This window comes from Drosophila guanche, unplaced genomic scaffold, assembly GCF_900245975.1.
Source record: "Drosophila guanche unplaced genomic scaffold, DGUA_6, whole genome shotgun sequence".
Classification (NCBI taxonomy): Eukaryota; Metazoa; Arthropoda; class Insecta; order Diptera; family Drosophilidae; genus Drosophila; species Drosophila guanche.
In genome coordinates this window covers 6,770,791-6,894,752 of record NW_022995748.1, presented here as the reverse complement: position 1 = coordinate 6,894,752, position 123,962 = coordinate 6,770,791, and the positions used below count along the sequence as shown (strand labels likewise).

The 123,962-nt window shown below is 42.7% G+C and overlaps 12 protein-coding genes across 16 annotated transcripts; 7 read left to right on the top strand and 5 right to left on the bottom strand.

Annotated features, from left to right (window-relative positions):
* Positions 1-42,151: 42,151 nt before the first annotated feature.
* On the top strand, positions 42,152-42,955 carry LOC117584246. The gene is made up of 2 exons (XM_034273048.1): positions 42,152-42,587; positions 42,640-42,955. Exons 1-2 carry the CDS (start codon positions 42,183-42,185, stop codon positions 42,844-42,846), a joined length of 612 nt encoding a protein of 203 aa, XP_034128939.1. The 5' UTR covers positions 42,152-42,182; the 3' UTR covers positions 42,847-42,955.
* Positions 42,956-54,589: 11,634 nt separating this feature from the next.
* LOC117583979 lies at positions 54,590-58,042 on the bottom strand. Its single transcript, XM_034272685.1, has 2 exons — positions 57,412-58,042; positions 54,590-57,078 (listed from the first exon to the last, which is right to left on the bottom strand). The coding sequence occupies exons 1-2, from the start codon at positions 58,040-58,042 to the stop codon at positions 54,590-54,592; spliced, it is 3,120 nt and encodes a 1,039-aa protein (XP_034128576.1).
* Positions 58,043-69,053: 11,011 nt separating this feature from the next.
* On the top strand, positions 69,054-70,205 carry LOC117584028. The gene is made up of 4 exons (XM_034272765.1): positions 69,054-69,277; positions 69,341-69,716; positions 69,776-69,950; positions 70,008-70,205. The coding sequence occupies exons 1-4, from the start codon at positions 69,199-69,201 to the stop codon at positions 70,188-70,190; spliced, it is 813 nt and encodes a 270-aa protein (XP_034128656.1). The 5' UTR covers positions 69,054-69,198; the 3' UTR covers positions 70,191-70,205.
* Positions 70,206-70,480: 275 nt separating this feature from the next.
* Positions 70,481-71,503, top strand: LOC117583978 (putative ATP-dependent RNA helicase BoYb). The gene is given in 2 exon segments (XM_034272684.1): positions 70,481-70,789; positions 70,791-71,503. Coding segments are annotated over 2 exon segments (771 nt in total). The 3' UTR covers positions 71,253-71,503.
* A 1,329-nt stretch (positions 71,504-72,832) lies between these two features.
* LOC117584557 lies at positions 72,833-75,278 on the top strand. The gene is made up of 5 exons (XM_034273514.1): positions 72,833-72,931; positions 72,988-73,083; positions 73,151-73,380; positions 73,444-73,566; positions 73,620-75,278. The coding sequence occupies exons 1-5, from the start codon at positions 72,917-72,919 to the stop codon at positions 75,256-75,258; spliced, it is 2,103 nt and encodes a 700-aa protein (XP_034129405.1). The 5' UTR covers positions 72,833-72,916; the 3' UTR covers positions 75,259-75,278.
* A 109-nt stretch (positions 75,279-75,387) lies between these two features.
* On the bottom strand, positions 75,388-77,282 carry LOC117584559 (leucine carboxyl methyltransferase 1). Its single transcript, XM_034273517.1, has 4 exons — positions 76,909-77,282; positions 76,194-76,619; positions 75,835-76,139; positions 75,388-75,737 (listed from the first exon to the last, which is right to left on the bottom strand). The coding sequence occupies exons 1-4, from the start codon at positions 77,164-77,166 to the stop codon at positions 75,701-75,703; spliced, it is 1,026 nt and encodes a 341-aa protein (XP_034129408.1). The 5' UTR covers positions 77,167-77,282; the 3' UTR covers positions 75,388-75,700.
* Positions 77,283-79,209: 1,927 nt separating this feature from the next.
* Positions 79,210-87,789, top strand: LOC117584556 (acetylcholinesterase). 4 transcript variants are annotated; one of them, XM_034273511.1, is made up of 8 exons: positions 79,210-79,314; positions 81,304-81,479; positions 81,550-81,682; positions 81,955-82,383; positions 84,981-86,200; positions 86,261-86,572; positions 86,631-87,306; positions 87,378-87,789. In XM_034273511.1, exons 2-7 carry the CDS (start codon positions 81,310-81,312, stop codon positions 87,214-87,216), a joined length of 2,850 nt encoding a protein of 949 aa, XP_034129402.1. In that variant the 5' UTR covers positions 79,210-79,314; positions 81,304-81,309; the 3' UTR covers positions 87,217-87,306; positions 87,378-87,789. The 4 variants fall into 4 exon arrangements, with proteins under 4 accessions (XP_034129402.1, XP_034129401.1, XP_034129404.1 ...); XM_034273510.1 differs by having other exon boundaries at positions 79,214-79,329; XM_034273513.1 differs by lacking the exon at positions 79,210-79,314 and adding an exon at positions 79,521-79,805.
* On the bottom strand, positions 82,360-84,533 carry LOC117584558 (P protein). The gene has a single exon (XM_034273516.1). The coding sequence runs from the start codon at positions 84,494-84,496 to the stop codon at positions 82,400-82,402; it is 2,097 nt and encodes a 698-aa protein (XP_034129407.1). The 5' UTR covers positions 84,497-84,533; the 3' UTR covers positions 82,360-82,399.
* Positions 87,790-88,844: 1,055 nt separating the features above from the next.
* On the bottom strand, positions 88,845-92,249 carry LOC117584555 (exosome RNA helicase MTR4). 2 transcript variants are annotated; one of them, XM_034273509.1, is made up of 2 exons: positions 91,945-92,249; positions 88,845-91,914 (listed from the first exon to the last, which is right to left on the bottom strand). In XM_034273509.1, the coding sequence occupies exons 1-2, from the start codon at positions 92,197-92,199 to the stop codon at positions 89,008-89,010; spliced, it is 3,162 nt and encodes a 1,053-aa protein (XP_034129400.1). In that variant the 5' UTR covers positions 92,200-92,249; the 3' UTR covers positions 88,845-89,007. The 2 variants fall into 2 exon arrangements, with proteins under 2 accessions (XP_034129400.1, XP_034129399.1); XM_034273508.1 differs by having other exon boundaries at positions 88,845-92,249.
* Positions 92,250-92,521: 272 nt separating this feature from the next.
* On the top strand, positions 92,522-93,609 carry LOC117584560. The gene is made up of 3 exons (XM_034273518.1): positions 92,522-92,873; positions 92,996-93,097; positions 93,375-93,609. Exons 1-3 carry the CDS (start codon positions 92,619-92,621, stop codon positions 93,513-93,515), a joined length of 498 nt encoding a protein of 165 aa, XP_034129409.1. The 5' UTR covers positions 92,522-92,618; the 3' UTR covers positions 93,516-93,609.
* A 1,712-nt stretch (positions 93,610-95,321) lies between these two features.
* On the top strand, positions 95,322-117,469 carry LOC117583977 (G1/S-specific cyclin-E). The gene is made up of 7 exons (XM_034272683.1): positions 95,322-95,710; positions 102,836-102,968; positions 106,453-106,801; positions 113,995-114,824; positions 114,888-116,021; positions 116,094-116,319; positions 116,402-117,469. Exons 2-7 carry the CDS (start codon positions 102,949-102,951, stop codon positions 116,690-116,692), a joined length of 2,850 nt encoding a protein of 949 aa, XP_034128574.1. The 5' UTR covers positions 95,322-95,710; positions 102,836-102,948; the 3' UTR covers positions 116,693-117,469.
* Positions 117,470-119,192: 1,723 nt separating this feature from the next.
* LOC117583975 (protein toll-like) lies at positions 119,193-120,728 on the bottom strand. Its single transcript, XM_034272682.1, has one exon. It carries the CDS (start codon positions 120,726-120,728, stop codon positions 119,193-119,195), a length of 1,536 nt encoding a protein of 511 aa, XP_034128573.1.
* Positions 120,729-123,962: the final 3,234 nt, after the last annotated feature.

Sequence of the window (123,962 nt, the reverse complement as noted above, 5' to 3'; positions counted from 1 at the left end):
AAAATAGCAATGGGACCAGTGTGCCAACCAATTGCTTAAAGAAAAGTTTAAAGCGGGATCGAAAACAGATGAGCGCAGAGAGGAGAGAAGAACAAGCGCAGCGGCAGCTAAAACAGTGAGCGCACGCCACTGCACAGAAAGTATTGAGAGCGAGAGAGGGAGAACAGTTACTCGAGCTATAGAGTGAAAGACAGAAGCGCAACTACAAGAGAGAGCGGTTAATAGTGAGGGCGTACTTACAACAAGAAAAAGCACAAACACACAACTAACCGACGCACAAATTAATACGATTTTAATTTTAAACAAAGTAATAGGCATGCACTCGCGTATTAAGATAGTTAAGAGAAGCGGCAAGCTATTAAATAATTATAGAAGAATTATTTCGAAATAAAACCCGGTGTTTATTCAAAATATAAAGGAAAATACGGAGCGCAAAACAAAAACACGTCTGGTCACTACAAAAGAGAACGAACGAAATCCAACCCAAAAATTAAACTGCAAGCCCGACAAAATATTTATCCGAAATCCGACAATGCATTTTGATTGATAAACTCGCTCAATGGCACGATGGGGCTCAAACTGTGTATAATGAAGTCGCTGGCCCCAATCCCAATCCCAATTCCAATTCCGTTTCCAATCCCAATCATGGACCCAGCCATCCAATCGACAACACTTCATGCAATTTGCAGCAGATCAATGTAAACATCGTGTGGGTGGGCGATTGTATAATATGCTTTGTAAATAGTTTGCTTAGATTTTAGCAACGAAATAAATTGAAATAATTATAGTGGAAACGGCATACTCGTGTGCATCGATGTGGGTCCGGAGGGAAAGCCTGCGGCAGCTATCGGAAAACTGTTTCGAATAAATAGAACGTAATTATTGAGCCACACAATGAACTGGCACCCTTACCCCACTCACAAATCCGTACACCCATACACCAACACAGTCTCGTATGCAATCATGAATTTTGTAATTGTATTTGGGAAGCTGTTAATCACAAAATGCGCGGCCTATGCAAATATTACAACCAGGTAGAACTGCAAGTGTGTCTCGCACACTATCCTTGCTCTGAATGTTTAATGCTCTAACCAGATGGTTGGATAACTTTATTACTAGCTTCAAGTGGTAAGTGCATTTTTAAAGATTTTTCAGATTTATTATAATGAATGTTAATGATATTACATCTTAGATCAGTTTGTGTACATTTAATGTATAGTTTATGCAGGCTTCTAGATTGATTTCCTTTGCTATTTATTTACCCTTGGAGGTTATCATCATTTGATTATCATTTGATGAAGTTTAGTTGATAATCTTGACCCAGCCGATAATGCTCTTTTCTGAGATATAGCAATAGATTAGTTTTACTAAAAATATTTATTATATGAGTGATAAAGAGTATCTAAATTGTATATAGTTTTAGTCCAGAATCGAACACAGTCCCCTTGTGTTGGCATAAATATTTTATCACTTTATTAGAGAAAATCCAATGCATGCTTTTCGTACTTTAGGCAGGGCAATTTGCATATGGTGCGTTGGTCCGGTAGCTGGCATATTTAGAAATTAACCAAATATGCCGCTGATTTGTTGCAAACTCTGTTAATTTATTTGTTTATTGAATTTACAATAGATTCGAGGGCCACTCTCGGTAACACTGCCACATATGGTATAATAAGTGAACGTATGCAAAATGCTGTTGGTTGCCACCTCTTTATGACCATCTATTATAGGCGGCCTGCCTGGCACTCAGCTTGCTTGCCACAGGCTGCTGTCAACATCATGACATCAAATTTGTACGCAGAGAAAATTTTAATTAGAAACTCCGTAAAAATTTATGAAATATTTGCGCACTTTTCAGCTGGCTCACACGAATATTCCTATGGTTTGCTGTTTTTTTGACAACGCATCATGAAATGTCACAACTGCTGACAGAATTTTTGCATTTGATAGATAGATTATGAGACATGCGATTTCATAAATAAGCAATTTTTATAAACGAACAAGCGGGTAATGTGTTAAAACACAAACGCTGCCCCTGACAATTTTATGGAATAATTATACATTTTTTTTGTCAAATGAGATAGAACACTCCTTTGGACAGATTCAATGTTATTCATGCTCAGCATTGTGGCTTAAAAACATTATCATTTATGTAGTTAAAGCATTAAATTTATTTAATTTAATATCATTTTATGTAATCAGATTTTAAATATGAAGAATATGTTACGAATTTATAATACAGTTTTATTTTACAAATTAACTGTTTTATTTGAATTAATTGTTATTTGTATTTTAACAGGGCTTCATATGCTACGTTTCAATAATATAATGCAATACAAGAGAACTGCAGCAATTATTCCACGTGATTAATTTGATTCTTACGATTAGCTAATCAAAATGGAAGTCAGTTGGCTTCGAATTCCCCAGCCCATTTAGTTCACCAACTGGCAAACCCATACTCAGATTAAGTTAGGGATAAAGCCCAGGATGCCAAAAGGTGTGAATCGGTTATCGGTGGTGATAAAGGGCTTAGCACACCCCTCCGAGCCCAGCTTTGCCTGATTTTCCCTGAGAAATGCCTCCCCTGGGTGACGTATGCGTAATGTGCATGGCAAGGAGTTTCCGATGCCGATGCTGATGTTGCTGCTGCTCCTGCCACTGCTGTTGCTATGTTGCCGCAAAATTCAATCAATATAATTGCAACACTTTAGCTAAGGACTTTGCTGGTGCTACCACTCACAGACACACACACACACACCCACTCTAATACACATTTAGGTAACTGTAACTATGACAAAGTACGTAAACAATGTAAAGCGTTTCAAATTTATACGTCAACCCCAAAAACTTGCCCCCAAGGAGACGGCGACAGCAGCAGCAGCAGCAGCAGCAGCAACTGATGACGAGCTAAAAAAGGACTAAAGGACCAAAGCATAAACCTGTACATGTGCAAAAGAGAGTGGCTTCATACATATGTATGTATATATGTGTGGGAGTATATGGCCGGAAAGGTTTTACAGCGTAGGTGTAGAGTCAAAAGAAGGGCACAGAGTGCGTGTATTTTTGCTTAGAAGTTTATGCACTTAATTAAGCCTCTAAAAACTTTCGTGCTACAACATAAGAAGAGAGAGAGAGAGAGAAAGAGAAGCTAAAGAAATGAGGACAGAATGAGCAGAAGATAGAAAGAGACGCAAACAATGTTGTGAGAGGGCTGGAGGTTTGGGTCCATGGTACATAGTTTGTCATTTCTTTGAGTGGGCGTAAAATATGTTTACTCTGTCGCAGACAATTTTCAAACTCAACTTTGTCCCACAGCCACACACCGATAGATCGTGGAGAGCAAAAGAAAAGTTCAGGATGTGAAAAGCGAAGTGAACTTGTAGCCACAGCTGTGACTTTGAAAATACATTCAATCATTTTCGAAAGTTTTCCCGGCCATGGGCATGCTCGTAGCCTCTCAGCCTAGGGAGAGCTTCAAGCAACTGCCCACACCGCATGAAGTAAATCTAATTAAATTTCAATTTATCAATCAACGATACTCACACACAATGTTTACTTCAAAACACGGTCAACTAACTAATTTGCTTAATGGTCCCAGGTCAGGATACGTTTTACGCCTAATTAAAATAACCAATTGGCTTAATTTTTGCGGCGGTCATCATTTAATAAATTCCGTTTTTAGCGGCCAATAAATTTCACAAAAATTAAAATGCCCATTAAAAGTGTCAGTCCGAGTGGTGAAAGGGGGGATTGGGAGTGGCAGAGATTCGCTCTATGGGTAAACAATACAAGATAATTAGTCGGCAGAATAACGGCGAGATGTCACGACATTTTTTATGTCGCATTTATTTTTGTTTATTAGTCGAGTTTGATTTTGTTAGGCAAGACTCTCTAATCCCATTATCTAATCCTAAACATTTGAAAGCATAATTCAGCTATTATCCCAAATTTTGTATATCAAATTATTTAAAAATGTTAGCAACGAGATTCTCGTTAAATTTATTTTGTGATCTAGTTTGCTACGTCATAAAAAACAGTCTTAACTCAACACTAGAAGGATGCCAAAAGAGCTTTCATTTCATGTGTATTTGGTTAAGTTTGTCTCTTCAGTGAATAGAGATAGAGAGTTATGGAAACGAACTGTATATTCGTTGCCATTTCCTTTCATTGGCAAGCTTGCTTTATATTCCATCCAGCTGCTGATTAGAGAAAGCAAACCTCACGTACTGCACATTCGCCTTGAACTTCCTGCAAGCGTGTTGTTGTTTGTTCCAGCATTATGCTATTCCTTTATTTTTCTATAAATCCATTTGAAATGCAACTTTTGCGCCAACGCATAAATCTTCAGCACAAATGGCAAACAAGCGCTCGAAGGAGGCCAGGAGCGAGAAAAGAGGCAGCAAAGCGTGGCTGCGATGCCAGCTCAAGCATATGTTGTGCCACTCCATATAAAGACAGCATACTTATATATATACATATATAGCTGCATACATATGTATAGCATGTACTTGTACTGTGCGTTTGTATCTAGATAGATGTTTGTATATACATATTGTCGCAACATCAGTCAGGATTAGTTGTAGAAGTTTACTAGTACGGGTAGTCGCAGTCGTCTTGCCGCTCTCGTCCCATCTTGTTTGCCATGCTGTAACCGTCACGCAGTACGCTCCAACATGGTGCCAGTTCCCGTACCACTACACACCCTCATCAACAAGCATGGCCCACCGCCCAGCCACTGCTGTTAGCCTTGTCCTTGTTGTGTCTTGTCTTGTTGAAGTTTTGTGAGCCATCGTTGCCATAATACCCTTTCATCGGGTGTTATGGTTCCCCATAAAAACTTGATTAAACACTAATATAAACATATCATATATCTGGAAATTCCTTGACAAGAGAACTCTGTGTTGGATATTCTTTTGACCTTTCGATCTACAAGGGTACCTAACGCCTCGTCTCGGAGCTACCCTCTATTTCTTGATGTAACTCGGGTTTGTTCTGTTTATCTGAGTGTGCGTGTGTGCTTTTGTGTGGGAGTGAGTGTTCTTCTGCTTTTGTGTAAAAAGTTGCTCGCATTTTGTTTGCTCAACTCATTCTCGTTGCCGTATATGTCGAAGGGGCCATGAGAATTAGTGAAGCAACTGTGACAAAGTTCTATCAAATGCCAAACTGAATTGTTTCATGCAAAACTGTTTTAGAAATTCAGCTAATTATCCCTCCTCCATCAGACAATCGTATAACATACGCATCACTCATCCATTTTCGTCGCAGTGCAGATAAATTAGATCTCCAATAAAGAGTTGGTTAGAAAATCAATCAGTAATCACACGTGGATCCTCTTTCATGTCCTATTTGAATAGAATTTCAGAATTTATTGCACGTTTCTCGCGCAGAAACATAATTTTTTAGCATAAAAAAACACCTCCAAAAAGAATTTTCAAATAAATAAAAGATATTCATTAACTTTAATTTCTGTCTAGAAGAGCGACGAGGACTGCTGAGAGGGTGGGTCCAGTTGGGGGCGAAAAAGCAAGGAGTAACAAGCAGCCATGGAAATAACCGCTGAGCAAACTTTGCCAGCTGTATTACATTACGCCTTTAATTTCATTACAAACCCAGAGAGGAGGAGGTGGCCTGCTCGAGCCCCTTGGTGGTCCATAAAACAGAAGGAAGCACTTGTAAAGTCGGGCCAGAGGAGTGGGTGGACTGGGTGCCCACCAAGAGCCGGCGACGAGCTCATGTTCCATGGCGCCTCCTCCGACATTGCAGCCCAGCGTGAGGCTTGATGTTGCTCCTGGTCCTCCTGCTGCTCCGGATGATGATGATAGGGGTGGAGCAGTAAAGGCAGCAAGGATCGAGAGGCGCTTGGTGGGTTAGAGTTTATTATTTAATACTTGGAACGTCATGCGTTGAAATTAGCAGTCATAAATCAATGAAACGACCCGCACAAGTCCACAATTAGCCAGGCTATCCCAGCTATCCCAGAACGGAGGATCGCGACAAACGCCCCAAGTTATACGAACTAGCTTTTTGGGCTAATTAATTTTTATGTTTCCCACCCTCCTCCTTCAGATACAACTCGATGCTTAGACTCTTTCTGTGCATTATTTAGCACAGAGCTGCGCTACTGCTGACAACTCGGAGAAGAGCTGAGATGAGTTCAATCGGTTTAAAGTCTGATTTAAGGTTTAAAGTGTAGCTAGACGAGTTACTCCAGTCTTTGTCAATTGTGTAGCTAAAAAACCATTTCATCAGCATAAATAACTAAAAACTCGAACTCGTAACTACACAATTAAGACAAATTTACACATTGAATTGTTTTGTAACTCATCAGTGAATTGCTGTAACAAGACCGAACTCCCTAAAGATTTTATTTTCTTTCCGCCAGAAACAGAATGAAATTTATGCAATTTTCCAGACTCCCACATAGGTAATAACATTTATGTCAACAAACGGTGCACAAGGCAACACAACAGAACTCCTCTGAGCTTAGGGAGGAGAAACAATAGTAGCAAACTCTGCAAATGGGGTAACGAAATCTATGCCGAGACCAAATTGCTTTTGTAAAATAGCAACAATTCCCCCCCTGCCAGACCAATCTGTACATAAAATGTTTAAAATGAAAAACTAAAACTTTTGGTTTTCCCATTTGTTTGCATGCGTGCATGGAACAGCATCGAACGGTTCAGAAATGCAATTGCGTTTTGTGGGAACTTTTCTTGTATTTGGTAACAAAAGTTTTGAAATCCTCAATGTCTGACCCAGTCGTGGTGCAGGTAATCCATGTCAAAGCTTCCAGTGCTTTCTATCAATTTGTTTTCAGTGAAATATGCAATTTTGTACATAGTTTCTGATTGATCTAATTTTTTTTTTCATGTGAAAATTGGTAAATGGGAATCATCAGAATATATTCTGCTTTCTCTGGATCTTAAAGTCTAGTTGCACATCAGTGCAAAATAGGTCTGTGGAAAGTCCACAGCAGGTTGTATAAATTATAACATTAGTTGTAGCCAGCCAGCGCATTATCATAGCTGCGACTCTAGCATGATAATATAATCTGCACATTTGCAGACAATAAAGTTCTTGCTGGGTACTTTGTAAGCCAGAGAAACGTACGGAAATTGCATTATCACGCTGCACACAGCTAATTTGCAGGGGTGGGTGAGAGAGAAGCAAACGGAGAGACACAATGAAAAAAGGCCAAAAGGAGGAGTAAACTGAATTATATTTTCACAATAAACTTGGCAGCCGCCGCCGTCTCTCTATATTTGTTTGTTCGTTTGCCTGTTGGTATCTGCAGCTCTGCGGGCAATAATAATAAGATGCAAACAAAATGCTTCCTCCTCTAACGTGCCACCCCACATCCTATCCAGCAAACTGCTGTACGTGCAACGCACAAAGTGTGCACAAAAGTGTGCAGGAAAAAATGCCAGCCAAGTCGCTTTACTGCGTTTCAATAGGCGAGGGACGGACTAGATGCAGCGGCGGTGCAGCTGCATATAAAGAAATTTACATAGATTTTGAAAGTAATAAGCAAAATGTGACTGCGAAATCCAATTTATAATGAGAAAAGTAGTGCGAATTGTCTGTGCCTTTCTACAAAAAATATTGCACCATATTTCTAGGCGTATTTATGGGTGGCGCTTAGCCAAAAATAGAGGGAAAGAAAGTCGAGCGCGTGCTAAAATTATGCAATACAATTATGCAGGCCTCTTTCTGCAGCTCTAAAGTCGCATCTGTGTGTGTCTGGATCTCTGGGCGTGTGTAGGTATATGTGTGCTCTGTGCCTCAAAACGTGACTTGTTTTGTGGGGCTTACGTTTGGGATCCCAAAATATGTTTGCAGATGTTTCTTCCATCTCTTATGCCCGCTGTTGTTATTGTTGTCTGTGTGCAGCGCCATAAAAGGAATTGTTTCGAAAACTATACAAAAGTTTTTTCTTCCCTGTCGTACAGTTTGTAAGTGGACTTAAATGAAAGATACTAAACATTCTACTGGTTTAGTTCTACGAGACAATTGGTTTAGCCCAATTATCTTGACATGTGACTTTATTTGTTAACTAAATGGACAGCGGCACTCACAAAAATATGACAAGTGAAACTGATGTTTATTTGGTATCTGAATATATCACTGAATAAATTGTTGACGCAATTATAAATAATTTTTCAAAAGTTTGAAGTTCCTGTTACTCTCGGCTAGGCTGCGCTGTGCTGTCCACTTTCTTGTTTTCTCAGCCATTTAAAAATAATTTTCAACACGCGCCAGAAAGTATGCTATAATTCACACGTAGCACAAACAGACAAGCCGGACTGTCCGCGAGAGAAGATTGCGAGACTGGAAGGCATTCCCCAACAGGGAGCTCAGCTCTGTTTGCAATTCATAAGCAATTTCTGGGACTGGGGACCAGTCGCTGGGAGCCATACAAATTTCCCTTGCTGGAAAATGAGCCTCTGCACACGATTTTTAATTATTTTGTTGCATTTTCATTTCGGTTTTGTGCTGTGTTTTGGCTGCCCAAATAAACAAGTTCCTTGGGACGCCTCTAGCTGCTGTTGTCCTCTCACAGTTCACTGCGGAAAAGGACACCAAGTTCTTCGGAGCATCAAGGATGACATTACTTTATGTCTCTCTCGCCCTGTCTCCCTCTCTTTTTAGCTTCTGTCACTGTTTATTCTTCTTTGTGTAATTGCAAAACGTGATTTTCTTTTTTCTTTGGTTTCTCTGCCTTTCCCGGAAAACATTTTACGGTTTATGTTAATTTTTTTGTATATTTTGTTATTTTTGTGTGAGCTGTCCCCAGCTTAAATTATAGAACGTAGCCGCAGTTGTCCAGTTTCGTTTATATTTTTTTGGGGCAGTATGTTGTTGCAGCTGCGGAGCACCCAAGGTGTCGTAAAATGGAAATTCATAAATATTTAGCGCACGTTTTATTAGTTGCCACCGCACCGCGTTGACGCCGCGGGCCTAACCTTGGGGCAAGTTGGACAGATTCATTTTAGTTTTTGAAATTTTATTTGGTTTTGCTTTGTTATATTATTTTAACCTCTGACAGAACAGAAACCACTATGCTCTGCATTATATTTGTTATTTTCTGTGGCTTGCTGATGCTTTTGTTTGTGCAATTAATTGGGCATTTAAAATAAATATGAAAACCATTTGGTTGCGACTCAAAATTGAATGAGATTCTCACATGTGCTTTAACGTAATATTTTCCCATCTTCTAAATAATAAATAATCATACATAATTCCATCTACTTACTTCAATCTCTAAATCTCACTCGATATCGTGAGGAATATAGATTTATTCTAAGTCAATCCTGTCCGACCCGGAAAACAACTATCAATCGGATTACAACACTCGCACCTTCTAGCTTAACATCTATTCCATTAATACATTGTTTCCTCCAAAACTAGAAACATTACCAATCATCAGGACGACAAGGCTTTGCCCAGTGCTTGTCAAATCAAATCAATGATACGCACTGCTTGTCCATCTCAATCTCAGGTCCCATCAGAATGCATTTAACATATCAAAACACCTTTCAGTTGTACTCGGCCTTGGAGAGGGAGGAAAACCCATTGAACCTCAAATGCAATGTCAAGCAATTTGATGCTGGCGGAAATCTTTCAAAGTTAATTTTCAACACACGAACAAACATGGGAGGCAGCTGTAGGAGTCGCTCCGTGTCCATGGGGCTACTCAGTTTGGGGCGAGAAAATTGTACAAATTCAACAGACTTCAAAGCGTCAATAAGCAGACAAATACAGAAGAGCGAAGGCGGGACCTATACCCCGGCAACCCGGGTGATGGGGGGCGTGTCCAATGGAAACGCCGTTTGGGCCTGGCCGGCTGTCTGGCAAACAAGCTGACTGATAACGGAAGCAGGCAATGCACGTGTTTACCTCTGGATATTTGCTGCTCCATCGAAAGGGGACAGAGCGCCCCAGACTGCTGTGCCATGATGATAATGACGATGGTGGGCTGGTGCTGGCCAGGCAGGACGTGAGAGAGGACGTGGAGGGCACACCTAGCCACTGCTGATGTCACACATTCATGGTCATTTTGCTGAGTCAATCGTTTGAAAAATTTATGTTGCCTTCAAAAGCAAAATTTGCCATCGCCAACTGCCAGCGCCGTTTGATTCTCGACATTGCCTTTCACAGCACACAGGCAGCATGAGAAAGAGAAGGCAAGAGCATGAGTATGAGTAGGCGACAGAGACGGCAGGCATGTGAGGAAGAGAAGGAGAGAGAGAGAGATAGTCAATAGATGCGGTTCATTTAACTTGACTGAATGTGCATCACTTGCCAACCTGGCTCCACTCCGATAGTCGGTCTGTTTTACTCCTGGTTCGGGCTTGGCCTTTTGGTCTTTTGGCCCCGCACTCAATTCATGTTTATGAAGTGTTGATGTGTGTCTGATTTAATTGAAATTTGATGCACTTTTCAATGTCTGAACCCAAGTCAGCAAAAATGTTTGGCATTTCATTAAACCTCACCCATGTTTAACTACTTAATTATGGCACTTTGGATGGGACAAGTGTCCTACATGAACAAGCATATAGACTTACCAAAGGCACACGTTTTACATTGTTTTCAATATGTTATTTTTACATGATTCTTTATTGGATGTGAATGTTACGGAAATGTGGCATCGAACTCTTATTTTATTGGGGACGTTTAAAATATTTCTCCCTTCCTAATTATGGGGAGGAGATGATTACGAATTCCTCCCTCATTTTATTTAATTATAGTCTCTAATTTATGTTCAATCGAAAATGAATTACACCAAACATAAATATTCTTTCCACACGTTAATCCATTGTCGCCTCGAACAGAAAAGAGATCAGAATTCTTAGAATTTTTATCGACTGCAAAAACGAATAAAAGTTTCTTTCCCTCGAATTAAATTAAGGTCTACTTTTCTGTGGGAGAGTGTAATTAAATTTCCACGATTTTCGGCACAGCCCAGAGCAGAGACTTTGTCCTCTAACCACCAAAGGAATTCCCTTTTAATGCGCTTAAAGCTGGCCGCGCTACAAATAAAAAAGTGACCAAAGTGTCAGGGACAGCCACTGGCAAACCGAACCTTAGACTTAACCACTCAACCACCCACGCAAAGGAACCACGCCAGCCCCCTATTTGCAACACCCTCCGTTGCAGTCATAACATAAAGAAGTAGAGAAGGGGGCGAAAAGCTTGGAGCTGGCAGTGCGAGAGAGAGTAAAACTTAACAAGTTCACTTAGAAGAAATTAAGTTTTCAGCATTTATGTTAGAAAAACTATAAAGAAAAACTTTCTTAATGAAGCGACGACAATGTGGTGAGCAGTGGAGAAATGTTTGAAAAAAGCATAGAACCAGAGAATTGGGGAGCTGGGAAAAGAGAACAACTTGGCAATGAAAGCATATTAAATGAGGTTCTGTTCTATAATGTTAGAAAACTGTCTGGGCTGTCTACAGAGAAAAACCCGAGAAGTTACCACATATTTTTCTGTCAACTTGGATTGTGTTTAATCAATAGAAGAAGAATGCAGAAGTTTTTCTTTTAAGTAATTTTTAAATATTAAGCAACACAGTTTTTCATCTAAAATGAAATTTAAAATCAATTTGAACCTTTAGGGTAAAGCATTTGTTTGTTGAGCTCTTCCTCAATCGATATTCGAGCTAATATATTTCACAGTCATTCCGAAAGGCCTCAGGCATCCATACGGATTTCACGTAAAATGTTTATTAATTATTTGCCAAGTGCTTTTGGATGGAGCCCCATCAATCTATAGCACCCCCAAAATTAACCTAATTTTTTACCCACTCAATGTTTTGGGCGCTGCGAGAGATGTGGTTCAGTCGGAAAGGTTAGGCCAGCCGACAAACATCCACACACACACACACACATCTTGTTTTTAAACCCTGTGCAATTTTTTACCTCCGTAACTCACACATAGAGCCGGTCCATGCCCCCGGGCCCGTCCCCGTCCCCGTCCCCAGGCAAAGCTATTCACCTGCTGGCACCCCTGAGTATATTTGTGCGAAAAGCAGCCGCAGCAGCAGCCTTCAGATGGCAAACTTTTCCAGGATTCGCCGGTCGCTCCCTCTCGCTCTCAAAACTGTTGTGGATGCTGCAAGGGGAGTTTTTTGTTAAATTTTCAATGGTTTTTTTTTGTTAAATTTACTTTCTTGAAGATAAATTATATGAGCATTTCCCAAAGGTTAGCGTGATAAATTTTCGGCAGCGTAAGCAAAATACCGAAAGGAAAAACCCAAAGTCTGGCTTCGATCTTGCGGCCAACTTACAGAAAGGACTCCACACATATGTGTGCGAGCAATTGTGTGCGTGGTGTATGTGTTTTTGTGTGTGTCAGATAAATTGTTTATGTGTCTGTGGGGAAGCGATTAGTGTTAATGGGTTCTCTCTCCCTGATGCTCAGTCTCAGTTTTGTAAAAATGTGTGATTTTTGGCTTTATTTTTTAAGATATTTGATTCAAGTTCTCCCCGTTGTTTGCCCGTTTTTCTTTTCAAACACTTTGGCAGCAGCGCATGTATGTATGAGCAATCGATAAGTGCACACAGGCAGACCAAGGAGAGTACGAGAGAGCTACAGCTCCGGAGTCCGGACAGCTAGATAGACAGTCATATGGGAAATACCTCAAACACACATACATCTCTTTGGCATTGGGATATCCTCGTATATTTTCAATTTCTTTTTCAACAGAATGCATATAGAGTTTGCCCCGAAATGCTGGCAATGCTGAGATTGCAGTCGTGCAGGGACTGCCAGGACAACAAGTACGAGTAGAGTGCCGAGTAGAGGCAGCTCCCTAAGAGGGAGGCTTCCAAAAGTGCCCTGGCCATTGTCATTGCACCGACTTTTGCTGGAATTTCATGTTTAAATGTCAATTTCTCAGCGAGCAAAAGTGACCAACGACCAACTGCTATCCATGACCGTTCGCTGTGAGTCCTTCGGCAAGTCCTTTTTCGGCTGTCCTTGCGCATTTTGCAGGCACTGCTGTAATGTGTGTGAAGGCTTTGGTGTATATTTTTTAACAGCAGAGCAGAGTTGCCACTGAGCTGGAGTTATTTTTTCAATTATTTCCTTGTTGACGGGTGGGCAGAGAGAGAAAGATTGAGAATGAGAAAGAGAAATGGAGAAAAGAATTGAAGTTGTGTCCTGTCATTGTGGTCTTGTGGTTCCCCCGCTTTGTTTACCCTAGTCGATTAGGAGTTTAAGGTGTTTTGATTTGTTGTGCGATAGATTTAAATGGACAAACATTTTAAAGTATCGCCGTAACAGAGATGGCCTAAAGGAAGTTGATCAGAAAGTGTTTTGGTCTCTAGTCTCTGTCTCTAGAAGGAGTTGAGATCATTGAAGGTTCCTTTCTATTATGTCTTTACTCTGGCAACTATTTGTTCTATCTGTTCTCTGTAAACACTTTCTATTCATTCTTTTAAAGCAAACCTTTTACTGTTTATTTGAAACCTAGACCATTCCAATGGTCAAAAATTTAGTACCGGGTCACTCGTAGCCCGAGCGCCCCATTGAACAAAAGCCAGGCAACCTCAACAACTCAATAAATCAGCCCTCTACTGATTGTGTAGCTCTTTCCCCGCTTCCTACCGAAAAAGAAACAACACAAAATGTCAATCCTTTCCCTGTCGAAGCGGCAGGGCAATTGCGTATGGCAGGGGTAGGGCAATTAGTGTGGGGTGATTGCGATGGCACTGGGGCTGGTGCTGAGTTCAGGGTTCAGGCTTACTGCTGCTAATTTTCAATTTTCATGACACGCTGCCTGCCATTGATAGGCAGTTGATGGTGATCCCCCATGACGACGATTACAACGGACAACAATTCATCGCATCGCCCACTGTAGCTGTGTATATAAATAGGTTTGGTATTTTAATTGAAATGGGTTCGGGGTGTACGAAAGCCCACGGAAATGACTATTTTGAATAAATTAAATGGCTGTCGAAAATCTTTATTTATAACAGCTGCGAGCCAGCTCCGCTGCTTACCCGAACGCAACTTACTTTCTGCTCTGTGCAGAGACAACAGAAATATTAAATGAAACGAAGCAAATCCCATTGTCACCCGGTTTCGGGATTCGAAATTGGCAAATAATTGACAAGCTATTTGGGGCGTGTTGATTGGCAAAAACTAATGCCAGCAGGACAATGTGCGAGGCGGGAGCAGAGAGCAAGGGACAGAGACGGAGACAGGAACCCACAGACAACGAGACAACGAGGGAGAAATCGATATGCATTTGACTGATGGACAACGTGCCCGAGTATTGGCGCGTTCCAACAATGGGACACTGAGCACCGAGCACCGAGCACCGTGAATCGAGCACCGGCGGTCAACAAGCAAAAAAAAAAAAGAATAGACGTGACAAGACCGCATGAAACAAAGTGACATTAAGCCATTTCAACGCAAAGGGGATTTACCGGGCTCTGCTCTTTTCCTTCTTCTCTTGATGCCGTTTTTCGGGGCACAATATATCAATATATATATTTATATCAAATATGTATTTGGACGAGTATGTTGGGGGTAGATAGATCCGTACACTTCATGTAGATAAAGCAAAATGCCTGGCCCATTGCATAAATTTACTCTGCCACTCGCCAAATCCGTCTGAGCCTGCCACCAGCCGACCCCCATACAGTCCATCGATGCGTTTTGTCTTGTTAAAATAATTGACAGGTGGCACAGCCCAGGTAGGGCGAGGTGTGGTGGCCAGACGAGGACGCCCCGCAGCGAGCAGCTTCTGTGGGGCAGAGCCTAGGGCCCAGGCATTAGTGCAATTTATGACAATGCCGGACAAATTGCGGGCATTGAAATTGATTGGCCAGCTTGTCCGACCAGTGTGTAGCATGTGTCGGCGGCGGCTTAAATGCGAAGGTACAAGTATGTGTGTGGAAACTACTCGTATTGGCTCGGTTGGTTTTTAAGTTAAATGTTATGGGTGGGTAGGCAATTGAGTGAAAATATGTGAGATGCGGTCAGATACTCTAACTATACTTTGGGCATATCACACAAAATCAAGTATCTAGAAAAAATACTAAACGAATCTTGAGTAGAAAATTAGGGGAAATTAGGGGTTTGAAGGCTAAGCAGAGGTTTCCCCTTAAGTTTGAACTACTTTCATGTTGTCTTTGCCAAGTCTTTTCCCAAAAATTCATGACAAAATCCATTCAGCAATCGCAGCAAAAATACAAAGCAAACATTTATCCAAGTGAAATCGGAAGATCAAGTCGATGGGCAAGTTAATGAACTAAGGGCTCAAAGGCCAGTGTCACACCCCAACGGGATGAGAATAATGTGCACTGCTCGGCGCGAGTTCGCCACAACATTGAAATCAAATGTTTTCATTAAATTTCATTGGAGACGTGTTCATGAAATTTTAATTAGTTGCCCAAGCTATAAATTATTCAATGCCACGTACGTGTAGCTGTATGGTCATTGTAATGGATTTTTCCTCTACATCTCTCTGTCTGTTCTTTGCCTATTTTGTTGTTTACTTGATGGAAAGTTGGAACAAAGCTTAAGAACTGTCATGAGGAAGGATGGATGGCTTAGGATTTCTCATCAGTAATTGAGTCTTGTAAATTGGCGAAAGTAGAATGTTGATGAGAACGTTTTACATATCTAATGCGAATATCCACAAAGATCTTAATATTCATCTTATATTATCTTATATTATATTAACCATTAACCATTAAATCTTATATTAACCATTAAAAAAAGAAATAAAGAAAACTAGTAAGAAATACATCGACAGGCTCCACAACCATGAAAATAATTTAGCCTTAAGTCTATTAGACAATAGCCTAACAGTAAGAAGACTGAAAAGATACCATATTCTCGATCTCCCCGATAGATAAATCCAACAAACTGAAAATATGTTATATATAATAGCAGGGCTCATTGGGAAACTTTAATATTAATTATACAATTTACTTATTGTTTAAACAAACAGATTGTAAATATAAAGAGAGAGAGAGAACAAAAATAAATAAATTAGGGAGTTCCAGGGTGTAGTAGAGAAAGAGAGCAAGAAAAGATATGGTGACCCATTTTTAGTGAATGAATAATTAAGTACCTACAAAAAGTGGAATTAAACAAAAAAAGATAAAATACTTATGATGTAGTAAGAGAATATTTTCCATTGAAATACCTGATATCTACTTATGCTGTAGCAAGTAGAAGCTGGTTTTATATACGAGCCTTTATACTCAAGCCTGCTCTGCTATGCTCTGAGAACATTTCAATTTGCTTTCGACACTCATCCAACTAATAACATAATTTCAACTGAAGGCAGCCCCGACAGCAGGCGGTCCCCGTAGGGGCAACTTTTAATTGACTTGCTACATGCGGGAATTTTGTTCTGTTTGTACCAGTATACCTGTACGTACATGTACCCGTAGACCTGAGGAGTACCACAACGCACCACTCCATGCATTGGCAAAGGCTTCCGGAATCCAGCTATCCGAGAGAATTCCTTCCTTATCTTCCCCAGAAGGGGAAGTGGGGACCCGAGAGAAGTTGTAGTGGTGGCTTCACTGTGGTACAGTAGCCACATGTGTGTAGTTGTGCGTGTTTTATGCTTTTGCGCCCTGCGCCAACTTAAATGCTAACTTATGTTTAGATTTTGCCAGAGCCTGAGAACCAGAAAAAAAAGGCTGCCGGTAGTAAGGGAATGAAGAGAAGAGTGCACGAGAAAAGGAAGCAGCAGGGGAAGGGAAGAGAACTAAGCCGGTTGCCACATTGTTTGCCCGGTTGTACGATGTCGAGGTTTTTGGCATCAGGACTCGAAAGAGGCAACTGCAGCAGTAGGAACAAACTGCAGCATCACAAGCACCCAGCAGCAGTCAAATTGCAAAAGTTTCTTGCTTTAAGCATAAAATATTTATGTCTGCATTTAGTTTAGATTTTGGCTTGGTTTTTAGTTACTTTCCCCAGCTAAAGATCCCTTCTGTGCTGCTGCTTTTGTCGGTCGGCTGCAAGTTTGTCTAGCTGCAGTTTTAATAAAACGGCATTTTCCTGGCCAAAGGAAACCCAAAAAGGGCGGAAGTCATGGCCAGAGATGCTTTATTTTTAATTAAATGGTTTGGAATGGTAAGACGCTGGATGTGTGCTCCAGAATAGTGATTTTCAAATTGAAATTTCAATCAAAGTTAATCAAGGATAGATGCAAATCCTGGCTGCACTTTACTCTGGGCAAACGAAATTCATTGATTGATAAATAGTTTGGTAATTGACCTGGATGCCTAAGCTTAGCCAAGCAAGTGTTTGTTTTTATATTGGCAATTTATTTTAGATTTAATTTTCACTGTTTCTCCTAAATTGAAAGATACTTGAATTTTTGACACATTTTCAGGGTATTTTAAGATAAGCTGAGTGCTGCAAATTCTTAACAGTAAGGATTCACTTCTGCCCCTATTCACCATAGCCATTTTCTTGACCTAATAATTTAGCTGGTGGCTTGTTTACCTGTCAAAAAGTCTTGGATTTGGTAATTGATACAATTTATTTCCAATTTTTGGTACGGAATTCCCTTAAGAAAATAATAGATCATTAAACAAGGTATGTCCTTGACAGTAATCTAGAGATCAGAACATATTTATAATGGAATAGAGACATGAAACATATAAAATAGATGTATATTTATCGTATTCTATTTATGCATGCAGAATAATAAATATAAATAATAATTTGCCTGCATTCACGCTGTCACTCCTCTCTCATATTTTCACGTACAACGAATTAATTGAAACAAATGCGGTTTGTTAATTAATAACTAATTGTGTAACTCCTGCTGTCAGAATCGTATGAATGCGTATGGTATGGCACGTGTCCGGCTGGCTATGACCATCATCGGGTATTAGCCAATTCATTTTTACAAATGATACGTTCATATGTAGACATATGTATATGTATACATTTATGCATGAGCAAATCGTGTCTGCATCGGAGTGTGGTCTCGAATTAATCAATGTGCCATAAACTGATAAGGCAAACAACAAAAATGCTGATCACACGTTGGACATTAAACTTTGTTGCTTTTTGCTTTATATGGATAAAAACAAACAAAATGTTTTACAAATTGAATGAATGGAGCAAGTCTCAATTGAGAGGCTTAAAATCTGTTGACTAATTATGCGGCAATGTTTGCTGACAATTGATAAACATGCAACAATGTTGGGAACCAACTCATCGATGGGAATTTAAAGTATTAATCTTGTTAATAATAACTGTTGTGTAACTTCCTAGCCAGAACTTAAAGCCCTTAGAAGCTCCTTCCAAAATATTTAATAAACATTTCGTGACATTCAAACATGCACGATAAACCTTTGATTGTACACATCTGCACGAAAACTCTGTAAAGTAAAGTCTTTGCTGTGGCCTGAACGATTAATTTACTTTGTGGCATGATGCACCTAACCAGATCCTTGTGGTTATGTATCTGATGGCTACTATTTCTCAGGCCATCTGTCAAATCTATATTTTCCATTTTCCATTGTTCTTAGGAAAAACTTTTACGTAAACAAATGATTTCTGTTTACACACTCATTTCTCAACATGTTACCTATTTAAACTTTTGTGGACAGGAAAATTTAATTAAAACCCAAACACAGCTGCTCCTCGAACACAGCTCCAATAAGAACAACAGTGAAAAGGGGAGGGGGGGGCAGAAGGGTGCCCAGACACTCAACAATATTTTCAATTATAACTCAAGTTTATACCGGAGAACTTGTGAGCGAAATTGAAGGGGAAAATGGCTGGCAGGGGCGTCCAGCTAGATGGAAAAGCTTTAAGCACTTTGGGTTAGCCAAGGGGGTGGCAAAACATAAATATAGAACAGAACCAGAAACAATAAACTGTGAAACGAAAACTGTACACGAGATATTGAGATAAATAAAAAGAACTCGAGACTGAACTTCGAATTTCAGTTAATTTGAAGAGTTCGTTTTTTGGGCTACTCGAGAACGGGTGGTCAGGGTGTTCTGGTCGGGTCGGGTCGGGGCGACGATGGAAGGAATTTCCATTGTGAAACAAATTCACTAAAACAAATCAAAACTTTTCACATAACTTTGGCATCAATCGGAGGGTGAAGGATGGCGGCGACCGAGTGAGGGGAATCATGCATGCCAAGTAAATCAAAACAAAAAGCTTCGGAGAGCCACAACAAATTGTTGGATTGTGGACTTATAATAGTCCTACCTACCCGTCACCATTCAGTCCGCAAATCCGTACAGACATAGCACAAATTTCAAGCTCAAGTTTATCCAACAGCATTTTGTCCTTGTGCATTGTTCCTCTTCTAATATACGAGTATTATTTAAGTACCCTATAAATGGGTACAACGTATTTTTGACCATGTCTGGAAGGGCCTAAGACGTGTAGACAGACGTCTGTAACTTGGCAGAGCACAGTGACCTACACAGTAGATACTCAGCCGAATCGTGTCAAACAGCAAAGACCTTTTTTCCAGGGTACATGCAGGCTTGTACCTCTAGAGTGCCTTCTTCCCTTCTTCTTTTTTTCATTATTTATCATGTGACTTGCCGCTTTATGCGTTTCATTTTCAATAGAAAATTTGGAGAGTGTGTGTGGGCAGCTTGTGGGGGAGTACGTGTACAGTGGGGATGTGGGAATGGGCCGACAACTTCTTTGTGTTGATGACGTGTCAACTTTTGTGGAACTGCTAACTTTGCTCAAAATGAAGCGACAAAGAGAAACCTTCGCTGCTCAAAAAGGGAAGAAAAAAAAACAACACTAGAAAGAGGAAAACTTAAAAAATAAAGGGACAGGGACAGGAAAGCAGCACGATAAAGTTTTTTCCTTTTTCTTTAAATTGAATTAACTTGAGAGCAACCCCGAAGAATGGTGAATGTGCGACGGAGGCGGATGCTGATGCCCCTTACACCGGCGGAAAACTTACGATGATTTATTTGCTTCACATGGCAAAGTTGAGTGTCACTTTTTTTCCTGCCTCTTTTCTGACTCCTGCAAAAAGCGTTACTGAGAGAAAAAAATTAAAAAAACATATAAAAAGAGTTGGCAATGGGGATGCTGTTGAGAGAAACACAGATGTTGGACCAGTTTGCTGACCGGTAAGTGAATAACTCTTTAAGTTCATAATTTGCAGTAGTTCTAATAGACTGATTTTTGAAAACATTCAGTCGTGATGCTTCAGCAAATTTTCTTCTAACGTTATCACAGAACCAGCGAATTTTATTTTATGATTCATAAAGAATATAAATTCCTTTTATGGGTATGTACAATTTTCTACCAGAAACCAGAAAGGCTTACGCTTGTTGCTTTTCCCCTGTAATCCCTCCTGCCTTTAAACTCTGGGATCACACTGCAAGTTTATTTGTAAATTTGCAATGCAATGCCCCAGTTAAGCTTCCGTTTCATATGCACAGCAATGTAGATAAGTAAGCTCCTTGACTGGCAGGCTTATAATGATACAGCCAGCACTGTTTCTACTCGCTTATTCATCAATGAAAAAGATAACAAGCTAACTTAGCCTGAAAGGACTAGATGAAAGGCAGCATCGAAAGGTGAATTTAGGTGTACTATTAGTTCTTTTTGTGTTACTACAATCCAAAATAGTACCATGAATAAATCAGCAAATGGTAAGCTAAATACATATTTGTGCCACTACTATTTACATTGTCTGCTTCTGGTTTTCATTGCGGTCTCTGAGTTGAACGGTCAAACACAAACTTCATTCAAATTGTTGGCTCAATATACCAATGTCCCGGCTCGAGAGAAAACAGCAAAGCAATTGATGCCTCAGCGCTGATAAACTTCACAGAGAAATGCATTTCCAAAAAAGATGAGACCGCAAAGAAATATTCGCTGTCATTATTCAACAAGCCAAACGGAACCGGCACAAGTGCGTTTAGATAAGGCGTGTAAAACAGCGGAAAAAAATTTCCAACTGCAGATCGGGCTTGGCCCGGCTGCTTAGACCAGTCACAGCCAATCCAAGTGGAAGTCAAAGTCTGTCCCGGCACTGGCTGGCTTATCCAAGAAAACTAATTTGTTAAAATGTTGCCTGGCTTATTTGTCGTCGTTGTCGTTCGAGGACAATTTTGAAGCTGAAGCCGAAAATGCAGGAAAAATCTGAAATCTCGAGCATCCATCATAAGGTTGATGGGCGAGGCAAAGTGATTTGAGCCGAGTCGGGGCCGGGGCCGGGGCCGGGGCCGGGCCGGGAATGCGGACGACGATGACGACTTTTGGCGTTCTCCAGGCGCCCCATCTTCAATGACATTTTCTGATGGAAAATAAGTAGAAATAAATTCGTGCAGCAAAGGAAGAGGCAGCCGTGGCAGGCGCAGGGGCTCTGCCATCGACTTGACTTCCTCGAGTCGAGTAAACTGCAAGTAAAATGCTTTGTGCGCTTTTGCTTCCTCGTCCAGGCTCTCCTCGGCTCCTTCTATCCTTTCCACTCTCTCATGTTTATGCTTTGTATGCTCGTTAAGCTTTTTTATTTCCTCCTTTGTGTGTGTGTGTGTCAAAGCTTATTTGGCCCTCTGTACCGCTCTTTCTGTCTCTCTCGCTGCCTCTCTCTCTCTCTATCTCTACCTCAAACGCTTTTCATTTTAATGCCAAAGCAATCGGCCCGTTACATATTAAATTTTTAAGTGGCTTTGGCTCGCTTTTTCTTCTGCTGTCTGTCTCTCTCAAAGGGACTGCCCGAAACAAGCATCGCCACAAGAGATGTTCCGACTAAAGGATACCCGAAACTAGATTTGTTTTAGGATTTTCTCTACAACAGGAAAGTTTCTCAATACGAAGAGTGTAAGACCGTCGGCATAGCCTTTATATGAAAAAAATCTTCCCAGAGTACCTCTAGTTTCTGCGTTCTACAATGATCTACGCAAACATAATATACCCTATTATTCTTTGGTTAATGGGTAGAAACAGCAACAACAACAACAGCATGGAAATTCTCATCGACATTGGGTGCGTTAATGGTTCGTGCTACATTGCACAGGGCGAGGTCATGGTGGTTAGAGCTCAATGAGGTGTTGCCCATGATTTAGTTGGTTTGGCTTGGTTTAGTATCTATGTTCCCTGTAGTTGTAGCCCCTGTGTTGTAGCTGTAGTTGTTGTTGCTGCTGTTGTTGTGGTTGCATTTTGCGGTTGACAGTAGGTAAGTACATAAATAGTCATTTAGTCCTTTAGTGGTTGAGAGCTTAAATTTAAAATGGTTAAGTTTGGGGACGGTTGGACCCTGGCTCTAATAGATATTTGCAGCAAATGCAAAGACAGTTTCATGTTTTTCCTCCCTTTGAACTAATCTCTAAATAAACAAAATATCGATCGAATGTTTCTAGCCGCATTTAATTAAATTACAAATATAAATAAACCATTTGTAATTCGGTTCACCGCAAAAGTTCAAACCTAATTTCATATTCGTCGCAGTTTAGAACAAAATTAATTCATTCCACACGGCTATCAGAGCCAATCAAACCGAAACGCATCAAATATTAATATATACAAAACTTATAAATTTTGCAGAAATATAATAAAATTTATTTTACTCACCGTGAGGCATCAACAAATCCGAAATGGCAACTTAAATTTTAACTACTTTGACCTTCGAGTTGGGTTATAATAAATTGTGAGCCACGAGTAAAAGTTTTGAGCTTGTCAGCGACTTCTCACTCTCTCCCTGCCTCCCTCTCTCTCTCTCTCTCTCTCTGGGTAGAGTGTGTGTGTTTGAGTTGTTCGTGTTTTGAAAAACTCGCAACTGTAAAAATCAGAAAAAAAACTTTGCCATGCTGCAGACATACATATCACTCTTCCAGAGTGTTTTATATGTGCGAAGGTTTTGTTGTAATATATTATGGTCAGTCGAGAGTTACATCCTTGCCCGTCCCCCCAGCCTTCTGCTCGAAAAAGTTTACAAACAATGCCACATTAACACATTTGTTGAACGTATAATCAATTTGTAATTTGTAGCCGCAACAAATTCGTGGTATACAAGTCCGTAACAAAAAGCATGAGGCGGGGCCTCGAGTAAGTTTCAACCCCAAACCAGAAAAAATGAAACTTTTATGTCAACACAAGAAACTCATACGGAACTATGGAATTGGGGTTAGGACAGGAGCAGGGCAGAACTTTCCACATATTGGTACTGCAGCAGGGAGAAATCAGCAGCCCGAATCAATGAAAATAAGTTTAAGATTGAAGAAAGATTGTGTGGTGGTTGCTTGCTACAAGTATAATGGCCAAGCGCATTTGGTTGTGTCGATGGAATATGAAAGTTGATCAAATATTGAAAGAAGAAATTAACAGGTCGTTCGATAAAACATTTTATAGAAAAATAAGTTGATTAATAGTTTTAATTATGTTCTATATATTTAAATTGATGTGCTTTAGCAGTTGAACAGTCGTGAGTTACTTATGTATTACCACAACATGGTAACTACCTTTCGTATATATGTAAATATAATAAATATCAGTCGAGAAGTATAAGCACAGGGACCCGAATAAATTACCGCCTTTCCTTATGACGCAATCACTAAGAATACAATTCAAACCTTATATCGTAGTATAAATATACAATCAGCAACTTCTTCGCAACACTAAAAAAGAAATGAAAATTCTACCAAAAAGTTTGATTCAGTCTCTTTCTGCTCCTTTCAAATATTTCTCCCGATGACAGTTTTATATGGACATGATGAAAAAGAAATTGACATACCAGGATGAGTTCCCAAACTGATTTTCAAAAACTTTCATAATTTATATTGCTTTGTATGCTGCACACTCATACACACATCACCACTTCAACATATGTATGTATATTTTTAACTCAACCCTCAAGTGTATACATTTTTAACAATTTCACTTTCACACTTTGCCTTCCAGCGCGTGGGTTATGCAAATTGAGTGCAGCTGTTATCTGAGCAGAAGCCGCAAAAAATGAAAATAAATAAAGAAAATAAAAAAGCAGAGAAGGGAGCAAACAGATAATGCTTGATAAATGTGTGTAGTCCCCATATATAGACCCCGAGACCTCCCTCAACACACAAGTCAATGGCCGCCAGATGACAACCGGGATAAAGAATTTTTCGCTCTTTCTTTTTCCTTAACAACATAAAGCGTCTTTTAACAGCTTGGCACCCCCCACACTCGCCCAGTTCACACGCGGCATGTCCCTCTTTATATGCAAATTTGCAAAAGGGTTAACATTTGACTGAAGGTCAGTTGGCATTTTGTTCGACTTTTCAACAATATAGATTGTATATCATTTTTTTTCCTCCCCCGCTACTCTATTTCCCTGTGTTGCTCATTTTTAACGACAAAATTGATTGACATTTTGCACCCTTGAGGCTGCTGTATTCAATATTCCGAGCGAAACGAAGCGGAGATGAGTTTGTGTTGATAAACCACTTTAAGCCATTTTTAGTTGATTGTGGTGCGACAAAAAAACAGATCCCAATGGTTTCGTGTACTGACAGTGGTCTACCCATTATTGTGACAATTGAAAATTGCTATAACTATAACTGCAGTGTTGAAATCCATCGATATATAACTTTATATTTAAAATAAATACAATTTATTTGAGTAAATTGTGTTAATGAACTGAATCGATATTGCGGATCAACATAAAGAGGATTTCATGTGCCAGTCACATTCTTCTTCAATATATGATATGCCCCTACCAGCCCAAAATGTTGACATATAAATGAAAAAGTATAAAGCGTGAACAAAGTACTTCAATGGAACAATATTCAATGCGTTGATATGGGAATGTAAAGAGGAAGAAGTAAATCGATTTACCATTTTTTAAATGCAGTGAAAAGTGTAGCATAAAGTGCTATTAAATATGAGATCACATTGATATTAAATAAGGTTTAGTTTCAAATCCTATCTTCATTTTTAGTAATGCAATAACATTCACATATCCATCTATTGGTCAGCATTTTCCTTCTTCCCCATTCATTTAGTCACAGTCATTTGCTGCCTAAGCCCATAAACCGGGACCGGAACCAGAACTAGAACAGGATCCAACTGTAGGAGAGGTTGCCAGAGACGGACCACCTGTAAGCCGCATGCCAATCGCTGACAGGCAACGCTTAACGTGAAAATCCCTTAAATCGCTTCAGCTACAAACGAGGCTCTGGCTCCGACTCTGGTCCTGCTCTGTGTCTGACCAGAACTGAATTGAAACCTAGTCCAGCCGCCGCTTACGCGGACTTGAGGCTGCTGCTGCCCTGCTTGGCTTCCTGTTGCCATCGACAGAGCGGTAAACAAAAATGTTTTCATAGACACTACTACGGGTATTATGGTTAACGGAGGTGGCGGTGCGGTGCGGTGTAGCACGGATATCTAGCTCTCTCTGGGGTATCATTAGCGTTGGTTGTTATAAATATTCTCTGCCCTGCCGACAGCAATGCTTTCCCTCTCTGACTATTCCGGTTGCTTGTGTGGGCAACCGATTGGTGAGTAATGGCTTTGTTTAGATTTATAACTGTGGTCGGTCCTGGATTCTATTCAATGAAAATGTTTTGGTTCTATATTTAACCAATCCTTTGGCTTGTGGATTTCTGCATGCCAACACGAACTTCTTAGATGGTACACCATTTAGCTGGAGTTAATGTGCATATTATAATCTCAGTTAATACAACAATAATATTTGTTGGTTTACATTTTTGATTAAGGATTTCTATGGATCACAGCGAAAGACATAAAATAAATGGAAGGCGAGTGCGATAAATTCTCTAGTCGTTATTTCTCTTCAGTATAGTTACATCTTATGTCCATTGTAAATATGGAACCAATTTGGATTTGCATGTGGATTTTAGCTGAAAAAAGACTTAGTTTAACATCAGTATGCGTTTGAATGATATTCCCTTTATGGATCAAGAATGTATCTATTTCTATACAAGAGCGAATTTCTAATTACACAGAACTTTTCGCTGAGCGCCAAAAATGGAAAACAGTAAATGGAAATTGTGAAATGGCCAAAGCGAAATGAAATCATCAACAAATGCATAATTCAATTTTATGCCCCGCTGAACTTTCTAATGAATTATCACACAAAGTTCGATAGGACATGGCCGTATATAGACATGCGGACATACGAGAACGAGTATATTTCGATGGCCCAGGGAATTCGTGCAATGGGTTTTCCCTTTTTTTTATTGCATTTCCATTACATTTCATTGCATTTTGAATGTTGCTTGTGTTTGTGTTTTCGTGTGCAATTTTGTATGCGTTTGCTCGTGTTCGATACGCCTCCGATCGGATTTTACACACTGCATTTTTTTCATCTATTCTCTGCCCTCTGCACGTATGTGTTGCCTTTTGTTTCGTTCGCGTTCGTTTTGTTTCTTTCAGTTAATGAGCAATTTGATTGCCAGACTGCGAAAATATTTTGCAAATTGTGCAAACACAATGGGCACACCCCTAAAAAGACCAAACGAAAAATCCATCCAACGACTAGCGAAAAAGAAAGGAGCGGAATGGGGGAAAAACAATCACACGCAGCATATGCCAGAGTTCTTTCCGTCAGCCGCCATATTGCCATGTCTGAACTTTCTGTTGACGCATATTTAAAAATGCAAAAAAGGCAACAAGACCAGAGAGACGAGCAACAGCCATAAAATAAACAGGTCGTTAGAGTTAATACCCTTACATCGCTACCATTTTTTACCTACAAAATAAATTATATGCCACATACCATGCCACATACCATGCCACATACCTGAGTGGAGTTTAATGGAGTACCTGAAAAACTGATAACTAAAAATGAAGGTTCAATTATTAATTGCCGTTTTAGTCAATATTTTCATCAAAAAATTAGAATATGCCCCATTAAAGGGCATCGCCAAAAAACAAACAAAAGCACACAAAGTTATAAACAAGTAATTGAAGTTTGAACCCAAGAGGACCGTGCTGGGGGAGAAGGAAGCTCTGGAGACAGACATGTGAGAGACACCCAGACAAGAACTTTTGTGGAGAGTGACTGATAAGCAGCTGGAAAATAAGGGGAAGACAACAGAAGGCGTTGAGCGTATGTGTTGTCAAGGAAAACTGGCAGAATGGATAAGGGAGTCCGCATCGCGAACGGGCACCCCACGGAGCCCTAGGGAACTGTGCTCTTTGTCGCTTTCCTAACTGACTTAATGAAAATGCTAAACGATTGTCAAGCAGCTGCGAAATAAAGAACAGTAGCTAGTCATGAAATTAGAGTATGAAAAGTAGATGAAACATTAATATGCGGAAGCCACTGCCTTACACTGCCTTACATCTATTTTCCATATTCCAAGTATGTGTTAAGCTCCTAGTTATTGGTGATTTGAACAGAGAAGATTGTGTTTTAGTTTTTACATTTTAATTACACACACATGCCCAGTCTTGCGGAACTGTATATATTAGAGCTGCATCTGTCTGTACACATGTTCTTACCCCCTAAACTAAACAAGATTTACATTCAAATTCAAATTTCAGCTGAAATAATAGACGAGACATTTTCTTACCCGCACTCTGCCATCCCCTTTACCAAAATTCTATGTGGCATTTCTTTACTTCTTTCCACATGCGTCGTCTTGGAAACTCAAATCGAGCTAAAGAGGCTTGGACCACAACGTCTTTGACAGACTCGTTGTTAAAGTGAATCTAGCGAAATGAAGGTGAAACTTTACACTGACAATGTAATCATTGAGTAACTAACTATAGAGCCACAACTCACCTTATTCCTAGTGAATTCTTATCTTGTAAATCTTTAAAAACCATCCCAACTTCATCGATTTCTGATTCCTCAAGGCTTACTAAATATATATTGAATATTTTCCCATAGTCCAGCCACTTTAAAGCTGCTTCAAAGCCTTAGTAGCGCCAAATGATGCTTAACGCAACATTTAACCAACGGATATGCTTGAACCCTTGAACCCACCCACAGCACACCCGACCTTCAGGCCACACTCTCCTGATCCACACCTAAAAAATGCCCATAAAAGGCCAATTGGGAGATGGAAGAAGGGATGAGAAAAGGGTAGCAAAAAAGGCCAGAAAGCAGCTTTGATGTTATTGCCGCAAATTAGCTAGAAATCTTTTTTCGACATCCCAACGTCCCTCTGGCCAACTACGCTATTTCGGCACAATTTCTACCACCATCACCTCTTGCCATACCTTTATTTGACCGGCTTATTTTGGCTTGCAGTTTGGCCGATTATTTTACCTACAGGAGTGCGTATTCAATACATATTTGCTCGAAAAATAATTTAACTTCAATTGAGTGCGAGCATGTGCAGAATTTCAAATAAATTGCTGGAGCACACACTCGAAAGTTGAACAAAAAATAAATAGGAATAAAAATAGAATAAGAAACGCTACCATTCTTAGCATTTGGCAAAGTCCGTGTTTGAGTCTAAGCGGATTCTTCCTCTGGATGCTTCCTCATATTTCTCCATCCTGTCATCGGGTAGGAGTAGTAGCAGCAGCAGCAGCAGCAGGACGACGAGAACATTTTTGCTGCTTCAATAGTTCAAATACTATTTTATGCTTAGTTGATTATTGACTGCAAGTGGAAATTTACTTTTGCTTCATCTTCCATCCAAGAGTCCAGGAGGCACAGCAGAGCAAACGAGATGCCGCACAGGCGGGCAGGAGGGAAGAGAAGGAAAAAACGGAGAACAGCTTTTTTGGGTTAAGTCTGGCAGAACGTTAAAAATTGGCAGTCGAGAGAATTTTTGTTTGTTTTTCAACTTAGCACGGAAATTGTATTTCTGCTCTGCACAAAAAAAAATGAACTCGCAAAAATCGGACAAAAACTTGTAAACAAATTGTGAGCACAACAGCAAAAACTATGTTCGTATACTCGTGTATATTTTTATTTCGGAATTGCTTTGGCAGGCTTGTTTGTTTGTCTAATAATGTTAAAGCTAATTCATTAAAAACTCTGGGCTTGTGAAAAATTCGTGAAAAAGATATTGTATTCTATAATAATTATGTTATAGCAAAGCCTGATTTCAGCCTGCGCAACTGAAACATATTTGATATTAAGTAAGACGAATCCATCAACATTTTCCGTGGCATCAGCATTAAAATATCAAAGAATATCAGAGGAACATTTATTACAAATTCACCATAATTATTCACAGATAGATTCCCGAGTATTCCCGAATATTTTGTATATATTACATCTCCACTATCTAATAGCTCAACAATTTGCAAATAATACTGACAGCTGTCATTTGGAAAAATTGTACATTTAAATCCAACAAACGTCCATAACCAACTAAATTTAATACATTTACCAAATAAATTTACATGTAACCGAAATAAAATGTACAACGAGAAGAAAACGAAAATTCGCACAAAAAACTTTTCGCGTTGACCATGAGCCAAATAAATATTACAATTTAAAAACTCCGCTCCTCTGTGCGCCAAAATATGGAGCATTACACAAATAGGAAAAAAAACTTTTGCCGTTGACTGTGAAAAATGTGTGTGAATGAGCTGACAGAAATACCCGTACTCATACATAAATATATCTGGAAATATGGTACTCGTAGTCTACTTTAAATTCTATGGGGGGAGGGGGCTCATCCTCCACATTTGTTTGGCCTTAGTTTGGGCATTGTTTGATTTGGGTCTTGCTTCTGGCTGAGCCTCTCACACTGCGCCACCCAACAATACGAAGTGCAGCCAAATTTGGCCACTCACGGAAAGAGCAGCTGCTACACTTTTGTGGCCAACATGCTTACATACATACCTCAGCCTGAGCCATTCCATTGCATTCCATCTCCGGCTACCCACACTTGAAACTTTCGCTTTCAATGCGCTCTTCATGGAAAAGCATTTTCCATGGCGATATCCCTGCAGAAACTGGGTTAACGAAGGTTCCTTAGAAAATGCGTTGCGCTACATGAAAATATGTACTCTAGAGTAAAGGTGGGAGCATTCGGCGGGGGAGTAGAGAGTTGTCCTCATTTAGGTGGGAGCTGACCTTGTGGGCTTCAATAAATTAATCAAATTTCAAGTGGAGAGAGAACCCAAGAAAACAAACAAAATCTTTAAATTCAATTGGCAATGAAAGTGGGTAACAATGAACGATTTGGATAAAGAGGGAGAGGGTAGGATGGATGGACCGCTGCAGCTGTCGCCATTGACAGGAAGTCAAAAGTTGGCAGCCACCAAAAACGGAACTGAAACTGACAGCAACAAACACACACAGACAGCCACCGCAACAAGGAACGACGAAGAAGAAGGAGGGTGAACGGACGCACAAAAAAATAAAGGACACAAATCTCTGAGAAAAAAAAGAGAAAATTTGATTTCCACAGACAACTAAAATATTTCTTGCCCCGCAGCCCAACCGCCTAAGCAATGGCAGCTGCTGGGACCGAAAGAAATCAAATTTTAATATAGAAAAGGAAAAAAAGAGGGAAAATAAATGAAAAGGGAAAACAAGTGAAGGCTCTGCACGGGCACGGGACTCGGGGCACGGGCGCTTCCGAGTGCGTTTTCCAGCTGTTTCCCTTCAGCGAGTATTTGTCATTTCTCTTTTTCTGAATTGACTATCTCTATCTCTTCTATTTCTTAGCTCTGCTCAGCTCTGTCTCTGTGTGTCTCTTCTCCCTGTTTCTCAGCTTGTTTGCATGTGTTTCTCTGTCTGTTTGTGGTTGGTCCTCCTCTGTTTTTTTTTTTTGCTGCTCAACAGGAAATTCGTTTCTCTTGCTGTTTTGTTTCCTCTGTATTTTGGTTACAAGTTTTTCTTTTATTTTTGAACGATTCTGAACGAGTCTGTCCGTCCGTCCCACTCTTACTGATTTGGCAAATTGTGGACGGCACCCTTTTCCGCACTTTAAGTGTTTGTTAGAGAAAAAACTATCGATTCTTTAAAAGAAAAAGAATCTGCTGAACGTTTTCCGCTCATTTCAACTTAAGCTACATCGTACTTATATACTTATATTTAGGCTAACTTCTAGCTTCTTCTATCATCTTCTTTATGTACGCGTAAGTCAACCTCACACTCAATTAAATCCACTTATTTTTGGTCAAATTATTTTACATAATGCGAGGCAACAAAAAAAGCCAAAGTCGCGCAAGTGGGAGTGGCAACATCTCAAGCTCATTAATTTAACTTAAAAAATAAGAAAAGAGGAAGCGAGGCAGCGAGGAAGGAACATTTCAAGGCAAACAATACAGATAGAAGGAGGAACCGGATGTGCGGCCAGGTAGGGTCGGACGGATCCGAGGGAGCAGAAAAAGCAGAAGCAGCGGCAGCGGCATGGAAAAGTAGCACAAAAGCGGATTTTCATTCAAGGTGAAAGCAATCAATCAATATTCATGAAATCAGATTTAATTTTAAGCGCATTTAAGTTGGTTCCTCTTCCTCTCATTCTCATTCTCATTTTCTCTCTCTCGTGCCTCGTCTTTTTCTTTTCTCCTCTCGCTTTCTCCTACACTGTGGGTAATGATTCAGCATTAAATTTCTGGCTACTGGAGAAAGGAAACAACAAGAAACAACAAAATCAGAAACAGAAACAGCCACCAAAATGAGTAAAACGAAACGATGTCGACGTCAAAGCAAATGAAACTGAAGATGAGACGAGTAGAAATTTTCGGACGAACATCATTAGAAACTTGGGGGGACTTCAGAGTTTTTTTTTGCTGAGGACTGAGATGGGTAGCCATATCCATCCAACCTTGCTAATTGTATGACAACTGGCGGAGGCGCTGAGGAGGGATTCAAAGCCAGGCAGCTTCCCCACCTGGCGTCCCCCGTCAGACAGCGCAAAACTAAGCTGCCAATTCAATTTCGTAATCAGAGTGGCATGAAAAATTAAATAAAACATGCAAATAAAATTATTACGCGTAATTTGTGTACACAAGGGGCGAGGTTTGGCAGGGGGGCGTGGTAGCTATGGAGCTGCAAAAAGAGATCTACCCATTTCTTGAATGATTGGCAGTTCATTTTTGCCTCTTGGGAAGCTGACATTTTGGTGGTTTGACACTTGTGCGACTTTCATGGGGAGCTAAATACTTGAAAAATTGGGGAAAAGGTATTTTATGACACAGTTCCTGATGTGGTTAAATAGAATGCAAAAGTTACTTTGACCAGAAATTAGTCTTTTGACTGTCGTACATTTCTGAAACGCAATGTACAAATGATTTCTGTTTAACTAACGCTCTTTGTTTTATTTATTAAATTTTATTATTTTAAAGATTAATTAAAATTTAATGAAATGAAAATACTCCGCTCACATTTTGAATGAAGCAGAATTGTCGGGAATAAAGCCGACTGACGGCCCGAATGTCGTGCTCTGAAGCCTGGAGACCGAGCCGTGGGTTGGTCATCATCCACCAGACAAAAGCTAAAGTTAATGAAGTCTTTAATTAAGTTTTTTATATCCCCGAGAATGTATGAGTATGAGTGTAGGCATGAGTGTATGTGTATATGTGTGGTAAAGTTTCGGTTTACGGGCGCCACAACTATCAGGAGCATTTCCACGGAGTTCCACCTAAGGGATGGGAGCATGTGGTTAAGCTGGACCGAAAGGAAATTCAAAACTAACAGAAAAAAAATCACTTTAACCCCATGGCACTGGGTGGGGGATAATCTCACATGTGTATCAGGGATTGATGAGGCTGAGGCCGGGAGGAGTTCTTGTACTGGCTCATTTTTCACAAGCCCTTTCCCGCTGTTGACCTTTTTCTGGTCTATCTACTCTGCCACCCAATCTAATCCCTCTCCGCCTTTATCACTTATTTTATCTCTTTCGGAGATTTGTAAATTTGTGAAGCATTTTTTAATGTCCCTAATTCCAGCTCTTGCCGGGGTCCCCATGATTCTCGGCGGCTGTTTTTGCTTCAGCTACTGCCTCTTCCTCTTCCTCGGCCTCTGTTTCTGTTTCTGTTGGACATGTGTTGCTGGATAAACTTTCTCATTGTTGTTGTACATCACACAAGCGGCTTTATTGGTCAGCAGGGGTTAAACATGGTGCCACACCAGCCACGGCAGAACCCAGTAGCAACAACACGGTAACCGAGTTAGTTTGTCAGCCTTGGCATTAAATATACCCACCGAGCCCCCCAACCGCCTGCCCAGGCTCCCACGCTGTATCATTTGCCTCATTTCCATCTACCAACGATGTTCGCCGCGGGTTATTTGTTGGGTTCAAAGTTCTGGCCTGGGCAGTGGGAGTGGGGAATGAGATTGGGACTGCGATTCCGGTTTTCTGGGGCTTCTCCTGCCCTCTCGCACGGTCCGCTCTTGGGGTTTGTGCACCATTTTTCGCTTATTTAGTGCTCTAATGGGGCATAAGTGTGATTTGGCAAGTGTTTAATGAGCTTTTCACTTTTTCCCCTAGTTTTATTATATATTCTTTTATTCCCCGAACGGCGCTGGACTTTATGTGTGTGAGTTAGGAGTCAAAAGTGCGCATATGATGGGTTGATTATATGCGGATTATAAGTGAGGACGCCATAAATTAGAGCTTCAGGGTTTAAGTCTCACATATATTCTAGAATCGCAAAGTTACAAAATTATTTATTATTATAATCATTTAATTTATTTGATTATATTTATATTTATTAATTTAGCGTAAGAGCCACGAGAGATCCTTCTGTACAAACTCAGAAAATTAGTACCTGATCGACTCTACCATTCTATTACCAGCTATCTAAGTAAAAGATCATATAAAGTAGGTAGCCTGCATTGGACATCAATGTAAGTACACATAAATTAATAAATTACTTCTCAATATATTAGCCGCAATAAAAATGTATCCATTAGCTTATGCAATGCATTAATTAAAATTTTGAAACACGTTTTCTCTTTCTCTTATTTTCTTTGTTCTTTAAGAACATGATGGATGGCAATATGTCCGAATATTGACAAAATTACCTGCCTTAATCATAATAATTATGATATAAAGGTGGCTCTAATTAATCATCCTCCATTTCCAACAAGTCTCATTTCTGCTTTGATCTTTACTTGATGCAATCCGAAAACAGCTAATATCAATTTTTGCTCCCAATTCGAGGCACAGTCGTCTCGCTGCATCTGCCTGCTTGCCCCAAATGTGCTGCTTGTACACGGCCCAGGAGAAACCCACAACCTATCACAACAATTTCTGAAGGATGTAACTCGATTCTACTCTGGACGAGACTTGGCCTCGGCGACGAGCACTGGTGGCTCAACGCTAACCCCCTTTGTAGGTCAGTGGGAAATATGTGTGTTTTGCTGGAGAAATATTCCCCAACGAGAGAGCGAAAGCTTCTGAGAGAGCTTTTGGGTTTTTTTCGAAATTGAACCAACTCGGAAATTGTCCCAAACGGTGGTTTAACAGGGGGAAATGTTGTCCAACATTTCGTATGAAAGAGAAAAATGTCTAACAGAAGACATTTTAATGTTAAACAAGTGAGTGAAAAAAATATAGATTATGTTAATATTTTAATTGAATCAAGGGGAAAAATAACAGGGGCAACAGCAGCATTTAAATGTATTATTAACTAACAATATTCAAAGAGTTTCGAATAAAATATCCAAATAAATATCCATCTCTATTAAAAATAATAATTAATCGAATGAATACAAAATTCCACATTTAAACCATATGACTGATATTTCAATTTAAAGAACTCTTTTTTTCCAAAATATAAGACCAATTTCGTTAATCAAATAAGCCAATCTCGATTGAATCTCTCCTCAGAGTATTCGAAGAATCCAATCGTCGCCATTACGCTGCGGAATGGTATGCCTGTGCCGTAACTCTATACTAAATACGCTAATATTTACACTAATTTGATTAAAAGCATTTTAATGGCTTCAAGATTTGAATGCCCCGCAGGTAAAGGTTACAGCATTCATTTTGTTTGGGTTGCCAGTGAGCTCGCTCGTCCTCGCAATCTGGCTGCCTGGCCATCGTTTCGCCTAGGCGGAAGTTTGGTTTGATGCAACGGAAGTGCATACACACATACCCACACCTCTCTCTCCCTTACAACCATTCAAAATGGCCGCCCATTTAACGCATGTGTTTGCACGCCTCGGCTCAAGTCAATCCCCCAAGTCAGAGGAGAAGCCAGGCCAGAGAAAACGCCAAGGAATTTTCGGAACTGATGGTTTACGGGAGAGATGGCATGGGCCGGATTGAGAGAGGGGCATCCAAACGCAAGTTGGAGGAATGTTCCGTCGTTCGTCTTGGCTTGCTTCTTTTTGCGTTACTTCTTTCTCTCTTTGGTCTTTTAGCCATTTCAGCAGAAAACTCAACCAACTCGCACAACCAAAAGGCTAAAAGTTCAAATGCAGCAGCAGCAGCAGCTCTGCCATTTTTACCTGACTGCAAGAAAGTTTTTCATTTGATTTTTCACTTCTACCACCAGCTCCCCCTCCCCGTTGCTCAGTGTTTGAGTTGTAGTAGAAAACATTTTTCTGGTATTTTGGGTGCCTGCGGGCAGCCCTCTCACTCTCTCTCTCTCTCTCTCTCTCTATCCACTCTACCTCTTACCAACCCTTTACCCGTTTCGCTTTGGCTAGGTCCAGGGCTAAATGTTCGAACTGCTCGTATTGGATTACTTGCGGATTTGTCCTTGCCGTTATTCGTTGGTCAGTTAAACCGGAACCTATACTCGCTCTCTGTTTCTTTTTTCGATCTCAGGCTCTCCTCTTTCCCCCATCTGGAATACTTTGATTACAACCCACAGGGGCGGGGTATCCGTCATACTTTATTTGTTTTTCCCGCTAAGCGGAGAAGTTCAGCCATCAACCAAAACTTCAACTGCAGCGCAAGTCAAATTTTTGACCAGACCCACTGAACGGCGTCAAAAGTTTCCAACTCAACGTCTTGGCACTTTTGCATATTTCCACCAAAGAATACAGAAAGAGTCGCTGGAAGGGGAAAGGCTGCGGATGTTGGGAGCTGTAGAGGTAGTAATAAGTAGAAGAATTCTTTGATTTGCCAAGACGAAACTGAAAATACTCTGATCAAAATAGCCAATGGCTTAAGCTATTGTGGATTAAGAGCTGTATATGGTAGGTTCTAATATACATTAAAATAAATAGTTAATCTAAGTGGATCCACCATTGCTGTTGCAGCACCAACCCAATTCCTCGCCTTTAACCCAAACTCTTTATAAAATCATGATACCTTTGAGGGGATGACAGGGTCAAGTATTCTCATGCCCCCATTTCCGTGCCTTTCTACTCCTCCAGACGTCGTTTATCAGAGGTCTGCTGCTGTCTTCGCTCGGCTGAATCTTTCTTTTAAACACTTACTTAAGTGGAAATTTATGTTGTTTTTCCAACCGTTCTGGGGGCTGCAGGACTATTGGTGCGCAAATGTTGCATTTGATATGTGCCAGACAAGGGACCACAGCTCCAGCTGCAGTAACAGTGCCAGTGCCAGTGCCAGTGCCAGTCCAACCCAAGTCCAAGCCATTTGTTGATGCGCCCGCTGCACCCTCACACAGATATAGAATTAAGTATCTATGTGCATGTAAAGACAAGTTGGCAAAGTTAAAGTTTTGCTTTAACAAGATAACACGCACCAGCATGAAAAACTGTGGCCAAAACTTTTTCCACGGCAGCTGAAAAGCGAGTAAAAAAGAGTCCGAATGCAGGCGGAAAATTGTCCGAGGAAAAGAGTGAAACAGAGCAAAAGGCAAATAAATGGTAATAAAAGTATACAGTTTTAAAGAAATTTTCCACTCTGCTCAACGGGAACTGGGATTTTCATTTCCCATTCTCTGTTAATGAGCAGCCATATATACCTGCCCTTTTTCATGCACGAACACGTAGGCACGAGTATGTACACCTGTAGAAAAAAACAAACTGCCAGAAACCTCAATTTACAGCCATCACCCGGACAGAGAGCTCAAAAAAATGAACGAAACACGATCAGAACTCATTGAAAACAAAAATTACGCAAAAAAAAGGAGCAGCAGCGTCGGCAGCAGCTACATTTTCAGAGTTGCAAGTCACCAGACAATGCACCAGAGTTTCACTCTTCAGTAGTTGCAGCAACAAGAACAACCTCGTCCCTTCATCATCATCATCATCATCGGCATCATGGGCGGAGAGACAGGCCAGAAACGAATCGCAAACAAAAAACAAACAGCCGAAAAAAATCACAAAACTTCACACAAAAAGCACTCAAAATATTGTTGATTATGCCAGCACACAGACGCACCCAGCCATGGACACTCTTCGCATTCGGCATGCCCAACAGAAGCAAGTACTTGGACTAGAAGTTACCCAGTAATTCACAGTCCAGTGGGAACGATCCAAACACCTCTTAAATATTTGTTAGATTTTGGCATGCTACAGACTATGAACAAAATATAGATCGATAAGAATACATTATCATATATGGCGATCTCTTCAGTGTAACATATTTATGTACAGATACAGCATACCCTTTGGGCTCTACGCGTACTGGATGGAGAGAAAAAAAATAGCGCAATGAACGTCGTCATATGGCTCTATTCCCGTTCCGTTCTCTACGTTCCGTTCCTCTGTGCACTCATAAAAACAAAGCAGAAAAGCTCGGCGAAAACTGTTTTTTCGACGTTCGCTCATTCCCCTTTTTCCCAAATTTGCCTTTTTTTTTAGTGTCTTCGGTGTTTAGTTTTGGGTCATTGCGCATTGTTATTGTTTTGTCAGGAGAGAGGGCATAGGCTGCATATTTGTTCTACGGCCATTGCAGCCCAAAAAACGCCCACAACAGCCAAGAAAGAAAGAGATAGGCTGGCCAAGGTACAGAGAGAAAGAGAGAGAGAGAGAGAGAGAGCGCTCGAGAGGGGAAGAGGTACTCGCAGTGCGATGCTGTGCAGTGTCTCGTTATCCATTGAAAACTTTGCCTGTGCACCAATTCTGTTTGCGTTTCTTTTTCGAGCCTCTTGTTTTTTGGCGTGCTACTCTTTCGGAACAAGGATCCATTAACAGTGTAAATGCTATACTGATTTAGTCTATCTATCCATAAAGTTCTTTATTAAGTATTTAATTTTCGCTCAGAGTTTTACCTTATTTGAATAGCCATTACATATTTAGATTCAGATTCTTATAGAGCATCCAAACTTCTCTATGCCTCAACCACATTCTTCATTTTTGTTCACTTTTCCAAATAACAGTAATTGCTGCCATCATGTTTTGTGTGTGTGTGAGGGGGCGAGCGGGTATGTGTGTGCCACAGGGATCCTTGAATTGTTGCTCTAAATGGCGAAAATTGTTGTTGCCTTTGCTTTGGTTGTCAGCTCGCAGCTCCCAATCCATTTCAATTGCTGCCTCGAATTCGGCTAATCACAAACAAACTTGATAAGCTTAAAACTATATTTTAAGCCTTTTGTTTTGGAGGGCGGACTCCCTAATTAAAGAGGAAGTTGCGAAAGCATTTTCGACCATCGGCCCCGTCAACTTAACTAACAACCCAACTTGCCTTTTAATGACTTTGACTTTTAATTTAATTTAGCGCATACCTGAAAAGTTCTCTCTTTGCCTTTTAAGCTGCTACCAGCTACCGCGTGCGCCCCTCTGCGCCCTTCCAGAGTTACAGACTTTTCTGAAATCATTTTTCGAACTGCATTTGCATTAAAATACACTCCAAGCTGGACCTGGAGGAGTACCTACCGCTTTTGCCCTATCCTTTTTGATGCAAAAGTTTGCTCACAGTTAAGAATAACATTACTTAAGCTTCCTCTCTCCTGGAATTATCAACAACATGTCAAACTGCCAAAAAGTGTGCAACTCTAAAACGCACTAAGTGCTGCAACTTTGGGTGTTGATAGTTGGGCTTGAATCCACGCCGTTGTTGGCTTTAAAAAGGGTAATATAAAATGATTATCTAAACTGCTCTAAAAAGATTTTATAAGAGCAAAAGGAGCAAAAGAAATTAATATTTAATTGAAATCTTGTTGTCTTCAGAAATATCCTAAAAATAAAATTTATTTAATTTATTTTCCATTTACTTCAAGCCTTTCGCTACTGGCTTTTTGATTGCCAGCAGCCCTTCAAAAAAGCTAATTTAATTCACATTTCGGCTTTGTTTTAATTGAATGCATAAATTAAAAATTCCTGCATGTGTGTGCGAGTCTGTCTGTGGCTCTAATTAAACGCCCCATTGCCTAAACACACTCCCACTCTGGCGCCCTCTGTCCCTGCCACTCAATCACTTTCGCTTAATCAGCGGAGGGTGTCGGCACAGGTAAGCCGAGTCGCGCCGCAACTCCTCCCAATAAAGCAACGAAGGATATTCCTCAGGCCACGAAAGGAGCCCAGGGCCCTGGGCCAAGGAGAAGCTGATTGCTTAATAATATTTTGTGATGATGTGAATTTACTTTTATTTCTCATTTGGGAGAAAGCCAACCCCAAACACTCTGGCTCCCCTTCATCATTGGCTTTTGGGGGCAAATCAGCTCAGGGACCCCGAAACAGGTGACAGAATTCCTTTTTTCTTTTTTTGGGGAGCGTGTGAAGATTGCTGCGTTGCCAAAACATGTGTAAATGTTCATAAGAGTGTGTGTTTGTTTGCGATTCCCTTTTGTTTTCTTCAATGTGGAATCGGTTTTCGTTACGTTTTTGGGGTTGAATGTGCAGGCACCTTGTTCCGCGTTCTGCGGCATTTGTTTGCCTCAGCGATAAAAATGTAAATTTATGAAGTTTTAATCAATTTGGGGAATTCTCGCTTTCGTTCTTTGTCGCCGTTTTTTTTTCGGCTCTTTGTTCTGTCGTTTGTTTGCTGGCCCCGAAAGGCAAACACAGACGGCAGACAACAGAAATTGCGTTTCTGCGAAGCATTTAAAACATATTCCCGGCTTTTTCGGACCACTTTTCCTTTTTTCGTTTTTGTTTTGTCGGCAGCCGTGTAAAGCGACGCACCATAAAGACCCTAATAAAATTTTAATTTAGTGTTATTTGTCACCAGAGGGCACACAAACCCGTAATACAGATGAATGTATCTTACTTTGGGCTGTACTGGTTTCCCTTTTTGCAAGAGTTTGGTGTTAAGTTGTGAAAGTTTGCCCCAAATGAATTGTGAAGTGGAGCTGTCCTGCTATAAGAAGTGGCTCTTGAAAATTGGTAATTTTATGATTTACTCAAACAATTCATAATATTTTATTGAACTAATTGACACGCCGCAACGCGGCACACACTCGCACTCGTAAATATTGAGCGACGTAACATTATATTTATTATTTAATTACCATAAAGCAAATACAGGAATATCCTGGCAGCTCCCGAACAAATTGATTGTTTATTGCAGACACACATTAGCAGACGCAGTGGCAATTTCAGTCACAGTTATTGTATTTCGGCACTGTCACATGCTGCGTACACGCAATGTGGCGAAGAGATTCCGGCCTCCCGAAGGCAAAACCAAAGCCGCCACAAATAATTCACCAGCCGGGATGGTGGGGATGGGAGTTATGAAACACAACCGCTGGCCAAGGCGAATTATGAACGGGGACTAGAACAAAATGGAGAGCGCAAGTGCGAGTCGAAGTGGTAGTGGTGGTGAGGGAGGTAGGAAGCAAGAGCGGATGCTGTGAGACTGTCACAACTGCGGCAACAGTAATTGCCAATGTTCACTGTCCACGAGACCAGTACAATCCTGTCGACCATTTGGGAAGCGCGCTGCCTTTTCTGCTTTATTAATGCACTTTATAGCTGGGTGGCGAGTGGAGGACAGGGAGCATAGTGGGTGATTTGGTGGTTTTAGCGGCTCGGTGTCAGTAGGTGCGGACTACATAACTCCCAGCATAATTTTAATGTGCGTGGCAGCAACGAGAACAAACTAAACAACAAGCATAAAACAAAAAGGTTTGGAAACAAAGTGCCAGCCATGGGAACAACCGAATGCCCTATAAACATTCTCCTTCTCTATCCCTATCGAAAATATTCACAAAGATAAAGAGCTCTATTCTACCGTATAAAACAGGGGAAAAAATACTCGTAAAAAACCAAGGATGGTACAACGGAAACAAAAGAGAGCGGGCCAAGTGGGGATATGCTCGTACTCGTGCTGGTTGTATTGTCACTGTTTAGTTGGTAGTGGTTATTTATGTGCCATTAGCAAGTACCAAAACGCATTTGGAGGTTGGGTAAGGAGCAGGCCTACTCCACTCGATTTATGCTCCAAGCGGCACGGCCAAAATGGCTCATAAATTCTGGCTGCACGACGAAAAGTGTGCAACTGGTTTCAATATTTCGGCGTCTCTTATTATCAACAGCAATCATTTATACCTCTCAGTGCTCCTCCTCTTCGTGTGCTTCTTTTTTATACACACACACACACACACGCACACATACATAGATGCTCTCGAGTCTCATTGTCGAGTCGTGGGCCTGTTTTATCGGCGTTTGTTTTACTTCCGACATCGGAACCAGAAACGGAAATTTCTCATTTCAGTACATTTCCGCCTCGCGCGAGCACACACACACGCAGACAAGAGTGCTGGTGGAGAGACAGAGGGAAAGAAGAGAGGTTGAGTAGGGGAAACATATGCAGATCGTATTCATAATATGGTGGATAGGGTAAGAGTAGGTCGGGTTTGCTTAAAATGAAAAATAAACAGGAGAATCGTATCCAAAGGCAGGGCACAAGTATCATTGTAACAAATATGCCTGTATTAGAAACGATAAAAGTATACAAGGCAGTAGCTAGAGGAGAAAGGAGAAATGAGAAGTGGCAACGAGAACAAGCACAGAAAATCGCCAGCAAAATGTTTTAAAAACTGCCAAAGGCGTAATTTTTCCTTTCAAGTCTTCGCTTTTGTCTTTGGCTAAGGAATTTTCCCAGAACTTTGACTTGATATTGCGCATGATGGAGGAGGGTCTCGGGGCCGAAGAGTCGGAGAGTCTAGCTACTAGGTCGATGGCAGTTGACATCGGGTTGTTGTTTTACATATTTCCCCTCATGTTTATTGTAATTTTCTCTTTGTTGTTCATTTACGAGTATGTCATTGTGTTACTGTGATTTTCTTGTGTCTAATGCCAACATGTGGATACAAGCATTTCAACGTCAATGTGAACGCTGACCAACTTAGAGTGCGTTCATAAGTAAAGTAAAGTGCTTTAAATTATTTTAAATATTTGTATCTGACATCTAAAACAAAATCAACGTAGTAATTCATCTAGTACTCGCATGAGCTTAGTTTCGGAATCTACAAAAATTAGTTTCTCGACAGTAAGAAGAAATAATTATTTCAATATTTATTCAGAGATGAATTCAGCGATAGATCTAATATCTGCGGTGGAAGGAACAACCCACAACGCAATTTCAATGGATTCCACAACTGTTCAGGAATCGTTAGCAAGCCAAGCTTCGCCTGTGGCCAACTCAACCCCAATTCGGGCTGGGCGACTGACCGGTGCCTTTAACTCTCCGTTCATGCCTCGCATTCCACTATCTTTGGCCCACATCAAGGGACGATCAGGTGTTATTAGACAGCCTTCGGTTGTCTACTCGCCGAATTTCTTGCGTCGCATACCCAGAACTTTTTCGCAGATCAAGGGACGACCACGTAGAAAAATTCCCCAAAATCTTAATCCAAATGCAAAATATACTTCGAGTTTGAATGAAACCAACTCATCGCCCGTGCCTCCTGTCAGCACTTCCCTTGAGCACGTGAGTATATATTGAAAAACTAAAACCTATTGTAAGTAATTGTTCCACTCAGTTGTTTGAAGCTGAATTGGTAGACGTGGAAGTGGTTGGGTCAGCTGTGGAAGCAGCTGGGTCAGCTGCAGAAGTTTTTGGAACAACATTTACACTCCTTGGAGAAGCTATGCTCTCGGAGGAGCTGCGGGTGACAGAGCCACAAGCCCTGCCAGCGCCGGAGGAGATGACTGACACAAAATCCGCATTCCCATGTTCTATATCATAATCAAATAACATTTAAAGAAAACACAAAACTGTTGTTGTTGTTGCCCCTAACACCACATAATGTACTACAAAATCCTTCAATTAACTTTGGCGCTGCATAAATAAAATATATTACACCTCCCCGACTCTCAGTATCAAAGATGTCGAGGGTCTAGAAAACGTTGCGTTAATTTAACACGTAGATTGGTATTAGGGAGTCTCCTACCCATTTATTCGCTCACCTGTACAACTCTTTTCATTATGTTGCCCAGAACTTCCACTCGAGTGAATTTCTGGGCGAACGAATTCAATTTGCATATTTTGACAGAAGAGCCGAACGGAGAACAAAAAATGTGACCCAGAAGAGAAATGAATGCCTGGCGCTAATTACAAGAATTTATTGAAATCAAAAGTGTCCACTGGCAGAGAGTTTGGGGGAGGGCAAAAGAATGGCCTGCGATGGGTGGTGAAAATCAGCTTTTCCCCTACCAGGGCTGAGCGAACGGGTCTTTTGGGCTCCAATTATTGACACTTGACCAAACGGCCAAGCGACCAAAATGGTAATTTCTATTAAAAACTTTACGAACAATTTTTGTTGGAAAGAATTTTCTCTGATACTTTTTCTCCTGTTTTTTGGGTCATTTTTGTTTGAAGCCAACGAAGTAATGAAAGTGCTGGGACGAACAGAAAAGTTTTCGATTTCAGTGCTTTTACAAATTGGCATTAATTAATTTTCAATGTTTTTTTCGCCTCTTTTTATTCTTAGTCTCGCACTTGGAGTTTTTTGGCAAATTGCATTTGGTTTTTAATGAAAAATATTTACCAATTTGTACGGCATCAAAAAACACTGAAGGGGCAGCGGAGTTTACATTCTATTCCTAATCCTACAGAATCCAGCAGTACAGCAAGGGAAACTCAACTAAACACATAAATACAGTCAAATATATACACATCTCAACACTGGTGTTGTTCTTGAACTCGCTGCATACTTTTTTCAATTAAAACCATCCCCAGCTTGGAGCCACAAATACATTTTTGTGTGTGTTTTTTTTCTACTTTTTTTGGATTTACCGAGCTGCAAAATATAATCTTTCATTTCGGCGGGACCCTGCTCTACCTTCAACTGTGAGAGTCATATAAATAATTCCTTTTCATTATATTTTTGTACAACTTTTCGCGCGTGTTCTTTTTTTTATGCTACTTGTTTCGTATCTTCTTGCGGCTGGCCATGTGCCTAATATGAATTTTATGCAAAAAGCGCTTTGGTATGGTTGGGCAAGGGCATGGGCACGGGCTCTAGAGAGATAGGAGGAAGCCTGGCTTTGGCCATAATGCTTAACAGGTTGTGTTACCCTTTTTTACCTCGGCGTGTGGCATTAAAAAATTTAATGTTGGTATTATGGCACGCGAAACTGTTAAAAGAAATTCGTGGAAGAATGTTAAAGAAACAAAAATATAAAACCGTTCCCTCATTCATAAAGTTAACCATTTATCCATATTTATACTGTTAATAAGTTGGGTACAAATTTGGAAAAATCATTAAAAAAAGAAAGCAGGTGTATGGGTGAGCTTAAGACTTTATGCTGCCTGAACTTCCATCGCTTTTCTCAGATTTTGCAGTTAAGTATTGTGTTGGGGTCACCAGGTTAGACACCTTTCTTCTTTGTTGCATCTGAGAGACTAAGATCATTCAATTAATGCTCTTTAAAATCGATAATCTCCAAGTTGTTCCCAAAGTTCCGGCCATTCTTTATCATCATGCCAAACATTAGGAAATTTACAAACTGCTAGAAAACTTTTGTGTTGTTTTATTGCAACCAACATCAGTTGGCCAAATATAAAAACTTTTCAGCACAGTATCTATGTACATCTATGTACATAGATACATATATGTATGTACATATATGTGAAAAAAAGTGTCCAGTAAAGTCGTGTGAAGAAAAGTTTTCCTCGCAGAAAGGGGCGAGGGCTATAAACTTGAGTTTGCAGAGTGGTTTTTTGTTTTCCCCAACACGCTTCGCAGTTCGATGTGGTCAAGTTTTGCTCACTAAGCGAAACTAATGTCAAAGTGGCGAAGCGCGAAAAGAGTTGCTCCACTCCGCTCTGCTCCAGCCAGCCCCCACGACGGGAAAATGTTGGAAAACTAAGAAAAATGAGACGATAATGGCTGCGATATTACTCCAAAAGCAGAGTGCTCTGGGCTCCTCATAAAGATGGAGGTTTTATTACATCAAACTTCGGCCCCGAACCATAGAAATCAAATTCGCTAATCATCGGATCTGACTTACTTATATTCGTACAGGATTATACATACTCGTACATATGTATGTACATCTCCACCAAGGCCATAAATCACTTTGCGTAAAAATAGAATCAGATTTAAATGAATGCGGCAAACAAACCGATAAGTAGTATTCATTAGGGTCAGTCTGTCGTAAACAATGCACAATAATAAATAATATTGGAGCTACCTTTTGTATTTGATTTCAAAAGGGCCCCGCCATGCTCCACTTTCTATGGAAGACCTCTTCATTCCTCGTCGCCTTTGTTCGTGCCACTTCTGGCCACATTGACAATTTGGCGGAAAATTTGAGCACGTGGAGCAGCTGAATTTCATTGATGAGCTCGACAATTCTTGGCAATGTCAAAAGTGAAAGAGAGATGACGAAATGACTTCTGAAGCTTTGACTCTGCGTGGGTGTCAAAGAATTCAATACTTTGGTGTGTACTTACGAGACTAGCCATGTTCTTGCATGGTTGTCAAAGGTATTCACATTTTGCTTTGATCCCATTTCCAGCTAACCTTAAATTATGAAGCACCCAAATTCCATACCATAACCATAACCATCTTTGGGCCATATGTCACATGGTGAAAGCCAACGAGTAAAAACGAATGCCACATATTTGCGGAACATAAATTTCAAACGCCAAAAGTCAAAAACATACCACTTTTACCATATTTTCTCTTTCTCTCGACTCTCCCAAGACGATGCACGGTAAGCCGAAATGTTTTTCCATAACGCCTCTCAAAGCAGAGGTTGTGGGCGGCGGCCAGTGGCCCTGCTTTATGTATATCCACCATGCTAATGCCAAGCCACTAAAACACACATTTTGCTCTACGGCAAAAGTAAAGAATCGCCAGCCAAATTGAAAACTACGCTGTCAGGGTTCAGCGCAAGTTTTTTAAATAAATCTGGAACAGCTGGCACCACTGCATGGAGGCAAGACCACAGAAATATCCAAAGGTACAAAATTTGTCGAACAACAGAAAAAATTGTAAAAGTAAACTGCAAATTTTGTTTGTTCTCTCTTTTTATTTACAAACAATAAGTAAATTGTATAATTAATATTAAATTAACAGAAATAGCAGTTTTCCAATGAGCCCTGCTATTATATATAACATCTTTTCAGTTTGTTGGATTTATCTATCGGGGAGATCGAGAATTTGGTATCTTTTCAGTCTTCTTACTGTTAAGCTATTGTCTAATAGACTACATAGGCTACATTATTTTCGTGGTTGTGGAGTCTGTCAAAGTGTTTCTTACTAGTTTTCTTTATTTTCGTGCCGCACAACGTCTTGCAACCGACCGCATAAGGAATCGGCGTGCTGCCACCGCCACTCGAAATGATACTAGTAGCGCCGTACAACGTCCTGCAAACCAACCGTGCTGCCAAGGCTGCCACCGCTGCCACCGCCACCCGAAATGCTAATAGTAGCGCCGTACAACAGGTGGAGGTGGCAGCACGCCGATGCGTGCTGCTCACACACACAGTTCAACATTTTAAAGTGAAAAATTCCGCAATTGTCGCACACACACACACATAGAGAAATAAGAAAGGGGTAATCCCTCTCATCAATATTGTTCAATAGTATCAACTTGAACCAATTGCAGTTAAACTTAAGTTAAAGTTTCTTTAATTCAGCCTACTTTGGGTGAAAATGATCAGGACAAGCGAACATATTTGAATCTTGAGTTTGATGTGAATATTTCCTTTGAAAATACCTTTGAGCTTGTTTTCCTTCAATGCCAATGTCTTTGAGGGAATCTTCACCTCCTAAGTAAACGTAATTTCGAGCAGCATTAGTTTCGCTTTTACACCTTTCGTGAGGGCTTAACCAACGAAAATGTGAAGAGAGTGAAGAGAAAAGAAAAAGACTTTCCATTCACTCAAACTCTCAAAGAAATCCCCTCAATTATGGTAGCACATTACAAGCTAATAATATAAACTAAAGGATAAACCTTGGCAATATGAGCAGAAGATATACATATACATACATGAGTAGGTGGGCCCAAATGCTATCAAAATTGCTGCCAGAGTGACTCAATTGAAAGTCCTGAGGGCTCAAATAGCTTTAAGCCGACAAAGAGAAAAGCTCACACGCGCATATCAGTTTTGAGAGGATGTACCCGATTCTAAGGACTTTCTTGGGTGTTGTAGAGCGAATATAAATAACAAAAAAAAAAAAGAGACGCTCAACTGAATTTAAGCGCTTTTCAAAAACGCCTTCAAGCACCACGCAGCCCGTGCCCCAAGTCTCCACTTAACGCATTTATGTTGAGAACGTGATATAATAAAGAGAAACAGGCCAAAAGGAGAGAAATTCTGTCAAAAAAAAAGTAAAAGAAAACCATCTAAATCCCTCACAGCAGACTTAGTTATTCCACTGCCTTCTGACTATCAATATCAGCGATTCTGGGTAACCCTTTGCACCAATATTACTCATACACTGGACCACGCCCCATGCTCAGTGCTCAATGCTCCCCAATTCCCCAGCACCCATGTCCCAGCCAAATCAAGTCGAACGCGGCTCGCAAAAATATGCTATAGAAATTTCTTCGCACCCTTAGCGAATGCCTTGCCTCGCAAATTGAATTGAAATTCGATGGCACTTTAGCCTTGGATGGGGATGTGAATCGGAATGGGGGAAAATGGGGACAGGGCCAGGGATGGGTACGAAGGCGTATAAGGGGTCTCGTCAGGTCTTTTGGGGCATGTCTTGTGCTTGTCTATATTAAGGTCTCTCAAGCTCAGCTTCGTCCTCATCGGCATCATCATCATCATCATCATCACCGTCGCCATCATCATGCGAAGGGGGCGCATTAGGCGCGAATTTTCGAGTGCCTTTTCAAGGATAAACGTAAATTTTATTAGTTTTTTTATGCCCCTCGCTTTCCTCCATTGCATTAGCGAAAATTAGTCAGGCCAGCAACAACTCAAAGGTTATTTGAGAAATTCATAGTGTACATATAACCCCCGGCCATTTTATATGCCTCTTGTAGTTTAAAGCTTAAAATTTATTGCTGAAATATTAGAAGCTACCCATCCCCTGAAATACTCGGGTTGAACAAGGTAATCCCATGCGTACATTTACATTTTACATACTCGTATGAGGTTAGCCTCCTGATTGAAACCATCTTTGAAATTTAATAAAAAGCCACGCGGCTGGAAATTTGAGTGGGCCTAGGCTCGGATCTGTCAATATTGAACAGGATAGGCACTGTTCCTGTACCGTTGCCCCCTGCTGCTGTCGCCAATATCCAAGCTCACCCCCACTCATCCGCAATCAAATAACGCATCTCCAATAAAACATATAAAATTTAATAAACTCCAAAATGTCAGGAAATTAAAAATGGAATCTGTGCAAATAAATTATACAACGTATCGAGCAATATGTGGCCGAAGGGATGATTGAATACAAACAGATTTGATGTATGGAAAGTCAAATTCTCTTAGAGGGGGCTGGATTTACGTGGTGTATTCGATTTATTTTATGCTACTGATTTTATGCAGAGTATTTTTACATTTAAAAGTACGATGGGAAAACATTTTTTCAATTTAGAAAATGGAATCGTAAGATATTTACTAAGTGGCATGCAATTATTGTATGTATAAATCATGAATGGAATGATACATGCACTTTAATATCTTCGAATTATTTGTTAATTTAAATTAGCAAACTATTTTAGTTGAAGTACTTGGAATTTTAAATGTTTTATGACCTTAGATTGTGTCCTTGGGGAACATTTAAAATGATTGCTACTCGAACAATGTGCCAGACAAGCAAAAGTGTTGACAGTTGAGCGAAAAATGGAGCCGCCTTCAAACGGAATCCAAATTAACGGAATGTAATTTGACATTTTCGCATGTCAAATTCAACGGAAACTTTTTCGCCATCATTTAATGAATTGCAGGAGTATATTCTAGTCGTTTTTTTATGCGACGTTCTTTTTTAATGAATTTTACTTCGAGAGAAGCGTCGGGAATGTCGCCTGGTACGTGATTAAAGCAAATTGATATTGGATTTCCAAATGTATGCTTGACATTTATTGGACAGTCAAGGGGGACTTGAACATAAAAAGGTTGAGCAACTGCAATCGTCGTGAATTTGTATTTTCTCAAGAGACTTTCCAGTGGATTCCCTAGTAATATTTTTTATTGGTTAAATCTATGAAAGAGTTGGCTCAATCTCAAAGTAAACACCTTCAAACAACCTTCCCGACGGGCAGCCCCAAGTCAACACTTTACACCCAATTCAAAATAAGACTAAGCTGTAAATTCTACATTCTACGTACGTGGATACACTAGCACAGAATCATGAAGGACAAAAAATTTGTGGCATAGATTAAGGTACTGTCCTCGCTTACATATCCGAGTCCACCAGCCAAGCGCTCGGCAAATACAGGAATATTCCAACGAAAACTAACCACACGCATCGAGAGCCAGATCCAACGAACGAAAGAGGGACAGAGCAAACATTACAATTACAGTTTTGCGGACAGTTTTCCACTTGCAATGGTTAAATTTATTACGTTTACGCAGCGTGCACCAAGACGTTTGCCTTGCACTCCTTCAGCGTAGGGTAGGGATGTGAATGTGAGAAGAAGCCAACCGTGTGACAACCAAACATTTAGAACAAATTCACACCGCTGACAGGTGCTAGAACTTTTCAGGGAGAAAAACAACAAACTTTACAGGGGATTTGTTAGGTTTATTTCGCATTTTTGATTGCATTCGGGGTTATACTTACAGACCAGACTTTATGCTGATTGTTTTCTTGCTGCCCTCCACTTCGCAGTAATCTGATCTTATATAGTAGCAGAAATTATGGCCGCTAAGCTTTTGTGCACTCATTAGAAGCATTATGCGCTGATTGCCCCACGCACACTTCAAAGTTATGTAATTTAAGAGTCAAGTTACTTTTGCCACTTTCAATTGAGATTTATTGTGGTGAACAGCAAAAATTGTACTAAAGCATATGCGTCAATCTGCAGCAGCCCCTTCAAATTGAGTTGTAAATGTGTGCACTTCATTTACCTGAAGCTGGCAGGGGCTGGGCTGGGAACAAGTAAGTTTTGTGGGGCAGCTGAAAGGGGAAACTTTTGATAAGCCCGGTTAATGGAAGAGCATAAGTTATGGGGCGAGAAGCCCCTGAGATACAAGAGATGATAAAGGGTTTCTCACAAAATGGTTTCGAGTTCATTTATTATCTGTGCGAGCCGAATAAGTAAAAGCAGATATCTTGTTAGTGGGTATGACTTTAACTATCTAAACTATAATTATCCCCAGATAAAATACTTTCGAAAGTCAATAAAGCAAAAAACCAAATCATTTCAGATAGGTGGGACATTCGCTACGAAAATAGATCCTAAAAAGGATGTGTAATATCGGGTCGGATAAACACAACTAATTTAAGAACCACACGTCATAGATTTCAGCTAGTTTTAGTTATCCTAAAAACCTCCTATGGCTTAACCAGCCTCATTATAGTCGACCGCACATTAATGAAATCTCCACAGAGATACACATGTGTGTGTTTTGTGTGTGTGTGTATCTATGTAAGTCTCTGTGTTTGCCTTTAAGCAGCTGAAATTTATATGCCGCAAGATGCACACTGCGAGTGGGAGTGAGGATAATCCGAAGCGATGGCAAGTGAAGTGGAGACGATGCCAATGACTTGTCTTCCCCATGCAGGCTCTGCCACCCCCAGCCCCATGGCTCCACTGACGCTGATTGATTTGAATAAACGCGCGCATATTTATCAAATTAGCCACAAGCACCACGGAGCGAGACATATAGCCACTGCCGAGATGTGAAGGCGGATGTGGATGTGGATGTGGATATGCTTCTGGATTGGGTAACTACACATAGACACATTCATGGCTCGCACAAAGTGTCATCAACTAATCAAGCTGCGGGCGGGTAGGAGCACTGGAAGAAATGGGCAGATGAAATGAAGATGAATCCTTTGTGGTCAGTGAACGCATAAATTTCACCAGAGAAAGATACAAAAGGCGAGTGGGAGAAGGGGCCGAAACCTAAGCGGTGAAAAGTACAAACATCATAATAAATAGGCACATCAAATTGATAAAATGTTGAGCATTCTTGCCTGATTTTGATTTAAATGCCCTGCCATAAATCAATAACTAAATGAATAAATATTATATCCTTTGTTCCCAGTCCTCGTCCTCACTCCGTAATATATAATACTCGCATTGTCTGAGGGAGATTCGAGGCACAATTTCGCGCTGTCCATTAGCGCATGGCATGAATAAACAGCCGGACACGGAGACGTTGCCAGAGCCCGAACCAAAGCCATAACCACATTGTCCGGCTGAAACCATTAACTTGCTTTGTTTAGTCGTGGAAATAATAACAATAAAATGGGTTAAGCCTGTTCCCTGTCCTTTGCGACTGGAATTTTAATATTTACTTAGCGCCTTTTTAATGCATTTCCTAAGATTTCACTCTGTAAGCCGCTGCCAGGCGGCGGTTTAATAAAAACTTGGCTAAAATATAACATTGAGCAACGCAGCACTAGGCAAGGGTTAAGCTGGAACATAGAGAGAGAAAAAGAGAGAGAAGCCAAGGAGGCGGGTCCATAATTTTGAATAATTTTGTTATTTATTTATTTTTTTATTTGGCCAAAGGAGCAGCAGCCACAAAAGGCAGCCTAACAATAAAAACCAAGTCCTGAAAGAGGGGCGTCCATTTGATGGGGCTCTGCAGTATATTTCCATTAAAACCCATAATATTTAATGGCCCTTTGGGGGCGAAGAACTGTTAAAGTATTTTCCGTCTAATTAAACGGGTGAACACATATATATACATGTATAAGAAAATGTTGTGTTTGATGGGAAAGTTTTCCTCCAACTGCAAAAGAACACAAATCAAATGTAACCACTTGTCAGGGGTCAAAGAATTACATTAAATAATTGAATTTGGAAACAAAACAATAACCAAAACATAATGTAAAGTTATGCTGACGAAACGATAAATGAGGTCACTGCACGTTGGCGTATACGTAATTCCAGCGCGCACGGCCAGGAGAAGGCAATAACAAAACTACAACCGAAATAAAGGGAAAAATTCTGTTTTATTGAAATTTATTGCAAAAGTTTTGGCTCCCCATTCGTCCCACTCTCTCACATATTTCAATTAGTTTCAATTTGGCTAAAAAGCCGAACAAAAAACTATTTCCAAAACGGAATAAGAACAACAAGTTCAGCAGTACAATAGATTTTTGATTGCGGCAAATACTTGCATGGGTGGAGTGGGGATTATTGTTTAGGCTTTTAACAAAATACAATAATAATCGAATATAACGCATACGCACCATGTGTCCAACCCTTTTGATTACATAGCCATAACCAAAGATAGACGTATGTATGTACGTATGTGTGTGTATCTATGGCAACATCCGTTGAGCATTCAACGATGGCCAGCTGCATTGGCCATCGAAACGGAAATGAGAACTCAACGCAGCGGAAATTTAATAACGACCAACAATTTAGCCAACTAGGGAGGAGGGCGAGCAAGAACAGCGGCAACAACAGCAGCAGCAGCAGCAACAGCAGGCGATCTTCCACACTGTGGCCAGGAGGAGAAGGACATATTTATGCGGCCATTTTGAGTGACCGCACAACTGTGCGGCAGTCAACCCATAACCATCGGCCCAAGCATCACCCAAACCATCGGCCAACCGCCGCACCACCAGCCAAACCAGCTGCGGCCACGCCCTCTCCAATTGTTGTTCATTGACAAATGACCATTTCATATGTGAAATGGCAATTCAATTGATTTCTCTGCGCCAAACCGTTTGCAATTGAAATGAAAATAGTTCAAATATGTTTCAGCCATTGCGGCCATCCCCCCCCCACCACCCGTTGCCATAATGAGAAGTATTTCATAAAGGCCCAGCTCCAGCTCCTCCAGTCGCGGTCAGAGTCCCAGTAACAGCCACATAAATTGATTTGGGTGTACCAGTATGGGCGAGAAAAACTGACAACAAATTGTCAATAACAATGTGTGGAGGGGCAGGCGGCAGGCGGCAGGCGGCCACGGTGGAGAAATGGTATAGGAATTTATTGCCTAGAACAGTTCAAGTATGTCAACGGGCATAATAATAAATTTTATAGTTTAATTCTGCTGAAAAGCCAAAGATAATGTCGTCAATTGGATTGTCATAAATTTCACAGCGCTTTCATGTCTACAAAAGTAATAAATAAAAACCTACAGAAGTCGGAGTCTGGCAAATAAGCCCTAAATCCCTGGCCCTAAACATAAATCTAACTGCATAGAAATAGATTTTTAGTTAACCAGCCACCATATACCTAAACAATATTTATAATTATAATGAAAAAGTCTATATAATTCTATCTGCAAAAAGTTACTCGTTTATCAAACGAAATAATCAGAAAAAAAAACAATTTGTTCTGAAGTTAATTAACCTAATCAGTCCACCCAGTCGAGAAGTACTCCTGCCAAAAGCCTGTCAACTCCGTCGTGTCCTACCAATCAAGTTTATTAAATGCCTCCATCCAGGGTTCAATTATCTTCCTGACATTCTTTTGTGAAGCCTGTTGTGTTTTATAATTCATCCAGCACACTCGCTGTGATACGAATACGTTCTCGTATGTGGATGGCTAAAACGCAGAGATGCCTTCGCCAGCTGTGTTTGTCAGATAACAAAGGAGACCAGGACTCTGACACACACACACTCACCCCTTCCTGAGTGGTCCCACAGTCCCCATTGTGCATTTCTTTGGCAAAGATTTGAGCGCTGATACAATCAAATACGAGCATTACCAAGCAAATTCTCAGAAAATTAAGTTATGCAGATGAGAGCCATTATAAAAGTGTTGGCACAAGTTGTTAATAAAAATGTGAAAAATGTGAACGGAGCAGAGCGAAATTTGATTTAATTTGCGTCGAGTAATTACAATTGACACCAAGACAAGCTCTCAACTTTTGTTGAGCTCCACAGAGAGATGCACAGTGCCGACGAGTGCCCTGAATTGCTTCTGCCCGAAGCTTAAGCCAAAAAGTAAATTTTCCTTTATTTACTTTCATTTAAACGAATTCAGAGTCGTCAGGGGAACTCTTCCTTTTCACACTAGACCACAAAATAAAGAGAATTTGCATAACAAAAGGAAGTTCCAGCTGCTGCTGCTGCTGATGCACCATGCAAACATTGCTAAGTCGATTCTTAATTTTCAATTAAAATCCAATTTATCAAGAGACAAAGCGTCAGAAAAAGGTTCTTTGTTCTTCACTTTTTTTTGTTAATGAATTATAACTTGAGCGAGCAGGAAATGAATCTGATTGAAGCTGGCTACGGAGAGTCTTTCGTGTTCCATGTCAGTCAGCAGCTAAGCCCAAAGAAGCAATTTTCGAGTCTATCAAACACATTTATTTAAATGAAAATATTAAGCAATTAAAAAATTAATAATTCGAGAACTAAGATACAAATCTAAGAAATTCGATTATGTTTTACAACTTTTCAACATTCTTTGGAACGCAAACGTGTCTACAAAGCGCAATACTTCCATTTGGTTCTTATAGAGTCCCTGACTATCCAATTTTCTGGCCAACGACCTAAACGATGGATATCCGCTCACATGCAAGCTTAACAGAAAATCAGAGATCGCCGCATATATTTCTTCCTCTAGTTCATTGAGAGAATCGCAAGTTTTCTGACAGGACAAACGAAAATCATTCAAACTATTCGAATAAATGGAACCAACATAAGACTCATCACTGTCATAGTTCAGATAAATTTGAAAGAGTCTGTGAAACTTTTGTTGCCTCAGTTCCAAGTCAAGGATGAGACTGTAGACTTTTTCCAAGTAATCGCTGGACCTTTTACAAGTTTTCATTTGAAATGAACCGAGCTTAACGGCTTCCAAATAGATTCTGTTGGCATCAAGCATTTCTTCAATGCTCTTGACCTGCTGAAGAGTCAGCTTGAACTTAGCGCAGGCCACGTCCAACACGTCCTGTAGAAGATAGATTTTTAAACCATCCATTAGATCCAACAGGATGTCAATGAGCTTATCAAAGTGACACTGCACATGCACCAAGCACTTATTGTCCAGTTGGTTAAGTTGACGAAAGTGCCAGTCTTGTCGCATAGTCCTTTGGCATAGTACATAGTAGGCATGATGGAACTTCCATAGGCCCGGAAAGATCGACTCATACTGCAGGAGACTCTCCCCCAGCAGTGCCATCCAGTGGATGGGTAGCTTCCAGTGCAGCTCGAAACGAGACCAACATTTTGAGCCCTCCGAAATGGCTTCACCCACATACAGATCGGGAATTCGATTGGGTAACATATTGCTTATCATATAGTTCAATAGCTCGGAATCATAGGTACTTGCTGGTCCTTCCAGTACTGGTTCAAGTAATTCTATGAGCTGCCTCACAAACTGCACATCTGTCAGCAGCAAGTATTTGTGTAGGTTCTGGAATAGGTCCAATGGAGTTGGTTCATAATTGTAAAGACATCTGATAACCTTACCGCACACATCCAGGTGCAGTTCGGAAACGAGTTGATAAAGTGGCTCCTGGTCTCCATTCTGATATAACTGCTGAAAAGCTTCGACCAGTCTGTTATGTAGCTCTCTCGCCGAAACGAGAGTTTCCATTTCCGTAAACAGATATACTTTGGAGTACACATGGCTTCTACCTATGCTGATCAGCAGCGTTGTCAGTCGACTATCGAAAAACAATGAGAAGGGCTCTGACAGCTGAAAACGTTCCTGCCAAAATTTGTCTGTGGTTAAAGCCAAATTTTGAAAAATGAAAAACTCTTCACAGGGCGATGCCGGAAGTTGACCCTTTAGCAGCCAGCTGTGGAGCTTGCTAAGAAGTTCATTGCTTGCGATCATCAACCACTTTTGAAGTGTTTCCTCTTCCCTATCGACTCTTTGACCCAACTGATTGTAAAGCGTTACGACAGGAGACTTTCCGCTCTTCACATGGAGAAGCAGATTCAGGAGATACTGGAACCTCTGCTGGAAGCCACGAGTGCGCAAAAACAGCCCAAATAAACTTCCATGACGAGCCGACTGTTCATTATGGAATTCATGGAATGACGAAAGATCCCCATGAATATATTCTGCCAGAGCTTGGTCACCTTCGGCCCCCCGTTGGGCCAGCTCTTGCATCTTTAGGCTCAACGATCGATACAAGTAGCCGACATGGCCCAGGGCCAACAGCAAATAGGAATCACTGATGCTGTGTTGATGATGCGGATACCGAAGCAGGAGTCGGGAATTCAAGGCTGACCATTTAAGATGTGCCGACTCAGAGCCCATCAAGCCCTTGAGTGCATCCCGATAGCGATCTTCGTCCGTCAGCTCATGGCCACCACTATCTCTCAGCTGCCAGCGCCATGTATCGTAGGCCTCTCTCTCTTCACTGGTCAGCAATTGTGTGAGTTGACATTTTCCCACTCTAATCAACCAATCTGAGTAACGGATGTTCTTGGGAAGGTCTTTCTTTATACTGCGCAGGAGTGACTTTAGACGTGACTGTACCGAGGACACATTGACTTGTGTTGTGGGTGCATTATCCTTATGTGCTGTTACCTCATAGAACTGATCCAATTGTTCAAAGAAATCGGGAGCATTCAGATCATTAGGAGGCCATTGATAGGCGGGATTTGACTTGAAGAGTTGGAAAATATCACGCGGGGCGGCAAAGATGTGTCGCTGATGTTGCCACTTCGAAGGGACTCCTACGGAAGTTTGCTGGTCCAAGATCTTCGAACAATCAATGAGTTCTTCGACTTTATCGTTCGATTTCTGTCTGAGTGGAATTGCAGTAGCTCTTGCTTTGCGCTTTTGCACTGTCAATTTGGACAAGGAATTATCTAGCAGATCATCGTCCGTAAAAGATAAATCTTCAAACGTCTCTGGGGTATTTTTCTGGTTCGGATCTGAGTTGGCGCCTTTCACTCCTTTAACCATCACTGTAATATTTTGTATGAATTCCGATATTAAAAGTTGAGTATGTTTCAGATGCTCCAACTCCAAATGATCGAGAACATTTACTTGCGCGACGTTTGATTGCTCATTGAAAGACACATTCGAGTGCAAAGTCACAGCGTCTGCCCTGGAAACATTCAAAACACCTGCAGAAGTATCCGCAGGGGCTGCTAGAATTTCCCTCGGATTATCTGTAGCTTTGGATACAGCCTGAATATCATTCACAGGAACAGGCACAGAAACCGCTCTTGCAGCATTAAAAGTAATATCAGCATCATCCAGGACAGAAACACCGTTTGGATCATCTGCAGGCATACCTTTTGGGCCCTCCGGAGCAACAGTCAGGCGTGTACCTACAGGAATATCCACAGGAGAGTCATCCCTGCCATCAGAAATATTAAGTGCAAAAGCAGCAAGCGAATCAACATTGGATGCCTCATCCGTGGACGCATCGATACGTGCCACAATCTTTTCAATGTTCAGATGTAAACGATCAATGGATCTTAGCCGATTACTTAACGTCTCCTCAGTACCCAAATCTTTTCTTCGCTCTTCATCGAATAGCTCGAGGGATAGTTTGAGGTAATTCACACGCTCGCGTTCGTCCGGCTGCAAGTTGGAAAGTTCCTTATAGAGATACATAAAGATTTCCTGCTCAGCTCCGTGTAGAGGCTTCTCCTCTGCATCATTTCCCTCCTGCAGATCCTCGAAGCGCAGACGAATTTCATTGAGCACAGCCACTTCCATAGAATCATTGTTTGGGGTTTGGCTTTTGGCCAAGACACGCATTATCTGCTTTATATTAGGATGATAATGTCCAAGAGTAACGCTCAACTCATAGATGCCCATGAAAATATCGTAATCATCGCTGTCAACGGCAGAGTCCAGCTTATCCTCAGACAAATCATCGGTTGGAGGCGTCTCGAACAATAATTGCTTGTTATCCATTTCGGGCTTGAATATTTTTTATATAACGTGAACAGATCTGATCCAAAATGTAACAACTTTCTCAGTGCTATAATCTCAGAAATAGGATTTCATTCTACTCTGTTGTATCCCTTGCATGTTTCCGTGCTCCACTCACTCCCATCGCAGCATTCACAATAATTAACCCATAAATCTGTCACAAGATTGTCGACAAGTGGAAAAACTAAACCCAGCCATTCAGCAAAAATTGCGATGCCTTTGCACCTTTCACAGTAGCAGTGGAAGCCGCCGCAGCCTCTTGCAGCCAACTCCCTGCCAACTTTTCATTCATTATATGGCTGTCAACGTGCACGCGAATCTGGAGTGCGCTGAGGGCGTCGGGCTGGGCGGACTGCTGGAAATGTATGACGCTACTTTTAACCTCAGACCGTAAAAAGTTTTGCTGCAGCAAAGGGAAACTATGCAAAGATAAGTGAAAAAGATTATATATGCATTGTACTAAAATTTACCGCCAACGTGAATGAGTCGGCGGTTCGGCGGAGAAGGTCGGCTCGGGTTGAGTTCTCAGAAAAAGAACAACCCAAATTTTGTTACGGGCAAAATGGCACAAAATTTACGTGCAGACAAGTCAAACGAAACGGAACAGGAAGCGGAAAGGGCCATTTAAGAAGAAGCCGCAAAAGACAACCGCCAAAGAAGAAGGACAAAAAGAGAGACAATTTTATCAAAAAGAACTCCGCTTTTGGCAGCAGGCCTTTTCGACAGAGGCAACAGGCTTACGGGTCAACCGGAGAACATTTGTTCTGCATTTCCGTGATAGGAAAATTGGTTGCAGCTGCAACCCGGCAGCGGGGACTGCTGACTAAAGTTATTTTGTTGTTTTCTTGATTCAGCACAAATTCTTAAATTATAATTAAGTAGAACTTTCTCTGGGCTTAGCTATGGGACTTATCGGTTTGAAAATTTGGCTGAAAATTCTGCCATTAATTGAGTCCTGTTCCTAGTTAATGGAACCAATCTCAGCTTCTTGCTGGACACAACATAGCAGCCAATCAGGCTGGCCAAAGATATCACAAAGCTTGTGATTGCTTCACCACAAAAAATTGTGTTTTGTTACCCCCTATCAGCCCTCGAGCAGTGTACAAAAGACTTGCCCCAACTGTGAGCTATAACTATGGACCCACTCATGTTGTAGTTACCGATTCATGTGCATGTTGAGCAAACGACTTCAGTGAACAATGCAAATAATTGTCAAACTTATCCCGACACAAAGCGAGACGACCAAAGTCAGTCTGTTGAAGAAGAGGCAAAAAAGCTAAAGCAAAACCCTTGCAATGAAAGGAAGCATATGATTTTTATAGCACTGCCGGCAGGCATTGTGCAGAGTTGTTGGAAATCAGTGAAGAATGGGGGAAAAGATGAGCAGACATTGAGTGGTGAATACTGTGAGGTGGGGGGGCAGGGCTGCTGATTGTCTCAGGCTTGCATAGCCCGACGACGGAAAAAGGCATTCAAACGTGCTAAGCGGCGCTTTAATCGCGCACAAATACGAAAAGTGCAGGACAAATCGACAAGTGCCGCAAGGAGGAGTGCCGCCAGCAACGAGCGACAGAGGACTAAAAAAAATGGTGCACATTGCTGGTCGTGGAGTCGTGGCCCCCCTCTGTCATTGGCTTTTCACATTTCAATGAACGCGAAGACTGCCTGAGTTTGGAGTTGTAGTCCCACCTCCACCCATCATCATCTCCCTCAAACACCGAACAATGAAAGTCAATAAATTTGATTTGACATTTCCTTGCGGGGACGCCCCCAGAATCCGTGCTGCTCCCTACCACACTTTTTGCGCTGATTTTGCACATTTCCGCGTTTGTTTGTCGCCAAGTCTCAATTGTAATTTTATTATTATGCCTGACACAATGTCACACATTCTGTTTTTTAATGATCTGGGCGTTCTTTGAGCCATGTTCCTGTCAATTGAAATGGCAGAAAGGAGTGTGTGAGCAGCAAAGTGCAATGTCTTATCTATGGGTTTATGTAAGACGTAGGAAAGAAAGGGAATGAACTTCCTTTAACCTACCGAATGATGTTATTGCAATATGCTTTGAGTTTACTTATCAAAACTTTCTTGCTTGTAATTGGAAACCAACTGAAGCAGTAGATTTTCGACTAGTGTAATACATCAAACATTTTGCCATAGATTCTGCTAATCAAACCAAAATCTAGCGAATGCTAATAACTCATTTGACTTGGCTGCGTTATGTGCACACAGCCCCAGCCACGACGTTCCCAGTCTCCCAGGGAACGGGGGCCCTGCAGCGTCCTGCTAATATCGAACTCCGAACCACATAAAATTAATCATTGATTCTTGGCCTCGGCTCGTGTGTGTGGCTGGCGTGTGCTCCAAATTTATGCATTGCAGCAAGTTTGCCCGTAATTGAGACTGGAAACTGCAATTGCTGCATAACGTGGCCAGGAAATTAATTTACAGTCAGTACTAACTTTTGATTACCAAACATCTCCAGAGAATCTACAAGCGGGCGCAGGGGATTTTCAAGCCCTGGAGTTGGTTTAGGTCTGTACGAGTATTTACTGAGCGCATGTTGAGTGCGCTTTAAGAAGCAAAGCGCCGACTTAGAACCGTAATACTAATTAAAGCACAAAGGCCAGAGACACTTGCGGCAATTAGACGACAAGTGTGGCCAAGGAGAGACAAAGGGAGGGAACTGAGGACCTGACAATTACGTGCCACATTTTAAGCGTAATTTTATTACCGACATCGAGAGCCAGCTCATATCGTACTCGTATGTTTATGTCATAAGCTGCTACTTACTCGTAAGTGGAGCGTTCCCTCCTGTCCTATCCTGTCCCATCCTGTCGTGTCCTCTCCACAAGCACGCACACTCAGAGATGCTCAGACGCTTGGATAGTCCTTTGGCATAATCCTTTTCGGGGGCGTTCTCGCATTTAGACATTTGCCCAGGACATACAAAATTTAAAGCGTGCTCCAACTGTGGGTTGTAATTACATTGTAATTGCAACTTCCTGTCAGCTCTCGTACGTATGCTGCTCCTAGCTGCAACAAATTGCAGCAAATTTAATGCTTATTACATTTTGGTATTTAATATGAAAATGAAATGATCATTTTATCAGATGCGAACAGAGAGCACTGACTATGTGTGAGGAGGTTTGCAGTTGCCTTTAGGTAGAGAAGAAATATAACAAAAGACCCGCACTCTGCTGAAAATTATCTTACAATTTGGGAACATAAATATATAATTATAAAATAGTTCGTTTTTAAAGGTATTTCAGTAGGAGTTAAGTTAGGAATCATCATTTCCAAACTGTACCCTCAGAGCATTAATAATTCGACCTCTCTAACTCGATTCGATATTTGAACAAAAGCAACAATTGCATAGGGGATTAAGCTTATTGCAAGACCTCAGGGCTAAGTCCTTCAATACTATTTAGATATTTAGACTTACGGCATATTGCATAAATTTAGATGGCAATTTGCTCTAGGCTCAAATTCGATACAATCGTAAAATTTGAAGTTTGTTTAGTTTTGTGGCTGCTTGCGTTATGACATTGTGTGGGCTGCTGCAAGTGCGTGAATATGTGAGAATTGTGTGCTCATTTGTGGTTAATTGAATGCATAAATTGCAGTGTTCAGGAATTGCATTGCGGCATAATGTGGATTTAATTGGCATTCGAATGTTCAAGAACAGGGCAAACAAATTATTAAAATTTAAGCGGAAGTGTCATCGGATATTCCCATTCCCATCCCATGCCCACCCATTTTAGATTGAAATTCCCTCGGCAATGGGGAAGCAACTCTTTCATTCTTGGCCACGCAACAAATGAAAAAATTGTGCAACAATTGAAAGCACTCAAAAAGCTGGCAACGGAGGAAAAAGAGCGGACAAATTGTCAAGAAAGTGCAACGATGTTCATGCCACTTACAAAACGTTGCAATGCAAGGAGTCAAGACAACGGCCAAAGTGCGACAAGAAATTAGAAAAGAAATACAAAAAAAAAAACTGGAACCAAATGCCAAGCAGCACAATGGGATGAGCAGGCTGCATGTCCCTGTCCCGACTGAATCGAGGGTCCAAGGACTAAGCTTTCGCTCGGGGGGCTTGGTGCTGGTGCTGGTGTTGGGTGTGGGTGTGGGTGTCGGTGTCTGTGGCACGTGCAACACTTGCCACAGTAATTGATAGCACGCTAGACTGATTCGTAGTGCAATTCAAGGCAGCTTTTCCTTTTTGCATCGCTGCACGACAAATTTATTTTTGTATTTTTATAAAACTTGTTTCCGGAGATGCTGAAAAGCGCAGCTTTCATTTTAAGAATGCGTTCAAATACATTCAGAAATGCTTCAGAAAGTTCCAACAACGGGAAAATCACTGGGATATGTGATAAAAAAAATGTGTTACTAGGGGACTAGTTGTCCTATAATTCTATAATTATAATGAAACCGGAAATTAATCCTTCCTTGAGCTGTCCTAAAGCTAATCTGTTAAAATTGCATTTAATTTTGGAATGGCCCAAGGCAAACACTCGTAAATTGAGCCAGTCTGATCTTCTTTTATTTAAAGTTATTTAGGATTAAAAAAAAATATAATAGCAGTCCCGTCAAATCTCTTGGTAGTCAGAAACAAATGGTTGAGTATTATTGTCCGATACCCATCCAAAATTGTGTTATAAAAAGCAATTTGTTAACGCCATAAAAACTCGACCCGCTCATTCCTTTTTTTGTTGTTCGGTTCCGTCTTGTTTTTATTACAGTCGATGACCAATTTGAAACGCAATATGTGGGGGGACTGGATCTGGTATTTGGCCAGCGGTTAGGGCCCTCCAATCATCGGGCAACACCCAACCAGTGAACTCTTTCGGACTCCTCTTCGGAATGTCCCTCAGTGCTTCGATGGCTCGAATTTACAGCTGCTATTTATTTTTGGGCAGCATTTGCTCCACATGTCGCACGGCACGGCATGGTGTGGCGTGAGTGTGTGATGGCTCTGCTCTGCTCTGCTCTGGCTTTGTTTTTCTTTTACGAGTGGGAGTGCATTTGTTGTTCATTTCATTTAAATTACCCTGTGGCTGACCTCCTTGTCACAACATGTCGGTGGCGTCATATTGAAACACTTTTGTATCCACAATCTACAATCGAATGCTCATTGAACGTTTTTTTCCACTCACCCCCGACCCGGCTTCCGTGTGTTTTTCCGTTTTTTTTTGGTTGTTTTTGTATAGGGGTTATTGTGGTTTTTTAATCAAGTTGTATGTGAACAAATTTTGGTTAACCGATTGTTGCAAGGGAGCGAGCCAACAAAATGGGAGCACCCCATGTAAAGAATTCATTGCGAATGCGATTGAAAATATTGAGTGCACAGGATATGCGATTCAGTGTGTTTCGAAAGCAGTTAAGAGTTGGAATACTAAGCAGAATACAGAACGTTATTAATAAAGTTTCGTATGCAATTTATTTGGCTTAACGCGGAAATTTATATTTAAATTTCAGGTGCTCTAGTACTCGGGTTTTATGCATTACCAGAATCTTAATTTTTATATCTATATAACAACACTTAAAAATTATTACATGGCTTTTGGGGGCAACACACTTAAATGTGTAGGAAGAAGGCATGAGGATAATACATTTTACGACTTTGTTATATGTCCGCAAAAGTATGAAGGATTTTTATTTGTCTGGCTGACTGTGCGCCCTGCACGACGTATACATACTTTGTGCTTCTTTCTGGCTACCCAAGGAAAATGTAAGATGTACGAGCTTTTATTATATTTAAATTACACAAAGCATTAAATATAATTCACTCACCACGCTCCATTTACTAAGGCTATACCCATGGCACACATGGGCACTGTCTGCTCGCACACAAGTACGAGTGCTCGTGTGCACCAACAAAATGCCGCTGAAAATCGCTGTAATACTTTTTCATCAATTATATGATGCGCAAAAATATATATGCTGAGATTTACAATATCAAACATGGCACACACACACAGCCAGTCTCCTACTCTTACATGGACCTACAGAAATATGTATGTGTCGTATGCCGACATGCTCTAGATGGCAAACGCGTCATACTTTACTACTTACTAAATCCATTACAAAGTATTTACGTAGAAAATTGCTTTATATCTCTGCATATCTCTACGCCGACGTCATCGTCGTTGTCCTCCGCTCTAGCTGTGTCTGTAAAGCACTAGTGTATGTGTGACTACAGCAAGAAAAAAATTTAAGTACGTGGGAATAATAGTAAAGGAAAGAAGTAGGAACGCCAGTGGCTACATACGGACCATAAGATACCCGGTACTCGTGAACAAGTATCTAATTGATGGGTCGCCTGATTTATTCTTAACAAAGAACCATGGAAATGTGTGGTTTAATGTTTTACTTTATAGTAGTGTATTGATAATGTGAAAGAAAATGTATGTATAAAGTACTTTGATCTGCATTCACTTGCCCGAACTCAAAATACTCTCGTACTCCGACTAGTAATGGGAATAAAAACCTTTTTAGTGGTGTTGTACTCCCTTGGAGCAAGTCCTAAGGTAGTCCGTGTCTCTTCTCAGCAGCCACAGCTCTATCTGTCCCTCCAGCAGCCAGCAGCATCAGCAACAACCACAGCAGCAGGCAAAAAGGCTGTGTGCAGCAATTTATGTGATTTTTTCGTAAATGTCAGTGGCAAATAAGAAAATATTAAAATAGATTTGTGCACTCTGAACGCAAAAGACAATGGCCGCAAGAAGTGCTACACTGGAAATTAAAATTTCAATTCAAGAATATAAAAAGTGTAGAGTAAGAGACCTTGTTCTTCTAGCCACTATCTAATTCATTATTAACTCTTACATTCTTTGTATCTTGTGCTCTTTCTCCACAATTTCGAATCAGTTTCTGCAAGTATGCTGAAAATATTTCTCCCAGTCTAATCACACAAGAAGCTATCAGCGTACTGATGATTTCCATTGCCAAGATGTTGACGGTAAATCACAGCCGGCTTTCCTCTTCCCTACTCCCGTGCCCCAGCATAAAGCATACAGAAAGAAGGTCGTAAAAAAATGGGAAAGAGAAAAGTATGCCAGAAGACGGAGCAGCATGCTGGCAGCGGAATGTCTGAGTGTCCCTGTACCTATGAATGTGTGTGTGTAATTCATAGCGGATTTACTTGTGGGGGGGGAAATTATTCAGGCGCACTTGATGATGCATACAACAATGGAGCTGATCGTAATCAGGAACTCGTCATCGTCATCCTCATCATCATCATCAGCAGCAACAGACAAGTCTGAATGGTGTACAGCAAAACCATAATCGTATCTTTACATTTGTGCTAAGAGGTTCAAAGGAGATCTAGTCTGAAATATATTTTTCTATAATAATATTGCGATCTTAACTTACTAATGAACTTAATGTTAACTAACTTGTATGGCATCCCTAGCTACTAAGATACAACTGCAATTTAAAATGTTATTTTAACGAATTTCTTGCTGTTGTCATTGCACATTTCATTCGTGCTCCTGTTGAGCTTTGAGTTGTGTACTCTGTCTATTATAAATAACAAACCCCTAAGCACGCCACTCAAAATTCAATTAAATATCTCGAAGCTAAGTGCCGACAGACTTGGACAATCTTTTACGCTCTCGAGCCACAAATCCATGGGGGAGGCAAAGCCAGAAGTGTCCAGCCAGCAGACACAACAATTCATAAAGAACAACTAAAATGAGCTGAATTTAATAAGAAATGCTCTTCTACCCTTTCAGAGGCAAAGCCACTTAACAACAAATTTCAGGAAATCGTTTTCCTGCTGCTTATCACCAGCAGACAGAGCTTGTTGGCAATACGACAAGGCCCTAAATGAGAGCCCCAGAGTAGTCGGAGAAATGGACGCTTAAACTTTGCCCATTTTTTACACCAACACTGGCAAATTTGCAAGCTGCAGTGTTTATGAGGAGAAAAGGGACGGAACGCCTTGGACAAGTTTTGGGGAAAGCCATTTCGGCTGGGGGCCAGTTGCACATGTCTGCAGCGGCATACAAATGTCATTAGGGGCGGCAGCCCGCAAAAGAAAATGCTTTGTTGCCTACTCCTGTAGCATGACATCCAGTAGAGATGGTAACATGAATATGTCAGTGTCTTGTAGGGATTTAAAGAGCTAATTTCTAAGGAGTTTTGAAGATAAGTCGATAAGTTATTACATACGGATTTCCAGCTTAAGATTTTTTAATGAAAATATCGCCTCGATGTTGGTACGGAATTTATACTATGTTCATTGGTCTATTGAGCTGCTACTTTCTTATTCCTTCGTAGACTTTCGTAAAGCTCTTTCGTATATGCTAATTTGTGTTCGCTATCGTTAGGCTCAGGGGAGATCACGCTGCCATCACCATCGATGGGCATGGCCTCTGGCCAGACGGCGACGTTGTTTGAGCCATTTCGAACAGCTGTTTCTCCTGCTGGTTTTTTGTGTGCCTGTTAAGTATGCAGTTTTTCCCCCATAGCTATGGGGTCCCTAGTGCTCGGACCTCCAGTCCCCTGTGTGCGTGTTAAATGTGTGCGATTTGTCGTGGCGGCTCTTTAATGGCCACTGCCGCAAGAGTGGTAGTGCCCCGTTATGCTTATGGTTTTGCATGGCGGCACGTGTGGGGCATGCAGATGGCCAATGCATGGAAAGATTTCCATGGACCACAGCCAATGAACGGGGCTCCTCTCTCTCTCTCTCTATCACTCTCTCTCTCTCTCGGCTCTGGCCTGCGACGAGGAAAAACTGAAATTGAACAAATTCCTGACAAATTGGAATTTGGTTTAGTTTTTTTCGTCCGTTCTGCTTTCCGCTGAGCTTTCTCGGTCATTTCTTGTGCTCTGCCAGCGAAATTTGCTCACATTTCTCTTCTTTCTTTTTCCCCCCACCTTTACCGCTTCCTGCTATTGTTTCTACAACATTTCCATGCAAGATTTCCTCTCAAATATTCGCTTGGCCATTATGATTATTTCACCTCCCCAAGCCCCAAGCCCCAAGCCCCAAGCCCCACATTCCACTCGTCCTCCTTCTCGGCGAATTCCCTTGTTGAAAAATGACACTTTACAATACTTGTAATTTGTTTTTTCTCGTCGACGATGGTCAACTCATGAGAGTGCGGGCAGAATGGGATTTTTTTGTTGCTTTTTTTTTTTGCATTTCATCGCCCCCACAACTATGTATGAATGTGGGGCGTAGGAAAGTGTGCTTTGTGCCAAATTGTGGGTGTCAATGTGATTTGTTGCCGGCCCTGATGATGTGGGCGTGTCTGCAAATTTGTTGCCATTTCTTCAGATGTCGGAAAAGGCGGATGTTTATTTTTGTATACGCTAAAGTGGTTTTGATGTTCCCTTAAGAAGGGTCTCAGAGGAATTCATGTAACCTGTAAATACAGAGATTAGATCATTAAAATGTTTCACTCAATTTTTATTGAACTAAACAAAAGAACAAAAGCAGCCCTCTTTATTATTACCATTCGAGTATCAATCCAGTTGACCGCTTGACCGCAATTTAATCAGCGTGCAACCAAATCCTAATCCTGAACGTTGAACCCGAACCCGTAACCCCTAAAACCAACCGCAAAAACCAAATGTTTATTATTTTAGCATTCATATTAAATGCATTATTTATAGATTTCGGATAATTACAAAAAGTCACATATTCGACTAATTACATGAAAAGCCAAATATATCCAACAAGCAGCCAAATGTTAGTGGTTATCCATAGAAAAGCCTCCCCAAAGGTAGAAATGGTCTGGGAGTGGATAGGCCAACCCCCTAAATTATTAAAATTTGCAGCTCAACAATTTATGCATTTTTGTCATTGATTAAATCCAAACTCATTTGTCAGTAATGCAGTTTTGGGAACTACTTATATTTGTCGATTTTTGTTTTATAATCCCGCTGATGATTACACAACGAAAATTAAAAGTTGTAAGCAACTGTGGGGATTTATTTATAGATTTAAGCATTTACAATGACATCAAAACAAATATTATTCATTTGATATGCATGGAGCAATGTTAATTTCGCCATTTCAAGTACAGTCACGCCTGTGCATTGCAAAGCTCATACTCATATGGCAACTGTCATTGAGCGTCGTCTGGGTATCTCTTTTTCTCCATTCCACATTTTATTAATTAAAAACTCCAAAGTTTTCTCGAGAGCTGCTCAACTTTGTGAGCCGATCAATAAACCTTAATGAAATGCAATGGAAAAAATCACCAAAAGCATAAAGAGCACACACAAAAAAATGAACAACTTGCCACAAATTGTGGATCAGAGTGGAGAACCGGGAAGAACACGTTGCGACCGTTATTATGAACAGACAAGGGGCATTATTAAGTCACGTAGCATCGTGTGTAGCTGACATTTTCTTCAATTATCGTACTTTTAGTTTCCTTACGCGTTTCTGTTGACTTTTTCTACTTCTTGTCTTGCGCCCGCTGGCCGCATCCAAAGTCTGTCTGGAGGGTTAAATGAGTTGTGGCTTGGATACGTGGCCGGGTCAACTTGATGGAACTGATGTTACTTTAAGAGTGTTTCAGTTTCTTATATGAAGGTGCATTTATATAACTTTTTTTTAGTTGATCCATTAGAGTATTTCTAATGATATTCCTATCACGCTCCCTAAGCAGTTTCCCTTACTTGAGGTATAGTATGCTGCGAGCGGAAGGTTTCCATTTTATAATTACACAAAAATATTATATTTAAATATATTTACTTGAATTTTCAAGGTAAGATTTATCCAACAAAGATTTGTGGGCTGTCTGTATTGACTCGGAACCTGAAGTTAATTAAATATTTCTTTTATTTAAATTTTAAAAGTGAATTGAAATTGAATATTCCAAGTTCAAGTTGACAAATTTAATTTCTTCCCAAGTGCGACAGGCCATTAACAATTTAGGCTCGTGCGGGCGGTTATAAAACTAATAAACAATCTATGCCATAACGAGATGTCATTTATATTTTGGCCCAGTCCGTCAGTGCGCAACGAGCGCTCTGTGGGTGCGGATTGTCAACGGATTTGCTGGAATCGAATTGGATTTTACCTATTGGATTAAACAAGAGAGAGAACTCTGAAACATCAAAATCAAATTTATAGAACAACTTTTGGACGTGCTCGAACTTCAACCCCAACAGAATGCTGTTTCAACGCTCGCGCGCCGAGTACACGGCCGAGCAGATCTTCAAGATCAAACAACTCAAGCAGCTGGTGGAAAGTAAGCAACCAAAATGAATATAGAACAACATTCACGGAGTATTTGTTTTCAATTTAATGGCAGAGTCCGAGGAGCTTCAGGTGGGAACAGACGATGTATTTCTAACAAAATTCCTCCACTACACGCACTGGGATACAATCAAAGCCTACCAGGCGATCCATGCCTACTACGACTTCAAGCACAAGCACCCCAGCTGGGTGGCCAGGCACCCAATTGAGTATTATCGCAAGATCTTCTATGGCACGCACTGTCGCTTTGTGATGCCCCATGCGGATAAGAATGGACGTGTGCTGGTAATATTCAAGACCGTGGATGCTTTTCAGCAGTTCCCCGACTATCTGCAGGGTCTCATCGAAATGGACGATCTCATATTTGAGTCGCTGCTGATGCTGCCGCGTGTTCAGGAGAATGGCATAACAGTTATCTGTGATCTTCAAGGGTAAGTCAGGCTCACCTGAAGAACTAAACTGTGAGTGACAATTTTGTGTTGTTCCCTAGCACCACTCGGAACTTTCTGCGACAGTTTTCGCCAGCGTTTATGAAGGTCGTGAACGAGAAGAACGCCGTTCTGCCCTTTACCCAACGCATTGTCCACATCGTGCAGCGCGGCTTCCTCATGCATGTCACCTCCACGCTGTTCATGCCATTTATGAATAAGGAATTCAAGGAAAGGGTTAGTCTGACAATTTCAAATGGTATTACTAGACGTAAAGCCATTAATCTGTTGCAGATCTTCACACACGATGGCAAAAATCTAAGCAAATTGCGGGATATGGTGGGCTACGACTGCCTACCGGAGGAATATGGCGGTCCAGCCTGTAATGTTCTCGACACAAATCTGATGTATAATCATTTAAGCCAGAATGCAAATTATCTGGAAGAGCTGCAGCACTACGAAAAGAAAAAATTATAATTCACAATATGAATTGCATTTGGGGTTGAATTTTGAAAATGTAAAAAAAAAAAAAAAAAAAAAAAAGTGGAAGCTTGTTGTTTTTTTATTCGATCTGCTTGGTTTCATTTCTTGTTCCATGTTTTGTTAGCTTTTTATTCAATTTACACAAATGTTCACAAAGTAAACAAATCAGCACAGCTGCCTGAGTAGTGTAACCGTACGGAATGCAGTTTTCACCTCTGGTCACACTCCGCCGCTAGCACAGCAAAGTGCACATTTGACGCTTTTTAACCAAAACAAATCGCAAAATGTCAGAGAGTGAGAAGAACAATGTGCTCAACATTAACTATATCATCCAGCCTCTTATAGGCCCGAACTGTTCTGAATATGCAGTGGCGCATGCAAATGTGACTGTGACACCGTTTCGCACATTCGCGGAGGTTTCAATGCTGCCGGATATTGTGCAGAGCATGAGGAAATTGGGCCTGAACCGTGTGCAGCGGCTGCAGAGCTATGCCTGGCCGCATATACTCAATGGATCGGGACACGGCGTACTCATTGTGAGTGCCCCACGCAGCGGCCGCAAGATGGGATATGTGCCGCCCATGGCCCACCCTGGCCGCGAATCGAAGCGAGAGAGATATGGCGGATGACACATTGGATATCCCGCATGGAATGGGACCCATTGCCCTGATTCTAGTGCCAGTCTTGAGGCGAATGGAGCAGGTTGCAGCGCTATGCCATGCGCTCATGCCCAGGGAAGCGAACGTCGAGGACAAACGGACTATTATGGTGACGAAGGTGTTGCCCGTGCCATCGGAGTGCACTCCAGCTTTCATGGGTGCGTGGATCAGCCAAATAGTCATCTTGGTGGCCACACCCGCACGATTTGCCAACGCGTGCCAGTAAGGAGAAGGCATGCTAAAGCTGAATCAGCTGCAGATAGTGGTCTTCGATGACGTGGACCTCATGCAGAAAGAGGAACTGAGGCGCTGGCACAGCAGTATATTCCAAGCATGGCGACCAAACACAGTAGGCCAGAGGCACGCAAAGGCACACATCCGCATCCGCAATTGGTGATGGCGCCCAAGGACCACTTCATTCAGGCTAAAGTCGCTTTCTCCACTTCGCACACGATCTTTGCCACATGCATGGCGTCCATAGTCTACCTTACGACATTGAAGACTTTTAATATCCACTTGAACTTTTTCAAAGCACAGATCGAGGCCAAGATGAGCAAGCGATGTGAGCAAACCAAAAAGAAGATTTTGAAATTCTTCGAGGAGCTCATCAAGCTGGACGCACCGCCGAGCTCCCAAAAACCTCCAGAACAGCAACAGGAAATGATCACATGCGATTCAGTGTCAAATTGCCCCAAAGAGCATATCGCTGAGGAAACGTACAAGAGCCCAACCTCAAAGCAAGACACTCCCAAGCTGCCAGCCAGGTTGCAACGTCTAGTGGACCTCGATAAACACATACGCCAGGAGCGCATCCAGAAAGATACAGATTCCAAGGAATCGCAGAGATCAGCTGGACCGTATTGAGAGCATGGAAACTGACAGCAACATGCCAGCTTCCAAAAATGGCTATCAGATGTTGATTGAAGCCCCCCAGGCCCCAATGGGGAGAAGCAAGTAACGCTGCTCGTATGCTGGGTACCGCTTCACGTCCCGATGTCAAATACTTTCCGACCCTACACGCCCTCCATCTGCAGGTGACGCTGGCTGATGAAAAAGTGTCCTACCAGACATGTGTCCTAAACAGCACCTGGATTTTCTTCAAGGCCAACGCTGCAGAGGAATTAGGCTCTGCCTTCCCCAAGAGTTATGAGTTCTTTGTAAACCCACGCATGATATTCAAAGGCATGCAACATGCCATGAAGGGGCGCACAGTGTACATCGAATTGCAAAAGTTGCATCCAGGCTCCTACCCCAACCAATTTGTCCAATTAAAGTTCGTCCAAGCGAACTACGACAAGATCATAATCGAGGAGAAGTGGCAACAGCGCGAAAGAATCGTCCTCGAACAGTTGATGCGTCAACATGGATGGGGGGTACTAAAGCTTACAGAAAAAGCGGAAAGCAGCGAGGAAACCGTGACCGAGTCCGAGTCGGAGGATGGGGTGGAGCGACCCGAAGACTACAGAAGAATCGACATGAGTTAAAGTGTAAGTAGGAGCTATGAAACTTGTTTTATAATATTAACGCATTGTTTTTTTGTATAATTGCAGTATTAACTCATCATTAATCATGCACTTGGATGGTGAATGTGAGCGGCATTTAAAGAAGCCCTGTAAAAGATTCAAGAGCAGACTGCAGAATGTGAAATCTATTTTACTATTATTTATTATGTATTAAATATGACAGCGAACTTGAAAGCTATGCTGTAACTACTCAAATCTTAACTTTCTTTTATTCCTCGATTTTGACCTTCTGCTTAATATTACTGACTACCCAGAACTCTTATGACTAAAAAGATAATTTTATCGGATAGATTCAAAACTTTTCTGTAATGGTTGCTAATTTTATGGACTCTCTTTTAATGTGTTTTGTATGAAATATGGTTTAAACAAACAGGGCCAATGCATAATGAGACCGAGAAATAGTATATTTCATACATTTTTATAACGTTGCAGTATTTTTCTCACGGTCCGTATTATTTATCAATAAATCCGCTGTCACACTGTTGTTGTGAAATTGCGCCTTTGAAGAGTTCTGAATTTCTGTTAATAAACCAAGACAATGGCCACTAACAAGGTAGAAATTAGCTTAGACCTCTTGCTTTCTGACATTACATTTAATATGTTTCCTAGGAATGCCTAGTTATTGTGCTGGACATACGGAACTGCGCTGCCGAAGAGTTTAAACTGAAGTCTGTAAAATGTGCGGCCGAAATAGTGAAGGATAAGGTGGGTGCTTTCATTCGGTTTACCGGGTCTTGAATTGTTATTAAACGTTAGTTATTATCTCCTACAGATTGTGTGCAGCAGCAAGGACCATGTTTCGTTTGTACTGGTGGGCAGTGACAGTGCTTATAACGATAACAAATGCCCGAATGTGACGTACTTCAAGGAGGGGGTTTTGCAGCTCTGCAGCTGGCAACTGTTGCTGGATCTCTTTACATTTGTGAATGCAACCGCCTGCGAGCAAGGCGAATGGCTGGACGGAATAAAGGTGGCCCTAGACATGCAGGACAAAGCCTTGGTGTGAGTTTAACTGCTTCCCATTTATGCTTTCCACTCATAAATTCAATACCTGATCTCTGATAGATTTAAGCCCGCGAGGCAGCGCATACTTCTGCTGTTTGACTTCAATTCAGTGCCACAGAACTACGGCGAGTTCAATTCAATCACCGACACGCTACTGAACTCTGGCATCGAATTAATTGTTGGGTGAGAACAGTTTTTGGACATTTTGGCTTATTAAGTACCATTTTTGTCCATAGATCCCACAACATTGCTTATATAGACAACGCAGAGAGCGGTGACCCTCAGGCTATTTTCAATTTCTCGCGAAAATGCACTCCCGAGGAGCTGGAGAACCAAAAGTATGCGATGAGTCTCGTTCCCCGCTGCAATGCCACGCTCTGCAGCTTCAAGGAGACTCTGCAAACGGTCTTCAGGGTGACCAACAGACGGCCGTGGTCGTGGAACGCTAAGCTGTACATCGGGAGCAAAATCAGCATCAACGTACAGGGGGTGATTGCCATGAAGAACCAAACGCCCGTGAAGCTACAGCGGGTCTGGGCCGATGCTGATGAGCAGGTTTCGCGTGAGACGCGCCATTTCATCAAGGGCGCCGAGGTGACGCCCCTGCCCGAGGACCTTATGACCGGCTACATGCTGGGCGGCACAGCTGTGCCCTATGATGATGCTCTGATCGAGCCAAAAGCGCCGCATCCGCCAGGTCTGCACTTTTTTGGATTCATCAAGCGAGAATCGGTGCCGGATGAGTACTTCTGTGGGGACTCGTTGTACCTGCTGGTCCACCAGAAGGGGAGCACAGCATCGGCCAACAAACTGGATGCTCTGGTTAGGGCTCTGGACAGCAGCAAGCATGCGATGCTCTGCTGGAAGATCTACAGCCCCAAGTTGAACACCCCGAAGATGGTTATTCTGCTGCCGAAATTGCCGGACGACAACCATCCGGCGACACTGTACATGCTGGAGCTCTCCTACACGTCACAGCATCACTTCTGGGACTTTCCGTCGCTGCGCACGGCCAAGTCGGAGTGTAGCGACGAGCAACTGGAGGCCATTGACAGGCTGATCGACAGCACCAACTTGGAGTGCAGCCTCAACGACACCCAACAGCCGCGACAGTGGCGCCAGAACGATCTGCTGCCCTTTGACAGTCTGCCCAGCATCTTTGAGCAGAACGTGATGGATGTCCTGGAGCGGAGGGTGATCAAGGATCGGCAGAATGAAGAGCAGTTCAAGGAAATGCTGAAGGACAAGAACTTTGTCGATGTCTTCTGGAGTGTGCCCGAGCAGCTCGAAGAGAAATCAAAGCAAGCAGCGGCCACCGTCAAGAAGCTCTTCCCACTAAAGCAAAGCAGAGCCTGGCTGGAGAAGCTGCAGGCCAAGGAGCGGGCCGAGAATGCTCTGCCCATCAAGGCGGAGCCCCAAGAGGAGGAGGAAATTCCCATTCCAGCGGACGGCGTGGGCTTGCTCACACCCGTCGAGGACTACACGCGCCTCATGACAAACGTTCGCACCATCAGCAACGTCACACGAAGGGATGCCCAGGTTCAGGCACTGTCCGCACAGGTTCGTGTGGTCATTTTTACACTTCTCGAGCGGAAAAAGCTCAATCTGGAGCAGCTGGGCGAGCTCATATCGCAGTACCGAGACACCTGTCACGACTTCAATGCGTTCCTGGAGTACGAGAGATTTGCTGACGAGCTGAAGGAGATTGCTCTGGCAAAGGGACTGAAGGAGTTCTGGCAGGAGGTCATGCAGGCCAAGCAGCTGGGTCGCTTGTTGCTGGGCGAGCAGTCTCTACACGAGAAAGAAACCCTCAAGGCATATTACACCATTGATGAATGGCAGGCGGCAGATCAGGCGGCGTCTGGAGATGCATAAAGGTTTCTTTTCTTTGGGTTTCCCAATTTTAAATGTTTTAATTAATTTCAAAATACATTTACACTTACACAAACGCGCACAGAATGTTCTTGGTGGTTGAGTGGTGTGGGGGAATGAGCAGATAATTATTTAAATGAACGAAATGATAGCGTGTACAAATAATTTAACAAGCCGCAAAATGCTTAAGGAACAATTGTGAATTTAATAATAAACAATGCACATGATGCACGTGTGTGTGTGTGTGTGTGTGTGGGGCTGTTTGTTCCATATTTAAATACGTTTACGAGACGACTACGAGTACGAATTTCGTTTTTGCATTATTAACACATTGAGAGGAGGAAAAAAACATTTGGCATGGCTGCAACCCACTTGGGCCAGCAAGCAGAGACGCCATAAAGACCATAAGTAATGCATCCAAGATGGTCGCTGCTCCTCTATTCGATTAGTCAATGTTCAGCGAGGACATTAGCTCTTCCACCCTGTGGGACAAACAACGGAAAAATAATACAAATTAACAGTTGGATGGCACTCGCTAATGGCTTCAGATAAGATACGAATTTTTACACTTGCACGCACGTGATATCTAAGTCCTGGAAGGCCACGCCCAGCCAGGCCACCACCAGGCAGTAATGCTGGAAGAGCTGCAGCAGCAGCTCACCCTCGTCGAGCATCTCCAGGCGCTCGATGCGCTGCCGTTCGGCCGAGGATATGCTCTCGTACACCTGCACCATGTCCCAGGCACGTGCACCGCTCCAGCCGCACTCCTTGAAGCGCTGATTTTGCGTCTCCAGCGACAGGCAGGACTCGACACCGGCCAGACTGCAGCCACGAATACGCAGATTGTTGAGCATCACCTCGCCAAAGCGATCGTTCATATTGACCTGCGAAAGATAATTGAATTTTGAAATTTCCTGTGAAAATGGACTCGCGCTAACCTGCTCGTAGTTGACAAAGACGGCGGCCTGAAACTTTTGCGCTATCCACTTGAGGAGATTGCGACAATTCTGTGCCTCGATGTAGACCAGCACACACTCGGCCAGGAAGATGGTGGGCAGCGTGTAGTCCACCTCGGCCTGCTGCAGCTTGTTGTCCACCTCGTCGAGATTGCGCAGATCGACGCCCATCAGATGGTAGCTGGGGCCATGCAGATCGGTGGGACTGAGACGCACCTCGCCGTCCTCATCGTGGATCTTGGCCAGCAGCGCCTTGTTGCGTTTGATTGTGTAGCATTTGCGCGCCGTTACCGTGGGAAAGTCCAGCTCGATGAAGTTCTTCACTTGGTGCGCCGTGTCCCTCAGGCGAAAGTAGAGTGTGTCGAAGCCACAGCCCAGATTAATGATCTGGCAGTTTCCAGAGGTTTTCTGCAAGTGAAACGCGAGTGTTGAGTGCAAGGCCAACAGTCAAAGTCGGGGCGTGGACATGGTACAGGGACATGCGCAGCTCTTCTGGCCCTGACAACGTGCAACAGGATGCGGAATTGCCATGGCACTTGACCTTAACACGCGCCAGACAGTTGGGCGCCGTGCCTCAGAGCCACACCACACACCACACCCCTGCGCATGTCATGTTATTTATAGCCGCATTTAAGGCTTATGCTAGGCAACGCTGCATGCTGCATGCTGCATGCAAAAGTGCAGCCAAGCCACTGACCTTCAGGAATTTCTCCACGCACATCTCGACGCCCTTGACGCGGGCAAAGTAGCCACGGTTTATCTCCGGTGCCTTACGCTCCTGATTACGCACAAAGTAACCAATGTAGTCGTCTTTCCAGTAGCCTAAGCGGACGGCACACCGCTTGCAATCGCTGGCATCGTCGTTGGTCGCTATCACCGCCTCGTCGCATGGGTGAAATTTGTGTGTGGTATTGTTGCCAGCGGCTGTAACACCGCCCGTCGATGGCGGCTCCATTGCTCTCCTGGCCCTGTTACACTTTTGCTGCCAGTAAACACTTGTTTTGCTACAATTTAGCTTCAAATCTCGGGTTCAGTTCAATTTTTCGTTCGCCTCGAAAACAGCTGATTGGTTCTTCATCTGGAGAGTGTGACCGCAGAATAATCAATCAAATATACCGACAGACCCACGGAAATATTCCGAAATAGACGATTTCATTATAAAAATATACCTAAGTATACCGTAATCTAAAATATTTGCCTGGACTTTGATTTTCTGTTTAATTTTACCAGCTAGTTGGAACTCTCAGCTTTAAAATTGTAATTTTATTTGAAACATCATTCAATTCTCCATAAGATTTTCTAATTTTCATGACTTATCTTTTATTGGGTTGATTGCAAAATAAGGTTAAAACTAAAAAGGTCAACCAAAATAATAGCATTTAAAGTTACTTGCTTGGGAATGGAATGTAACGTCGTTTGAAAATTTGTTGCCGACCAACTGATAGGTAAAGTATGGTTATTTGTGTACCCCATTTGCTATAATTAACATTAAAATTCAGTTTTACCAGCTTTTGATATTTTATATTACCAATATATAGGCTGCGATCAAATATTAGGCTCCGTGCACCCTTCCCAAAGGAACGTTGGGATTTTTTAAAAGATGTGAAACGCCTGTTCACACTGGCACCAAAGAACGCTGATGGTTTGAGTGCTGCCAGATGTGCGCAATGGTAGATACCACAGCATCGATGGCGGACTATTTTGAATACATTTCTCAGCATTTAAATCTATCCCTGGCGTACTACAGATTATGCCCGATTTCTAAACAAATTCTTATTGTATTAAGCAGTATCCTGCTTAAAAATAATTGTAACATCATTTTACAGTTTAGTTGCAACCTCCATAATAATTTCTAAGTCATTTCAGACGGACTGAGTGTAAAACCTTGAACAAAACTTAGTGTTAACTGCCGTCTTCAAGTAGATACTTATATGAATTTTAAGCATAATTGACTTAAGCACTTCATTAATAATGAAGGGGTCAGAATTATAAACAGAGCGTGTCGATCGTCAAGTGGTTTAATTGCTTCCCGCATCTCTGACATCGGAAGCATCGCCTCCGTTGCCGTCCCGGTCTTCTTCGTTTATAATTACAATTAGCAGCTACGCCCAACAACAGACCGAACGACCGCACTCAATAGGTTGGGGTCAAAATGTGAACTGATCTTTAATTGTCTGCCAGCGTCGCGTCTGCACGCTGACTCGAACAACACATGAATCACGATGCAACGTCCCGATGATTTGAAAATGCTCGTTAAATAGAAATTTATTAGAAATTATGCAAAATGTGATTCGGTTTTGTCATGCTAAAATCTCTCATTACAGGCAAAAGGCAGTGAGCAATCCGGATGTAGTCTTTCAATGCGAATTGAAGGCAATAAGTCAGTAGCCAGCTTATGCTTATCAGCAGGTCTGTGGCAATGGGATACAAATATTACAGCATTTATTTGTTAGTTTTTTGGGCGTAGACCAATTGCACACATGTCTGGCTACACAATCAATCAATAAATAAGTAACTAACTTAATTGTAACATTACATCATTGAAATACCAAATAAAAGTAAATAAAATAATTAAATTGGTTGAATCAAATTCAAATTTCCCGCCTCCAAACATTAAATGTGTTGCGACCGCATGGTATGAATATATTAGGTGGAGTGCACATAGAGCTATAGCGAGAGCGATATTAACGCAAATTTATTTTTAATTTCTGACCTGGTTTATCTAGTAGGGCTATGCTAAATTTATTCAATTACATTTCAGTAACTGTTGATGTTGTACCAAACCATTCATATTTTTTGTGCACCTCTTTAGTGGGTTAATTTGATAAGCACCAAAAATCGAGCTAAATATCGATAGCCCCCTTTCAGCTCTATTTCAAAATTCTCCAATTGTTCAAGCTGCGCGGTTGTGTTGCGCGCGTGAGTTTTATTATTTTTGAAATTTCTAAAAATTGCACAACAAAAAGTAAAGCGAAATCAAGAGCTAAAATCACTCGGTGAGTGCAGCTTCGAGCCGCGCATTCAGTCCAAATTCGAATGGGAGAGCGGTCGGTGGTTGCAAGCCCAAGCTGCGCGCGTTTCGTTGTACCTCCATCGCACTCAGGTGTGTGTCGTTCGTGTGAGTCAACCCGAATGAGTTGTTGGTAACAGCAAGTTAAAGCGTGTGTTTGTGTGTGTGAGTGTTAACAACGCCGCAACGTCAGAGAGCTGCGAGTGTTCCTGTGTGTGTGCGAGAGAGTAAGACTGCTGCTTCTTTGCTCGTTTTGACGGCATTACGTTTGGCTGACTCTGGCTACCTGGACGGACCCTACGCGAGTGGAAATATCTCTGACTCAAAACGGTCATTTCGTTACGTTTTTTCTTCTTTCTTGTTTGCTGTAGTTTTGAGCATTACTTTTTTACCTGTCCCCCCGCTGCCCCCACCTGCCGTCACGTTCGGGGCGTTGGCTATGAAAGTTTTCGTGGTTTTTGTGTGATTTTGTGTGAAATATTTGGCTGGACATGCTAGAAAATCGCGATTAGATAGTGAAAACAATCGGCAGCCAGCAACAAGTTTCCACGGCAACGTCATCAAGCGTCAATTGGAGCATAACTGTAAGGAGAAGTGAGATTAAGGTAGCGCACAGCCGCAGCCACAGCACAGCAACAGCAACAACAATATCAATATCAGTGGGCCAACACACACACACACACGCACGCAAACACCGTACAGTGCACACACACACACACACACACACGTACACCTGCGCTTCACTTTCAGCGTTATCGGTGCGTTCCACGGGTTTTGTTTGCTTTGGCGATTGCGAAAAAGGCAAAACTACTGCAAGTGATTCACCCACAGAAACAACAACAACAACAACCACCTTAGAACAACAAATTCGTTTGCTTGCGACATGAAATTTGATATGAAAACTCCCGCAAGTCTCATTTGAGAAATACAAAACAAAAACAATCGGGCGACTGACACTTTGGGCAGGCGTTTCTGCAGGCGTTTGCACTTCCGAAAATTTAATAAGAATCTTCTTTCAACACTTTCGGGGTTGAGTTGAGTAACCGAGCAGCGCCGTAACTTGAGGCACATCTTACGAGGTTGCAGCACCGGGTTAATGCACCACAAGAACCGACACACACACGCACACACAGTGCACTGTAGTGGTGGCTTGCATGTGTGTGAGTCCTTGTGCCAGTTCACTTGGTAACGGGAGGGGGACGGGGCATCGACATCACATTGCTCCTAACACGCCAATCAATTGCCAACAACAAAGTTCGATTCCAATTTTTACCGTTACGGACAGCCAGGTGGCTCGGTGTCTCGGTGTCTCGATTCTCTCACTTCTCTTTTTGGGCTGCCACCCTTCTGGGTAAGACAGAAAATACTTACAGTGAGTCGGGAAAGTTTTCAATTAGCCAAGCAATAGCGAACATCAACATTATTTCTCCCTAAAAACACTTTTCTGGCATCCATCGATGGTTATACTTAATAGCGAAGGGATATTCTGTGCTATAATGGAGGATTATTTTCTCTCTTTATTTATCATACAAATAATGTTAAAGAGAACAAGCTGCTGGTAACGGAAGAACTTCCAATAAATAATCTCCAAAAATTGTTCATTCAATTCCCGAACTCATTCGCTCTTCTTGGCGACAATCCGATTATGCTGTGATCCCTCTTTGCCCTATTCCCTTCTCCACTCTCGTCTTAAACCAATTTAAAGCAATGACCTTTTCGCCTTCACTCCAAAACAATTAACCCATTGACGCCGTTACCAGCGCCCCAGACAATGCACGTAATCGTTTTCCATCAAGCAGCCATCAAGCTCATTGCTGTGCGGAGTTTTGGATACTTCGCGCCATATGCTGTAACTTATTTTTAGCGCATTTTTTCGAGCCAACTTTGAAACGGGTTTGTCGGTCGCTTGGTCGCTTGGTCGCTTGGTCTCTCGGTTTTTGCTTCTAACATCGGAACGTGGAGACGGTAAAACGACGTAATGGAAAACCAGTTTGGTCACTCTTACTCCGCGCTGAGATTTGTTTTGCGTTTGTTTTGTTTATAAAATAAATTAACGGAGATTGTTTGTTTTACTTGTAACAGTCCACCATGATGCACAAACTGAAATATCGCGATAAATCGGCGTGGCTCACAGCCATTTTTGTTCTGTTTGTGGCCTCCTTCGCACAACTGGTCGGGGCACAGACGCGGGATCCCAGATTCTATTCACGACCCGGCGTTGACTATCATTGGCCCAATCCAGGGGATCCAGATTACAGGTGAGGCACATTAAGGCTCCTCCTTTGCTTGACGCTCCTTATTTTGCTGTATTTTGTTGAATATTTGCAGAACTTACACCTTCAACGATCGTCGCTATGGGCATTATCAGCCAAATGGTTTTGGTGCCAATTATCCAGGCAGAAATCCTCCGGGACAATATCCGCAGGGCATGCCCAATGAGGATCGTTTTCGCTTTGATCCGGTAAGACAGCAAACTCAAATATTTGTAGAGCAAACATGCGTTGAATCAATTAAATTTGTTGACACAATTCAAAGTGAACCGAAAACGATCCATTAACGCACACAATGGGAAGTCATTGAGTGAGTGAGAGACGTGCCCGATCCACAGATGACTCTCCGTTCTATCAATGCAATAATCTTTTAATTAAGTTTTCATTCCATTGACTTAATCAATTACACATGTTTGCCAGCCACTCCCTCAATGATCTCTATTTTTCCCCCTCTCTCTGACAGAACGATCCCAATGCTCGTACCCAATTCCCGGGTGTGCTGGCCGGTTGGCGTGAGGATTTGCAGGGCAAGCAGCGTCGAGACTCGCTGACACTCGATCGAGATGTATTCGTGACGACCAACTACGGACAGGTGCAGGGCTTCAAGGTGTACATGTATGACAATCCGGATCCGAAGTCATTCTACAGACCCTACCACTCCACCGTGGATCGTGTGATGGGCGAGTGCTCGGCCTTTCTGGGCATTCCCTATGCCCTGCCGCCCACCTTTGAGGGACGCTTCAAGCCGCCGCGCGCACATCGTGGCTGGCAGCTGCTCCAAGCTGTGGACTTTGGTCCAGCGTGTCCTCAGCCAGTACGTTACACGGGTGCCACCAAGGGAGTGATGGACATGGATGAGGATTGCCTGTACTTGAATGTTTACTCGCCAAAGGTGAGTTTGATTTTATTTATTCTGCCTTGTGCCAGGAAAAGAGGGAATGGGCAATTAGTAGATAAATTGAGGCAATTACCACTGTGAATATCATCACGGGAAAGCCAACAATGAAGAAGCTTACGAAAGAGATCTTAAAGCCATGCTGGTGGGCCAATCCCGCGGTTACAACATTGGCCGATGCGCCAATCAGTGTGCCATTGCCCCCGAAGCAGGCGCCAAAGGACAGGGCCCAGATGAGCGGTGCCATCGGTAGATTGAGCATCTTGTTCTTGGCCAGCTGAACCGTGAGCTTGAGCATCATCTGTGTGATTGGAATGTTGTCCACAAAGGCAGAGGTCAATGCCGTGATCCAGATCAACATCATGATGGCAACGGTCATCTGATTGGACTCGTCCACTCTCAGGATAACGCCAACTGTGATGTCTCCTATCCACTGGATGAGCCCCAGCTCGGACATGGCCTCTATCATGACAAAGAGAGCGGCGAAGAACAGCAGCGTGGACCACTCCACATGCAGGAGTATGGCATCCATGGCCTCCTTGTTGGCGAGGATGAGCAGCAGCAAAGCTGCCAGCATGGCAATCCACGCCAGCGAGGCACCCGCCAGCCAGGGCAGTGAGTGCAGGAAGAACAGAGCAATGGCAAAGCCCAAGGCAATGCAGCACTTGATCAGCAGCGGCTTATTCCGTATGCTATACTTCAGCTCCAACGCGGCCAGAGTCTCGTAATAGTTGTCCACTGGCGACAGCATGTGAATTGTCGCCCTAGTCCTGGCCCTCGCCCTGGCCTTGAGCTCTTCGATGCGTTCGAGGATATCCTCGCGCAGCTCATCCTCGTCCGCCGTGGTCGGAGATACCTTCTCCGCCTCCCGCTCCAGCGTCTGGATGGCATGGGTCATGGGATCGACGTCGGGTATGCGCAGCTTGTGGCGTATCATAAAGTAAATCAGAAAAAAGGAGCTGAACATGCAGATGAAGACGCCGGGGAACATGTGCAGCGTAAAGGTGAAGAAATCAATGCCATCCGCTTCCACATCGCTGTCGGTGGCTATGATCACGTTCGGCGGATCACCCACCGGCGTCAGAGTGCCGCCAATATTCGAGTAGAGAACGATGACGATCAGCACCAGCGTTGTGCGCACTGCCATCACCTCGCACAGCCGTATTGTCACGGGCACCATCAGCAGCACCATTGTCACATTGTCCAGGAATGCCGACATGATGCCGGTGAAGATGCACAAGAAAAAGATGAGGGGCCAGACATTGCCGCTGGCCATGCGGTAGGCACACACTGCCAGGTAGTCGAACACCCCTGTCTCGGAGAGTATCGCCACCATTATCATCATTCCCAGCAGCAGCATCAGCGTGTCAAAGTCAATCCATGAGACGATGGTCTGCAGCGAGGGTCGTGCACCCATGGCGGCCAGCACAGCAAGGGTGGCCGAGGATACCATGAGAGCGGCGAACGTTCGGTCCGTAATCTCCCAGATGATCAGAATGTACAGAAAGATGAGCAAAAGGCCAGCATAAACCACACCCATTGTGGTGTCCACTGGCTTTGTGTCCACCTGCATGACAAATGAAACTGGCTCCTCGCTGTAGCTCTTGATTGATACGACCACTGAGGCGGCTTTGTGGCCCTCTGCGACGGGCACTTTAAAGTGATTCTGCGCTTCTCCATACTTACTCTCAGACTTTTTGATATAGACATTCCACATGTCGGAGTGCACATAAGTGACATTCAGACTCGAGTCGCGACGCTCAATCCGTATGCCCACAGAGTCCACTTCATCCGAGACACTCGCATAGCCCATGAGGTCCTCATCAATGCGTCCCTCCAGTCGAATTTCCGCATCGTTGTGCGGCAGTTGTCCCACTTTTCTGAGTAGCGTTTGATTGGGTAAAATGGTCACCAAGGATTTGGGTACTTCTTCTGGCGCATTTGTGGCCAGTGTAATGGTGAAGAACAGCCATAGGAGAATCAGAATTCCCAATTTTGTAAACAAATAGATACGATTAATGAGCTTGCGCCTGTTCTCCTTCTCCTCCTCCGTTGGTGGATTCAATAAGGGCTTAAATCTTTTGCGTAACGCAGAAGGCCAAGATGGCATGCTTCCACCTTATTTGTGGTGTCCTAATCGAAGTACATGCTCCAGAAGAGTCAAACAAAAATAAAAAGTAAAAAATATTTTTTTTTTTATAGAAATAAAAAGACTGATTCCGAAAAAGCTACTTTGGTCATAGTGCAATAGTGAAAACCACATACAAAGACAATATACAAAGGATCTAAGTGACAGACACCCTCTTCATGATGATTTAACAAAGACTCCATCCAGTTGCAAGAATTCTCAACGAACATCCACAGAGATTCCGCATTAAACTTCCTTCCTAAATGAAGGAGCTTACATCTTCTAAGGATCCAATCTGTTGTCTTGCTGTAATATAGAAAATAAGATCATTCACTATGAATGAAGATAGAATTCCACTTGGCTCTTGGTTGGAAATTCTTTGTTCCTTTTAAACACAACTCTAATATTTTTCCGGATACTTTATGATTACTTTAAGAGTACTAAAATATCGTCTCTCCTTTTGCAGACTGGCGCTGGCGTGGCCCAAAAGTATCCTGTGATGGTTTACCTCCATGGGGGAGAGTTCATACGCGGCGCATCCAATCTGTTTCAGGGCCACATCCTTGCCTCCTTCTATGACGTGGTCGTGGTAACGCTCAACTACCGACTGGGAGCACTGGGCTTCCTCTCAACTGGCGATGAGAACTCGCCCGGTAACTATGGCATACTGGATCAGGCCATGGCCCTGCGGTGGATCCACGACAACATCGAGTTCTTCAATGGGGATCGGGACTCGATTACGCTGTTTGGTCCGGGAGCTGGCGGAGCGTCGGCAGGACTGCTGATGGTCGCACCGCAGACGCGGAACATGGTGAAGCGAGTGATTGCGCAGTCGGGCTCCGCGCTGGCAGACTGGGCGCTCATCCAAGACAAGTACAGGGCACAGAACACGAGTCGAGTGCTGGGCCAGCTGCTCGGCTGCTCCATTGAGTCGTCGTGGAAGCTGGTGAACTGCCTGCGCACCGGACGCAGCTTCTACGAGCTGGGCAACGCGGAGTTCTCGCCGCAGGTGGGCAGCTTCCCCTGGGGTCCAGTGCTGGACCACAACTTCACGCTGCCCGGCGACGACTGGTACGAGGGCTGGCGCGAGAAGGACTGGCGCTTCCTCACCCAGACCCCAGAGACGCTGATACGTGCAGGGAAATTCAATCGGAATATTCAGTACATGACGGGTGTGACCACCCAGGAGGCGGCGTTCTTTGTGGCCCAAAACGAGTCCCTGGGGCCGTACTACGAGCTGGATGGACGCTTCTTTGAGCAAAAGATACGGGAGCATGTCTTCCGCTACAACTACACCCTGAACCCCAACGGCGTCTACGAGGCCATCAAGTACATGTACACGTACTGGCCGGATCCTAACAATAACACAATCATTCGGGATCAGTACATCAACATGCTGAGCGATCTCTACTACCGTGCGCCAGTGGATCAAATGGTTAAGCTGCTGCTCGAGCAGAAGGTTCCCGTGTTTATGTATGTCCTGAACACCACCGTGGAGGCATTGAATCTGCCACAGTGGCGCAAGTATCCGCATGACACGGAACGCTACTTTCTCACTGGAGCACCCTTCATGGACACCGAGTTCTTCCCCAAGAAGGAGCATCTGCAGCGGAACATGTGGACGGACAATGATCGCAACATGAGCCACTTCTTCATGCAAACCTATTCGAACTTTGCCAGATATGGGTAAGTTTCAGGGAACACTCTTATCCTGGTACATTTCCCTCATGCCTTCTCTTCTTACAGCAATCCAACGCCCCAACAGGTGCTGGGGATGCACTTCCAGCGCGCGTATCAAGGCGAAATTCGTTACCTGAACATCAACACCACCTTCAACTCGTCCATTTTGCTCAACTATCGGCAGACGGAGTGCGCCTTTTGGACGCAATACTTGCCAACTGTCGTTGGGGTTCTGGTGCCCACATATCCGCCCACAACAGAGTACTGGTGGGAGCCCAAGGAGCCGCTGCAAATAGCCTTTTGGAGCATGTCCGTCACTTGTCTCTTCCTCATTGTACTCGTGGTCATCTGCTGCATCATGTGGCGCAATGCCAAGCGGTAGGTTGAGCTTTCATTTAAACCCAAAGATCCTTGCTTATGGCCGATTCATTTGCAGTCAATCGGATCGCTTCTACGACGAGGATGTGTTCATTAATGGGGAGGGCCTGGAGCCTGAGCCAGATCCAAGGGGCGTGGACAATGCTCACATGGTGACCAATCACCATGCCATGCGCTCGAGGGACAACATCTACGAGTACCGGGACTCGCCATCGTCAAAGACCTTGGCCAGCAAGGCGCACACAGACACCACATCCCTGCGCTCGCCCAGCTCCCTGGCCACCACCCAGAAGTCTGGCAGTCAGGCGTCCCTGAAGTCGGGCATCTCCCTGAAGGAGACCAACGGCAGCCTGGTCAAGTCCGAGCGTGCGGGCACGCCACGTTCCCAGGCGAACGGAACGACAGCCAAGGCGGGGCCCGTCGAGGAGAAGCGGCTGCTGCATCCACTCTCCAGCACTCCAGTGCCGCAGCTGCAGTCGGAGCCCACCAAGAGAGCGCCGGCCAGCGTCTCCGGCAGCAGTCGGAGCACCACGCCAGTGCCCTCGGCACGCACCACCACCACAACGGCCACGCTGTCCTCACAGCCAGCGGCTCAGCCCCGACGCACCCAACTGGTGGAAGGTGTGCCCCAGACCTCCGTCTAAGAAACCGCTCTCTAAGCGCGGGATGCGCTTAGGGAGTCAAATCGAACAAAACCATTCAACCAATCCAAGCCCTAGGAAACAAACGAAGAAGTAGGTCCAACCTATAGATGGATTTCCTCTCCCCTTTTTGTTTATTAAATATATTTTCTTATTTTTTCCAGTTCTTTCTTGGAGCTGAGTTGCATTTTTGTGTTGCCTTTCGATTTAGTTTCCATAATTTATAATTTATTATTTATAAACAGATCTGTGAGATCTCAGTTTGAAGATTAGCTTAGGTTTTATTTAACGTTTAGTTTTATTATTGTAAGTTCGATAACCCAACGAATACAAATCCATATCAATGACATTCCATAGCCTTCAAATTGGCCCATAAGTGTATATAAATCTACCATTAGTTAAATGTAAGGACAGCCTCTATTTAAAGCTAAAGAACCAGAAGAACTAATTCCCATGGCAGCTTTTCGTTTATATAAAGTATTTTTAAGGCATCTTTTCATTTGCATTCCATGCCCATTTTAGTGGCATCTTTTATAAGTAATTCGAATTAGAACAAATAAATTACCCTTAAATGAATTTTAAATTAAAACTCATTCAAATATTAAGTTATTTGAAGAAAATACTGTTCATATACCATTTACTCGTATTAGTTTATCATTTGTAAGTCCAAAAGCAACACCTCAAGTGCCTTCAATTCCATGTGGTTGCCTTTAATGGGCCCAAATCCATGCCTAGTTGTAAGCCTTCCCATACCCCCCTTTTGTGTGCATCTTTATTAAGTTTTAGTTGTAGATTTTGTATATGTTTTATGTGTCGCATATAAGCCAAACAATGACCATAACAATTCAGTGTGAACCGTCCAATAATTTTATGTTTTCATAAGCATCGTGTACATGTTATTGTCTGTATATAGTTTCTAGATCCATTACACGATCGAAAGCATAATCTATAATTTACATTTTATGTGTTACCATTTTAGGTTTAGTTCATTTTATTTTATTGTATTTGTCCTGTAATAAATTAATATAACATCGTGAATGGAGAACTCTCATAAATATTATAATATTCACCAAATCACTTGCGGCTTAGGGACGACCATCTATAGACGACGACCATACATAATGGCAAATCCTACGAACGGGTGCCAGGTTGGTCGATGGTCGATGGCCGATGGTTGGCCACCATTCTCCGACCTAACCTATGAGAGATGGAAGTTTGAATTGGAGTTTTGAAGTAAGTAGTAAGTTCTGAAGTAATACTTTGAACTAAAATTTACCACTGCAACATTTCCACTGAGGGCTTCATATGCCTGCATATCCCTGGCTGAAGAATGGTCGCCGATTCTGACAGGAGAAAAGATTCAAGACAAATCTACAATTGCAACTACAAATCTACACATCAACGGCAAGTCTTCCAATAATAATATCAAATTAAATGTATATATATATATATTTCCAACTGATTTTCAATGGATCCAAGACGGTTCCAGCTTGGGGTATAACTTGTTAATTAATATTTGAAAAGAGCTACAGCAGCATTAGGTCAAAGTAACACAAAGCTAATGATATTCAAGGCTAATCATTAATTTTATTTTCAGGCATTGTCAGGCAATCATAAATTGATCAACTTACTTCGAATTCTCAAACTCTCGTGCATTTATTTGCTTCAAATACGCGTTGTAAAAATATAGTACAGGGGTGCACCTTAAGCAACTGCCTTGTGGCAGGGTTAGCACTAGGATTGGATGAATTATTAACATCATTTGTTAATTGTGGAAGTCTAAACATTATGTCCTTAAAGATAGAGCGAGGCGGCAAAGACAATGTCGCGCTTGAGCAGTCGAATGCCCTCCGAGAACTTGTTCTCCAGGTCCGTGTTGCCGATGGTCTTGGAGGCCTGGCACATTTGGCGCAGCAACTCCTCCAGTCGACGCATGCAGCGGATGATGGAGCCCTCGAAGATGTCCGTCATTTTGCAGACGGCCAGGAAGCTGGAGCCCTTGCACCAGGCCAGCACCACGTCCATGAGGAAGGGCTTGAACTTGTCCACATAGCTGTCCGCGTCGAGCTCCAACTTGCACTCGGACGACACCTTGGCAATGCGTCGCGCCAGATCCTGCATGGAGCGCAGCGGTCCCGAGAGCTCTGTGGCGCTCTTGGGCGCCTCCTGGGACTTCTCGTCGCAGACGAAGCACGAGAGCAGGGCCACCGCCTGGGGAGCACTCAGATCGTTGAAGACACCATTGAAAATCATCTCGGTCATGAGCAGCTCATCCGCTGAGCTCAGCTCGCAGGCCACCCGCCCCTTGAACTCGATAACATCGCCAGGCTTGCAGTAGCCCATACGTCGCAGCACGCGCTTGCGATGCTTCAGCTCCTCCATCTGCAGCAGACTGCGTGCGGCCTTCAGCTCCACCTTGATGGCCGTCAGCTGCGCCTGTAGCTTCACCTTGTCCTGGTAGCGCTTGTGGATGCGCCCCAGCTCGGCCGAATTGTGCAGCGGATGCTCCTCCAGGCGCGCCTCAAACTGGGCAATGGCATCGACTATGTCGCGGAATTCGCGCTCCTTTATGTTCATGTCGTCGATGGGATTTAGCACAGGCGGTCCCAGGGGGAAGCGCTTCTTGGCCTCTTGGATGGTCTTCAGTACCGCGCGCCGGTTGTCGGCGCTGCGCAAATCGTTGGGGAAGTACACCCGAATCGAGCTGATTTGTGTGATGAGTGTGTGAGCCACCGGCACGACCTCCATGCAGCCGCGCTCGTTGGGCTGGCAGGGCTCTGTGTCTCCCGACTTGGCGGCCGCCTCGCTCACGTGCAGCAGCACATCGATGGTGACACTGGGTTCACTCTTGAGCGGGTTCTTGCGGCTCTGATCGTGCTTCTTGAAGTTGAGAACAATTCCCCAGTCGTACTCCTGTGTGCCGGCCGAAACTTTTACCAGCCTGCCAGGCTGCAGGAAGGGCAGCAGGTACTGTGGTCGCGTCAGCCACTGGCGGAACTGCTTGCCATGGTTCTCCAGCTGCTCGCGGATGTGATGATACGATGCAATGTTGTGCTCATCCTTGATGCTCAGCTTGTTCAGCTCCAGGGTCTTCTGCTCCACCTGTTCGTGGAGGCCGGGCAGGGCGGCCTGGTTCTGGAACTGATAGAAGCTCCGCTCTAGCATGTACTCCGGATTGATCTCCTCCACGCGCAGCAGATTCAGCACCATGTTGTAGGTCAAGTGGAAGGCAGAGTTGATGGGATCGGCCTTGCCCTGCACTATGTCACGGCCCACGGCCGGCGAGACCTTCTCGTCGATCATCAGAATGACAATGCCCTTGTCGTCGAGGCCACGACGCCCAGCGCGACCCGCCATCTGGATGTACTCGCCGGAGCTGATCCAGCGGAAGTCCTTGCCATCGAACTTGCGGGGTGCAGTGAAGAGCACCGTTCTGGCCGGCATGTTCAGGCCCATGGCAAACGTTTCGGTGGCAAAGAGCGCCTTGATGAGGCCCTCGCCGAACAGAATCTCAATGGTCTCCTTCAGAATGGGCAGCAGACCGCCGTGATGGATGCCAATGCCTCTACGCAGCAGCGGCAGAACATTCTCCACCTGCGGCAGGCGGCGATCCTCGTCGGAGAGGACATCCATGGCATTGTTGAACACCTCATCCACGAGCTTCTTTTCATCGGCCGTATTGAAGTCCAGTTTGGCCATTTGCATGGCAAATATTTCGCAATCCTTTTTGCTGAACGAGAATATGATGACCGGGGCAAAGTTGCGCTCCATAATCATCTTGACGATCTTGAAAATGTTCGTCTGTCCGGCATTGTGGCCCTTGATGCCACCTTTGCGTCCCTTCTGATCGCCCTTGCCAGCCTCTCCCGCATTGGCCAGCACGGCCATGGCTGTGGTGAAGTTATCCTCCTTGAACTGCCCCTTCTCGTCGACAATCAAATGGATACCGTCGCCGCCAGCTGGGAAGATGTAGTGCTGCAGCGGCGTGGGGCGGTAGTCCGTGTAGACAACATGGCAGGGCTGCTTGTGCAGGTGGCAGACCCATTCGGCGAATTGCCGCGCATTCGGGATGGTGGCCGAGAGGAAGACGTAGCGCACGTTGTCCGGCAGCAGGATGAGCGTCTCCTCCCACACCACACCGCGCTCCTTGTCGCGCATGTAGTGGATCTCGTCGAAGACCACCCAGCCAACCTCGCGCATTATCTCGCTGCCGCGGTACAGCATGTTCCGGAGGATCTCCGTGGTCATGATGAGGCACGAGGCTGAGGGATTGATGGTCACGTCGCCGGTCACCAGGCCGACGTCCTTGAACTCGTCAGTGAACTCGCGGAACTTCTGGTTGGACAGCGCCTTGATGGGCGTCGTGTAGATGACGCGTTGCTTGGCCGCCAGCGACTTGGCGATGGCGTACTCCGCCACCACGGTCTTGCCCGCTGAGGTGTGGGCCGACACGAGGACGCTCTGGGAGTTGTCGATGCAGAGGATGGCCTGACGCTGGAAGGGATCAAGCACGAAGGGATACTCCTTGGCCGGAATGCCGGCAAATGGCTGCAGCGGAATGTACTCCTGGTCAGGGTGGGCGGCCACTTCGTGGGTGCACGACTCGGGCGCCTCCAACAGGTGTGTGACAATGCGTGTGCGCAGAACCTCCAATGCGCCGGAATCATCCACATCGGCCACCTCCTCCACATCCTCCTCCTCCTGCTGCTCCTGCTCCTCCTTCTCGGCCACATCCTCACTCTTCTTGCTGGCACCCTCCTCCTCCTTCTTCAAGCGTTTGCTGGCTTCCTCCTCCGTCATCTCCTCATCCTGCTGATGATGCTCCTCGTGCTTTTCCCCATTGGACGCGTCGTCGGCCGGACGCTTGGCCGCCTTCTTGGCGGCTTTGTCTGTGGCTGGCTCAGCCTTCCTGGGACCTGGCGGGGGCGGCTCAAGGCTCTCTGGCGGCACTTCGGCAAAGCAATCGAATAATTCGTCAATGTCCATGCTTTATTTTTATATATTTTTTTTTTGGTATTTAATCGCTGCCGCGAAATTGGATGGTCGCACGACGTTGAGTCCGCATTGACCAGGTACTTTAGTTCGATGATGGGGCTGTCGATATTTTCTTGACTATCGATGGTTGTCCATGCTTTATTTTTGTTCCAAAAGCGCACGCCTCAAAAACATGTGATTTACCGATAAAATATACCGACTGACCTACAACAAAGTACCACATACCAGCATGTGAAGAACAGCAGCCTATCACGCTGTGCAGCACTGGTCCAATCAGCTGTTCGTTTCACGCTCTAAGCTATTTTCAGTTGATTTTGTCCGGTCACACTTTCTCCCTATTTTCACGACTTGCGGTGTTTTTTTTTACATTTAACGAATTTGCGCTTTTAAAGCAAAACAAAACTTACAAAATGGTTGCTGGCGGAGCTTCGGATACGGGCGGTGTCAAGCCCATGGCCATTGCGGGTCGCATGGTGCGCGAGCGTGAGCGCCTGATTGGAATGACACCCGAAGAACGGGCCTGGCGTAAACAGTGGCTGAAGGACCAGGAGCTGCACCACGGCGCCCGCAAAGTGCCCGCCCTCGAGCTGGAGATGAACAATCCCATCAAACGCTTCTACCGCGCCCCTCTCGACAAGCTCTGCAACGTTCTGACACCGGCCCTGGTGAGTGTAAACGTCGCCCAGGCATAATCGTCGCTGCATTATGTAATCGCACAAATCGACGCAATTTTCTCCTTTATGTGAGTTTTTGTGAGTGTTTAACTGATTCCTGTTATGCTTTTTAGGGCTTCCAGCGTGCCTACACGATACGCTTCTGGACGGGCAAGGCTCTGATGGCACTCACGGGCATCTATGCCACCGCCTACTACTTCAAGTACAATCAAAATGTGAGTATTCCACTGGAGGATACCCCTGGGGGAAGCGGGACCGAGTCAACTAGTAGAAGGATAATATCAATGAAATCCAAGAAGCCTCCAACACAGATATTTCCGCTAGTCCCAAGTGGCAGTGTCCCGTTAATGGAAGAACAGGAATCGCACACGCTGTGCAGCACTGGTCCAAACAGCTGTTCGTCTAACGCTAGTTTGTTGTCCATCCATTTGCGCAATGATTTGCATACCACAAAATCTCTCACATTTTCCATTTGTTACCATTTGCTTGCAGGATTGGACCCGCAAGGGTGGCTGGCGTGTGATTTCATCGCGCAAATCCTGCGTTCCCGGCGACGAGGGCTATCCCCGAGTGTCGGACCGATCCGCGCCCTCTGACTATGCGGCTCGAGGCTTCAAGGAGTCGCCTTTGTAAGCCGGAGAACGGAACACGATCTCTGGTGCTTGAAACTTTAATTAATGATAGCAAAACAAATATCGCAATAAACATGGAAACAAAATGTGAGAGAGAGGGGGAGGGCTTGGCAGACTTTTGTCATTGTGGCTGCGTTTTTCTGCTGCGTTTGGGTTTTTCTTTGTTGGCATTTACCTGAAGCCAAAAAAAACGCTGCTGTGGCAGATTGCAGCAGAGCTGATTAGGTCGTGGCTTGGCTTTTGACCGTTTTCCTTTAGTTGATTTTTCGAACGCGAGCTGGCAGCCAGCTGCTGCCGAAAAAAGCAGAAAATGCAAAACAAAAGTTGCAAATAATCAAATTTAAGTGGAGCAACATAAAATATGCTACTTCGGACGGAATTGAAACACCAAATCGTTGTCGAGCAATTTTTAAATTTGTGCGCGCTTCGAAATTTCCCGCAGGGTAGCACTGTTCACTTCGATAACACATGACTGAAGTGTGAAATGGCTGAAAAATGTTGGCAAATCTGAAATAAACAAAAAGAGCACGTCAAGTATAATATAAAATGCTGAACATTCAATTTAAAATGATTAAATACCTTAATGTTTTTTAAAAACTGCAATAAAGTGTAAACAAAATGAAAAAAGGGCGACGCTCGCGTTCAGGTAGAACAGCATAATATACTTTTCAGGATATTTCGACATCGTAATGGAGTGGTATATTTTCTAAATGACAGCGATCGACAGCCTAACAAATCGAGAAAAATGTTATAGGATATAACAAAGACAACAAAGAGGTATATTTCGGTATATTTCTGAGGGTCGTGCGGTATATACCTCGAAGCCCGGGAAATTTTACAGTGTAAATAAATAAATTCAATTGTCGATCTTGACAGACGTCACGAAACAGGGCGACCATTTAAGGTATATTGTAAACTTTTTATATTTTGACTACGAAATTAAGTTCATTGTATATTTACGTTGAATTCCATCCCCACTTCGTATTTTACCGTTGGCAACAAAATTTGTATGGACCAACAACAGGCTGTGAAAAGTGAGCAGTGTTCCCCAACATTTTTAATGGAATAAGCAACATTTAGTACCCTTGAGGGAAGGATGTCCTCGAATTGAGAAAATGATGTAAATCTCAATGAAAAAAAAAAGAAAATCGGCTTTGGAAAGAAACCTTAACAAATTTTGCATAACATGGAAACATTAAGGCATTATTATTTTTAAGAGCAGCTTTGAAAAAGATGTGTTAATAAAAATTGGAAACAGGGTACACAAAGGCACATACTACTGGGTGGTCAGCAACAAATTGTCAAATAACGTAACAAAACATTCTAGAAACCTAAACCTTTCAACTAAATCGTTATTTTTGTAAACAATCCAATACGAGAGTCAAGAAGAGTAGGCCAACCTTGTGGCGAATGTATTGTACAATCGTAGAAAATTGTAGTTCCTCGACTGAGAGTCTAAGTTGGATGGCAATACTAAACAGAATATTGAAATCGAATAAATATGTCATTGACCGAGACCGATTAACCTTCTGGTGACCAATGGGTGGTTGTAGAAAACTAAGAAATTAATTAAACTGAAAGATTTGTAACGCAGTTTAGCTGAATGAAACGGTGCCCATTCGCATTTGTTCGTAAACAGGGGGGATGGGTGGCTACAATAAACATTTACAAGCAGTTTTATTTTGCCAATTTGGAAAAAGTGCTTACATATTTAAAAGGCGGGCGTTCAGTGTGTTAAGTTTGAACAGTCACTCGAAATGAGCAATGCAATCCTATTCGCTGTAGCGATTAAATACCAAAAAAAAATAAATAAAAATAATCAATTGCCGATCTTCACAGTCGTCTCGAAATTTTGCAGATTTGAAATCGTTATATCGCAGAACGTTGAGAATTGGGTGTAAACAATTCTTTGTGCTTTACCGCAGCGAACCTTGGCACGGAATTGGACAAAAGTTGGAGTTATCCGCTAAAACTGTCAAGGAATCTGTCTGTGCTGCTGATGTGCGTGTGTTGTGTGTGTGTGTCTGTGGCGGTGTGTGCAATTTTTTTCATCAGTCAATCCGCGTGTGTTTTGTGTGTGTGCCCCCGAGAAACGGAACGCGTGGCCCAGGACAAGACAAGACAGGCCGCAAGCCTCCAGTGCAGCATTAGATCAGAAGACCACACCAGACCAAGTCTTTGCGGCCGTAGGAACAGGTGAGTGCTTGTGATATACGCTGCCACCTGGCAGCCACACCGCACCGAGTCGCCGCAGGTGCAATTCAATCCCCGAGCGACAATATGACCCCAAACTTCAGTTCGTTCTCGGTTCTGCTCTCTTTTTCGCAATTTCATCTCCTACAAGATTCCGTTGCTTTTAACATTTTTCTTGGGCATTCTACGAAAAGAAAAAAAAAACGTCGACGTCTCTGCTCACGTTTCCGACTTTTCATGTGCCTCTGCCAACGTCGTTCGCCGCTCTCTCTCTTTCTGAAAGAGACTCCTCTCAGCTGTCAGTGCTGTCAGCAGCGTCGACGCGACGTCGCGTTCCCGCGCGCGGGAAATCGCAAACTTTGGTTGTTGTTATTTTCATCAATTTTGTAATGATTTTCGTTATTTTTAAAGAATCTGATTCTGTATGCTTTCGCCCTTCGAATGCAATTAAGAAAATGTGTGGATCCATTCAGATTGGGCTCGTAAACGGGGCTCAAAGTTGGTGCCTAAAACGATGAAATGGTAATCGAGGACAACAACAAAGTCGCTGCGGTTTGTTTGTATCTCAATTGGCGTTGCCACCCAGTTGCTAAATTGGTTGAGTGCGATGGTATTATGCATGCTATTTTAAAATATTAGTTAAAATCGATACCTTTCGTATATTTTAGTAAAAGTTTTTGGCTTTTCTTAAAGATTTTATATATTTTAGCAGATGAGTGTTGAAATAATTGGCTTTACATGTGTTTTTCTTAGGATTTTAAGTAATTATTGTTGCACAAAAAAATTTTTAAACATTTTTAGTTTAGTACAATACAATACGCATCTGTGGGACTTGGAAAAATATAGATAAACGACGAAAATTTATATAAACTTGTATAAAAACGCGTCCTTTTTTGGACATGATGGCATCCCACTCAGCTGTTCTGGACTACCAGCTGATTGCCACATACCGATAATGGGAGAGCGACGAAACACACGCACACTTTAATGTGCAGACCTGAAATAGGCCTCGGCCCCCTTTCTGCCCCTGGTAACTGGCATCCACTTCCAGCTTCTCCAATTCCCTTCCATTCAATAAAATTCTGCCACCAGCGGAGTCGAGTCTCTCTTTCTCTGTCTGTGTCTCAGCCACAGTCACATTCCTTTGTGCGGCTGCTTCGCGCGGGAGACTCTCTCTTTCTCTCTGGTTCTCTTCCAAATGTCAGTTGAGCCACCAGCAACAACAAGCTCTTGCGCTGTGTGGTTGTTGCATTTTTTGGCGCTTCGGATCAGCTTGTTTTGGCGCGTTCCTCTTGCACACTCGCCGCAGTCGCTGCCGCTGTCGTGCTCTCTCCCTAGCTCTCTCTGAGTCGCTTTAGTGTTGCCGTTCCACCAATTCGGGTGCCTGCCTGATCACACTGTGGCCGGCGTGACGACGACGACGTAGAAAATTTTCGATTCTCGAGTGCGCACGTTCAGAAAACCCTTTTCAAATGCCAATTTCTTTGGGAAAACTGCAGAAACTGTTTTTCCCAACTGCCTCAGCGACTGCCCCGGCCGGAGAAGGTAAAAGTATTGCACAATTTCATCGATAAAGTGGTGCAAAAAGTGAAAGAAAAAAGTTCGAATAAGTGTGCGTGTGTGACAAGTGTGTGTGGCGGGGGGACGGACAGAATCGGCAAAGATCCGACAAAAGTGTGTGTGCTGTTGAACGGAGGGCGGGATAGCGGTGTATGGTGCGGTGGCGGCGGCGGCTGTCGTCGTGTCTTTGCATTTTTTTCTGCTACAAATACAACAAATCAAAAAGTCAAAAGTGCCGAAAAATGTGATATTAGAAATTGAGGAGCCGCCACATATTGTCGTGTGGGAGAAATGTTGCAAAATTTTAAAAAATATCTAAATAGAAATTGAACGGATGAAAAGTGTCAAGTGTCTCCAAGTATTAAGTATGCCAATTGGAACTCCCTAGAATGCATGCGGTAGTGAGTGTGTGTGTGTGTTTTTGTGTAATAACAATTGGGATGTGTAATCTTAATGGAGTCTTCAGACCCATCCCTATGCATCGACTAAGGATTTAGGAATTCCCTATATAGGAATCCAGTTCAGTGAACTGCTGCTGCAATTGGGAACAGTTACGGACAGATGCTGCGGGTGCCACACCGCTGATCTGGGCTGGGGCTCTACCACGCTCTGCCACACCGCAGCACAAATTATGCGACGATCGATCCCCTTTCTAATCTCTCACTTGGAGTGTTCCCGCTCGAATTGCACTTTTTCCCGCCATTCGCATAGATTTTGGGCGGTAAAACCAAAAGTGCGCCAGCCAAACGCCTAATTCGCGCCACTTTGTATTTCTCCATTCTTTGGCGCTTCCCTTTCCCCTGCTCACAGACACCAATACACACAGAGGTCTCTAGAAATGCGCTCCGCTCAAACTGAGAGAGAGAGCGTTGTCGCTATGCTCTCTTCTCCCTGCTCACACACTCACACCACGAAACGCGCTCTTCCGTTTTATTCATTCCAATCAGAACAACGAGTTGGCGGTCGCTGTTGACGCAGGCAGTGGCGCTACAGAGCGGTGGCAGCAAAGCGGACAGCGACGCCGACTGCGCTGGCGGGAAAAGTTGAAAACTTGACGAAAACCAAGCAGCAGAGCAAGCAAAGCAAGCCAGAAGAATGAGTAATAAAGCGCACGAAGAGAAGCAGTAGAAAAGGGAGAACACGGAGAATCGGTAGAATAAGCAGTAGAGAAGGCAGAGGCAAACACAAGACAAAGAATTATGTCAAAAGTGGCGCAAAAAAAATATAACATGTATCTTTGGTAGTAACTCTATGTACACACGAGAGAAAGAGAGCGAATGGCCGAGAGGGGAGCGAGTTCTGTCCAGAACGGAGTTCATTGATATTTATGTCTGCTTTGCTCTATTGTTTCCCCCTCTGCTTTGCTCTCCGCCACTCCACTCCACCTACCCACTTACCTGCTACAATTTCTTTACTCTTTGCTGTTGTTTTTTTGCTTTTCGACTTTCTTCTCGTTCTTTTTGTGAGGTTTTTCGCATTCCCTGTTTTGGGTGTGTGTTTTTTTTTTCAACAATGCTTTTTGCGCGATTGCTTTTTAGCATTTTGCTTTGCTCTTTGAAACTCGTTGAATGTGTGGGGTGGGGGCGGTGGGTGGCTTGTCGATGGGGTGGATTTCTGTATACATAAGTGCTGCAAGGTGTCTATCTACAGTGCGAAGATTCTACGTTTTGATTTTGCTATGATCGGATGTTCAAGGGAAAGCAGGAACATTGGCTGATTATAGTCTAAATGGGGATATAAACATAAACTTTTCCCCTTAAAAATTTAATAAAATTCACTTCCAGGAATCCTCTCCAAATCCTGCCAAGACGACTAGGTCATTGTGTCTGTCTATCTTTATTTACTCACCAATTGCCATTCGTAAGCGCTCTTCAACACCTCTGCCCCTTTTTGAAGGTTACCCAACACTTTCCCCACTCAAGTGCTTCTTCCCACCTACATGTATTCCTTCCATCAGAGCTGAGCGGAGGCGGCATCCAATCAAAGGAATTGCTTAAAGCAAGAAAGGCAAAAAAGCAGAATCTCATTTGTTATATTTTCTCATCAGACATGCACACATACGTCCCTATAGATATCACCTGTGCCCATATTAACCCGAATTCCTGGTAAAATACCAAAAATATTTCTCAATTACAAGTGCGGAATGTTTCACAAATATTACACGGACTATAATATCCATCCATTCAGCCAGGAATGGAATCCAACGATGAGTTGTGAGTACCTCCCTACATGGCAATGGCCAAAGAAATGTTTCATTGTCTATAAATTTTGTTGTTGTTGTTGTGGCTGAACTTATCGAAATGTATGCCGCATTTTTGTCGCTTCGGAGGAGCTGCATCAGACAAAATCGAAGCTGGAGGGAGGGAAATCAGAAGACGAGAGTGAGGAGTAGAAGCCGTACGGGAAGAGGGAAGAATCCACAATGATAAACAGTTTCCAGTTATTCCCAGACAAACAAAGGATAGTCCAAGGGATTGGGTGAGGAGTAGGAGGTGGAGTGGTGTAGGGGCGACAGGACGCTGGCCACTTGAGCCGGCAATGGGCATCCTTTTAGACGCTGCTAAATATAAACTAAATAATCAATTGAGCGCGTCTCGTTGTCCTAACGGCTACTTCAAGGCCGTCAATTCCAGGAACTGGAACGGCGCTGGGTCCCAGGTCCAGGGTCCACGTCCATTGAAGAACTTTGATTCTGTCGCTCTCTTTCCAGTACACTGGACTCCACCTCTATCTCTCTCTCTCTCTCCCTCTCTATCTGTGCCTCTAGATCGTCTCTACTTTACTTTCACACGCCGTTGCCCTGGCGGCGCTCTAAAGATGCAGACATATGTACGTACATACAGACATACATATGTATATGTACATACATAAATACGCATGCGCAGGAGAAGACCGAATGAATACCGACCTCTCAGAGTCGGAGGGAGTCGCAGGCAAAGTCTGAGACGGCGATCGACTTTCCTGTTTTTGTTTTTTATACTTTTTTGCGGGACTTGGAGTTCGTTCGTTCCAACTAATTGCAAGACCAAGAAGATGTAGCCAAACCGCAACAAAAGCAACAACAAGAGGAGATGGAAGGAGGAGGAGGAGTAGCATTGGCATTGACGACAGACAGAGACCCACACACACAGAAACACACAGATGCATGTGCATTTATCTCGAGTATCTCTGGAATTTATCTCGTCCCAAAATGCATCTCTAGCACATACACAGACGGGCACGCACTCGGCCAAAAAGGACGTACAAAAATTGCAGGCCCCAGACGACGACGTCGAAGACTCAAGACTCAAGAGGCCTCTCGGATATCTCGAGACCTGTTTTTCAGTATTATGTGCAGACATACAGACATATTTACCTACATCTTGTACATACAAATATATTTTCGTATATATATTTTTTTGCGCTCTCCTTTGCGCATTTTGCGCATTCCTCTTCGTTTCATTTGCCTCAAGTTGCAATGCAGCATGTTTCTATGTATGTACGTATCTTTGTTTGTATCTCAGTTTCGACTCTAAGCACTCTAAGTATGTTGTTCATGTTCCATTTCCTTGTGGGAAATCTTTGGATTTGCCAAACATCTCAGAGATAGTTTTCCAGTTAAATCCGTTCGGTGTTTGTTTGAATGACCTTGGAACCACGAACCCGACCCTCTCCGACTCTTACTCCAGCATCGGTTCTCTAATTAGGCACTGGAGAGGAAGGAAGCCCCTTCTCTATTCAGAACATTATTCATATTTGTATACCTGTTGCAACGCCGCGGAATTCTCCTTAAATCCAGCAACCCACGGTGCAGTCGCCTTTCCGCTTAATCTTCATTAGACGGGACATCGGGAATCGGGTAATCTGGTATGGAATATGTTGTGATGAGTGTGTGCTACTTGTACCTTGTGTGTGGGCAGAGCTTGCAATTAGTTAGTCATTTATTAATGTTAGTCGCAGCTATTATTTGGACAAAGAAATCGTAGGATAACTCAAAATAAAGTCATTTATTTACATGGGGATAGGGATGGGAATCCCTGTCAACAGTTTGGTTAAACGCTGAGATACAATCTCGTGTACAAATGATCGACTGGGTTCTAGAGGATTAATCAACTCGTGTGGAATATATCTGATACAGAATTTACCTATACTATAATCCCGAATTCCCACATATCCTATTTTATAGATCATCGTTAGATCTCACAAACTAATTTAGAAAATGCTTTTCCAGGTATTGCGATTGTTAAAGAGGGTTGAATATGTGTTAAGGGAAGAAGGAATCCAATTAATTAGAAGGCATATCCGCAATTAGTGTGAAAATGATGGCTGAATAGAAAGGACAAGCCAAATATTGTGCATGAGAAAACTCGGGGAAAAGGCAGCCCAAAAAAGATCGGCAAAAAGTGAGGAAAATAGAGAGAATGCATTGGATAAGAACAAAAACAGAAAAATGGGCGAAAGAAAGTCGTAAGAAAGCATTCGGATATGGGGTAGGAAAATAGGTGTCGGAAGTGAATGGCAGACCGAAGGGAGGAGGTCCATAAATCGTGGCAAATATAACGCCACCCGGCCCATATGTCACACAGTCGAATGAAAAGAATATAAAAAGAAGGAAAAGGAAAATAAATGAGGGGAGAGAAGCGAGGAAGAAACAAGGAAACGCGACAGGATACAATTAGCGAAGGGGGAAGTCAATTGAAGTTACAGCACAGCATTGCAGCGACGCAGAGACACACACAAAAATACAAAGAAATGAGGAATCCTTTAAGGGGGGAAGAACTCTATCAACAGCTGCCAGAGCCGTACGCTCCACTCCACTCGGTTCACCTGCCCGCATCATCATCAGGCAAGAAAAGCAACAGAAACAGCAGAAGGCCAGCCACCAACTCTAGGCACAACAGGTGCATCGATATCAATAGACAGGGAAGACAGCGGCAATGGCTCCTACTCGATATAATTAAGCGTTGTAAAACCACTAGAAAATACCAGTTGACGTTGCGCATGCGCCGTTCGAAGAAGCACCTGACACCGCCACAACAGGAAGAGCCAAAGCCAGAGGGGAGAGACCTAAACTAAGGGCGAAGGGCAGCTGATCTCCGGGCGGGCATCAATCGAGACTCGTGGAAATTCTATTAACAAAATAAACTGACCATCTACCTGCCCGAAGATGATCCAACCCATAGTCTTCTAGCTCTGTAATTTGAATATCTTCAACACATTGAAGAATATTTACTCTGCTACTCTGCAGTATGCTAAAAGCGAAAACTTCTTATATTGTGTTTTGAGAAAAACTCACGTAAACAAATTTGTTTTGGGTTTTCGAGACGAGTAGGAAACTCCTCGACCACATGCTGCGTGTGTGTGCTCGGTCGCTGGCTCTCCTCTTTAGAGGATCATATGTTGTCAGATCCACAGCTAGAGATAATACGGGACTAACTGTTGAAAGTCGTAAAAAAAACTCTAGAAAACACGAAACATATGAATCGTCTCCTCCTCATGTTATGCCCATTCCAATATTACTAATTTATTTTATTTTACTTAACTGTTGCTTTATTTTAATTATTTTGTTTTTATTTGTATCATTTCTAGTTACTCTTTTAAATCTTTAAACTTTTTCAACACTAAATTCTGCCTCCGACGAGCCAGTCTTTACGGAAGATTCAAAATTCCTAACCTCAACGGCTTCTCGAGGCCGTACAATTATGGGTTTATATGACAAGAGGTAAGTGTTTCCCATGTGCTTTGAATATCCATTCTATGAGCATATTAAGCTTGTACAACAATAAAGAATACATATTTATTAAGAGTTATTTATAATTGTCTTTCAGGCTATAGAATAATAATTATAAAAATATGTTTAATGTTCTATATCAAACTGCAAACTGATTTAGTTTTTAGCTTCGACGGTTGTAATGGAATTGTCTTGTAATTAGTCTAAAAATGCATTGTGTAACATTATCAACTGCTTATTCAGCATATGTCATTTGAAGCTCCTGAACAACCTGCATACTTTGTTTGCCTTCTAGCCTTGCTCTCATACATTTCCTTTTCCCATCAAAAGTTCTTCGTGACTTCCATTTCCTTTGGAGTAACCAAAACTAATTAACACCCTACATGAAGGCCAAAGAACAACATCCCCAGCAATACTTTTGTCTCTAATATCAAACGATATGAGCGACTCTCTCTCGACTTCCTGTGGCGACAAGACTTACTTCCTTTTTACCACCAACTATCCTGGTAGCCAGCAGCAGCAAACCACTCCACTCTCCACAGTCAGTTGTCTCTCTTTAATTCGTTTTACCAAAATGATGTTTATCTAATAGCATTTTCGTAATTATAAATTGACAGAGCCCTGGTCTGGTTATGCGTGAATGCCCCCTGGTAGAGACTAGAGGCCCGCAGGCGCCTACAATTCCTACTGTTCCTGGATCCCAAGTGCGATAATCTAAAATGCATTTTCACTGTCACTACGGAAAAGTTATCCAAAAGAACCCGAGCAGATGGTTTCGTAGGTGTTAAAGTCTAGACCGAGCGTTCCATTGCGTTCCGTTGATAACCAAGTGTTGTCGCTGCATTCCTATACACTCTGAATTCCTTTAAAGGACACTCACTCTCTCTCTGTCTCTGTGCAGCAATGTCCTGCGTGTGATTAGTAAATAATTGCGCGCGAAAATGTCATTAGAAAAGTGTTTAGTTGTGGGACGGTTCGGTTTTGTTGAGGGTTGCACCCTGGGCTAGGGCTGCGGCCAGTGCCAGGGGGGTTGTATCTACATGCTGATAATGTTGTCATAGCGCACACTTTCTGTGGCTTTTGGCCGTCATTGGGCCAGTCAGTCATGTGTCCTGGCCAACACCAGGACAAAAATTAATTGACTTTAATATGTTTGACCCTCTATTTTGATGTTTTGAATGTTGTTGGGTGGGTGCCAGCGACTGCGCATAACCATAATTGCATAATTGCCTAGTCATTTGCTCATGTCAGATGCTCGTCCCCTCGCTACATCATCACCCATGCCACCCTCTTTTCGGTCATTCCGCGATCATTCCCATCACTTAAGTGATAGTCCATTTTATGGACATATTTCGTAGTCCAGGAGTAGCGAGGCAACATGTGTGCCACATAATTATGGGTATTTGTTGCGAAACTATAACGGAATTTGTCAAAAATGTGGTTATGAAAAAAAATTTGAGGTTATGATGTGGGGGGAACGCATAGCGTTGCATACTTATGAGCGTAGCGTTTAGCATTAAGAGTTTAAGTTCAGTTTAAAGCTGTTCTGTATCTGTATCTGTTCTGTAAACATTTTTTTCAAAAGATGTTAAATGGTTCAAAACATAATCTTTTTAATCAACGGATCTCTCTCTGTGCAAGTTCTATAAATGTACTTCCTGAAAGGATTACAATGCATCATCGGGAATGTTCGATAAAAATGTATAGCATCAGCAACAAACAAATTGGTTGCCCCTCGCAGCTTGAAATAATTTATCATGTGAGAAAGATCGATCCTTTGATACTGTTCCCACTTAATATGCATTGGCGGGTATTCCGGGAATGCGTACGGTCTTATGGTATTTCTCTCTTATCATCTCCGAATGGCAGCGGCAGGGCACTCCAAGATAGTGCCTTTACCCCCAGCTGCCATTCGCTACCTACAGCGGAAAGCAGAATGAGAAACAAGATTTCAAGCCAAGCCGCAAAAGGGAAAGGGAGCGAAAACTTTCACCGAGAAATGACAAATTTCAGTTTGAACCTTTAACCAGAGAGATGCAAGAACCCTGACCCCGTGAAAACCCACCAACATGAAAGAAAGGATAGAGAAAGGATGGATGGATGGAAAAAACTTCATCCACTGCTTGTACTGTGTGCTGCACGTACACTCCATTAGTTCTTCTTCCTTTCTCCACATTCTACGAGAGTAAAAAGCGACATTTCTCGCCATAACTCATTTTTAAGCGACTCCATTTCCTCGTAATTTACTACGTGATTACTTTTTCTTGTTCATTAAACCATTAAACGCGATCGATAGTGGAGGGCCAAACCTTGACAAGGATCAAAACAGGCAGCCTCAATACCACATAACCAATCACAGTCCTCTGGCCAAGGAGAAATGGCTTAAACATTTGAATTTATGTGCAGCAGCCCTTTTTTTTCTGTTTCGTTACTGTAATCGCGTATTCCCCTTTTCACAGATTCCTTCAGAGGAACCCCCGACCTCGACACCTTTGTCGGTCGGTTTGGTCTCAAGGGTTAGATTCCACTTTTTGCTCCTTTCTTCAAATTGCAAAAATTTGCGCAACGAATTGCTTGAAGTGCAGTTTCTTACTTGAGAGCCAAAAGATCGGAGAGTAACATCTGCCTATCGGGGAATGGGAAACCAAATTGAATGGAGGGAAATTCTATGCGCCTGGGCCCAGCCTCCTCAGCACAGCCTCTTGCATTATGCATAATGTGCATGCAAATTTGCCAAAATTGCTCAATAATCTTGAGCAAGGAAAAAGGGTTCACTCCACAAGACAGACAGCGAGGAAAGGCTTTCTTTTCCTCGTGAACGCGCCCTCGATCCCATTTGCAGTTCCCTCGATCAGTCATCTCGATTTCAATTTCCCGGATGTTAAATATTAATGTATCCCGTTGGGTGCCTCAATCTCGAGTCTAGCATCTACCAACCTCCATTCGGCGGAGGCCGTGTCAAAATTCAATGAATTTATGTTTCGTTTGTATCTATTTTACGCCCCTATGTCGGTCGTATACGATTTGCTCGGCAGCTCTCGTATTGAATTTCTCTTTCTATTTTGCAAAAATCAAAAGAAATTTTCGACTAGTCCCTAAAAGAGTGGGGGGCACAGTGATTCGGGATTGGTTGAATATGTGCTAGGAGAGTGGGTTGCATCGGATTTTTTGGTATTTTAATATTCCATATTTCTTGTACATATTTTTATTTGCATCGTCATTTGAGCTTATTTGTTTTTATTCATTTTAAATGTGGACGATTTTCTATTGCAGGTTGATGCACAAAATACTTTCTTCAACTGCAGAAAAACTCTTTAAATACTTTGAAGCAATGCTAATGTATTTTCTAAATCATTGTTTAAGCAATTTATTTTATTAAATCATGACAATCTATTTCTTATTCATACACTTTTTCCACCATCGTTGTACCACTGTTATAACTAATCTTTCTCCTTCTACTTTCTCTCATTTGCAGTGTTTCTACTACCAGCAGCACTGAGCCAAATGGAAGCGTAGTCAGAATCGCCGCCAGCGCCAGCACCGAGGAAGCCACCAGCAGCAGCAACATTGTCGTCGTCGTCAACAGCAGAAGTCCAGCTCCTCTGTCATCAGCATCAGCCTTGTCTTCGTCCTTGGCAGCAGCAGCAGCAGGAACAGGAGCAGGAGCTTCCTTTATAGCACAGAAAGAGCTCCCTGGAACAGAAGTGGAGATGTGCTCTTGTGATAATCAAAACCTAGCAACATCCGCTGCGAATGCAACAACTTCCAATGGCATTAAACGTAAACGGCGTTTAAGCAGCACCGACTCCAATGATGATGCAAAGGTGAGCCAACAATCCCCCTCTCCCCACTGCTGCACAAACATATAGAATATTATTTTGTGTCTGCGCCTGGGTACTCGCATGAGATAAGTTTTATGAATGAAGTTGCATTATCAGAGCACATGGTGACCTCGTTGATTGGCGCAATCTTATCAAGGAAATGCCTAGAATGAGGGAGAGCCAGCAGCCAATGAATGACCTAAACGATCTTGGAATATTTCTACATATAAAATACGCTATAAATAAGCTAATTTGATTTGTGTATAATGGATCTGTGTGGGTGTTTATTTTTGGTTTTATTCAAAATTGATTTGATGATCTTCTCATGCATTCAAAATAATAAAATATATACATAAACATATATTAGCATGGCCAACAAAGATACTTCTGAAGTTTAAATTAAGGTCAATATAATTTCCTTTCACTGATGATTGTTCAAAGATTTTTGAAAATTACACATTATTTAGCTTTATTTTTTGGTAAGAGAAAAACGATCCTAGCGAGCAACCCATTCTCTTTGAATTATTGTCTGACTTTTCCAATGTTTTCTCTCCTTTCGTATGTCTTTGTAAACGATATTTTATTTGTTATTTGCCTTTTGAGAGTGTAGTAGCCCTTTCATGGCTTCCGCTGATGCTGCTGCTGTCGATCCTCATTCCTCATTAGATCTCTAGCCAAATATGCCGTTGGGCACGTAGACAGCTCCTCCTGGGCATACAAGCGCTCAGACAATGCCAAGATGAGCCCAAAAATAAACTCTACTTATGCGGAAAAAGGCTCATTTGGTATCCTCGCTAGAAGTCAGATCTCTGCGCTCTGTGCCTTTGGCTCTCAAGTAGCTGCAATCAAAGCCAATGGAACAATGGCTTCTCTCTCGCTGGCGGGTCTCGTCTCGCGTCTTCTGGCTGCTCTTGGCAGCTGTGTTGGTGCAAAGGATTTTTTTTGAAGTAAAGAGCAGGGCAGCAGCAGCAGCTCCCCTCGACGTGCAATGAACTTGCAGAAATCGAGTTTGGGTTGTTTTTTTGCACTGTTTTCCTGCCGCTTGCTTCCCTGTCAAACAAACAACAAATGTCATTTCATACAGCCTAAAAAAAACTAAGGCAAACGTCTGGCCCCCTTCATGATGCAAGGGAATTCCGAGGGGTCTTGGGCACTAGTACGAGTGCGAGTATGTTGAGCATATGCACGAACGGACAAAGGACAGCGGCAACGACAGCGACAACGACGTTTCGCATGCGCGCACACCTTGAGCAGCGTCACTCTCTCGCTCCTGCTCTCTGCGAAACACCAGGGGTGGTTTCCTAAGGATAGGACGGACCTTAAAGTCAAGGCGTCGCGCAAAACGTCCGTTAGGGCCGTAGGAAGTATTTGAAATTGCGATAGTTATAGGTTATTCATATGGTAGCTTGAGGCGCAGCAACTAGATCAAGACGATGGGTAAGGATGGGTAAAGGGATATGGGAATGGGACTACTGGAATGGGACTCTCTAACCACAAACACGAATGTGCCAGAGAACGAGCGAGCCTTAGAGAGGGGTTCAGCGGCAACGCCTTATCCTTTTCAAGGATCACTGCGTTGGCTGCCAAGTTTTTCCATTTTTCCTACCTTGCTCCTTGCCGCTTCCCTAATTAAATATTCATCGAGACGACATTTGTGCTGCAGAAGATGTTACCGTTCCGTAAAAAGTGGTCGGTCGGTCGCTTGCATTTTGCTACCCCGTCTAGGGATATTATCCTTATGCAAATGTGTGTCCCGTTCCCGCTACCGATACGAGACTCCAGTCCTGCTCATTAGATTTCCGTTAAACTTTTATGCAAATCATCCTGCTTCTCCGCCTCTTCCTCCTGCTCCTGTCGGATGTCATCTGCGTTTGGGATGCATTCGTATACCCGTTTTCTGCTTCCTTGAAATATTATACAATATTTGTTTTGCTCCTGGAAAAAGGATAAGAATTATAGTATTATTTTACCAATTTGTCAGTGTAATGTAAACCCTTTTTTTCTTTCTTTCCTTTTCTTCTGCTCAAAGCATGAAATCGCTGAAAGTTTCCTTTCTATTTTTTGGGAAAACTTCATTGTTTCTTTTCACCGAAACGAGACAGGAGGGAGGGCAGTGTTGGGTAGGGTTGAGGTTTGCCGGGGCTGCAATCAAGTGCAGGTCTTGATTTCTGTCAAGTCAGTTCCGCGGGCATTGTGGGAAATTGATTTCAAGTTTTACCCGACGATCACCCTAAGATTTCATCCCAACATCGGATGGGTTTACACGGACTCTCATGTTCTCTGTAGCTCGAAGTTTTCTCTAATTTTAAAGAGGATTTCATTTAGCTAACGGGTAAACAAGAGTTGACAGGATGCTTTCTGCAATGATCTGTTTTGAGAGATGACAGATCCCATTCGTACGATAACAAAACGAGTTTGAATTTAATGATGGGTAAGAAAGATTCCGCAGCTTTCTATGCTATCGATGATCTAGAAAGCAATAAGTACTAGATAAATAGAAGAAGAAATAGAGAAGTAAGGCTGGTCAAGCAGTAGACAACATTCACGTATTTCTTATTTAAATTAAGCGTGTTGGATAATGATGTCCTTCCCTGACATTTATCATTTCATGTTTTCGTATTCAAAATTCATTCTGCGGTTTATCCTTTGTCCACTTATGCTACGATCCTGCCCGTCCTCCGATGGGTTATGCTTTAATTTACTTTCGTCATGGATCTAACCAATTGCATGATTAATTACAATCCGTCTGCCTGTCCGAGTGGGTTTCTCCTCCTCTCTGCACTCATGTTTCTGCCGGCTTGATGAAGATTTCCTGCCAAGTCACTGGCAGGACAACCGCGAAAGGATTGTGTTGGATTAACCCCCCTGTGGACACACTGACCAGAGGTCAGTTTTTGGTTTGCCTGGAAATATGAGTGTTTGTTATTGTCCTTCTGGGACATGTGTCCTCTGGCATGTTGTTTGCATATCATTTATTACAAGAAGAGCAGGAGCAGCGACCTTATTTATAATTTATAATAATGATCATTAGGATACATGTAATTTGTCAAAGAAAGAAGACAAGATATTTCTTAATATTTTGTTGAAAGAAGATTTAAAAAACAGCCGTGCGTTCTTTGCGTTCTTTGCATGATGCTCGACTCGAGACGCACAAGCGAACGCTGTAAAAGAGAATTTTCAAAAACAATATACATTGCTTGTGCCTTACACCTCTCATTACTGCTCTGCAGCTTCTCTAATAAGAGTCTTTGTGGTTTTTATTGGACTGCTGGCATATTGATTCCCAGAAATCTCAGTTTATCTCCAACTGAACAATTCCTCTCTGTACACTTCAACCGAGGCATTGAAATTAGAGAGAGAACAAACTAAACTAAATGTTATTAAAAAAGGACTTGGGGGAGAAGTGAAAAGAAAGAAGGTAAAAATAATAAAACGAAACAACAATGCTGAATATTACACGGCAAAGTTACACCTGGTCCTGGTCCTGGCCAGGGACGGGGACGGGGACGGGGCAGACCCACGCCAATGGTAAAACGATCGACGCGACGCGGTGAAAAAAAACTAAAGGTGTTTCGGTTTCGAGCAGACGGCAGACGAAAGATTACGACACATAAGCGCAGGACTTTGTAGGGTATGAGGAAGAGCAGCAAATGCCAGCACAGCACAGAGGGAGACCCAGAGAGAGCGAGAGTGAGAGACTCAGAGTGGCAGCAGCAGGAGAGTAAGAGCCACACAATGGGGCATTGAAGGATATTGAGGTAGACGACGAAGTTGCTGTCGCATAACAATTGCTTTTCTTGACTGTTTTGTACTACTGCTGCCCAAAACTGCTAGAAGATTTGGATAAGGATTGTGGCATTGCATCATCTGCTCCTGCTGCTCCCTCCCAGTGACATTTCGAGTGATGTTTTGGGTGCCTTAAGCAGTCAAGAGAGAGAGAGAGAGAGAGAGAGATCAGGTCATCATCAAGTGACATCAAATGCAATCGCAATCACAGGGACAGCTGCTACCATCGTTGACTACTAGACTTTGGCAGAGGAGAAATCCTTGAATAGGCTTAAGGGCAACAACCCAGTTTAACCCTTGTTAAACTTAAGATGCAACCCTCTCTGCTCAGATTGGTCCAGATTCAGTTCCAGCCCACATTACAGTTCACTAATTTCTCACACATCATGTCATAAAGTTCCCAAAGATGAGAAAAATTCCTATACTCCATCCACGCTTGACCAGATCACGATTCCCCCCCACCTCAGCAGATGCAATGTCCACGCACCAAAACGAATGGAAACCGAAAGGAAAAGAACGGAATGTAATGTCCATTGTCTGTGGGATTGTCCATAGGCATTTCTTATGCCATTGCACGCTTTGATTTTAATTACATTGCATCTGGGGTTCCTTGACATGTGTCCATTTCCATTACCATTTCCACTTCCATTTGCGATTGCCATTCTATCTCTCTCTCTCGCTCGCTTCTGTTACCTAAATCTTCTCTCCCTTCAGAAGAGGGTTGCTTGTTGTTCGTTACGTTCTTGCATTTCCCTCAAGAAAGAATAAGAAATTAAATTTGTCATGCGTCTGCGGACCTTCCTGACTGTCGTCTCATGCAAAAAAAAATGTATTTACCTTGGAAATGTATCTTGCTACAGAGAGGGGATCATGTCGTGGAAGGAAAGAAAGAAGCAACGGAAGGCAAACCTACTCAAACAATTAAAAGTGTCACATAAATATCGTAAAATTCCCTCATTTTTACGCAACAAATTATGTGAAAATCTTTAATGAGCATCTCCATATGGAGACGGAGGGATAGACAGACAGAAGGGAGGTTCAGCTATAATATTGATAAGCTTTTACGATGTGTGAGATTGCCAGTTATGGAATTGAACATTGAAACATATCCCCAGAGATTGATATGTGCAAAATTTTGGATAAAATAAAGAATTTTTCAATCACGTAAAAGATCAATTTCAGTCGTTAACTTGGGGATTGCCTATAGAAAACATATTTTATTGCTTCTATCTTGAATATTTCTGTATGACATTAAATGAAGGGTCAGATCTTGAAGTGTTATTGACCCAATCTTGGATCTTGACTTTCGAGGGCGATTTTAAGAGGTTTCCAATGGAAAGACTTTCATACTCTTGCATGATTTGAATTCCCCTCAATCCTACAGAGATCCTTATATGGATTCTTTCATAGATTTGTATGGACTTTCTGATCTTTGCTTCTGTATTCGATCAGCTGCCGTTGAGAACAATGGTCAAGATTCTTTCCTTCTGCCGTAATCTTATGACTCACGAGGGATTCTGTGCGTTTCTGTGGTTCCATTCGCCTTGCTCTACATTCGACTTTCGCAACGCCCCACACGATCTGTCGCTTGGTCTTCCACCCTCCTGTCTTGGATGAAGATGAAAGATAAATTACTAGAGAAATAGCTCCCCAGATTGAATAGATTTTAGGCGCTGCAGCCGCCTCTGGCAGCTCGAGCCAAAGACGGACGTAGATTGTATAAGTACGCTCTCTGTAAATGTGTCTAGGTAGTGATTTTTCCAATGTCTTCGTCTACCTGGACACACACACACGTAGGATTTGTTGACAAAAAATAATTGTAGAAAGGATCCAGGGCCGCGTCAGTGAGATTTGTTGTTGGGCTGATAAACACCCAGAGGCGAAAATGCAATGCAAAAACAACATACAGGCAAGACCCAGGCCCAACGGAATGAACGACCGAACGTCTCAAAGAAAAAGCCAGATCTCCGGGAAGGAACTACCCTTAATAGCCGTAGAGCGGTAGAGCAAGCGAGAGGGAAAGATACTGCTTGTCGGCCTTTATTCACCGTTCACCGCTGTGTGCAACGCTGTCGTGAAAGCAACCCCTATTTCCAGGCCGTTGCATTCGTTGAGCAGGATAACGACGATCAACGATCGGAGTGGTGTTCGGTCGGGGGGTTCGCTCGGGGATCGGCGATCTGGAACGAGGGACGTCTAGCTCAGTTGCACAGCGCCAGTCAACGCGTTTGGTACACACACAATCCGCTCAATCCGGCTCTCAACTCGGACTGACCAGAACAACAACAGACATCTATGTACATATATGTATGCCAAATACATACGACCAAAAAAATAATTGACTAAAAAGAAACACAAACCAAAAATGATACGCTGCTAAAAGAGGAGCAGAAGAGGCAGAGACTGAAACCGAAAAATAAATACTAAATATTTTGAGTGCAAAAAACTAATTTAATAACCGGATTTGAACAAAAGATCGCCTCACCAGCCAAGCAACCAAACCAACCCAAACCAACCAACAACCAAATAAACCAACAAATTGTTTTCAATGTTATAACACACGAAAATTATTTGCACTTTTACACATACCAAAGAAAGAGCAGAACAACCCAAAACTTCAACCAAAGACTGCCACGATAATCGAGAATCATCGAAGCAAAAAAGTGCAATAATAATTGTTGTATTGATTATACCAAAAAAGAAGGAAAGAAAACCAACCAACAAGCCAAACGATCCCACGATCACCACGAGAGAGAGAGAAACCCAAACCAAAACAAAGTGTTATTGTTGTACCTCCATACCTTTATCCTGTATCCCTTTGTGTGCCGTGCCGCCTACACTGCACTCCACGATTTCTGACTAACAGTTTGTGCGGGTGTTACCCGGTCGGTACCCGGTCCATCTATCAAGGATTAAGAATTTTGACAGGCGTGCCCACATAAATTCTTGCCAACGCTGACCGTCTGCATCGCTCTCCCTGATCTGAGCTGATCTGATCCTACTTTGCTAATTGTATTCGAGACACGTTTCTAATTCTGCCGCCATCCGTCTGCGCGTGTGTGTGTGTGTGTGATCCAGTTACTGATTCCTGAATATCCTTTCTACATTTTCGTTCATGTTATTATGAAGTTGGAACAGAAGCGTAAATTCATTGAAATGGTAATAATTGTTTTTGGAATAATTTCTATCAATTTTGGTTGAAGATTTGTTGAGAACTTACTTTTCCCGTAAGAATTCTAAGAAGAGATCAGTAATTAACTCATGAGTGATTTAAAGTGTATTTAAAGCTGATGTACAGATTAACAGATTCATTTTGAACATCATTAAATAATCATTTGCCTTGGAATATGTTTTCTACTCAATTCTAAATAAATAATCTAAATATTTCTTTGCGCTCTGCTTTATTTTAGGATCCCGAACTTGGCTATGAGCCACCATCGGCTAAGCGGCAACAGCGTCTGCCTGCCATCTATGGCAGCGATCAGAGCAGCAATCTCTCCTCGGTGGCCTCATCTGTGTACACCTCACCTGGCCAGATCACCCATGAACTGCTGAGCATACGCAGTTCGCCGGCAGATGAGTTGCCGGAGGCCACGCACAGTCCGCTCCCCGACAGCCCCGACAGTCCTCCCAGTCCGGATCGCGGCTCGGCCAAGCAGGCGCCCGTTGTAGTGCGCTATGCCGTAGACCAGGCCAGCAGCAACAGTCTGGCAGTAGTGACAGGGCAGCAGGAACCGCAGGAGGAGGATGATGATTTGCTGGATGATAGCTGCGAGGAGTCTTCGTACGGCGAGGAGGAAGATTTGGAGGAGGAGGATGACGAGGAGATTAACTCGTCGACTATTTCGCCAGCCTCCTCAGGCGGCAACCTTCCAATGCCGAGGTATGGGTCCCTGCTATTAGACATCGCATGTGGCATACCACAGCTCGAAGAGTACTCGGGCCTGATTTGCATGTCGCCGGCGGTGGAGACCTCGCTACGTCAGTGCCCCCTGCCGGCCCTGGCCTGGGCCAATGCGGCCGATGTGTGGAAGCTGATGTGCCATCGGGACGAGCAGGATTCACGTTTGCGCAGCACAACAATGCTGGAGCAGCATCCGGGCTTGCAGCCGCGCATGCGGGCCATCCTTCTGGACTGGCTGATCGAGGTGTGCGAGGTGTACAAGCTGCACCGGGAGACCTTCTATCNTCTGCTTGAAATCAACAACACTTGCGATATATTCTATCACATCCTTATCGAGTGTTTGAATGCCATTGTTACTAATGTCTAAGCTATTCAGACTCAGAACTGAACTGAACTCAGAACTCATTCAGAACTGCTGAGCATACGCAGTTCGCCGGCAGATGAGTTGCCGGAGGCCACGCACAGTCCGCTCCCCGACAGCCCCGACAGTCCTCCCAGTCCGGATCGCGGCTCGGCCAAGCAGGCGCCCGTTGTAGTGCGCTATGCCGTAGACCAGGCCAGCAGCAACAGTCTGGCAGTAGTGACAGGGCAGCAGGAACCCCAGGAGGAGGATGATGATTTGCTGGATGATAGCTGCGAGGAGTCTTCGTACGGCGAGGAGGAAGATTTGGAGGAGGAGGATGACGAGGAGATTAACTCGTCGACTATTTCGCCAGCCTCCTCAGGCGGCAACCTTCCAATGCCGAGGTATGGGTCCCTGCTATTAGACATCGCATGTGGCATACCACAGCTCGAAGAGTACTCGGGCCTGAATTGCATGTCGCCGGCGGTGGAGACCTCGCTACGTCAGTGCCCCCTGCCGGCCCTGGCCTGGGCCAATGCGGCCGATGTGTGGAAGCTGATGTGCCATCGGGACGAGCAGGATTCACGTTTGCGCAGCACAACAATGCTGGAGCAGCATCCGGGCTTGCAGCCGCGCATGCGGGCCATCCTTCTGGACTGGCTGATCGAGGTGTGCGAGGTGTACAAGCTGCACCGGGAGACCTTCTATCTGGCCGTTGACTACCTCGATCGATATCTGCATGTGGCACACAAGGTGCTGAAAACGCACCTGCAGCTGATTGGCATTACGTGTTTATTTGTCGCCGCCAAGGTGGAGGAGATCTACCCGCCAAAGATAGGCGAGTTTGCCTACGTCACGGATGGCGCATGTACCGAGAGGGACATTCTGCAGCACGAAAAGATCCTGCTGCAGGCCCTCGACTGGGACATCAGCCCCATCACCATAACCGGCTGGCTGGGCGTCTACATGCAGCTGAACGTGAACAACCGCACCCCAGCCTCGTTCACGCAGATCGGCAAACAGCATGCCACCGAGAAGGCGGCCGATGATGCCTTCATCTATCCCCAGTTCTCGGGCTTCGAGTTTGTCCAGACCTCACAGTTGCTGGATCTGTGCACTCTCGACGTGGCCATGGCCAACTATCCGTACTCGGTACTGGCTGCGGCCGCCATTAGTCATACATTTAGTCGGTAAGTTCAATTGCTCTTCCACCGAGTAGAGATGTGAATTTTCTAACTTGGTTGCCCTTTTCTGCATTGCAGTGAGACGGCCCTCCGTTGCTCCGGCCTGGACTGGCAGGTGATCCAGCCCTGTGCTCGCTGGATGGAGCCCTTTTTCCAGGTGATCTCCAAGAAGGCCGCTTACCTTCAGGTGAATGAGCAGAACGAGCAGGTCAGCAATAAGTTCGGACTGGGCCATGTCTGTCCCAACATTGTCACCGACGATTCTCACATCATTCAGACGCACACCACCACGATGGACATGTATGTAAGTATCGCTCAAGAAGACGTTGAAAACATATGGTGGGCTCTTGTGAATAGTTGCTAATCTATACATTCGATTTTTGCAGGATGAATTGCTGATGGTCCAGGATGCTATACACGCGATGCGAGCACGCACACAGGCCTCGCCGGCCACAGCGCTGCGCGCCCCGGAGAGTGTGCTCACGCCGCCCGCCTCTAGTCACAAGCCCGACGAAGATCTGGGCGATGAGGACGAACCATCGGCAAGCTGCAGCAGCAGTAGCGCCAGAAAGAGCAGCGGAGCCATCAGTAGCTCCACCTCCTGTCACGCGTCCCATCGCGAGAACATTGCCACAGCTGGCAGCATAATGGCTGAGAACAGCAGGGGCAATCGCTGAGAGATTCAGTTCAAAAACATCAAACACCACGCCCGCCCACACAGTTTTTACGTTAAGTGTTTCTTATAATTAAATTATTTATGTTAAGTGAAAAGTTATTAGTTGCCTAATTCCTATGCTAAAAAATATTTAATTTCAAATTCTGCAAGCGCCCCTCCCTACCTTTTTTTTGTTTCTTCGGCTTGATATTTTTTTCGTGGCCTGATTTTTTTGCTCAGTTTAATATTTAAATATGTGTATTTATCCAAAATCATAAATATAATCTTAAATGTACACTCCTAACTACCTACAGATACAAATATGCATAGAGAGCATATAGAGGAAAACTGAATAGACCCTTAGATTCTAATAAGGCAAGCCGAAATCTTACTATATCCACAAATGAAACAATAAGAGATTGGAAACCGGAATGTGTATATACATAAATGTATGTATAAATTAACTGTATGAGTAAATTTGTTGACAAGCGATCAGATCCTGTCCCGCAGAGCCAGAGAAGCAGTCAGAGTCATCCACTCATCCAATCACCAATTAATCATTAAGCCCAAGATTAACCATACTAAACTGACGGAGAAAGCGATGGCAGGAAACGCAAATTACTTGACTAATCAACTAAAGCTAGTTTAAGTTGAGGGAAATGTCAGAACCCGAACCTACATATGTATATGTAGATGTAGTAACTAAACAGACTAATGCTAAGCTTTGCATTTCCATTCAACAATTAACCCAACTAACAATGAATCAAACAAAGACAACAAGTCCACAGCTGACATGGAGTGATAAAGAGTAATGGCATAATTGAATCATACAACATACAAAGCCCAAAATACGAGTACATGTATTTCCTGAATCCCTGAATTGAACACAAAACAACAGAAAGAAAAAACTGTAATGAATATTTAATTAACCATTACATGAGTGCACAAGTAATGTAACATTTTTGAATTTAGACTAATTTGCCATAATTTGCTAAGCAAATAAATCCTGTATATAAAGAAGAAACAAACACACACAAGCAAACGCACACGCACACAGAAATGCGCTTACCGACAAAACGCTAACTGAAACGCATATAGTATATTATTATATAAGTGTAAAATTTCCATATACGGCTACGATATGTTTTGTATATTGAAATATTGAGGGAACAGTGCCCCGTTAGAAAATTATTATTAGTTGCATAGTTTAGGCATAGATAACATTAAGTGTTCATAGGTTAAGGATGGAATGAAAACAGAAAAACCACACAAAAACAACGACTAAAAGAAAGAAACAAAAGCAAAAAAAAATGTATCTATTTATGTTTTATTTGTAGTTTTTAAAGGCAATATTCATTTGATTTTAAAAAATTTCACAAGTACGCTTATACCCCCATTGATTCAATGTCAATAAAACAATCCACACCGGATAACATATTAATAAACTATGAAAGTTATGTTGAGTTCAACGAATAAATAAATTAATTCTTGTAAATACTAATAATTCAAAATTCTGTGACTTCATTTGGGATATCCACTCGAACCGCTGTGACATTTAAAGCTGCAACTGGATCGCATTTTAATTTGAGTTGAGTTTAAGTGACGTCAAGTCCCTTTTCCTCAACAATTAATTTTTAAGCTCACATCGGGAGTATCGCTCCACATATTATTAATGTATTTAAATTACTAGCATCAATATCTAGCAGGGACTATATCTTTAATATCTACTTTATTCTTTTGGAATACCCGAGCATTGCCTACTTTGATCTTGCCGATGAACTTCATTTTCAGCGACTTCGGCCCCGTCAAGGTTGTTTTCCTATACAGTTTTCCTATTTCCGAGCTGATTTCTGTATAATATTAAAAAAAAAACGTTTGTACTTATGGAACTCTTTTTATACCCGGTACTCGAAGAGTAAGGGTCGCGAAAGTGGATGTATATACATATGTAACGCACAGAAGCAAGCGGTTCCGACCCCATAAAGTATATATATTGAGCGCCTAGTACTCAGAGACCATTAAAGATGTGGCAACCAAGTTTGGCATCCAGTCATAAATATTTGAAATTTTGAAATACACTTGTAACACTGTGAGCATACAGCCATCTGGATGCAAAATTTGGTGGCTCTAGCTTTTATAGTCTCTGAGATCCAAGACGGACGGAAAGACGGACATGGCTATATGGACTCGGCTATTGATGCTGATGGGATCGGATACGTTTCCTTCTGTGCGTTACATCTGTATGTACATCGACTTTGTCCACAAATACAATACATCCTATTTACTCTTCGAGTACCGGGTATAAAAAATGAAAGATTAAATCGATATCGGAAAAGACTTGCAAGACGGAGGTTCTTATTTTTGTCGTGCGCTAATATGGAATATTTATGTTATTCAATTTAAAGTGAATTAAGTTTAAAAAGGTAATGTTAAAATTACATTAACAACAAATTGTATAATATTAATATTACTGTCACTCATACACAAGCACAAATCGAACTAAAAATGGTAAATTGATTGGTTTAAGCATTGCCGTTTAACACAGAAAGCTCAATAGCTTCTGGGTCAGGCTCCCGTCGCACTTTACAATGGGGCATTGCATACATTAGCTTGTTCCAAAAATTGGGGTCATCTCTCCTGAGGTATGTATTCATCACCATGTAGGTTTTAAGTTCGCTGTCGAGATCATCAAAACTCTTCACTTCGGGATAGAGGACCACAATCAATCGCTTGCATCGATCCTGGATGATGGCATGTAGAGCGATGCGGAACTCCAGTCGACCCCAAGTCGACTTCAAGAAGTTGTTTGTCATCAGGATGATGGTGCGCTTCGAGTCATTAACAGATTGGCTGATGCAAAGGGGAATAGACTCGCCCGCAAGCCAGTCGCGTAGGTAGAAACATAGTCTGAAGCAGTGGCTACCACTCTCCAATCTATCTACGAACTCCTCAATGAGCGCCTCGTCCTTGTGGGTGAATGATAGAAATGCATCGAACTTCTTCAAGCTGTCGAGCTCCCTTTGGGAGGCTAGGCTCATCAAAACATTGTGCTCGTACAACCATATAAGGAGGGGCTGTTTAAAGTAAATTGCCAAGTTTATAGTTGAGACCACCAGCATTAAAGACATTGCGACAGTTACATAGTGCACCAAGCCTGAAGGGCATAAGTCAATCCCATCCGTAGCGATCAGTAGTTTTGTCATGTCTTCGCAGTTGAGGTCTGTAACATTCTCAATATACGGCGATTGGGTCTTTACAAAGTGCAGGAAATCTAAGTTCTCGCAAGTGCAGGCCCAGGGATTCCCATGCAGAAATAACTTCAACCGTGTGGAGGCTGCTATTCTGTGGTGGAAGTAGTCTTGCATCTGACGATTCAGCACAGAAATGCTATTGCTTCTTATGTCCAGAGTTGTTATATTCTCTGGCAACTCCTCGATTGTAGTCAGTCGATTGTTGGCCAGGTAAAGATGTCCTACATTTGCATATCCAGGCAGGGAATGGGGGGGCAATGCTTCTAGATAATTCCCTTCAAAATAAAGATAAGATTGTCCAAGCCGCGGTGTGGGCAATGGAGGTATTGCCTTGAGTCCTTTAAATCTGCAGTCGATAATCAACGAAGGCAATGTGGAATTATCTAGACAACAAATGCACGCCTGCGGACACGTTCCTGACAAGACGATATTACATCGTTTCAGGACGGCGTTATATTCTTGCGGTTCCTTTAGACGTAGAAATTTTAGGAATGACTTGGACCTGCATTCGCAATTCCAGGGATTTCCTGATAGTTCGATGTTTCGCTTGACGCTTCCTTCACGGTCTCTGAAAAACTCAATGACTTGATCATCGAGAACCTCCAATAGATTTATTCGGAGATCCAAATGTGTAAGGTTTTTGGGAACAAAATGAAATGGAAATTCCCTTATTTTATTCTCGAGCAAATAAAGTTCTCTAAGGGAATCATGTCCCAATGAGTGTCGAATGCTGGTAATTATATTCTTATCGAGGTGCAGGCTGGCGTTGTATTGTATTGAATGCGAAAGTTGAGGATACGATTCCATTTCAGTGTGCCTACAGTCGATCATAAAGTAATAGGTGCTGCGATTAAAGCAACAATGACATCCACCAGGACAAGATTCATTCAGATGATGCAAAAAAACCGGGTCTTTACCTCGATGGGAGATATTACCCAGAAAGTGCAACATCAGTTGGTCCTCACAATTAACAATCCATCGGTTGCCCGTCTGCTTGAAATCAACAACACTTGCGATATATTCTATCACATCCTTATCGAGTGTTTGAATGCCATTGTTACTAATGTCTAAGCTATTCAGACTCAGAACTGAACTGAACTCAGAACTCATTCAGAACTGCTGAGCATACGCAGTTCGCCGGCAGATGAGTTGCCGGAGGCCACGCACAGTCCGCTCCCCGACAGCCCCGACAGTCCTCCCAGTCCGGATCGCGGCTCGGCCAAGCAGGCGCCCGTTGTAGTGCGCTATGCCGTAGACCAGGCCAGCAGCAACAGTCTGGCAGTAGTGACAGGGCAGCAGGAACCCCAGGAGGAGGATGATGATTTGNTTTGGGAACAAAATGAAATGGAAATTCCCTTATTTTATTCTCGAGCAAATAAAGTTCTCTAAGGGAATCATGTCCCAATGAGTGTCGAATGCTGGTAATTATATTCTTATCGAGGTGCAGGCTGGCGTTGTATTGTATTGAATGCGAAAGTTGAGGATACGATTCCATTTCAGTGTGCCTACAGTCGATCATAAAGTAATAGGTGCTGCGATTAAAGCAACAATGACATCCACCAGGACAAGATTCATTCAGATGATGCAAAAAAACCGGGTCTTTACCTCGATGGGAGATATTACCCAGAAAGTGCAACATCAGTTGGTCCTCACAATTAACAATCCATCGGTTGCCCGTCTGCTTGAAATCAACAACACTTGCGATATATTCTATCACATCCTTATCGAGTGTTTGAATGCCATTGTTACTAATGTCTAAGCTATTCAGACTCTGTGGAAGCCAATCAATTCGAACTCTAGTTAATCTATTATTGCTTACATCCAACTTTTTTATGTTATTATATTCACTCAATGTATTCCTTGGCAGCGACTCTAGACAACATCCCCTGAAGTTCAGACTGGTATTTCCAATAATCGGAACTGGTAATGGAGGAATGTGTGCGAGTTGACTTCTTGAACAATCTATATCTAAATTATAAGGCCTCCAATTGCACTCGCATCTGGCAGGGCACTTTATTCTGTTAATTCCGAGTGTGATTTTGCAGTTGTTCCGCTTTGAATCGCATATTATGGCTGTCAGGTTCTCATAGGGTTTGTATTCATCAACATAAATAAACTTTAATTTGGAGTAACCTTCAAAATATTTCATATCCACTGTTTGTTTTACGTCCAGGGTAACATCTACCAGACTATTCTGAAGAGTCTCAGACCTAAAATGGAAAGTACACCAAACGGCTTTATGAATAGAAAACAGAAATAGAGATGATTTTAAATAATTCTCCATACTTCGGATCATACGAACCTTAAGAATGAGAGATCCTCTACAATGGCATAATCGATAAATAATGAACGTAAGTTTTTCAAGCTGTCGAACATTTTTGCGGTAAGATTTCTAAATTCTCCAAATATTAAGTGAAGCCGTTTTAAATGTATTTTGCCCACAAAAGTATTTTCGTTTATCCAAAGTTCGTGCCGATGTCCTAAGGCATGAAATTGAATCTCTTCTAGTTGATTCATGCACATCTGAATATATTTGTTAACTAAATCTGTAGACCTTTTGGCATAGACCGTAAGGTATTTTGAACCATTAAAATAATTGAGATTCTCCTCAATGAAAGCATCACCATCTTGAGTAATTAAATTATATATCGACACTTCCTGTACTTCAAGATTTTTGAGATAATATACTCCAGGACGAAGTGTAGAGACATTAAATGTTCCATCAATTGATAAGCTCCTTAGGTTGACATTAGAATCATTTGAAATTGGGACGATATTCCATTCTTTAATGACGCTATTGATCCCTTTGATTTTCAATAAGCCATCTTTTAGAGACAATGTGTAATCGTTTGTGACGATAGTTTGTCCCATTTTGCGGCACGTTCTATCACTGTTACTATTATTGCATGCACCTTCACAGTATAGTTCACAGTAATCCGCTCTGATGTTTTCCAAATAATTTTGAGCAATAAACGATTTGATTTCCAAGAGTAAGCAAAATATCAAAAATTTATTCCGCGACATTTTCGATACAAACGGTGTCCGAATGAGATTCGTACTAAACATGAAATATGAATATTTTTGGTTCTAGGTCCCAAAAATCGGTACCCTCTAGGGAATTCTCTGAAAATAAAACCATTTATTTTATCATGCTCCCAAAAGTGCTATTATTTATCCGCTCGAGACCTGGAACAAAGAGAGCAACAATTAACATTTCATTTGATTATTTTGACATTTTGATTGCTTCCGACAGATTACATATGTGTAAATGCACTTCGTTTTGTATGCTCAGCGCTTTGTTAAGTCTCTCTTTACCGTACATGGTTGCTTTCTTTATATTTTAAAAATTTGTTGTATTTGTTATGGAATTCAAAAGCACTTGCCCGTTGGCTCTATCGATTTCTTCTATCAAATTGTACGGGAAATATCGATGGTATCGATAGTATCCGTAGGGGTATTCTTATTATTTGTCTAAGATGAAGAAACAAGAAAGATAATGCGAAAATTAACATGAAGGATGTCTCTAATCTTTCAGAATATTTCTACAATTTGTTGAAGATCTTTTTTTGCCAAAGTACCTCCTTCTGCCACAATAAAAAGCGCAGCTAAAACTATGGCGCTTGATTAGGGAACTAATCAAAATGTAGGGATTAATAGAAGCGTTATTCACAAAAAATTAAAAGGGCTTTGTGTGACGGCTTTCAAGTTAACATAGAAATTTGCGTTAAAATTAAATGTGCCGCTGCAGTTATTAGAGTGTTATTGTTACTTTTAAGTAAAATCAAGCTAACTTAATATAATTGCAGAAGTAAAATCAAGCTAACTTAATATAATTGCAGAAGTAAAATCAAGCTAACTGAATATAATTGCATTAATTTTTATCGATACTTAAACTTTAACTATAGTTCAAGTTGCTCTCGAATATATCGGGAAAACCCTGTTAGTTGATGGTGAGTAGACTTGTGAGTCAAATAAATACAAATGTTGTTGATATGTAGAAAATGGGTAGTTACCGTGTAGTTTAAATGGATAAAAAACGAC

What these genes read in the sequence shown, in the direction of transcription:
- LOC117584246 (XM_034273048.1), top strand. Translation starts at nt 42,183, where the DNA reads ATGAATTCAGCGATAGATCTAATATCTGCGGTGGAAGGAACAACCCAC. An exon ending in TCAGCACTTCCCTTGAGCAC is followed by an intron (nt 42,588 to 42,639) that starts GTGAGTATATAT and finishes TGTTCCACTCAG; the next exon opens with TTGTTTGAAGCTGAATTGGT.
- LOC117583979 (XM_034272685.1), bottom strand. Translation starts at nt 58,042, where the DNA reads ATGGATAACAAGCAATTATTGTTCGAGACGCCTCCAACCGATGATTTG. An exon ending in TGCTCCGGAGGGCCCAAAAG is followed by an intron (nt 57,079 to 57,411) that starts GTATGCCTGCAG and finishes AAAATATTACAG; the next exon opens with TGATGGTTAAAGGAGTGAAA.
- LOC117584028 (XM_034272765.1), top strand. Translation starts at nt 69,199, where the DNA reads ATGCTGTTTCAACGCTCGCGCGCCGAGTACACGGCCGAGCAGATCTTC. An exon ending in ACTCAAGCAGCTGGTGGAAA is followed by an intron (nt 69,278 to 69,340) that starts GTAAGCAACCAA and finishes ATTTAATGGCAG; the next exon opens with AGTCCGAGGAGCTTCAGGTG. An exon ending in GTTATCTGTGATCTTCAAGG is followed by an intron (nt 69,717 to 69,775) that starts GTAAGTCAGGCT and finishes GTTGTTCCCTAG; the next exon opens with CACCACTCGGAACTTTCTGC.
- LOC117584557 (XM_034273514.1), top strand. An exon ending in CCGAAATAGTGAAGGATAAG is followed by an intron (nt 73,084 to 73,150) that starts GTGGGTGCTTTC and finishes TATCTCCTACAG; the next exon opens with ATTGTGTGCAGCAGCAAGGA. An exon ending in GGCATCGAATTAATTGTTGG is followed by an intron (nt 73,567 to 73,619) that starts GTGAGAACAGTT and finishes TTTTGTCCATAG; the next exon opens with ATCCCACAACATTGCTTATA.
- LOC117584559 (XM_034273517.1), bottom strand. Translation starts at nt 77,166, where the DNA reads ATGGAGCCGCCATCGACGGGCGGTGTTACAGCCGCTGGCAACAATACC. An exon ending in TCTTTGTCAACTACGAGCAG is followed by an intron (nt 76,140 to 76,193) that starts GTTAGCGCGAGT and finishes TATCTTTCGCAG; the next exon opens with GTCAATATGAACGATCGCTT. An exon ending in TTCCAGGACTTAGATATCAC is followed by an intron (nt 75,738 to 75,834) that starts GTGCGTGCAAGT and finishes TTTGTCCCACAG; the next exon opens with GGTGGAAGAGCTAATGTCCT.
- LOC117584556 (XM_034273511.1), top strand. Translation starts at nt 81,310, where the DNA reads ATGATGCACAAACTGAAATATCGCGATAAATCGGCGTGGCTCACAGCC. An exon ending in TCGAACTTTGCCAGATATGG is followed by an intron (nt 86,201 to 86,260) that starts GTAAGTTTCAGG and finishes CTCTTCTTACAG; the next exon opens with CAATCCAACGCCCCAACAGG. An exon ending in ATGTGGCGCAATGCCAAGCG is followed by an intron (nt 86,573 to 86,630) that starts GTAGGTTGAGCT and finishes ATTCATTTGCAG; the next exon opens with TCAATCGGATCGCTTCTACG.
- LOC117584558 (XM_034273516.1), bottom strand. Translation starts at nt 84,496, where the DNA reads ATGCCATCTTGGCCTTCTGCGTTACGCAAAAGATTTAAGCCCTTATTG.
- LOC117584555 (XM_034273508.1), bottom strand. Translation starts at nt 92,199, where the DNA reads ATGGACATTGACGAATTATTCGATTGCTTTGCCGAAGTGCCGCCAGAG.
- LOC117584560 (XM_034273518.1), top strand. Translation starts at nt 92,619, where the DNA reads ATGGTTGCTGGCGGAGCTTCGGATACGGGCGGTGTCAAGCCCATGGCC. An exon ending in ACGTTCTGACACCGGCCCTG is followed by an intron (nt 92,874 to 92,995) that starts GTGAGTGTAAAC and finishes TATGCTTTTTAG; the next exon opens with GGCTTCCAGCGTGCCTACAC. An exon ending in ACTTCAAGTACAATCAAAAT is followed by an intron (nt 93,098 to 93,374) that starts GTGAGTATTCCA and finishes ATTTGCTTGCAG; the next exon opens with GATTGGACCCGCAAGGGTGG.
- LOC117583975 (XM_034272682.1), bottom strand. Translation starts at nt 120,728, where the DNA reads ATGGAATCGTATCCTCAACTTTCGCATTCAATACAATACAACGCCAGC.